General features: G+C 42.8%; 3 protein-coding genes and 1 pseudogene across 11 annotated transcripts; 2 read left to right on the top strand and 2 right to left on the bottom strand.

Moving 5' to 3' along the window:
• Positions 1-857: 857 nt before the first annotated feature.
• On the bottom strand, positions 858-30,056 carry ADAP2 (ArfGAP with dual PH domains 2). Of its 6 annotated transcripts, none has more exons than XM_032319609.1 (11): positions 29,832-30,056; positions 28,832-28,962; positions 27,125-27,216; positions 24,053-24,132; positions 22,996-23,108; positions 12,537-12,683; positions 8,161-8,244; positions 4,916-4,978; positions 3,260-3,337; positions 2,334-2,562; positions 858-2,188 (listed from the first exon to the last, which is right to left on the bottom strand). In XM_032319609.1, the coding sequence occupies exons 1-11, from the start codon at positions 29,923-29,925 to the stop codon at positions 2,109-2,111; spliced, it is 1,191 nt and encodes a 396-aa protein (XP_032175500.1). In that variant the 5' UTR covers positions 29,926-30,056; the 3' UTR covers positions 858-2,108. The 6 variants fall into 6 exon arrangements, with proteins under 6 accessions (XP_032175500.1, XP_032175498.1, XP_032175502.1 ...); XM_032319607.1 differs by having other exon boundaries at positions 858-1,454; XM_032319611.1 differs by having other exon boundaries at positions 858-1,403.
• On the top strand, positions 15,260-18,323 carry LOC116577862 (annotated as a pseudogene).
• Positions 24,959-68,961, top strand: TEFM (transcription elongation factor, mitochondrial). 2 transcript variants are annotated; one of them, XM_032319614.1, is made up of 6 exons: positions 24,959-25,128; positions 27,640-27,722; positions 43,182-43,531; positions 44,517-44,980; positions 48,197-48,346; positions 50,305-50,865. In XM_032319614.1, the coding sequence occupies exons 3-6, from the start codon at positions 43,465-43,467 to the stop codon at positions 50,740-50,742; spliced, it is 1,119 nt and encodes a 372-aa protein (XP_032175505.1). In that variant the 5' UTR covers positions 24,959-25,128; positions 27,640-27,722; positions 43,182-43,464; the 3' UTR covers positions 50,743-50,865. The 2 variants fall into 2 exon arrangements, with proteins under 2 accessions (XP_032175505.1, XP_032175506.1); XM_032319615.1 differs by lacking the exon at positions 50,305-50,865 and adding an exon at positions 68,540-68,961 and having other exon boundaries at positions 24,960-25,128.
• On the bottom strand, positions 50,123-101,384 carry ATAD5 (ATPase family AAA domain containing 5). 3 transcript variants are annotated; one of them, XM_032319601.1, is made up of 23 exons: positions 101,302-101,384; positions 95,426-97,326; positions 94,283-94,391; positions 89,414-89,578; positions 87,585-87,711; positions 87,008-87,089; positions 80,959-81,143; positions 77,847-78,004; positions 76,681-76,840; positions 75,903-76,229; positions 73,942-74,038; positions 72,519-72,598; positions 72,148-72,290; positions 71,897-72,047; positions 67,771-67,944; positions 67,361-67,494; positions 66,569-66,662; positions 65,365-65,429; positions 60,167-60,347; positions 57,439-57,620; positions 55,867-56,726; positions 55,261-55,419; positions 54,006-55,157 (listed from the first exon to the last, which is right to left on the bottom strand). In XM_032319601.1, the coding sequence occupies exons 1-23, from the start codon at positions 101,365-101,367 to the stop codon at positions 55,079-55,081; spliced, it is 5,679 nt and encodes a 1,892-aa protein (XP_032175492.1). In that variant the 5' UTR covers positions 101,368-101,384; the 3' UTR covers positions 54,006-55,078. The 3 variants fall into 3 exon arrangements, with proteins under 3 accessions (XP_032175495.1, XP_032175492.1, XP_032175494.1); XM_032319603.1 differs by having other exon boundaries at positions 55,261-55,416; XM_032319604.1 differs by lacking the exons at positions 54,006-55,157; positions 55,261-55,419; positions 55,867-56,726; positions 57,439-57,620; positions 60,167-60,347 and adding an exon at positions 50,123-50,151.
• Positions 101,385-106,573: the final 5,189 nt, after the last annotated feature.

The following is a 106,573-nucleotide window of genomic DNA, read 5'->3' as shown; positions in this document are numbered from 1 at the left end:
GAGGTTTCTGACCATTTTGAGTTTGCGGAAAGGCCAGAGCTGGCTGGCAGCCTGGAGAGCTCTCTGCTCTGGGTTTCAGTGGAGCTGGCTTGCTTCTTTGCTTCCAATAATCGATCTGAACATTGTTTTGTTTTTTGTGTTTGTCTTTGCTTGTTTGTTTTGTATTCTCTGGGTTTTCATTTCTTCTAAAATCTGTACCAAGACGAGACTTCCCCAGGAACTGTTTTGATTCATGTAACAAATATAATTGCTTTTGAAGAGTGCAAATGGGTGTTTCTTTAATAATTTCCCCCAGCTTCCAAGTGTTTAATTTGAACACTTTTGAATCTCTAGAAAATGTGCACCAGTAAGACAACAAAGACCCATCTCTGCTTCATCTAGATCCCTCAGTTGCTAACACTTTGCACAGAGGCTCACTTTTTTCTCTCTCTCCCTGGGTGTGTGTGTGTGTGTGTGTGTGTGTGTGTGTGTACTTCCTGTCTTCCACATAGACACACACACTATATATATGTGTGTGTATATACTCTCTCTATATACATGTACACACACACTTATTCTTTCTTGACTCATTTAAGAGTCAGTTGTAGACTAAAAATTATTATATTTTTACCCCTGAATATGTCAGCACGTATCCACAGGCACAAGTGCAATCTCCTACACAAATACAACATAATCATCCGTCTCACTATCTGACTAGCTGATATGCATCCATATTCAGACTTCCCCCAGTATCTCAATCATGTCCTTTATAGCTGCTTTTTTAAAAAATCCAGGATCCAGGGAGCACCTGGCTGGCTCAGTCGGTGGAGCGTGGGACTCTCGATCTCGGGGTCATGAGTTTGAGCCCCACGTTGGGTGTAGAGATTATTGAAAAATAAAAATCTTAAAAAAAAAAAAAAGGCATCAAAATCCAGGATCCAATCAAGAATCCTGAATTCCACTTTGTTGCCTCCTTCGTCTTCTTTAATGTGGAACAGTTTCCTCACTGCTTTATCTTACACCGGCAGTTTTATAGACCGTTCCTCGTGTGGATTTGTCTGATTACTTCTTCATGGTTCCATCCAGAATCAAGTTTTTTTCTCTTTGAGCAAACCTCTACTTGCAGGACACGGTGGGTGGCTCTCGATGCAGTGTTTTCATTTCAGAGGTCTGAGGCCTTGAGGACATGGGCCAGATCCCCAAGACTCGCCTGAGCTGGGCCGTGGGAAGGCCCAGGGAGCCAGCAGGTAAAGGCCAAAGCTTCAGTCTTGGCACAGTTCATGGCCAGCCATGGCTGCTGAACGGCGGGGCATGCCTGCTGGGCAACGAAGGCTGAGGTTAGAACTTGTCCTTCCTACCATGAGCTCCGGGTGATCGGTGGCCAGTGGGTCACCTGCTGCTGTGGCCACTCTCCGATGATGCAGCTGTCAGGGGAGCAAGAAGAGAGCTCAGATGATAACCGTGCCAGTGTAGTCCTGCTGGAGAGAAGGGACAGCAAGGGGACAGGGGCACAATGACAGAGAACCAGAATTAAAAAAACAACCGAGGGCGGCGAGAGACACACGCCGGCGCAGAGAGAGAGAGAGAGAGACATGGAAACAGAGTCAGACACGCAGACCCACCGGCAGGGACAAGGAAGCGCCAGCAGATGGGCTTTACTAACAACTTTCAAGTCTGTTTCTCAGGCTCTAGGCTTTCAGATTTTGGAAAGGGAAAAGCAGGTGTGTTTATGCTGATCTGACTCAAAGGACACAAGGGTTTCTCCTAAGGGGGCGCTGTGGGGTCTCCTCCTCGGGTCTGTCCTTTTTCAAACACAGAACTTGTTCCTGGTGCCCGCAAACCAGGCCCCGGGCCAGGAGTTTCCTGCTCCCGCTCAGAACGTCTTCTCATTTTTCGCATGGCTGTCAGCAGACAGAAGCCTATTTGTCACACATCTGGGGGGAAGGGGAGGAGCAGGAGAGCAGCGACAGAAGGGAGGATGCAGAGAAAAGAAGGGCACCCAAAATAGCCTTTCCTCTGTGTGGGGAGAGGAACCCAAGACCCCAGGAGTTGCCCAGTGGGTGTGACCATAGCTAATAATAACAGACCAGGGTTTCTCAGGTGGAGAGGGACTGGTGGGCGGCGGGTAGCTAACAGGGCGGAGCTCCCCACAGAAGAGCTGTGCATGGACAGAGAGGGCTTCCTGGCAACAACGAGCACCATCTGTATTCTTCTTTGGCACGAAGAGAAGAAAATGTTAGAAGCACAGTCAGGAGCCCGGAGCTCAGTTTCAGGGCTCACAGCTGAACCCTGTGACACTCCATTCTGCCCTCTGCCCTTGGCCGAAAGAACAAAGCCCAGGCTGCACATCTTACTGAGAAGGTTGAGGGGCGTCAAGGGGCGGGAGAGGACATCCTGAAAACTCTCCAGCCATTCCCTCTGCTCCTTCTCGCTGGGGCAGGTGAAGAGGAACCTCCGCTCGGGGGTGACGATGGTGAGGCCAGCTTTCCAGCGGTTCCCTCGGATGCCCTTGGGCAGGTCTTCATATACTCCGTACCCCTGCTCGTTGCTCCCAAGAAAAACCTGGCCCTGTTCAAAGGCATCCTGAAGACAGAGGACACCTGGTCATCAGAGGCCACACCTGGGGCAGACGGGCCCCTGCAGCTGGGACATCCCCCCAAGCTCTGTTCGAGAAAGAGATGTTTCATGTGTGTAGTGAAGGTCTCTACTGGGGATCTCTGCTTGTGGGGACCCAGAATTTGAAGGGCTACAAAACTATAAAAGAAATCACACATGTGATCTGTTAAAAGGATACTTACTTAACATTAGGGACAGCTTACTATGCACCAAGACTTCAAGTGCTTGACCTTAAGTAACTTACATAATCCTCACCGCAATCTCTGAGGAAGCACTGCTATCAAGCCTGTTTTCCAGAGAAGGAAACTGAGGCAGAGAGAGTTAAGTGTTCTGCCCAAGGCATACCACTAAGCGGCGGGACTGAAAGTTCTAAAGCCCACAGTCCTAACCACGAGCTTCCCCGTGAGAAGTGAGCCCTGGAGACGGGAGGACGAGGAACACCCTGTTTAACTACATCAGCAGCATTTTGGATACACAGACGATGTCCTAAATGTGGACAAGAATAATTCTGTGCACAGGAGATGACTTAGAGATGGGCGAAAGTGCAGGTGTGTCCCTCACCAGGTTTCTCCCACGCTGTCGCTTGCCCATGGTCCCGGGCTAGCACAGACCCCACCTCTGTCGGGGGTCCTCTGCACCGGAGGGTGGGGGCAGCTATTCTTACCAGTGGATTCTTGTAATAGAGCAGCCTCCGCTCCTGGGGATCCAAGACAAACCACCTTTTCTTGAAAGGTTCTTTCTGCTGCAAAAGAGGGAAGCTCATAGCAGGGTCAGCCAAAGCGGGGGTGGGGGTGCAGCTGGGGTGTGGGGAGCTGGTGGGGGGAGTGGGCAGAGAGGTCAGAGAGCCAGCCTGGGCTGGGCAGAGGGAGCTGGCCAGCCCCTTGGCCCTTCAGTCACCCCAGTGTGCCTCCCGGAGGCTCTGCCCACCTCCTCACCCACTGCCGGCTGTACCCTGTGCCTCTGGGTGCTACTGTGGGTAGGAAGAGGGGCTCTTCTCTTTCTCAGGCTAAGGACAAGCAGTTTCAGAAAAAGGAAGTGGGAGAAATTTAGAAGCAGTTACCGCTCAGCAGTGCTGACAGCGCTGGCCTTGAGAGGAATTCTAACAGAGGTCAGGGGAAAGGAAGCCCCTGGCGAGAACCCTTGGGGAGTGGCTGTGCCATCAACTGGTGAAGGCAGAAAATAAAATGCACAGTGCTTTGACTCATTTTTAAGCTGCCCAGAGGCTTTCTTTCTTACTGATTGCCTAACACCTTTCCCTGCAATCTTAACACCCATCCTGTCAAGATACAACACCTTTAAAAAAAAAAAAAAAAAAAGGCAACATTGGATTGCTGCTGTTTTTGGAGGTTTTTTTTTTAGGAGGCTCCCTCTGCTTTCCCTTCCCCCATTCCTCCCCTCACAAATGCCAAGACCCTCTCCGGTCAGACTTCTGACTTGGAGCTGCTCCCCTCTTGGGATCCAGGCTGGGCGCCCCCTCGTCCCCAGCAGGAGCCGCCACCCCTCCGGACCCTCCAAGGGAGGCCCAAGAGCAGCCAGTCTTCCCTTCCTTCCCAGATCAGTGGGAATGAGCAGCACTGGGAGTTGGGGCAGGTTTAGCAACCGAGAGCAGAGGCTGAGCTGGAGGGAGGGTGTGTGTGCTGGGAAAGGGTGTGCCCATGTGTGTGCATAGGTGTGTGTTCCCAGACCCGCCACGAGTCTGTCTCACTTGGACAGTCCTGGTAGGCCCCCAGCACAAAGCACACAGGGGCTCTGGAAAGTGCAAAAACTGCTGCCCCCAAAAGTCCCTTTTCAACTATGCTTTCCTAGGAGTGGGGTCAGTGAGATGGATTTAAGAGGAAGAAAGAGGAAGGAAGCTGGGGACGCCTGGGTGGCTCAGTTGGTTAAGCATCTGCCTTTGGATCAGGCCATCATCCCAGGGTCCTGAAATGAAGCTGCATGGGCTCCCTGCTCAGCGGGGAGCCTGCTTCCCCTTCTTCCTCTAACCCCCTCCTCCCCTCTGCTTGCTCTCTTTCTCTCAAATAAATAAAAATCTTTAAAAAAAAAAAAAAAAGGAGGAAAGAAGCTGCTGGTGATGTCGTTAAAGAAGGAGGCTGCCCAAGGATCAGGAGAAGCACCTGCAGCGATCCTGGGCTCCCACACCACACACTAGCTCACCAGTCCCCACTTGGTCTTCTGCCCCAGGAACTCACAAACATTGGGTTACTTCTGTCCCTCCCTCTTCCCACCCCCTTGGTTCCTCACTTCCCCACTTCCCAAATTCTGCCCTACTGCCCACTGGAACCAGGGCTGTGTAAGTCCCACAGAGCGTGGTGGAAGGTACCTTTGGACCCGTCTTTTCCATGAAGCCTTGTTTGAGGTACTTCCTTGTGATGAGGGGCACGAGCTGGGGGAAGAGAGACATAACACTGAGACCCCCCACTCACATGTCAAGGGTTCAAAGTTCCCCACTGAACTTGGCTGCCCAGCAAAGAGGAAGTTTGGAATGGGGAAGGATGTGTGCTCATGGTTCACAGGGTTATATTTGGAATGTGTTGGATGCAATGTTAACAATTCAACAGACGACAGCATCTCAGATGTTTGCAGAGCTCACCAGCAGAGCCGAATCATGGCTTAAGGATCCCTTCTGCAACCCCAGGAGGCAGACAGAGGCCAGGCTCGAAGGAAACCTTCCTGGTGTCAGAGGGCATATTCTGAGGGTCTAATTGCTCTGGGTGCAATTCTCAGTCACCCTGTAGGGAGGACATTATTATGCTCACTGGACTTCTAGAGAAACCAGGCTCCAGAGAAGTGTCTGGCGAGCTTCCCTGAGCTGTGTCGCTGGTAGGATATACAGCTCAGCTTCACACCTCGGGCTGACAGGCACGAGACAGTACCACGGTACACTAGTGGCACTCTTCCCACTCCACCGTGCTGCCGTGTAGACATGCCGAGCCCTCAGATCAGGCCCCTGGCCAAGGCCTGGCCATTGCTGGCAGTTCTGACACAGGCCCACGGGAGAAGCTAGGAGAGGGGCATGTAGAGAAAGCTCTGGACTAAGTCCCAGCTGCAGCTCTGACCCCCCACCAGCTGTGTTCCTTGGTAAGACCTTGTCCCTCTCTGGGCCCATTTCCCTCTGAATAACAAGGAGATGGGCTTATGTGATCCCCAGGACCCTTCCAGCTTGCCACCCTATGCTCAGAGACATTTCCAGGAATGAACGCTGGCCTCACGTGCTCGAGAGGTCAAACTGGCAAGTCTAGAGCTCCCAGTGACAGCTCAGGCCTCTGAGAGCAGAGGGGCTTGGTTCTTGGGAGCTCCAGGGCCCAGGGTAGGGGCAGAGGGGAAGTGAAGTCTGGGAAGTTGAAAGGAAGAAAATTGTGAGCCGAAAATGAAAATATAAACTCTACCACTCCTCTGTCCCCACAGTACATTCTGTAGGCCCTCATTCCTTGGAAGGAAGAGTCCTAAACTGCGCAAGAGTCTGACCCTGAGTCAGGGCTGTGCACTCTCAGCCTAGGGAAGCAACCGGAAGAGGGGAGATCATGTGGATGGGGTGCTGCTCACTGTATCCCAGAAGCTGTGGCTCCCTCGAGTCTCAAGCAGCCCTGGAAAGTAGGTGTTGTCCCCACGGTGACCGATGAGTGAACCGAGGCTCAGAGCGCAAAGGTGATGTGCCCCAGGTAATACGCCAGCTTCTCTGACTTCAGAGGCCACCCCTTTCTTAGTCTGGGACCACCCCGGACACTGGAACTCCCCGGGTGTTTAGCCTCTGGATCCCTAACCTCAGGCCAGGTGACTGCCCAGAACCTCAGGCCATCCCTAACCACAGCGGGAGGACTGCAGCAAAGAGATGGGGGTAGGGATGAGGGGAGGCAAGAGGACACTGAGGAGTTGGCCAGAGACCAATGTCCTCTGCAGAGGTCAGCAAAGTTGGAGAGCAAGCCCAGATGACTAAGGCTGGGATTCCATTCTCCAACCTCTCCAGTCAGCACTCGACAGGCACAGCGCCCCGCCAGCGGAATGTGCACTCGCTCAAGCTGGGTGCTGACTCCGCAGACCCAGGGGTTGCACCGCAGGTCTGGCTGTGGTCGCCATCAGTGGGGCCATCTCTGTGCACTGCCAGGCCTGGTGCAGACGCCCATTCCTAAAACTCAGCTCCCTGCAAACACTGGAATTAAGGAGCATTTAGGCTTTTAAGGAGGGTCTAACAGTTTGGAAAAAGAAAGTCCTGGGATTAATAGGGTGTCTCCGCCCCACCATCATTTACAAAATCCTTCTGGAGCAGGGCCTGAAGCAGCCCAAACCATAGTACCTCCGAGCTGGCAGGGACCTTGATAATAACCCAGACCCACCACTATCACACAGATGTGGAAACAGATGCTCCAAGACGTGATGTGACCTGCAGCGGTCAGACAGTGAGTTATCAAAAAAGCATCCACGAGAGCGCAAGCGTCTGGGCTTGAGGCAGCAGAGTATACCCCCCACACCTGAGAGACTAGATGGGGGCCCCGCATGTCCGAGGACAGCCATAATGAAGTTCCTGGGCTCACCAGTACCTTGGCCACAGAAGGTGGACTGTTCCTGTCAGAGCTGTAATGGAGAAGATCCCATTGCCTTCCCGAGACCAGAACACAAAAGGGCAAAGGGAGGACATTAGAGCAGGAGGTGTGCCCTCTGGCATTCATTTGAGCTTCCTGGGACTCAGTTTCGCATCAGTAAAATGGGAATAATCACCCCACCTAACTGGATGTTACAGGGGATTATTAGATAAAAGATAAAATGGGCTCAAAAGCATGTTGTGAGCAGTTCATTAGGGATCATTTGTACATTTCACTGGGAGAAGGAGTCAGAAAGAGATACCCAAATATTGAGCCCCTTGACACTGGGGATGGTGGATATGCATCCCAAAGGGGACAGCCTGACCTACGTTTCTGAGGCTGCCTTGCCATGTGAGAGGCCATACATAATCCCCCGAAGAAAGTCTTTGGTTTCCCTCGGAGGCATCCAACCCCAAATCTCAAGGTCTTGTCCACAAAACTAGTCTGGCCTCTTGAGTATTTCTGAGGTCAGCAGACAAGGAGAGGAGGTGGCAGGGAGAAGACTTGGAAGTCGGGGTCCATGGGGCACCTGAGTTGCTCAGTCAGTTCAGCATCCACATCTCGGCTTCTGCTCAAGTCATGATGACTTGATGAGGGTGATGAGATCGAGCCCTGCATCAGGCTCTGCACTCAGCGGGGAGTCTGCTTCTCTCTTCCTCTTCCCCTCCCTCTGCTCACGCTTTTTCTCTCTCTCTCAAATAAGTAAATAAATCTTGGGGCGCCTGGGTGGCTCAGTGGGTTAAGCCGCTGCCTTCGGCTCGGGTCATGATCTCAGGGTCCTGGGATCGAGTCCCACATCAGGCTCCCTGCTCAGCAGAGAGCCTGCTTCCCTCTCTCTCTCTCTGCCTGCCTCTCCATCTACTTGTGACTTCTCTCTGTCAAATAAATAAATAAAATCTTTAAAAAAAAAAAAAAAAAAAAAAAAAAAAAAAAAGTAAATAAATCTTAAAAAAAAAATAGAAGAAGTTGGGGTCCACATTTAGCTCACCTCAGACTCAGGGAGCTCAGGAAAGGCCGTTTTTAGGTACTGCAGACGGGCTGCACGCAGGGCATTGAACCAGTCCACTATCTCCTGTGGAGAAAAATGAGAACAAACCGCCTGTGAGATGGAGCCCTGGGGGAGCCGAGTTTGGGGGCAGGAGGCTAGCTGGGTCAGCACATCTCCCCCAGCCCCCAGTTTTGCTCAGGGACCGTGTGCTGATCACAGGCATCTGGGAGGACCATGCCAGAGCCTGGGGGGCTCACTAGAGGAGGGAAGCCCCCGGGAGAGAGATGTCCAGAGCCATGGGGGAAAGACCAAGGTGAACAGCACCAGAGTTCAGTAATGGCCTTGGGCTGTGCTTGGGGAGTGGTGGTGCTAAGATCCTGCATTTCTGACAAACTCTCTGGTGATGCCATGCTCGTCAGTGGGACACAGCTGGAGGAGCAAGGGTCCTCAGATGTCAAAGACCACCTCTCAAGTGCGGGCAGGTGCACCTGCAGATTCCCCACCAATCACCTGGAGTGCAACTTGGGTCAAAGCTGGCTTGGACTTGCTTGTGTCATTCTGGGGGAGTGTGTCCTTGGTGGTGTGGGCCACTGTTATCCCTGGTGAACCACTTGTCTAGCTGCCTCAGCCTTGGCTCTACTACCCTGCAGTGGGGCCTCCCAACAGCAGCCAGAATGATCTTTTTTTTCCCCAGTGATTTTCTTTTTTAACTTATTATTATTATTTTAAATTTATTTTCTTATTATTTATTTGTCAGAGAGAGAGAGAGAGACAGCAAAAGCAGAGGGAGTGGCAGGCAGAGGGAGAAGCAGACTCCCCACTGAGCAAGGAGCTCGATGCAGGACTCAATCCTGGGACCCCGCAATCATGACCTGAGCCGGAGGTAGTCGTTTAACCGACTAAGCCACCCAGGCACCCTCCCAGAGTGATTTTTTTTTAAGATTTTATTTATTTATTTGACAGAGATCACAAGCAGGCAGAGAGGCAGGTGGGGGGGGGGAGCAGGTTCCCCACTGAGCAGAGAGCCTGATGCGGGGTGATCCCAGGACCTGGGATCATGACCTGAGCCAAAGGCAGAGGCTTAACCCACTGAGCCACCCAGGCGCCCCCCAGAATGATTTTTTTTAAAAGATTTTATTTATTTATTTGACAGACAGAGACCACAAGTAGGCAGAGAGGCAGGCAGAGAGAGAGGAGGAAGCAGGCTCTCTGCTGAGCCACCCAGGCACCCCTGATTTCTTAATTGAAAATCTAACTAAGTCTGGCTTAGAGTCCTCTCTGCTACCCTCAGATGAAAAGTCTAAGTTCCCTAGTATGACTACTTCACCCCCTGAGCTCCGTACGTACAAGAGCATTTGCACATCTCCCTTCAGCTCAGGTCATGGTCTAGCACCCTGGGATTGAGTCCCTGCAACAGGCTCCCTACTCAGTGTGGAGTCTGCTTCTCCCTCTGCCCCTCCCTCTGCTGGTTCTCTGTCTCAAAATAAATAAAATCTTTAAAAACAAAAAAACCCAAAAAAACAAAAAAAAACCCAAAACCTTTGCAATCCTCCCAATATATTTCACTCCGCCTTGTACACTCTGCTTCGCCCACCTCTCTTCCCTCACCCCACACATAGCTTTGGCCTAGAACATTCTACTTCTTCTGAAGTTCAATTTAGTTGTGGATTTTTGCTCAGCCCGAGCCTAGCTTCTATGAGAACCGCCCCAGCCTTGCTCACACACTCACCCTTCACCCACAACTGCAGCCACATTTGCTGCTAGGACCCGCCCCTTCTTGGCCACAGCAACGAGGTCAGGGCTGGACCAATGCAGAAGCTAGACCAGGCTTCTCAGGTCCTCTCTCTCGAGAATTTGGAATCGGGAAGCCGAGAAAGAGTGGTTCGAATGGCCGAACTGCTGCCCTCTGATGTAATACGGTGATCGAGAAATTCATTTGAATATGGTTTTCCAGAAATGCAACAGAATGACCCTTTGTCTCTCACCAGCAGAGCTGCTCTGGCCCTAGTATTTCAGAGTGGTGAGTTCTCTTGTCCCAAGTGTTAATAACCTTTCCAGGTCCCAGGCACTGAAAAAACAGGGCCATCCCAGAAAAGACTCACCCAGACCTGCATTTTGGTCACTCACGGGTGACACTGGGGCCAAATCCAACCTGCATACAGATTTGTATGCAGTTTTGTTTGTTTCAAACCTCTATACAGGTTTTCCTGCTTTAAAGCCTTATAGCTGTCTACTTCACTTTTTTTTTTTTTTAAGAAAAAGACTGATTTATTTATTTGACAGAGAGAGAGAAAGTACAAGCAAGGGAGCAAGAGGCAGAGGGAGAAGCCGACTCCCTGCTGAGCAGAAAGCTTGATTTTAGGACCCTGGATCATTACCTGACCCCTTGTCCACTTCACTTTCAAAAGAGGGACGTGTCTCCTGCAGGCACGAGTAACCCCCACTTATGCCTACCTAACAGAGAAGCTGGAGCACTAAGGGAAAGAGAAGGGCCAGACCCTTTTTCAACACATTCACATAATTTTTAAATAGAAACTCTTTCTTGTGGCTGCTGCCTGCCACTTACACATCTCCTGTGTGTCCCCAGCATGACGCACACCCCATCACACAGGACAGCAAGAGAGCATGAGGCAGTGGAGGAGGGAGAGGGTGAAGTCAGCCCCTGGCTCAGCAGGGAGCCTGACAAGGGGCTCTATCCCAAGACCCTGGGACCATGACCTGAGCCGACTGAGCCACCAATTAGCCCCTAATTAGCAGAGGTTAGTTTGAAATGTACTTCACTGTAATGAAATCCTTTCACATTCATCATTCATGGTCATTCACCCTCAAAACCCCTCTGGGCAGGGGGTGTTCTAATTCACAAACAAGCAGATGGAGGAAGGGAAGGGACCTGGCCCAGTAACACAGCTCAGAGTGGCAAAACCAGGGCTCCAGTTTCTGATTCCAAACCCTCATCCTTCAGACTCCACCACCAGAAACTCTGCCCAGACTCTGCCAGCATCCCTGTGCTGGGGCCCCTTGGGAAGATCTCCTCCTCCTCTAGGGTTCCTGGCTCCTGCTGCCAAGGAGTCTCCCTCTGCTAGAGGCACATGGGCAGAGAGGAGGAGTAAAAGGGTTATAGGACTCAGGAACCATAGTCTGGGAGACCCTGAGCAAGTTACTTAACAGGCCCGGGGCTCAGTAACATAGGTTTAAGACATCTCCAGGACTGTTTTGAGGATTAAGAAATGATCAACAATGGGATGCCTGGGTGGCTCAGTCGCTGAAGTGTCTGCCTTGATTTCAGCTCAGGTCATGACCTCAGGGTCATGGGTTCAAGCTCTGCACTGGGCTCCGCACTCAGTGTGGAGTCTGCTTGTCCCTCTTCCTCTTCCTCTGCTCCTCCCCAACTCTTGTGCTCTCTATCTCAAATGAATGAATGAATGAATGAATCAATAAAATCTAAAAAAAAAAAAAAAGGAAAGAGAAAAGAAATGATGTGATTGCCAAGAACAGTGCCTCGCACAGAATTAATAGGCACTCAAAAATGTCTACCCTCACCTCTACCCCTCCCCACCTCTCCTTGGCATCTGTGTCCCTTGCTCAGTCGGGAGACTGCTCTTTCTGACCTAGCTTACTCTGTTGCACCTGTACCTTTGGCCTGCTCTTCTCTGGCAGAGCTGATGTCTTTTTTTTTTTTTTTCAAAGATTTTATTTATTTATTTGACAGAGAGATCACAAGTAGGCAGAGAGGCAGGCAGAGAGAGAGAGAGGAGGAAACAGGCTCCCCGCTGAGCAGAGAGCCTGATGCGGGACTCGATCCCACAACCCCGAGACCATGACCTGAGCCGAAGGCAGCGGCTTAACCCACTGAGCCACCCAGGCGCCCTGCAGAGCTGATGTCTTAAACCTCAATGTGCTGAAGGCTCACCGGGAGGACCTGTGAAAATGCATCTCTAATTCAGTAGGTTCACATAGTCCTGAGACTGCATTTCTAATAAGCTCCCAGGGGATGCTAATGTCGTGGGTGCAGGACCACACGGGGAGAAGCAAGGCCCTAGGGTTTAGGGTTGCCACATCTTCCATCCACCCCTGCTCACATGTGCAGAATCTCCACCCTACCTGGATTTGTCACTCTGGGGCTAGCCCCGCCTGCTAATGGGACTCCCCTCGTGGCTTGTGCACCGGCCATACACACTCACATTGCCTGCCAGATTTTTCTCCTTGATCTCACTCTGCGTTGCTCCTACAGCTGTCTTGGCCCAGAAGGGGACAAGAGATGAGGCCAATAGCAGCAGTGCTCCTCAAGTGGCCGTGGAACCAGGGAGCTGGCAAGGCAGGCCTGCAGAGTCCTGGGGTACGGGCTGGGGCCGGAGTGCCAACACCAGTCATCTCACCTTCCCACTCTCGTGGTACACGAAGAGGTTCCTGACGTGGCCCTCTCTCCTGTAGGTGATCTGCAGTCCATGGGGGTTCCCTATCTTCTCTGTCTCAAAGGTGGCATTCAAGTCCTTGATGCTGATGACAGCTTTGGGGCCTTTACCCTGAAAGAGAGGATGCGGGTGACTTCTCATCACCTTCAACCAGGCCAAAGCACACATGGATAACCACTTTGTATCTTTCCATAGCTCTTGAGTATTCCTGCTCTAATACTCAGATGCGGCAATGTCCTACCACTCTCCTGTGTTTTGGCCATCCTGCCATTCCCACTTGACCAGACTGGCTTCTCCGAGCTGGGAGGGGGCTTGGAACATCCTGAACTTAGGACTTTCCAAACTTTTTAGCCACAGAACCTTTTCAGAAGCAAATCATTTATGGATGCAAACAAATAAAATAAAATAGATAAATAGATAAAAGCAGGTATGGGGGCCTTGGGGAGTTCCCTCCCATGCTCTACTCTGTTGGCAGGGGTCTGGAACACGGGGTAAGCACTAACCCATACTAAGCAAGGAAGGGAAAAGAGTGTTCTCCTTTGTAATTGATAAGAGAGAAAAATGGTACAAATACTCTAGATGTGGGGCAGCCATTAATCACATATAGCTATTTAAATTAAAATTTAATAAAAATGAGAGTTCAGTTCCTTAGGGCACACCTGGCTGGCTCAGTCGATAGAGCAGGTGACTCCCAATTTCAGGATCGTAAGTTCAAGCCCCATAGTGGGCCCAGACCTTAGTTAAAATATATATTTACATATATAGAAAAATAAATAAACTTCATTTCCCTATGCTGAGTCCCATTTCAAGTGCTAGGCAGTTGGTATCAGACTAGGGTATCAGACAGGGCAGACATAGAACATTTTCATCACTGAACAAAGTTCTATTCGATAGTCTTCTCTAAAGGGAAATTTGGTCATATTTGTTGTTTGTTGAGTATTTCGCCTTAACTCACAGTTTCACATCTGCAAATCTATTGCCAGGAAATGCATTACTGTGCAAACATGTATGTCAAAAGATGCTTGTTGCCATGTTTTTTAGAACAATAGTAGTAGTAGTAAAAGAAGAAGAAGAAAAAGGAGGAGGAGGAGGAGAAGCAGGAAGAGAAACTATTATATATATAACTATATAATAATATATTACTACTATATATGTGTATGTATATATATATACACACACATCAGGGACAATGGGTTAAATAAACAAATAATGGTATATGAAATATCACAGAATTTTTATAGGATAATTTAGATCAATATTGCTTATTTTTTTAAGATTTTATTTATTTATTTGACAGAGAGAGAGACAGCGAGAAAGGAAACACAAGCAGCGGGGGTGGGAGAGGGAGAAGCAGGTTTCTTGCTGAGCAGGGGGCCTGATGCGGGGCTGGATCCCAGGACCCAGGGATCATGACCTGAGTCACAGGCAGATACCCAGTGTCTGGGTATACCCAGTGTCTGTTAAGGCAGATACTTAACAACTGAGCCACCCAGGCGCTCCTAGGTCAGTATTACTTATATGAAAAAATATCCATGATATCCATGGGTAGAAATACCAAATCCCAGAACAGGATGTATAGTAGGAACCTACTAAAACAAAAAATTACATACATACTTGCAGAAGTATATATACATATACATAAAATGTATGTCAATTTGAACATGCATAAAAATATAGACATGTTAGAGGCACCTGGGTGGCTCAGTTGTTAAATGTCTGCCTTCAGCTCAGGTCATGATCCCAGGGTCCTGGGATCAAGCCCTGCATCAGGCTCCCTGCTCGCTGGGAAGCCTGCTTCTCCCTCTCCCACTTCCCCTGCTTGTGTTCCCTGTCTCGCTGTGTCTCTCTCTGTCAAATAAATAGATAAAATACTTTTTAAAAAATATAGACATGTTTATACTAATACTCTTCTTGAAGGACTATTGGAAGACTTTCCTTTTTAAATACTTACTATGGGAAATACTAGAAACACAAAAGAATATCTAATTTTACCAATATTCTTCCTAACTTTTTCTGAAAGAAATATGATTTTACTAATAAAGGCAAAATCCCTTCCACTATTATTCATTCTATCCCATTCTCCTGTACTCCCCCCAACCAGGCAATCCTTGTCTTGAGTCTGATGTTTATTCTTCTAGCTCACTTTTTATACTTCTATGCACATATACGTATCTATGAACAATATACAGTATTGATTTTTGTGGTTTCCATTTACATAAGTGGTATCATACTATATGTATCACTCTAGATCTTGCTGTTGTCACTCAACATTACATTTGTGAGTTCTGTTCATGTTGAGATACACCAACCTGGCTGGCTCTTATAAGTGACCACACCAAAGGTTATCTCTATTTTCCTGTTCAAAATACTGAGATTATTTCGATTTTTGCAATCAGAAGTGATGCTACAGTCAGGCTGTGTCCATGGTACACATACGGGAGTGTTTCTCCAAGTCACGGTGTATATTTAGGAGTGGAATTGCTAGATCACATGGGTATACATCTTCAGTGTACAGGAAACTGCCAAATTACTTCACTGAATGGCTCTCCATAGCAGCTGAACCATTATTTACTTCAACTGAATACTGAATAATGGAAACGAGTAACACACTCAGTCACAGAGGAGATCCCCTTTCCCTATGGCTTCACCCACACCTGACTGGCAGATTTAAGTTTTCTGCCAATATTATGGGTATGAAATTGAATGTCATTCTTAACATTCATTTCATCAACTTTGTTGAGGTATAATTTATAAATAATAAGTGGCACTCATTTTAAGAGTACAGCATGGTTTTTAACAAATGGATACACCCATGGAAGCATCACCGCAATCACTGGGGCACAAGGGTGTCTCAGTCAGTTAAGCTTCCGACTCTTAGTTTCAGCTCAGGTCATGAACTTGGAGTGGTGGGATCTAGCCCCACACTGGGCTTTGAGCTTAGTGCTGAGTCGGCTTCTTCCTCTCTCTGCTCCTGCCTCTGCTTACTCTCTCTCTCTCTCTCTCTCTCAAATAAATAAATAAAATCTTTAAAAAAAAAAAAAAAGACTACTAATGCAAGAGTTTCCTCAGGCCCCTGGAAGATTTTTTCCTTGCCCCCCCCAACCCTAGATAATCACTTATCTCCCTTCTGTTGATATGAAATGTTTTAGCCTGTTTTAGAACTTCGTATAAATGGAATTATATAGTACATACTCTTGAATAAGGCTTCTTTTGCTCAGAATAATTTATTTTAGATTCATCTACATTGTTCATTTATTAGTTTGTCCCATTTTATTACTGAGTAGTATTACTGAGTAATATTCCTTCTATGGATATACTACAATTTGTTCATTCAGCTATGGATGGACATTTGGGTTCTTTCCACATTTTGGTGTTTTTTTTTTAATGAATAAAACATCTATGAACATTTGCATCAAATATTTTTGTGGACACATGTTTTTGTTCCTCTTTGGTAAATGGCTAGGAGTGCAATGGCTGGGTTATACTGTTAAATATATATCTACCTTTATTACAAACTGCCAAATGGTTTTCCCAAGTGGTTGTATCACTTTACAATCCCACCAAGGAACACAGGGGAGTTCCAGTTTCTCCATGTCCTTTACATGGAGTTGTCAGCCTTTTTTTTTTTTTTTTAAGATTTTATTCATTTATTTGACAGAAATCACAAGTAGGCGGAGAGGCAGGCAGAGAGAGAGAGGAGGAAGCAGGCTCCCCGCTGAGCAGAAAGCCCGATGCGGGGCTTGATCCCAGAACCCTGGGATCATGACCTGAGCCGAAGGCAGAGGCTTTAACCCACTGAGCCACCCAGGCGCCCCAGTTGTCAGCCTTTTTAATTCCAGCCATTTTGGTGAGTGGGTGGTATATTCCGTAGGGCTTTAATTTGCATTTTCCTGACTGCCAGAGAGATGGAGCATCCTTCTTCTATCTATGAGGCATTTTGGTTTCCTTTTCTGTGAACTGCCAGTCTATTTTCTTTGCCAATTTTTCCAAAAGACTGTCTTTTTCTTTCTGCTTTGTAGAATTTTTAAGAAAACCTGTTCTGGGTATTATTATTTTATTATGTTGAGATGAGTCTTCCTTTCTTCAGCCTTACTCTTCTGTATTACCCAAAATTTTTACATAAAAATGCGTTATCTTTACAACCTTAAAAAAAAAAGTTCCCTCTTGGGAAATAAATTTAAAAGTAACAGAAGCCACTCGTTCTTAGCCACTGTTTTTAGATTGGTTTAGACTGAACTGGCTTCGGACTGAGAAACAGATGGACCCTGGCAAACCAAGGATGAGACTCTCCCGGAGGCCAGCTCCTAGTGGCCGCTGGGGTACTGCATTGGCTCCTAACTCTGCCGCAGCCCTTTCTCTGCCTGCCTTTTGGACCTGCAACATTTTTCAGTGCTTTAAATTGAAGGCTGAGAAGAAGCCCCTAATTCTCACTCGGAGGGGCAGTACTCATCACTCCCCCGTCATTTTTCACTTGGTCCCAGACTGCAGTCACACTGCAGTCACCTGCTAGCCTTGCTGTGGTCTATCTGGGAAAGCAGCAAAAGGAAGGCGAAATTCAGTCAGTCCGTCAGTCCACCCGTAGGAAGTGGAGGCAGGTGATGGCTAACGTGCTCAGAGCGTGTCCTTTTCTGACTTTGTTGGCCGCTCCTTCACATTCTTTCCTGGAAACGTCTCATTTTTCTGCCCTCTAAATACTGGAACGTCTCAGGGTTCAGTGTGGGAAATAATCTCAAAATAATCTCCTTCCCTCCCCATATGTACGTGCCATGATACCCATAAAGAGGGGAAGTCTGTATCTGCTCCCCTTGAATCAGTGCTGGCTGTTGGAGTTGCTTTGACCAACAGAAGGTAGTTCCTCTTTTTTTTTTTTTTAAAGATTCTATCTGTTTATTTGACAGAGAGAGAGATCACAAGTAGGCAGAGAGGCAGGCAGAGAGAGAGGGGGGGAAGCAGGCTCTCCGCTGAGCAGAGAGCCCGATGTGGGGCTCGATCCCAGGACCCTGAGATCATGACCTGAGCTGAAGGCAGAGGCTTAACCCACTGAGCCACCCAGGCGTCCCAGAACATAGTTCCTGACCTAGCGCTGAAAAGGCCTACAGCATCACCCTTTGCTCAGGGGAGGCCAGCTGCCATGCTGCAAAGAAGCTCAAGCCAGACTCGTAAATAAGGAACAAGCACATGGAGAGACAGAGGCTCCCTAAAGGAGCCAAGGCTCCAGACTTAGGAGTGAAGGCTTCCTGGGCCTTCTTGCCCAGCTCAACCACCAGCTCAGGGCGGCAGGGTGCGTGAACTGGCTGATGCTACATGGGGTACACTGCAGCAGCCAAGGCCTGCCCAAACTCCTGACCCCCGGGATTGAGATAAATAATAAACTGATGTTTTAAGCCACTAAGTTGTATGGTGGTTTGTCATTCAGGAACAAGTAACAAAAATCCTCAGTCCTAGGATTTCTGCTTTTGCTCCTTTCCGCACCTGACAACCTCCCTACAAGAACACACTCCTTGTGAAGGAGGACTATCTGCACTCATCCCCAGAAGAGAAGCGGAAAAGCACAAGGAACAGCACCTGGGGCAGAGCCCCAACACCCATTTCGTGGACGTGAAGTGGCCAGGATGCTACAAAACCACCACGGTCCTTGGCCAGGCACAAACAATAGTTTTGTGTGCGGACTGCTCCACTGTCCTCTGCCAGCCCACAAGATGAAAAGCAAGGCTTGTGGAAGGATGCTGCTTCAGACAGGAGCAGCACTAAAAGCACCCTGAGTCAAGATGAGTGGGAAACAGGGATGCCTGGGTGGCTCAGTTGGAAAAGCGTCTGCTTTCCGCTCAGGTCATGATCCCAGGGTCCTGGGATCGAGACCTGCACAGGGCTCCTTGCTCAGCAGGGAGTCTGCTTCTCCCTTTCCCTCTGTGTGCTCTCTCTCTATCTAGATATCTAGATAAATCAATATTCTTTTTTTTTTAAGATTTTATTTATTTATTTGACAGAGAGAGATTACAAGTAGGCAGAGAGGCAGGCAGAGAGAGAGAGGAGAAAGCAGGCTCCCTGCTGAGCAGAGAGCCCGATGCGGGACTCGATCCCAGGACCCTGAGATCATGACCTGAGCCGAAGGCAGCGGCTTAACCCACTGAGCCACCCAGGCGCCCGATAAATCAATATTCTTAAAAAAAAGAAAAGATGAGTGGGAAATTACCTTAGTAAGCACGTTTTGGATACAGAAAAAACATCTTGGGCACCTGCGTGGTTCAGTTGGTTAAGCAACTGCCTTCAGTTCAGGTCATGATCCTGGAGTTCAGGGATTGAGTCCCGCATCGGGCTCCCAACTCCATGGGGAGTCTGCTTCTCCCTCTGACCTTCTCCCCTCTCATGCTCTCACTCTCTCTCTCAAATAAATAAATAAAATCTTAAAAAGAAATCTTTTCTCATCTACCCACACTCCTGCCCAGGTGACCCCAGGCAGTTCTATCACTAACCCACTCCCAATGCTGACAACTCCACCTTCACACTCTCCCCAGAACTCCAGGCTCACGTATTCAACCTCCTTCTCCATCCACCTGGGTGACTAATAAGCATCTCAAGCCAAAAAGGGCTCTTGATCATCCTCTCAGTGAGCTAAGTCTTTGTCATCTCAGTAAATGGCAACTCTCTCCTTCTAGTTGCACAGGGTAGAAAGCAGGGAACTACCCTTGATCCTTCTTACTTTCACACCCTACGACCAATCCAGCAGTAAGTTCTTTTGGTTCTACTTCCAAAATCTGACCACTTTGAACTACCCCCTTCACCACCAAACTGGTCTAATCCACCATTATTTCTCCCTTGATAATTTTTTTAGTAACTGTTTTTATTTGTTTTAAGTAAACTCCATGCCCAAGGTGTGGCTCAAACTCACAACTCTGAGATCAAGAGTCACATGCTCTACTGACTGAGCCAGCCAGGCGCCCTGATTCCTCAATTACTGCAATAACTTCCTAATTGCTTTCCCTCCTTCCACTCTTGCCTCCTCTCTGCCCCATCCTGACCGCAGCAGCAGCCAGAGTGGTCCTTTAAAAAGTTGAATTTGGACACTTGGTCAGCTCAGTCAGTACAGCATGTAAGTCTTAACCCTGGATTTATGGGTTTGAGCCCCATGTTACATGTAGAGATTACTTAAAGATATTTAAAAAATAAATAAAAATAGTCATGGTAATGGTCCTTGATGCAAGCAGGAGAAAAAGGACAGAAGAAACTATCCCCACAAAATGTTCATCCATCACAAGACTTGTATTCCCCAAATGCAAAGAGCTTAAATCAAATTATATCACTTCTTTGCTCAAAACCTTCCTATGGCTTCTCATCTCAGAGTAAAATCCCAAAAGCCTACATATTTTTGTAAATCATGTATCCAATATGGCCTTGTGTCTAGAATACACAAAGAACTATAAAAACTCAATAATAAAAAGCCAACTAAACTAATTAAAATACGGGAAAAGGATCTAAACAGACATTTCTCCAAAGAAGATAGATAAATGGCCAATAAACACATGAAAAGATGCTCCACATTATTAGCCATCAAGGAAATGTAAATCAGAATCACAAGCAGATACTACCTCTTATCCACCAAAATGGTTATAATCAAAAAGACAGATGACAGCAAGTGTTGGTGAGGATGTGGAGCAAGAGGAACCTTCACACATTGCTGGTGGAAACATAAGACGGTGCAGCCGCTTTGGAAGGCAGTGCGGCAGTTCCTCTAAAGAGTAAACACAGAGGTGCCATCTAACCCAGCAATTCTGCTCCTAGGAATATCTCCAAGAAGAGTGGAAACATACGCATGAAAACTGCTACGCCAATGTTCATAATAGTGTTATTAATACTTGCCAAAAAGTGGAAATAACTCAAATGTCCACCAACTAAGTGAACAGATGAAAGGTGCACACAGTGGACCAGTACTTAGCAATAAAAAGAAGTACAAATACAGGCTACCTGAATGAATCTTAAACACGTATACAAAATGAAAGAGGTCTCTTACAAAAGACCACCTCGTCCATGTACTTATTTGTCCATAACAGGCAAACCTACAGAGACAGAAAATAGATCATTGGTGTCCTGGGGCTGGGGGTTTGGTGGGGAGAGGATAAGGACTAATGGATGTGGGATTTCTTTTGGGGTTTCTCCCCACGGAGCAGGGAGCCTGATGCAGGACTTGATCCACGGACCCAAGAATCATGACCTGAGCCAAAGGCAGATGCTTAATGAGTGAACCACCCAGGCACCCACTTTTGGGGGTTTTGAAAATGTTCTAAAATTGATTGTGGTAACAGTAACACAACTCTGTGACTAGATTAAACGCCATTAATTGTATGCTTTAAATGGGTGAATTGTAATGATATATGAATTTGTATCTTTCTTTTAAGATTTATTTATTTATTTATTTATTTTAGAGAAAGAGAGAGAGAGAATGCAAGCACTGAGGGAGGAGAAGGAGAGAGAGAATCGAGAGCAGACCCTCTGTTATGAGCAGAGCCCAGTGCAACGTAGGACTGGGAGTAGGGCTTGATCCCACAACCCTGAGATCAAGACCTGAGCTGAGATCAAGAGTCCCACTCTTCACTGACTGAGCCACGCAGGCACCTCTGTGAAGTTATAGCTTGATAAAACTGTTTTTTAAAAAGAATCTTGAGTCTTACTAGGCCTTACAAGGTCCTTACCGATGTGAGTTCATCTCCGTCCTTTTCTTTGCTCCTTCTGCCCAGGTCACTTTGGCTTCCTTGATCCACCAACTACCCTCCCAGCTCAGGCTGTGGCTTATGGTGGAGTCGTTTGTGCCCTAAACAAAAAGTCCCTGGCTGAGGGTGTAATCGAGAACTGCAATCTAGGCTTCTACTTATCTAGACCTCAGGGCTACACCATCTCGGAGGGGTCATTTTCTAACTGGCACGCATGTATGTGCTATCCAGGACTATGTTTACGTTCCCTCCACTTCTTCTATTCTGCCCCACGTACCCACATGACTTGCTCACTTTTTTTTTTTTAATTATTTATTTATTTTTAAAGATTTTTATTTATTTATTTGACAGGCAGAGATCACAAGTAGGCAGAGAGACAGGCAGAGAGAGGCGGGGAAGCAGGCTCCCTGCTGAGCAGAGAGCCCGATGTGGGACTCAATCCCAGGACCCTGAGATCATGACCTGAGCCGAAGGCAGCGGCTTAACCCACTGAGCCACCCAGGTGCCCCTAATTATTTATTTATTTTAGTGGGGGAGGGCAGATGGAGAAGGGAGAGAGAGAGAGAGAGAAACCTAAGCAGACTCTGCACTGAGCCCGGATCCTGATCTAGGATCATGACCTGGGCTGAAACCAAGAGCCAGTTGCTTAACTGACTGATCTATCCAGGAGCCCCTGACTTGCTCACTTTTATTGATTTCTCTGCTCCAATGTCATCAGAGGGGCTTTCCATGACCCCTGTGTGATATTAGCCCCACCATCCTCTAACTCTTCACCTGCTTTTACTTCTCTTCACAGAACCTACTACCACCTCCATATACCATGTATATCATATATATATGTGTGTGTGTGTTTTATATCACATATATGTATGTATATATATATGCACATATATATATAAGATTTTATTTCTTTATTTGCTAGAGAGAGAGAGGACAAAAGCGGTGGGGTGGGCAGGCTGAGGGAGAAGCAGCTCCCCACTGAGCAAGGAGCCCAACAGGGGACTCAATCCCAGGACCCTGGGATCATGACCTGAGCCGAAGACAGACAATTAACCTACTGAGCCGCCCAGGTGCCCCTCAGATATCATATGTTGATGTACCTTTTGGTTACCACCTGTCGTCTTCTACTAGACTGTAAGCCCCATGAGAACAGGAGCTTCATTTCATTTACTGCTATAGCCCCAGTGCTTATAGGAATGTCTAGTATATAGTAGGTGATCAGTAAATAATTTCTTAAGGGGTACCTGGGTGGCTCGGTTGGTTAAGCAGCTGCCTTTGGCTCAAGTCATGATCCTGGAGTCCCAGGATCAAGCCCCGCATCGGGCTCCCCACTCCATGAAGAGTCTGCTTCTCCCTCTTCCTCCCTCTCTCTCCCTCTTGGCCCCTCCCCCCACTCCTTCTCTTTCTCCCTCTCTCTCTTTCAAATAAGTAAATAAAAATCTTTAAAATATGTAAATAAATAAATAATTTCTTGAGTGCATGAATAAATGCAGTAAGCTCAAGTGGCCATCCAAGGCCCAGTCTAAGCTAATTCTAGGGAAGAGGAGGTGTGTTTTCTTCGGACCGGACTGATTGCCTGACTGTGGAAAAGTAACCGTGCGGTGCTGAACACTCAATGGCTGAGATTATCTGGAAGATGGCACCATTGATTCCAATGGGACCTCAGTGGGGTGCGGGCCAGCGCTCAGGGAGGGACCATTGCTGGTCTGGTCTCTTACCTCCTCTTTAGTGTAGTACTTCAGGAGGCCTTCTTTTGCCAGGAGGACAAACTTCCTTCGTAGGAACTGTGCATTGTCCCTTCCCCGCTTCCACAGGAACCCTTCCCGGTTTCCTTAGCCGCCAAGGATGAGAAAGAGGGAACAGCCACATCCTTGAGATGAACAAGCAGTTTGCAAACCACGTAGGGTCTCGAGGGTAAAGAGAACGCTCCACCCCGTGCTAAAATATCTTAAATCTAACTTAGCTATGTCAGCTGCTGCACGTAGGGTTCTGTCTGGGGCCAAATTTGCCAGGTCTTATGATTTCGGTTGGGCTCTCCCTAACTTCCTTCTTTGGCTCTTTCATAAGAAGACAGACTAAACCCTTAAGAAGGCTAAGTTCTGAGAAACTGGATGATTCTGAAAGATGCTGGTAACGGTGCTGCCCGGTGTCATGTTGACCCCAACCTGACAAACCCCTCCAAAGGGCGGAAATGTTGAGCGACCTCTAGGTACCTGCAAGTTCAAGAGTACCATGTGCTCCCCTTAGCTGGGGTTGCTGAGCTCCGGCTGTCTCCGGTCCTTGCAGTGGTTTTGTACACTTTGCTTTCTGGGTCAGCGTCAGCTTGGGCTCAGAGCAGTGGGCAGACTCGGCCACAGGCCGAGGGCTAGCTGTGAGCTTGGGCTCCACACAAAGGTGGGAAGGGAGGTGGAAATCCCTCCCATGTACCTTACCAAGCCTTGTGCCACACGAGGGGCCACACTCCCCAACAGCAGGGGTGCCTTTTGCTAACTGCCTGGTGGGTGAGTCTTCCTGCAACTTTACACTCAGACACTGTATGCACCTGTGGCCCTGTGGGGACCAGAGATAAAAATGCTTCTTGACCACTCAGACCATAAAACTCCGCCTGCTGACGTGTTGCTGTTTCAGAGGCAAAGGAACCCACACCTTGGCCTCTGTGGCCAGAGTGAGGCCAGCAGATAGCTCCTGACTGGGCCCTCTTCCTAACACTCGGGTGCTTTATTGACCAGAATTCATTAGAACATAGACCTCAAAAGATGATGGAAATAACCTTACCTGGGGGTGAGGTGGTTTTCCCATCAGCCATAAATTCCTGTCTTTCATACTTAGCTCGAATCCACTGTTCCTTTAACACCCTAAGAAGAGAGAGCCTTTGGTCAACTGTGTCTGAGGCACCGTTTTCCCACAGGGTGGGGGCATCCCAGCAGCTGCCTGGTCAGACCCCCCAGGGCTGCTCAGCTTCGGTACCATTACATTTGGGACTAATCCTCTATTGGGGGAAGGGGAAGACTCCTGTGTTCTGTCAGATGTCCAGTGGCATCACTGGTCTCTATCCTCTAGATGCCAGTAGTACCCTCTCCCCAGTTATGATACCCCAAAATGTCTTCAGATATTGCCAGTGTCTCCCGGGGGAAAAATATTCCCCCCAAGGGGCTATCTGAAAACCACTGCCAGCCAGCCCAGCCTTCTAGATCAACCAGCTCCCCTGGACCATCTATACCACCCCCACCCACTGCACACTCTTCAGCTGAAGCCAGGAGAGTCCAGGACCCTTTTCCTGTGGCTTGCCCATAAAATCTGGGCCTGCTGCTTTAGACACAGCAGTGATGTTGGGGTCCAACCACCTGGGACCTGCTCCTCTCCTATTTATCCACCATGGGACCCATGGCAAGTTGCATAACTCCTCTGAACTTGGGGAATATGTCAATGATATTACACCTACCTTCCCCTTGGGGTTGTTGAGGGGTTTAAATATATATGTAAAAGGATCTGTTACCATGATCACCACATAGCAGGAGTTTAATGTTAGCCTAATCACTCACATGACCCCTGCAGAAAACGTATTTCAATTGTTTGGTTCCCTCTTGCCTTTTCCAGGTAAACATTCTAAGGTTCATGTGACCTTACCCAAGAACCACAGGGAATGACCCGGAAGTGGGCACCTGGCCAGAACTGGATAATCAGAGCTCTGCCCTGAGCTACTGGAGCAAAAGGAGCAAAACTGAGGGAGGGGTGAACTGGAAGCTGGAGCCAAGGAACTGGAGCCAGGGACCCAAAGTGGCCTTGCTCCCAGCTACATGAAAGAAGTCTGGCCAATTGAAACAGGCAGAAACGAGAACCAGAAAGACAAGGTAAGAGGTGTTTGTGCTGCTGGCCTGTCCCTCCTACGGTCTGATCCCTAGAACCTACAACTCCCCTCGGGACTAAGCTATAATTCTGTCACTTGCAACCAGAGGCCCTGCTTAATGCACAGCCCTCATCCCCGGCACACTGAAGACAGTCACCAAGCCCACCGTAGCACCCTGAGCCAAAGGATCAGAGCTGGGAGAGGGAGTGGAGACTGAGGCCCCAGTCCTGGTCCTGGAGGTGGGGAATTTAGAGGACTTCTAGAATTCCAGGGAGGAGGCCATTTGTGTCCCACTAATAGGGTGTAAAGTGAGGGGCTGTGGTTGGAATCGTGGAAGTAGCGTCTGGAGTGCTGGCAGAAAGCCCAACACGTAGTAAGTGTTCACCAAATGCCTGTTCTTCCTCCCTGCAGCAAAGCAGCAGGGAGGCAAGGGGAGCCAGACCCTCTTGAGGTAAGCCTGGCACCTCCCTCAGCCGGGCTGGGGACCGGGCAGCATTCCGAAGGTGACAGTGAGAAATAGATTAAAACTAGCCTATTGGGGGGCACCTGGGTGGCTCGGTGGGTTAAAGCCTCTGCCTTCGGCTCAGGTCATGGTCTCAGGGTCCTGAGATTGAGCCCCACATTGGGGTCTCTGCTCAGCGGGGAGCCTGCATCCCCCTCTCCTTCTGCCTGCCTCTCTGCCTACTTGTGATTTCTCTCTCTGTGTCAAATAAATAAATAAAATCTTCAAAAAAAGTTTTTTTAAACTACCCTGTTGGGTGGCCTGGGAGACATTTCACATAAATTATCTCATTTACTCTCTACCACCATGCCATGACGTAGGCATCATTAACTACATTTCAGAGACAAGAGAGCCACGATTCAGAGAGGTTTGGTAACTTGTCTACCTTCTCAAAGCTAGAGAGTGATAGAGTCAGGAAACAATACTGGGGTCCTCTGAGTAGAAAGCTGTGTCCCCCCCACCCCCACCCCACCATTACACGCTGCATCAGCAGCCTCTGGGTTGTTTTAACTACTGGAAAATGGTAGGGTACTAGGTACAGTTGTATAATTTGCACACTGTCCAAAAGCTTCCTGCTGAGGCTAAAGGACAATGGTGACTGAAATGTAGCCTGTTTCCTGAAAGCCATACCCTCACTGCCAGTGAGGCTGTACCTGCCCAGAGGGTATGTTCTTCCTATTTATTCCAGAATGGTGGCTGGGGGTGGATGAAGGGAGGGGGTCACTGTCTAGTAGCCCTGGCAGTGAGCCTGAGTCCCTGGAAGGAAAGCTAAGGTTCAGGCAGTCAGTCCTGCAGAGGCTGGGGTCAGTAGGTACCAGGGTCACACTGACCCCTCACATCCAGGGGACCTGAAACCTCCTGTTGTTTCCCAGCTTCCCCCCACTTATACTAGATTTTCCCAGTGCCCTGTGTCAGATGGGCTAGTCGGACTCAATTCTGTCTCTATGAGCCTCAGGAATGTTATCTATTTCATGCGGACCATGCCAGTGTTATATCAGAGCTGTTGAGAGAATTAAAGACATGAATGCACACAGCATTTAGCACAGGGCCTGGTACATAGGCAGAGTTCAATAAAGATTAGTGGCTACTATTATTTTTATGGTGCTTACATAGGGATCTGGGGCCAGACAGCTGCTTTGGAGCTAGGCTGAGTTCAAGTGGGACAGCCCTGGGCACAACACTTCATAGGAAATAGCTGAAACATACCTGTTCTACTAAAATACCAGTGTTCCTCTCTGTTTTCGAGTTAGCTGCCAAAAGTAGGCTATGAGAACATCAGAGGCAAAGGGGCGGGTCATAGTGAAAATGCCCCATATCACAGCTGTGGAAACTGAGTCCCAAAGAGGGGAAGTGATAAACCAAGGAATAAGGGTAGAGGAGGAACTGAGCCAGGTCTAAGTGTTTTCCATGATAGTACCAAAATGTCTTCCCGGGTCCACCAGGTACATAGAAAAGACCACCAGAGATAAAGGGAGGGGAGACCAAGAAATCTACTCACAGGCAATCGTTGGCCTGGGGGACATAGTAGAAAGCAGGGACTCTGGCTTCGTACTTGGCCTTCACACGGAGGTTCCCGTTGTGGGTCATAAACTGCAAGACAACAACAACTTGGGGTAATATTAGAACTTGAAAAAATGTGAAATGAAACCATGGTCTACCCAGAAGGCTGCTCTTCCCACTGGCTCCGAGGCTGAGTCAGGAGACACTCCTACTGGAATCTGACACTTCCCATTGGGCTTGGTTATCCATGTGGCTGGGAAGCCCCAGCCTGGGGCAATGAAGGGCTACAGCACACCTCATGTAGGCAGAACACTTTACAGTCCTTCCCCATTAGTTCATTCCATCTCCTCAACAATTTTAATATTGCCATCCTCATTTTAGAGGTGAGGAGACGGGCTCAGAGAGGTTAGGCAACTGACCTCAGATGACGCAGCTAGAAAGTGAGGAGCTGGGACTTGAACCCAGACCTGTCTAACTCCAAAATTCAAATTCTTTCTCCCACCCCCTCCCCAGATGGCCAGGACCACCAGCAGCTATGTGCAGGAGACAGACATAGCGGGAGGATGGAAGAAGTCGGAACTGGCCCCCTTGAGTAGGTAGGTCAGGGTGATCACTGGGGCCCTATGAGCACCTGACAGACCCAGAGGCAGATATGCCTCAGCCAACAGTTACCACTCAGGAACAGAGCTGGCATATCTGGGGTGAGGGCACATGTGGGAAGAAACATCAGGTTTTTAATTTACATCCCCTGAGCCGAGTGAACCCCATTCTCCCCCTCCCCCAGGGACTCTAAACTATGACTTGGGATTTGCATGGGCTTTGGATCCCAACAGAGCAAGTTTCACATTCCAGCTGTGCCACTGATCCACTGAGTGACCCTTGGGCAGTACTGAACCCCCCCAAGTGTCAGGGATTTCAAGTGCAAAAATGAAGAAAGTATAATAGGGGGGTTTAAGGGACAAAGAAACAATCTTCAGGTCTGCCTGCTGGTTTACCGGCTTCCTATCTTTCTCCTGCCCTAGAACATAATTTCCACGTGGGCAGAGACTCTATCCTATTCACTGCTCTTTCCTAATACCCAGCATACAGTAGGCTTACAGTAACTACGTGCCCAACGAATAAAGCATCCAGCAGAGTGCCTGGCACAGAGTGGGCACTCAGGAAACACCCGCCTGCTTTTCCGGTAGTCCTTGAATTCCTCAGCCAACCAGCACAATTTAGAACAGCTTCCTCTCTGAAGGTTTTCTGGCCAAAATGGTATTATATCATCCAGGCTGATGGTGTCCTCCATCTCCATAGATGAGAGGAGCAAAAAGGTGCCCTTCCTGGTGATGGGTGGAAGGGAGACTATAGACCATGAATTAGTCTATTTCTATTCCAGTCCAGGACTTCAGCTAATGATACATAATGCCTACAAATGTAGGCATTGAGCCTACATTTAATCCTTACATCAGCTGATTGAAAGAATAGTTGGATCCTTAAAATACAGAAGTGGAAACTGAGGGAAATAACAAGCTCAGGGCCTTGCACTCAGGGTCTCTGTCTAAGCCAGGACTCTAATAGGCTGTGCTTTCTCTTGCTAGTTACTGCTTCTCTCTGGAACTCAGTTTCCTCCCCTGTAGAGGAATGGGGCTACCCACCCACCACCTCCACCCCTGCTCTGCTGTTTCAAGGCTCTTCAGTGCCCACCCACCCCCCTCACTACCTCCACAGTACTGTCATCCCAGAAGTCAAGTCTCACGGATTTAATTTTGCTGATGTCTGGGAAGTTGCGGTGGACACCAGAGCAGTTCAGGCAGATGAAAATGCCCAGCTTGTAGGAGGCCCAGTCGGGATCTAGGGGCAAGAGGGTGGAAGGGGAGTTGGACGGAGAGTTATGCACAGAAACCACAGCTGGGCTGGGGGTGCTGGAGAGGCAGGGCTTGGCCATTAGGATTTCTGGGGCCCTGCCCAGCGCTGCCCATGTTAGGACGCCCTTTTCTCTCAGTCACCCCACCTTGGGTGAGCTAAAATACCAACATTCAACCTTCTGGTCAGCCTGCCGGCCAAAGCACGGAGGTTACCAGGATGATCTTGGAAGGAGTCTAGGGATGGGGTGAAGGGCTGAGACGAGCACAAAGTGGAAGTGACGAGACTCCGGGGAACCGAGAGGAGAGCGCAGAGGAAGGGGCCGGCACTGGGGCGCCTGGCTGGTGAGCTGCAGGTGGGGAAGTCTGCACTGCGGAGCAGGAACTTGGGAGGACCCCAGGGGCTTCCGGCAGTTGATAAGGGAGCACTGGACCTTCGGGGGTCTGGGACCCCTAGGTTTGGGAGATGTTTGGGCCCGTGGGCGTAGGAGGTGGCTGGGTCCGAAGTGACCATGTCAGGGACCGAGGTCCGGGTGGGTGGGGTGTCTGGTGGGGCAGGCGAACCAGATGGTCAAGGCATCAGGGTCCCGGGTCTAGTGATTGGGCCCAAGGATATGGAAGGGTCGGTGTCCGGGTCCAAAGTGGGGAGGTCAGGCGGCCTGGGTTCGGATGGGCTCGGCAGCCGCTGGGGAGAGCGCGGCCGAGGGCGCCAGACCGACATTCGCTGTCTGGGTGGGCGGGGGACTGGGTCCGAAGGTGTCAGAAGAGCCCCCGCAGGGGCCCGGGACAGGACCTGGTCTGGAAGGAGGAGAGGAGGTCTGCGGGCAGGGATCGCGCTCCCGGCCGCCGCACCCTTACCCGCCGCCCCGCAGTCGGCGCAGTGCGCGTTGCCGGTGCCCGCCGCCTGCAGCAGCTCCAGCAGCCGCTTCTTGTTGCGCTCGCGGTCGCCCATGGCTGGCCCGGCGGGCTCAGCGGGGCTCAGCCCCGCAGCCCCCTAGCCTGCCGACCGCCCAGGGGGCTGAGATCGCCCGGGCAGGTGAAGAGTGACGCCGCTCCACCGCCTCCCGCGCGCCCGCGCCGCCTCCCGAGCGCCAGCCCCGCCCCTCGAGGCTTCCGCCCCGCCCCCGGCGCGTGCCATCGCCCCGCCCCCTTCTCGCCCCGCCCTCCTGCCCCGGCTGAGGCCCGCCCGGCGGGGAGGCACCGGAGCGCAGGCCGGAGAGCAAACCCTGGCCTGCCCGCTTGCTAGTTGCGGGACTGTGGACAACCCAGTCCGCTTCTCTGGCTTCAGTTTCCACCTCTGCAAAAGGCGAATGAGGGCAGGTCTGCGTCTCTGGGCTTCTTGGAAAATTAGACAGAATCTAACCTCCGGGAAAGCGGTCCATGGATGGAGCGCTGACATCTCGACATTCCAAAGCTACCTCCCCAGGAAACCCTCCTTAATACCCGGCTTCGAGCAATCTCTCCAGCTTCTGGTCCTTCTGGAACCCTGTTATGGGATCTGTCCCTCCCTGTGGCCCTGAGCACTTTCTATCTACGTCACATCACAGTTATTTATATATTTATGTGAATCCTTCTTCTACCTCCGACACACACACACACACACACACACACACACACACACACGCCACTCTAGATAGTTTAATGTCAGTAGCTTTATTTCCGTATCCCACGTAACTCCTGGAAACAGCACCTGCACATTTTTAGAAGCCCATTGAATTGTTGCATGACTGTGTTCACCAGGAAAGTGTGGTTTCACCAACATGGACTCTACCAGGTGCTTTTATCTGTTAAGTTCCATCACTGCCAGGTGTTGGCAGGGGCAGGGCTTAGGTGGTCTTGAACCTGGGCTCTCCCTCCACCATTCCTGTCCCTCCTTGACCCTTTTCTCTGTGGTCCGGGGGCACACGCTGCACACACTGGCCTTCCCCTCTGTAGGTAAACACCCATATGTCATATGCATATAGCTTTACCCACAAGGATGTTAGATTTCCATCCTGATAACTGCAGCTGATGGTCTAGCCGATCTGCCTGTATCCCCAATTCCACATACATGCGTGCATACATGTGAATCCATAGGGCAGCATGGTGTAATAGAATGAATCCAAGAATACAGGCATTGAATCTTGGCTCCACCACTTCCTAGCTACATGGCCTTGGACAAATTCCTTCACTTCTCAGAGCCTTGTGGTCCTCACCTGTAAAAGGAGGATCTGGGAAGATCCGTTGATCTTCACTGAGATGTGCCAGTACATGTGTGGCACACGAAATTCACAGAATATGGGGCGCCTGGGTGGCTCAGTTAGTTAAGCATCTGCCTTTGGCTCAGGTCATGATCTCAAGGTCCTAGGGTGGAGTCTGGCATCTGGCTCCCTGCTCAGTGGGGAGCTTGTTTCTGCCTCTCCCCTCTGTTCGTGTTCTCCTGTTCTATCTCTGTCAAATAAATTAAAACAAAAATTTTTTTAAATCCTCATTAGAAGAAAGAAAGAAAGAAATAAAGAAAGAAAGAAAGAAAGAAAGAAAGAAAGAAAGAAAGAAAGAAAGAAAGAAATTATTATAAAATCCTCAGAACACGGTGGCTCCTTTGGTTTCCCTGCTCCTCTGGTCAGCTTGTGGGACCATCCTGTGGAATGCTGTGTATCATTTCCCATCTTTCACAGCAGGGAGGAGGTCAAGCCTCTGGGCCTGGGAGGAGGGGGACGTTACCAAAAATAACCAGCCAGGAGAGTCTCTACTGAGGAGGGTGAAATCTAGTCCGGGGCAGTTCCAGAGGAACCAGAGAGGGCCCAGAGAGGGTCAGAGGGCACGGGGCTGTCGACCAAACAGGCTGAAAGATGATTCATTTCCTCTGCTTTAGATGAGAAAAAAAAGACAGAAATAAATCTCCCAGGAGACACATGGGAAAGGCGAAGTGGGGGAGTAGGGGGGCAAAGAGGGGACGGGGCAAGGATATCATTTCTCTGCTGTGCCCCTGCCAGGGCAAGACCCTCAGCCTTCCTGGTTCATGCACCTTTGTCCCGCTCTCCTCTGGCACGACGGAGGTCCCACAAAAGCCAACCCAGCAAAATGTATCCCCTGCATGATGAGGAATCAGAGGTTGAGAGATTGCTTTAGTTTGTCCTCTTCCTGCCCTTATTTCTGGAAGTTTCCATTTATAGAATTCTAAGTCTTAAGGTGGAATTTCAGGCATTCTCGGAGACTAAATGAATACCCAAATATTTAAGAAATAAAAGGCACGATTGTATTTTGTTTGTAATGGGTTTCTTTCTCTGGGGCAGGTGAGGGTGATAATGCTGATTAACACTTATTGGCTGTTTCACACAGAGTTTCACACCATTTGATCACATTTGAGGTCCCCGACTGTCCTTTGAGGGCAGTATACTGTCCTCAGAGGAGTGAAGTTATCCAAGGTCAAAGAGCCAAATGGGCGGAACAGGGGTCTAAACCTAGGTCTTTTGGTGTCCACCAGCCCCAGGACACCAAATCCCACAGGACAAGCCTGCCTTCCCGTTTGTCCTCCCATTCCTGGATTTTTTCCCCCCCTTACTTCTTAAAAACTGTGGTAAAAGCTCTATAACACACAATTGCCCTTTTAACCATTTTAAAAAATTTATTTATTCATTTGAGAGAGAGAGAGAGAGAGCACAATCAGGGGGAGAGGGAGAAGCAGACTCCCTACTGAGCAGGGAGCCCGACCTGGGGCTCTACCCCAGGACCTAGAGATCACGAACCTGGCTGAAGGCAGGTGTCCAAACATCTGAGCTGCCCAGGCATTCTGCTTTGAACCATTTTTAAGTGTACAATTCAGTAGCATGATTACATTCATGATGTCGTGCGACCATCACCACTGTCTGTTTTTACAATTTTTCATCACCACAAACAGAAACTCAACAGCCCAGTCATGGGTATTGGACACGATCAGAGTTCCGCTCAGGTCTGTGTTCAGGAACCAGAAGCTACTCCAAAGGGAAGAAGAACACTGGGCCAAAGACTGTCGTGACTGGGATCAGGGGACAGGCTGTGAGGGGCAGGGTGGGCGGAGGCAGCCTTCTTCATGGGTTCAGTCTGTATAGCAGCCGTAGGGGTGAGGGAGCAGTTCAGGGCCTGGGACAGAGTGTCCTCGTAAATAAAGCTCCCAGGGTCCCTCAGAGCACAAACATCCAGCCCTGCTCTCAGGGTCACTGTCTGGTGAGCTGAGCCCAGCCGCCACAGGGCTGGAAGAAAGCTTTCAACCACATTCCCAGCCCTGGACTTGGCTCAAGATCCCAGGGGAACAGATCACAACCCCTTTGAAAATTTAAATAATTATGTTTATTAGATTATTTTTAACTACAATTACAGGAAATTTGGAAGATACAATAAAGAAGGAAGAAAACAGAACCCATGAGTATAACCATCACTGATTCAGGGATTGCTGTATGTCAGCCATTATTGCATTTAATCTTAAATACAACCCTGAAGCATAAACTATTTTATGCCCATTTTATAGATGAGACAACTGAGGGCCCCGGAGAGAGTTTTAGTACATTTGTCCCAAGTTACACAACTGAGATGATGCATCCTGGATGATACATAGTCTGGAGCAGGGATTTGAACCCAGCTCTGCGTGGCCCCCTTTCATCAATATAGTAGGTTAATAGCATGAAGTTGACCTACAAAAATAGTAATGTCCTGCAGTTCAACCTAGTATTCTTCTTTTAATAGTCCTACCACCAGTTTTTTAAAAAATATTTATTTATTTTTGAGAGAGAGCTCATGTGCAAGTAAGAGGAGGGCAGAGGGAGAAGCAGAAAGAAAGAATCCTCATACAGACTCCCCTCCCCCATGAGTGCAAAGCTTGATACAGTGCTTGATCCCAGAACACTGAGATCATGACCTGAGCCGAAATCAGGAGTCAGCTGCTTAACCCACTGAGTCACCCAGGTGCCCCTCTACCAACAGTCTTTCTTAACTTTTTCCTAAATTTTCTTCTGGCCATTTATATATATACATTTTTATATCATCAGAATCATATTTTTTCATACAATTTTATGTCCTTTTTTCTTTAACTTTCTTTACATAATGTTTCCTATCATATTGATATGGGTGCTTCATGATACCATTTTAATAGCTACCTAATAGTCCGTGAGAGATGTATATTTCCTTGTTGTTGGACATAGATTGTGCCTGATTTTTTGTTGTTATACGTAATGCTGTAATGAGTATCTTTGTGCCCAAAGCCTTTTCCTCTCTTTAATGCTAGTGTTTTCAAGCACCTGAATCTCCTGTAATTGCTCACTGGTTTCCTGGGGTCCCTTACTCACCTAAGCTTCAAGGTCATGTCTGTTGTATCATCTGTGTATCCCAGCACCTGCCAGCTGTGTAGCAGGGATTCAAAAAAATATTTGCAAGTTAAACAAAGAAATGACTATGGGTAAAAAAATAATAAACAACAAAGCAGAGAGGACTTGGGATCACGAAAGTGTTTCCCTTTGGAATGGAAGTAAGAGGCAGGCGTGTGCAACAGCGGAAAATCAAGCAGCCAGGCAAAAGAATCTGATCGAGTTGACCTATTTCTTTGTATATTCACTGTTAATTTGTCTTTGATAGGAAGCAGCTAAGAGCCCAGAGGGACTCCTCACTGTAGTACTACCAAAGTGTTTGCTCCTTTCACTCATTATATATTTATGGGGCATACACTATGTGCCAGACACCGTTATGGGTACTGGAGATACAGAGCTATAAGCAAAGCAAAGGGTCCTGCCTTTATGCAGCTTACCTTCAAGTGGGAAAGACAGATATACCCATATACAATATGGCACCAGAATAAAAAATGCTGTAATGGAACACAGTAAGGGGATAAAGAAGGTTAGAAGATGCTATTTTGATAGAGAGGTCAAGGAGACCCTCTTTGAGGAGGTGACATTGAAGCAAAGATCTGAAGGAAGGGGTTGAGCCAATGAGGCACCTATCTGGGGGTGGGGGAGAGAGTGTCCTAGAAAAAGAGGCCAGCAAGTGCAAAGGCCCTGAGGTGGTAACATGCTTGGGGGGTGCTTTGTCCACATCCTTTCAGCACAGAGTGGTCCAACTCCATGCTGTGGTGCCTCCCTCAAGCTGCTTCCTCTGCTGGGACACCTGGGTGGCTCAGTTGGTTAAGCAGCTGCCTTTGGCTCAAGTCGTGATCCTGGAGTCCCAGGATGGAGTATAAGGCTCCCTGTTCAGCGTGGAGTTTATTTCTCCCTCTGACCCTCTCCCTGCTCATTCTCTCTCTCTCTCAAATAAATAAATCTTTTACAAAATAAATAAAAATAAAAAAATTTTTAAGCTCCTTCCTCTACTACCGCAGCCCCCTTCTCCTCTACCCCACCCTCCTGCCCAGCCCCCACTGTTCTAGCAAACTCCTGCCTCTATGTTCAAATTCAAATCTTACTTCTTACAGCTTGTCCTATCTCCTTCACCTATTTTCTCACAATGTTCATATTTCTGCTACAATAATCATCACATTGTCCTATGATTTTTTAAAATTTATTTTGTCCCAGTTAACAACGATCTTGTTAAAAGCAGATTGTCCCATTTGTCTTTATATTCTTGGTGACTAGCAAGTGCCGAACCCAAAAAATGTTGGTAGATCTATTTTTGTGAAACGTTCAGGACAAGCAAACCCAAAGAGACAGGAAACAGATTCCTGGTTGCCAGCGGCAGGGAGAGGGGGGGGCTGGCTTGGAGGGTGGGGGTGGGGCACAGAGAGTGACTGCTGAGTGGGTACAAGTTTTCCTTTTAGGGTGTTGGAAATGTTCTAGAACTATTTAGTGGGGATGGTTGCACAACACTGTGAATGTACTAAATATCACTGAATCATACACTTTAAAATGGTTAAAATTGGGCTCCTGGGTGGCTCAGCCAGTTAAGCGTCTGACTCTTAGGTCTTGATCACAGAGGAATAAAACGGCTAAAATGGTGATTATTTTGTTGTGTGAATTTTGCCACATGCCCCCCTGCCGCAAAATGTTGGCTGAATTGGGTGGAAATGAAAGCCCTATTATTACAGGCAATCGGGCATTGTGGGGTTTGCATTCTGAACAAAATATAAGGAGTTGAAACATCCAGTTGTGAATTCTGAAGAGCCAGAAAAATAAGTCCGGAACTAACACATCATAACTAGGTGGTTACACTTTATAACATTACCTGGAGCACTGAGTGAGAAGTTAGTTACAGAGGTTTACTTGCAACTACAATTGAAGAGGTTAGGGTGACATCTGTTGGAAATGTGGTTTGAATGTTGGCATGCTAATCCTGTTGAACTAGAGTTTTTAAAAATTAGGCTTGAAAAGCTAAAACTTCAGTTTCCTTTAGCTTAACCTAAATTAATCACATAGAGGAGTATTTCATTTTTTTAAAGTTTATTTGTTTATTTATTTATCTAAAGAAATCTCTACACCACAGGTGGGGCTTGAATTTACGACTCGGAGATCAAGACTCAGGTGCCCCAAGGATTATTTTGGAAAGCAACTAAGTCTTTTCCTCTTGAGGTGGTTTCTTAAACAATCACACCCCTCATCTCAATCCATATAATCAATGATCCAATTAATAATATCTTCCATTATGAAAAAAAAAGCTTCCATTGTATAACATCTTCTATTTTCCCAGTGATTTCCATAATCTCATTTTCACAACCTTGTAAGAGTGGTACTTTGAAATTTAGTTTACAAAAGAGAAAACTGTTCTTACAAAAGTAAACTGAGGGGCTCCTGGGGGGCTGTCGGTTAAGTGTCTGCCTTAGGCTTAGGTCACGATCCCAGGATCCTGGGACCGAGTCTTGCATTGGGCTCCCTGTTCAGTGGGGAGCCTGCTTCTCCCTCTGCCAGCGGCTCCCCCTGCTTGTGCCCTCCGCTCTCTCTCTCTGACAAATAAATACATAAAATCTTAAAAAAGAAAAAAGATGTAAACTGAGATACACATATATTATATGAGGCAGTATCGGGGCACAAGCCCACGCATTCTGTTCTGGATTTCAAATTGCAGACGCTGCTTTCTGTTTTGATCATTTGCCTTATCGTTTTAATTGTGTGTAATACTTTTTTAAAAGACAATAGGACAGTGTAACATAAAAGCAGAAAAGAAATCCAAAACTTTGGCCAGAGTAAGATTAGGAAGACCAATTATCTTTCCTCTATAAAATATCACTAGGGGAAGGGGAGCAAGGAGATATGTTGTGTGCACCTTGGCCAGAATGATCTATCCAAGAATCAACAGCCTTTTTGTGGGAATCCTGGCTATGTTTGAGGAGGTGATCGACTTTGAATGAAAATAAAGAAGATAATATCACTAAATAAACACTTAAACCTCATACGGTGCATATCTAATTCAAATGGCTTGGAGAATTACAATTCTTTTAAAGATTTTATTTATTTATTTGAGAGAGAGAGAACAGTGAGGGGGAGGGACAAAGGGAGAGGGAGAAGTGGGCTCCCTGTATGAAGTACTAATTTTTAATTTTTGTAATTTTTTTCCCCAAACACAATGAACGTTTTAGATATTAGGTATGGGAATGCATTAATATTTTTCTTTCTTCTTCTTCTTTTTTTTTTTTTTTTAAAGATTTTATTTATTTACTTGAGAGAGAGACAGTGAGAGAGAGCATGAGCGAGGAGAAGGTCAGAGAGAGAAGCAGACTCCTCATGGAGCTGGGAGCCTGATGCGGGACTCGATCCCGGGACTCCAGGATCATGACCTGAGCCGAAGGCAGTCGTCCAACCAACTGAGCCACCCAGGCGTCCCTGCATTAATATTTTTCAACAAACACTTGAATCCTCACCATGCCAGGCAACATGCTGGGTATTAGAGGGGATATGATTGTGGCTTATATCCCTCATGCACTCTAGAGGGACCTACCTTGGAAAGGTGCCGTCACTTGCCCTAGTTCATGCTTTTAGTATGGTGGGATTGGAACACAGGGTTAAAGCACGGGATTGACTGATTCCACAGTCTGAGCATAACCATTGAGCTCCTCTGTCTCCAGGAGACTTGATATATTCTGGTTGGTAGCTTCCAGATCCCTTTCAGAAAAGGTATAGAGAGTGAAATAAGGGGACAAAGACATGTAGCCAAAACCAAAACAAAATGAAAAGCCTTACAGTTCAAGACAGGATGTATTTTGAGAGAGATCAGTCAAGTGCTTGGCAAAAGGGACAGTGCTCTGGTCTGACTGAGGAGGCTCTTCAGGGCAGGGGACACCTTTGTTGGCCCTCGGGAGGTGAGAATTCAGACCATTTTTTGCAGAGGGGGCTGGGAATCTGAGGGAAAGGGACTGGCAGGCACAAAGGTGCAGGGGTGAGACAGCGTGAGACATGTGCAGGGGAACTTCACGTCGCCCCGTTTGTCTCCTGAGTGGGTGTATCTAGCAGGAAATTATCAGCTTCAAGGAACGGAATACTGATCTACAAGTGGCTGAAACCATTAGGTCAGTTTTTCTCTTACTGAACCAGAAGTCTGCAGATGAGTGGTTTTAGGGATGGCCCAGCAGCTGAAGAATGTCATCAAGGCCTCGGAACTCCCCCCTCTTTCTGTTCTTCCTGCTCCTGTCAGCATGGCCTGTCCCGTAGCAGGAGGCCGCTCCTCTCAGCTCCTCATCCCACCCTCAGGGCCTCAGGAAGAAAGGGGAGGTGGCTGCTTCTCCTCCCACTCCTTATGATGATATAAAATCTTTCCCCAATATGCCCCAAACCGAATCATACCCACTCATTTATTTATTTATTTATTTAATAGACACACACACACACACACACACACACACACACACACACACACACAGCAAGAGAGGGAACACAGGCAGGGAAAGTGGCAGGCTGAGGGAGAAGCAGGCTTCCCGCCCAGGAGGGAGCCTGAGGCGGGGCTTGATCCCAAGACCCTGGGATCAGAACTCGAGCGAAAGACAGACGCCCAACCAACTGAACCGCCCGTGAATCCCACCCATTCTTAATCTTCATCCTTAGTAAAGGGAAATGGGATTACCATAACCGGTTCGCCTTCCCTGAAGAAACAGCTCCCCACCTTCAATTAGGGATTCTCAGGAGAGTCAGCGCTGTGGGTGTGGGGTGCCACAGCGGGTGCCTGGTGGAGAGCAGAGAAAAAGCTAGGAGAGGGAGGTGAGGCCCCACCTCACGGCAGGAACTGGGAGATTTGGTCAACCAAATCTGTTGGCCAGGACAGGTGGGGTGTGTATGAAGGACAGGGAAGGGGTTAGGTTGATCGGCAGCTGGAAAATTGAGGCTCAGGGGGATTGTGCAAGAGCCCAGGTGAGAGACTGTGAGACCCTCACTAGGGTAGCCATAGCAAGAGAGAGTTTAAAAAGGTCATTTTAGGGGCACTTGGGTGGCTCAGTTGTTATGTGTCTGCCTTTGGCTCAGGTCAGGATCCCGGGTCCTGGGACTGAACCCTGCATCAGGCTCCCTGTTAGCAGGAAGGCAGCTATGCTCACCACTATACAACCAACACCTGCTTCCCTGCTTAGCAGGAAGCCTGCTTCTCCCTCTCCTACTCCCCGTGCTTGTGTTCACTCTCTCTTGTGTGTCTCTCTCTGTCAAATAAATAAATAAAAACTTATAAAAAAAGAACATTTTATATTCCTGAAACAAACAACACGTTATATGTTAATTAGCTGAATTTAAGTTACAAAATATTTAAAAATTAAAAAGGACATTTTGCAGTTAAGGTTGATTGAACTTCTTATGTTTTTAAGCATTTACCGAATACCATGTAGTAGTGAGTCATGAAATTAATATTGACTTAGCGGTTCCAACTAACCCAGCTTCCAAAAAAAGAAGTCTCTTAACTCCTCAAAATCCTTTATGTCTTTTGTCTCTTTCACTTGACTTTGTTCTGTTTCCTTTTAAATCTTTCTAGACAGGGGTGCCTGGGTGGCTTAGTGGGTTAAAGCCTCTGCCTTTGGCTCAGGTCATGATCTCAGGGTCCTAGGATCAAGACCCACATCGGGCTCTCTGCTCAGCAGGAAGCCTGCTCCCCGCCCCCCACCGCTGCCTCTCTGCCTATTTGTGATCTCTGTCTGTCAAATAAACAAGATCTAAAAACAAAAGTAAATCTTTCTAAACATTGCCTCTTTGTCTTTTTGAGAAACCGAATTCTCTACTTCCCGCCAGTGCGGGTGCTCCCAGAGTTTTCTCCTTGACTTGGTGTGGTGTCCCCACACTACCTCTCCCTGGCTCATCCATGTACTCATGGGTTACAACACCATCCCTCTACGTGGACAGCCTCCAAATCTATACCCCAGCACGGTCCTCTCCCTTAGCTTCAGACTGACCTATCTAACAATAATCTACTACAGGTCTCCACCTGTTGTCCGGCAAGTTTAAAAATGGACCAGTGTGGTGTTGTTGTTTTAAATGAAATAAAATAGAAAATAGAAAGATGCATTATATGTCATAATGCAAGTATTTTTTTAATGAAGCTTTTGTTTCACACCATACACCTATGCATCCTGTGCCACGGCCAAAAAAGTTTAAAAACTAGAAAACAGGGGGCGCCTGGGTGGCTCAGTGGGTTAAGCCTCTGCCTTTGACTCAGGTCATGATCTCAGGGTCTTGGGATCGAGCCCCACATCGGGCTCTCTGCTCAGCAGGGAGCCTGCTTCCCTCTCTCTCTGCCTCTCTGCCTTCTTGTGATCTTTGTCAAGTAAATAAATAAAATCTTTAAAAAAATAAAAAAAATAAAAACTAGAAAACAGGGTCTCCCAGGTCGCGCAGTTGGTTAAGCATCTGCCTTTGGCTAAGGTCATGATCCCAGGGTCCTGGGACAGAGCCCCATTTTGGGCTCCCTCCTCAGTAGGTAGTCTGCTTCCCCCTCTGCCTCTCCCCCTGCTTGTTCTCTCTCTTTCTAGAATAGATAAAATCTTAAAAAAAAAAAAAAAAACCACGCAGAAACCAGATAACAGGCTAGACACAGTGATGAAAGGAGTGGGAGGAGCCAGGGATTTCTGTGATACAGACAGGGAAGCGAGAAGGACCTGGTTTCTGGGGAAAGTTACAACTTTCATTTTGAACACAGAGTCTGGTTTACAGTAAATCGTGCACCTACAGTAGTCGCCCCTTTCCTTCCCACTTCCAGCTTCAGGTCAAAGGATATTGAATGAATGCGGGAGTTTCCCCTGAAGGTCATTAGTAATTAGCTGCCAGGAAGAGTTCATGCTTTTAAGGGGGAACTAATATTTATTGAACCGTTAGTATGTGCCAGGCTCTCTGCATTGTTTTGTTTTGTTTTTTTTATTTTTTATTTTTTTTACTTTTTTATTTTTTTATAAACATATAATATATTTTTATCCCCAGGGGTACAGGTCTGTGAATTGCCAGGTTTACACACTTCACAGCACTCACCAAAGCACATACTCTCCCCAATGTCCATAACCCCACCCCCCTTCTCCCAACCCCCCTCTCTGCATTGTTTTTAATGCCTCTGTGTGAGGTAAGTACCATTATCTCCATTTCACAAATGAGGAAGCTGAGGTTCAGAGAGGATGAGACATTGTCTAAGGTTGTGCAGTTAGTGAGTGATTTATTACATCTTGCCAGTGAACGTTGTCATCTCTGAAAGCCTCAATCACCAGGGATCTTTAGGGCTCCAGTAACAAAGTACTCGGAACAGGGCGGCTTAAAACAACAGAAATTTATTCTTTCACAGCTCTGGAGGCTGGAAGCATGAAATCACAATATAAGCAGGGCTGGTTCCTTCTTTAAATTTTTTTTTTTTTTAAAGATTTTATTTATTTTTCAGAGACAGAGGGAGAGAGCACGAGCGAGCACAGGCAGACAGAGAGGCAGGGCTGGTTCCTTCTAAAGGTGAATCTGTTCCATGCCTCCCTCCTAGTTTGTGACGACCCCCTGGTGATCCTTGTCTTCCTTGGCTCGTGGATGCATCACTCCCAGCTCTGCTTCCATTCTCACATGGCATTCATATGGTCCTCTTCTTCTTCTTCTTCTTTTTTTAAAAAAATATTTTATTTATTTATTTGACCGAGAGAGAGAGAGATCTCAGTGGGCAGAGAGGCAGGCAAAGAGAGAGAGAGGAGGAAGCAGCCTCCCTGCTGAGCTTAATCCCAGGATCCTAGGACCATGACCTGAGTCGAAGGCAGAGGCTTTAACCCACTGAGCCACCCAGGCTCCCCTGGTCCTCTTCTTTTAAGGGCACCAGTCATATTGAATTAGTCACTCGCTTTCACTCTAGGATGACATCATTTTAGCTAAGTACATCTGCAATAACCCTATATCTGAACAAGATCACATTCTGGGGAATTGAGGGCTAGGACTTCAACATACTTTTTTTTTTTTTTTTTTTAAAGATTTTATTTATTTATTTATTTTAGAGAGAGCAGGGGAGGAGCAGAGGGAGAGAATCTCAAGCAGACTCCCCACCGAATGCAGAGTCCAACATGGGTCTCAATCTCACCACCCTGAGATCATAGTCTGAGCAGGAATCAAGATCTGAGCCACCCAGGCACCCCTCAACATACCTTTACTGAAGGATGTAATTCAACCTGTAACACCTCATAAGCAGAATAAGCCAGGAGAAAAGGAAATTATTTGGAGGATTTTGCACAAAAAGTTGAGTTTATTTCTTCTTACAGTTCTAAGTTCTCCAGGAATTAATAAGATTCTTAGATTTTTTTTTTAAGACTTTATTTATTTGATAGAAGAGAGAGCACAAGCAGAAGGGAGAGGAACAAGCAGACTCCCTGCTGAGCAGGGAGCCCTATGTGGGGCTGGATCCCAGGATCTGAGATCATGACCTGAGCTGCTTAACTGACTGAGCCACCCAGGAGTCCCTAGCCTCGCATTTTTATATACGGCAAATTTTCTAGAAACACACCTCTGGTATGACCCTATTCAACTACCCCTTTTTGCATTCAAGGCCCAACCAAATTTTGTGCCTGCCTCATCTCCCTCCCCTTCGCCCCATCCCTTCCAAATGGAAAGAGGCTGTGGCTTTCAAGTCTCAGAGGCAAAGCCACCTCCTCCTACCGCTCGCCCTTCCCTGAACCCCTGCCTCTCCCGATTCTGCCTAGTGATACGGTTATTTGTGTACCCGTCTATGCTCCTCACCAAACTCCGCTCCTTGCGCCACAGGCAGGGCCACAAGACCTTATCAGTCCATGTGCCTGGAAAAAACCCAGGGAGGCTCCCTGAAGGAGGGGAGCTGGCCAACCACGGACTAAAACCCGCCTAGGCGTTTTCTTCCTAGAGACCCCGCTCAGTGGCTGTCACGGGCCGGCCTTGGGCAGAACGTCTCCAGGACGCGGTGGAATGAATGTGCAGACCACCCGGGGGCTCGGGATCCGAGGACACCGCCTTGGCTGGACGCCGCCACGAGGCGCGCAGCGGAGGAGTGGCTCCCGCGCAGCTCAGCGGACCCATCCCCCGCCGGAACGCCGCTGCCGCCGGAACCTTTGCGCCGCCAGGCCGGGCCCTAAGAGGCGAAGCACCCCCGGGCCGGAAGTCAGTGGAGGAAGATGGGACTGCGGGAACCCCGTGCTTTACCTGGAAGGATGAGCGTCGGTAGTCTGCTCGTGGCGGGAGGTAGGGTACCTGGAATGTTGGTTAATTTCCCGCCTGTCTTTAGCCTCTAGTCCTGGAGTACCCTCTTCCACAGGTCGCCCGTCCAGCCCTCCCTCCTGGAGTCTTGGCTGAGCTGACGGGGAGCCTCGATGCGACTGCGCTCTAAGAGGAGGGGTCCGCGGGCGGGCCTTTCCCCGACTGGGTGGCGGGCGGAGGGTTGAGATGCGAACCGCCGTCCGCTCACCTCAGGCTGTGGTATTTTCCGGTGGCCGCGGTGTCTGAGTGACTTCCCATTGGTTTTGCAGAATTGTTTCTTAAAAAAGATCTTATTTATTTACTTCACACGGAGAGAGATCGCAAGTAGGCAGAGAGGCAGGCAGAGTGGGAGAGGGGAAACCGTCTCCCTGCTGAGCAGAGAGCCCGATGCGGGGCTCGATGCCAGGACCCTGAGATCATGACCTGAGCCGAAGGCAGAGGCTTAACCCACTGAGCCAACCCGGCGCCCCCAGAATTATTTCTTAATGTGGTGTTTTGTTTTTCTGCTTGCGGAAACAGTCGTAGTAGAAATCTGGAAAAGTGTACCGGTGAGAACAAAAGCCGCCCGTTACATCCGCCACTCAGCTAAAACACGTCTTATAAACGTATACGATTTAATTTTATTTGGTTGCACCGCATAAGAAACTAGCGAAAATGGATGTGAAAATATTCCTAACGAGAGATACGAATTACACAAAGATTCCTCTAAAGTTAAAAATGTCAAAAACGTTTCAGCGGTGGAAATCATTGTCTTAAATACATGCTCTTTTTATAGGCATTAAGTAGGATTTCTAGGTCCTAAAACTTGGGACTTATCCACAAAATCAGAAGACCTCTCGCGAGTATGGTATACTACTTCTAAGATTATGAGAATGTCTCTGTCCCTTTCCGAGGGCTCTAGTCAAGCCACAACTAATCCTAAAAAGAAGTAGGACATTCCAGCTTACATTTTGCTGAATTTTCCTTTTAGGAAGGTGGCGATGTTTTCCAGTTCCATTAAGGTCATCCTTAATCCAGGCGCTACATAGTTCCTGCTGTTGGAAAAAATCCGATGCACCTAAGAAGATTACTCCCAATGCTGCTTTTTATGATGAAAATACAAAGGAACCTGGAAATGCACTTGACAAGCTCTTCTCTTCAGAACAGCAGGCTACCATCTTGCATGTGTTGAATACGGCATCTAATAAAGAACTTGAAGCTTTCAGGTTGCTTCGTGGAAGAAAATCCGTCAATATTATAGAGCACAGAGAGAAGTTTGGGCCATTTCAGAATTTGGAGAGTTTAATGAATGTGCCCTTGTTCCAGTATAAAACAGCCATTCAAGTTTGTAACTCCATTCTTTGTCCAGAGACTGGAGGGAAAAAAAGAAAGTTCCAGGACAACCGGCTCTTGAGAAAGCTCATCAAACCAGAAATAGAGAGAGAGAGATTTAAGGTATACTGTTTTTCTTTTAATTTTTTTTTTTTAAGATTTTATTTATTTGATGGAGAGAGATCACAAGTAGGCAGAGCAACAGGCACAGAGAGAGCAGGGAGCAGGCTGCCTGCTGAGCCGAGAGCCCGATGTGGGGCTCAATCCCAGGACCCTGAGATCATGACCTGAGCCAGAGGCTTAGCCCACTGAGTGACCCAGGTGCCCTGGTATACTGTTTTTTCTTAATATCTGTTATACTGCTCCCTACATATTGAGAATCTACTTTGCAAAGTACTATTCTGGGCAGCAGGACAGCTTATAGTTTAGTTGGTATGTGATCAGTACAGATGAATGAGATGGGGAGAGAGTGAATGGGCCGTCGAAAGGACAGAGAACCATGGGCTGTGCCTGTTTGGGGAAAGTTGACCAAAACCTAGATCTTAGAGAAGGAGAATGAGGCTCATTGGAGGAGGCAGGCATTCTAGGAAGAACAATTGTAGAGAAACAGGTTTGTGCAAGATTTATTGAAGAGGAATTGAGGAACTACTTATGTCTATCAAGAGGGTTATATTGAGATTAAGATACAAAGAGGGTTATGACCAAGGAGTGACTTCAGAACATTATACTGGTCTTTCCAGCAGGATTTAAAGTTATTTTCTTTAAAGTTTCTTTAAAGTTCTGTTCCCCCTTTGAAAAGGCATTCTACAAGCAAATCCTTTTCAGTGTTGTCTTAAAAAACAAATATTAGAATTACTTGGCACATCAAACATTAAACCTTGGAGGAGGAGGTTAGGTCCTGTGTAGCAATACGTGATAAAATATTCTCTCATTGCGTACCAATAGTAAGCACATTTTTTCTCTGGACCAGTGGTTCTCAGTTTTGGGAAGATTATGGACACTTTCGGAAAACCTGATGAAAGCTAAGGACCCTCTTTTCAGAAAAACAACCAAAAAAGCACATTTACATAGAATATTGCATACATTTTCAGAGGACATATAGGTTTCATGAAATCCATTCATGGACTACAGATAGAACAACTTCTGCAGTTGATCTGGAACATATTTGAACCAAAATTTTCAGGGTTTGGATTTCTGTTCCGATTTGGCTACAAGTACTATTTATAGTCATTATAGTAGAGTTGCAACGTTTCTACAGGGATGGGTTCTAAAGTCATTTTGTATATGATGAGAACAATTATACTGACTTCCAAATAAAGTATGTTCTTTTCCTCAAATCTCTTGCCCATGAAGTACCATGTGTAATCTGGTTTGTAATTCTTATGTACACTAAAGCTTGAGAATCATTGAACTCAGGAATCAAAAGAAGGCCTGTATTTTGTAGATGTTTGGGCATCCAAACTAGCCTGCGTTTAATGGATATTTTATCCATTCCCTAGCAGTGAAAGGAAGATGGGTATAGAATTATAAAATGTTCCTGCTTGTGTGCCTTTGTATCTACAGAGCACAGTAATTTATTTATCCGTACAACTGAATGAACTGTGTGAGGGTACAGAGATGCTGTTGTACTCTTACCTCCAGCCTCGGCAGAGTTAAATCCGCATATCCAACTATCTATTACACATTTCCCCTTAGAAGCCCTATAGGAAACCTGAATACAGTATGTTAAAAAAACTCCTCTTCCCCTACTTTCCCAAGTTGATTGCTTCCTATCATCATCTTGATTAATGTCTCAATATTAATACTGCATTAAAAGTGGGCTTACCCTAAGCTCTCCCATCCCTGCATAGCAGTTCTACTGGCATTATATCCGACCTGTTTCTTGTCCTCATCATCACTGTCTTTGATTCTTAATGCTTTGTCACATAACAGGCACCTAATAGATACCTTCCTCTAGTCTAGCCTTCTGTGGTCCATCTTCCACACAGCGGTCAGTGATGGTTCTGAAATGTAAATCTCGTTTTGTGTCTGAATGTTAGTTGTATGCTTTGATGGCTTCCTGCAGCTCTCAGGATAAAGTAAGGTACTTTTGCAAATACCTGTTTACCCCTCCGCATCTTTCCCGTTTGCACACTTTATTCCAGGGCCTGCGTGTGTGAAGTGTCACACACATCTTTCCCGCCTATCTGGGTGGACACCCGGGGAAATCACTTCCCACTTACACTTACTCATTCTCCTAGTCCTTTAGGAAGTCTTCCCAGACCATGTCTTCTCCTGATGGTGTGACTGTTGTGTGGTGGCATTTCTTACAATGTATGGCCATGTTCCTTGTTCCAGCAACACTGGAATATTTGAATGCCTACTTTGGGCTGGGTAAAGGTTCTTTGTCTTTAAACTGACTGCTACTGGTTATCTTTTAGTAATAATTATTCCGGGGGGTTCCTGGATGGCTCAGTCATGATTCCAGGGTCCTGGGATCGGGGCCTAGTTTGGGCTCCTTGTTCGGCAGGGAGCCTGCTTCTCTCTCTCTCTGCCCCCCACTCATGCTATTTCAAATAAATAAATAGTCTTTAAAAAAATTATTATTATTCCTTAACAATTCTCAGTTCATAAAGTAGAAGTATACTTCTTTGTTTTAAAGATTTATGAATTTATTTTAGAGTGCAACCTCAGGGTAGGGGCAGAGGGAGAAAAGGCCTTTTTTTTTTTTTTTTATTTATTTGACACAGAGAGATCACAAGTGGGCAGGCAAGCAGAGAGAGAGAGAGGAGGAAGCAGGCTCCCCGCGGAGCAGAGAGCCCAATGCGGGACTCAATCCCAGGACCCTGAGATCATGACCCAAGCCGAAGGCAGAGGCTTAACCCACTGAGCCACCCAGGTGCCCCATTTTTTTTTTTTTTTTTTAAGATTTTATTTATCTATTTGACAGACAGAGGTCACAAGTAGGCAGAGAGGCAGGCAGAGAGAGAGAGATGGGGAAACAGGCTCCCTGTGGAACAGAGAGCCTGATGCGGGGTTTGATCCCGGGACCCTGGGATCATGACCTGAGCGGAAGGCAGAGGCTTTAACCCATTGATCCACCCAGGTGCCCCCAGGAGAGAAGGTCTTAAGCAGACTCCATATGAGCTCCACATGGAGCCTGGCATGGGGCTTGATTTCATGACCCCGAGATCACAACATGAACTGAAACTGGGAATCAGATGCTCAACCAACTGAGCCACTCTGGCTCCCCGGTATAATTCTATTACGTAAACTGATTTGGCATTCTGAGTTTATAGCTTAAATTTTGCATATGTTAAAATGTTTACACTTGTGATTAAACCAGCCTTTTTGTTATAGGCAGTTAATAGTATCGTATCCATCGTTTTTGGAACTCGAAGAGTTGCCTGGACTCACGTGGATCGTAAACTGGCAGTGCTGGACTGGCAGCAGAATGAGTGCTGCCAGCTGATGAAAGGAACGTACATATCATCTGTCTATTTACAAGAGGTAAAGCAACTGCACCTCCAAATTCCTCCCTGCTAGAACTCCTCGTGTAGTTTAATCTTCTCGTTCTAAAGGGAATGGAATACAGTACTGCAGATGGATTTCCCTTGGCTGCTTATTACTCCCCCATTCCTTTTTTTAAGATTTTATTTATTTGTTTGACAGAGAAAGGGGGAGAGAACACGAGAGATGGTGCAAGCAGAGGCAGTGGCAGGCAGAGGGAGAGGGAAAAGCAGACCTTCCGCTGAGCACGGAGCTTGATGTGGGGCTTAATCCCAGGACCCTGGGATCATGATTGAGTGGAAGGGAGACGCTTAACCAACTGAGCCACCCAGGCGCCCCTACTCACCCATTCCTATCATGTTTTTCATCACCTATGATTTTTAAAAAATTGAATCTTCATTTAGTTCATGAAATACCTTAATGTATCAAAGGCAGATACTGAGAAAACTGATGGTAAAATACATTATTCTAATGTTATAGAACTTCAGCACTATATTTACAAAGCTTATTTTTAATTCTTTAAGAAAAGATTTATTTATTTATTCATTTGAGATAGAGAGCACGAACAGTGGGGAGAGGCAGAGGGAGAGAGGCCGATGCAAGGCTTTGACCCAGGACCCTGGGATCAAGACCTGAGCCAAAGGCAGATGCTTAACTGTCTGAGCTACCCAGGCACCCCTTATTTATTGATTTTAGTGAAGGGAGCATAAAGGGAGAGGGAGAGGGCACCTGGGTGGCTCAGTGGGTTAAGCCTCTGCCTTCAGCTCAGGTCATGGTCTCAGGTTCCTGGGATTGAGCCCCACATCGGGCTCTTTGCTCAGCAGGGAGCCTGCCTCCCTCTCCCCCTCTGCCTGCCTCTCTGCCTATTTGTGATCTCTCTCTGTCAAATAAATTAAAAAAAGAAAAAAAGGGAGAGGGAGAGAATCCTCAGGCTGATTCCCTGCTGCGCACGGAGCCAGACATGGGGCTTGATTCCAGGACCCTGAGATGCTGACCTGAGCTGTAATCAAGAGTCAGACACTTAACTGACTGAGCCACCCAGGTGCCCCTCAGCTTATTTTTCAAAATGCTTCACTAATTGTCTCATTTGAGTCCTCAGAACGTTGTGAGATGGGTAATAATTACCATCCTGATTACACATATGAAAACTGGTATAATCAATCAAGCATCTGACAGGATTAGTCAGGTAGTCAGTTGAAGATCAGGATTGCGGGCTAGGCCTTCATTTTTTTTTTTTTTTTTTTCTTAAGTAGGCTCTGCATCCTGCATCCTGCTCTGGAGCCCAGCATAGGGGTTGAACTAAAAACTCTGAGGTCAAGACCTGAGCTGAGATTGAGTTGGACACTCAACCGACTGAGCTACTCAGGCGCCCCTGATCGTAGGCTAGGTATTCTAATCCTATGCTCTACCCTAGACATTTTCAAAAGGTTACTAAATGTTTTAAGTTGTCTGATCTTAATATAGATTTAGAAATTATGAAGCCCATTTTCAAGATGAAGAAACTAGTATGTGGGAGGACTGAATGATCTGCCTTAGCTCAGCTTATTCCTGATAGAACCAGGGCAGAACTTGACTCCTGACTCTCCATAAAATGAAGATTTTTCAGTTACTTCAAAACGGTCAGTTGCAGGGGTGCCTGGGTGGCTCAGTCGGTTAAGCGACTGCCTTCAGCTCATGTCATGATCCCAGAGTCCTGGGATCAAGTCCCGCATCCGGCTCCCTGCTCAACAGAGAGCCTGTTTCTTCCTCTCCATCTGCCTGCAGCTCTGCCTGCTTGTGATCTCTCTCTGTCAAATAAATAAAATCTTTAAAAAACAAAACCAAAACAAACCCAAAAAACTGTCAGTAGCAGTATAAAGTAAGTTACATATTTTTAAAAAGAAATGGGAGAGGGGACTGAAACAACAAAACTTAATGAATTATTTCTTTTCACTTTTTTTTTTTTTTTTTTTTTTAAGATTTCTTCAGTCATTTCAAAGATGCCTAAAGCTGACTTCTATGTTCTGGAAAAAATCGGGTTTTCAATTCAGAACTCATCTCGGTTTCCTGTAGTGTTACATTTTCATATCATGGAAGCCATGCTGTATGCCTTATTAAACAAAACCTTTGCCCAGGATGGCCAGCATCAGGTGCTAAGCATGAATCGAAATGGAGTGGGGAAGCACTTTGAACTGATGATTGGGGACACACGGACTAGTGGAAAAGAGCTGGTGAAGCAGTTCCTCTCAGAGTCTGTTCTGAAGGAGCAGCCTCGGGTAGTCTTCCCTCCTGAGAAGATTGTCCTCTACAGACAGATGTTTTCATCTACCGAACAGCACAGAGCAGAAGAGTTGTATGACTCATTATTGCAAGCTGTTGCCTTCTATGAATTAGCAGTTTTTGACACTGAACCTTAAAATGCTGAGGTTAAATAAAGAGCTCTAAGGTTATATTAATTTATATTTATTAGCCCTAAAGCTGTACAGCCAACTGTTTTCAACATCCACGTTTATGGAGAAGAAAATATGTTTGTATTTAAAGTCAGACTTTCGGGGCGCCTGGGTGGCTCAGTGGGTTAAGCTGCTGCCTTCGGCTCAGGTCATGATCTCAGGGTCCTGGGATCTAGTCCCGCATCGGGCTCTCTGCTCAGCAGGGAGCCTGCTTCCCTCTCTCTCTCTCTGCCTGCCTCTCCATCTACTTGTGATTTCTCTCTGTCAAATAAATAAATAAAATCTTTAAAAATAAATAAATAAATAAATAAATAAATAAAGTCAGACTTTCGACTGTTGAATTGTTCACACAGTAATAAGCTAAATCAATAAATATCTTAGGAGATTCTGTGCCTTTTGGGTGTAAGGGTTAAATAGTAAGATGCCCCCTAAACAGCCAAAGCAAGAACGCTGAAAAGCAGATTCCATCCCATACCAATGGTCTGCATCATTCTGTTATTAGTAGAGAGTAATGATTTTTCTGGGGTGGTGCTCATTATGGGAATAATGCTAAATATAATCAAGAACACAACTTATGAAATCATCTTAATTCTGTAAGTAGCATATGGTTTGATGTATTGCTTTCAAAGGGTGATTTTCATCAGTTCAGTTTTATCAGCCCAGAACAAAGAAGGTTTGTCTAATACATTCTTTTTTTTCCCCCCACTTTGAAATATTTTACTTGGACAGAACATCTTTTTTTTTTTTTAAGACTTCGCTCATTTACTCAACAGAGCAGAGAGAGAGATCACAAATAGGCAGAGAGGCAGACAGAGAGAGTGGGGGAAGCAGGCTCCCTGTTGAGCAGAGAGCCCAGTGTGGGGCTCGCCCAAGACAGAGGTTTAACCCACTGAGCTACCCAGGCGCCCCTGGACAGACCATCTTTTTAAAAAAGATTTATTTGAGAGAGAGAGAATGAGTATGTGGGGGCAGGGGTACAGAGGGAGACGGAAGAGAGAATCCCAAGCAGACTCCATGCAGAGCTCCAAGCCTGATGCTGTGCTCCACCCCAAGATGCTGAGACCACGACCTGAGCTGAAACCAAGGATCAGGTGCTTAACTGACTGCACCACCCAGGTACCCCTAGATAGGCCACCTTTTGAGAAAAGTAGCACGTAATTTTTTCACATCTCACATTTTCCAGTATTACATTTGCCTCAGTTCAGGCCCTCATTATATTTTAGCAGTCCTGAACCCAAGTGTATGATGTCAAAGCTTTATGTCCTTCCTTTAATCTACAGAGTGAAATATGTTTGTTAGAAAAACTTTTGAATAATCCAATATGTGAAATAAGGGGGGATAGGAGGTTGGGTGAGCCTGGTGGTGGGTATTGAAGAGGATACATACTGCATGGAGCACTGGGTGTGGTGCATAAACAATGAATCTTGGAACACTGAAAAATTAAAAAAAAAAAAGTGAAATAAGTAGAAGTCCTTTCTTCCAGCACTTCCCATCTCCCTAGGGATGCAGCCTAGACTTACTGCCATTCACTTGGAAATGTCTACGTTTACATACATGATTGTATGCAAACATTTTTACCTTGGATATGTTGTAGTATCTCAAACTATCTCAAATAATCCTCTTTCCTTCAAATTGCCTCCTTTGCCATTGTTCTATAATTTGATAAACAACTTCACCAACCATCCAGTGGTTCCTGCCAGATATGTGGCATTCTACCTCCCACATATTTCTGGAAAGAGCTTTAAAGTGAAAAATGTGTTCATTGTAGACATTTATAGGATAAGTACTGAATAAGCCATCAGAATTTGCTTACTTTTTAAAAAAGATTTATTTATTTGACAGAGATCACAAGTAGGCAGAGAGGCAGGCAGAGAGAGAGAGGGAAGCAGGCTCCCTGCTGAGCAGAGAGCCCGATGTGGGACTCGATTCCAGGACTCTGGGATGATGACCTGAGCCGAAGGCAGAGGCTTAACCCACTGAGCCACCCAGGCGCCCCCAGAATTTGCTTACTTTATCTTAAAAGTGAATTTAAATCTTATAGGATTTTATCACCTTTAAGAATTCATAATTTTGGGGGCGTCAGGGTGGCACAGTTCATTAAGCATCTGACTTGGTTTTAGCTCATGATCTCGTGATCTCAGGGTTGTGAGACTGAGCCCCACTTTGGACTCTGCGCTCAGGGTGGAATCTGCTTGAGATTCTCTCTCCTTCTCTCTACCCCTCCAGCTTGTGCGCTCTCTCTTTCAAATAAACCTTTGGGGCACCTGGGTGGCTCAGTTGGTTAAACATCTGCCTTTCGTTCAGGTCATGATCCTGGGATTGAGCCCCAGGTCTCCCTCTCCTGATGCCCCTGCTCATGTTCTCTTTCTCTGTCAAATAAATTTAAAAAAAATAAAATTCCCCCCAAATGATGTTAAACCTACAAGAAAATCTTCTTTTTTTTTTTTTTTTAAAGATTTTATTTATTTATTTAACAGACAGAGGTCACAAGTAAGCAGAGAGGCAGAGAGAGAGGAGAAAGCAGGCTCCCCGCTGAGCAGAGAGCCCGATGCGGGGCTCCATCCCAGGACCCCTGAGATCATGACCTGAGCCGAAGGCAGACGCTTTAATCCACTGAGCCACCCAGGTGCCCCATCTACAAGAAAATCTTAAATGTGTCCCTATTAACGAAGAAAATATCCCCATTGTTTCTTGATTTTTGATCTTCTTAAATAAAATTCTAACGTTAGCTTATTTTACTCTATTACCAGAATTTTCTTTTTTTTTTTTTTTTTAAGATTTTATTTATTTATTTGACAGAGAGAAATCACAAGTAGATGGAAAGGCAGGCAGAGAGAGAGAGAGAGGGAAGAGACTCAGCCCGATGCAGGACTCGATCCCAGGACCCTGAGATCATGACCTGAGCCAAAGGCAGCGGCTTAACCCACTGAGCCACCCATGCGCCCTATTACCAGAATTTTCTAATGATAAAACCAAATTAATAGGTAAGTGCTCTGCAAATAGTGAATGCTAGTATGCAATAGAAGAAAATCCACATACTTAAAAAAAAAAAACACCCACAGAACTTCTGATCTATTCTTTAGTACGAGGACAAAACCTGTAAGATACAGCCTATATCCAAACCTATAAAATATCCATATTTACCCAGATAACTACATCTGGACCACCTATTTAAGCTTTTACCTTTAATTAAATCAATATACTATCAACAAAAAAGTAGACTGAACAAATAAGAGGTAAAAACATATCTTCATACACATTTGTAAACAGATACACATTAGTATTTTCCATCTGTACAAAATTAGGATCCTTACCTTTGAGATAAATATGTAACTCGCCAGATAAAGTAACTTAACTGAATTCAAGGCTAGTACATATATAAATACTTGAAACTATTTTCAGATATACCTGATTATATGATTGCAAAAATGATTTTAAGTGAAATGTGGAATTTTAAAATCTTGTAATTAAAAAATACATAGTTTCTCCCAAAAAACAACCTTAAGTGGAAATGATTATGATGTAGAAAGTCCATCGAAGAATCCTCTTTTCTTACAATTTTAATGAATAGCAGTTTGTCCAAAATAGATATATTAACATCATTAATATCTTTATGAAATAAAACATCACTGATATAAAAATATAAGAAAAATGTACAAGGCAAATGATGTGAGTTGGCAAAATATACAAAATATCACATATGTATGGTTGCTAAAAATATCTATGAAAACGACAATTCATAATCTTGTTTTCACTTTGTAAACATTCAATGATTCAATGGCAAAATACACTGGAGGAATACACTAAAAATAAATTTATCTAGAAGATGGTACTTTTTGAAAAATGAAGCATAATTTCTTACCTAGGAAGTTTTTACATAATTTTGTACTGTAGGAACTTGATTACCACCTGGATGATTCATATATACAACTTGTCAGAGTACTGACGGGTGGGTGGGAGGGAGGTGGATTAAAGGTAACGGGAAAGAGAAAAATTATGGATTAATTTAATAATGAAACATGTTTAGAAATATAGTGAATTCTACTTTCTAGAAGCAACTCACATGCAAAATACAACAAAGCTAACTCAAATAATACAAAAAATTTCAGAAAAAAAAAATACCACAATCATAAATACAATTTGGAACTCAAACTTTTTCATTTTAAATATCTGAACACAAATAAAAAAATATACAAACAGTCCGTTTTAAATGTACATTAAGAAAAATTCTTCCATGAAAATCAATATAAAATGTATTTTGAGGAACATAATAATCTGTACAAGGCATTATTAATATGGAATATTAAGGGAAGCCAGCTGCCAAAGTGTTCACAGTCTCTTTCGAAATGTTAAGATGAATACCTTCAAGATAGTGTAGGAACCTGTCAAAATTACAAGGAGAAATTCAAATTTAACCATCAGATGAGAATATTTATTAATCTTGAAATAGCTGTCTACAGTGTTATTTATATAGAGCTTTTTTACCTTCTTTTACTTTTTCCTTGTTCTTTTAGCTTCTCAGTTTTACAAATGTTCCGAAGAGCTGGCAAGTACTCAGTTATACTAGCTTGTCTGTTACCCAGGTTCAGAAGGGATCGGCTAGAAAATACACTTTTAATGACTGCTATCCTCTTCCAGGCACTGCTGTAAATGAAAAGTAGTTCATTACTTTGGATTTTTTACTGTCCAAGAGAAATGCAACAGTCCCGATCACAACCAGCTACTGGTTTCTGCTGCTTTTTGCTTCTGGTCTAGATGAGATCAACCAGGTTAACTTCCTATATTACTTTCAACGCATCACTCTCATACCAAAAAGAACCTAGAATGGCTACCTGCTTTCTGCCCCAGCAAATCAAAACTCCATTCTCTGTCATTCAGGAGTCTTCTAATCTCTCTCATTTTTCTTCCCAGCAATCAGGCTGGTCTCCCTGTCTTATTAGAAGGTAGACTATTAATATTAAGGGTTTACCATAATCAATAGAGCCCAGCACTTCAAAATTAGTAAAAAGAAACTAACAGTTTCCTCTTTATCATTTATTATTATTTTTTATCATTTATTATTGAAAAATCAAAAGTAAAAGGAAGACTTACTCTACATTAGCCACCGACTGACTGAAGTATACGTTGCTGCGCTTCTGTGGAACATGAAGAGTAAGCTCCTTTGTTGGATCTCTTCCTGATTTCTTGCAAGAATTCAAGGTTTCCAGTGCTTTTGAAATAGTAGACGAACACTTAGTAAAGCTGAGAGCTTCAACAGCTGCCTTTAATTCTCCAGAGCTCCGAGAAGTCCATCCATCACTGGTTTCCAGACTAAACTCATCACAGAGTCCACTTTTCACATTTGTCCAACTGAAGTCATTTTGACCAAATTCCTTTTGATCTCCTACATCAGTTAAAACGGCATCTAAGTAGGACATGTTATCCAGGAACTCAGTGAGGGAATTTAAACACTGAGAAACAAGGGCAGAACGTTTCTTTTCTGCCGGTGTTTTAGGTGGACAAGGAACAGATTTCGTGTTAGACTCTACACATCGGTTCAGTTTCTTTGTCTCTGGATTGCTTTCTTTATCTCTCACTTTGCTTTCTTCTGAATTTGAGGAGGAAGATAGAGGGGAAAGGCTAAGAAATTCATTAGAGAACGTCAACTCAGTGTCAAATAAGTCACTATCATCTAGAGTTACTATCTTTTTCTTTTTCTTCTTTTTTTGTGTCTTTTTCAATGGTTTCTCTTCTTCAGAATGTTTCCAAGCAAGACATTTCATATTTTTTGTTGCTGCACTGGTGTCCACACTTACTGATGAACCATAATAGTCTTCTGTTTCTGGAATGATATTAACAGGCAGTGGTAGAATGAACTCAAGATTACTATATAAGAAATCAACTTTCTGCATTCGGAATTCTGTAAGAAGCTGGATGAACTGATGCCATTCTTCCTTTGTTCTGATTTTGTGCTGAAAAACAATTTTGAGTGAAGAAGTGTTAGAACGCAGTCTGAACATTTTTCTACCTATATGAATACAGTGGCATCCTTATTCTATCTGAAAAGTAATGTTGCTACCCTCTCATAATTTTATTAATCTGTACTCCTTAAATTCATCAGAATAGTTTTGAGTCTATAAAATAGATTTAGACTACTAATATTTGAAGAATTAAATTTTTAAAAAGATTTTATTTATCTATTTATTTGACAGAGATAACAAGTAGGCAGAGAGGCAGGCAGAGAGAGAAGAAGGGAAGCAGGCTCCTCGCTGAGCAGAGAGCCCGATGCGAGGCTTGATCCCACGATGCTGGGATCACCACCTGAGCCAAAGGCAGAGGCTTTAACCCAATGAGCCACCCAGGTGCCCCAAGAATTAAATTTTCTAATAGTTTATACCCCAATTCAATAGTGAGAACCTCATTTATTTAAAAACTACTTTTCTGAAAATTGTCTTTTTAATCTGAAATCTTTCTAAATTCTAGTCTAAATCCTATAATATGCATTTAGAGCACTGTCTATGCACCATTTGTCAAAGTAGTACAGTATGTTAAAATCAGAAATCTAAAGCCTATAAAAATTATAGGCAAATTTAAGTTAACCTTAAGATTCAAAAGATAGGAATGAGTGTTAGGAAGATAAAAAGGAATAAATATTTAATATCCCACATTAGATACTGAAAATACCTTTAGAAATGAAAATAAATCTTCAGATGGGGAAAAAATGTTCTTAAGGCCAAACAAAGTCTCAACACAGCCAGTATCACATTTGGGAAGGTCTGTAGGACTCCTTTTAGTATTTTTAGCTTTATTTTTGGAATCAGGGCCATCTTCAGAGCAAACAAGTTGAATGTTTCTGCCATTTCCTCCTACAAAATTAATTAAAAAAAAAAACCCACAAAACCCTTAGCCATCTATATTTTTAATTAATTATAGCAAACAATTATTTAAGATCTAAGATCCTTTGGAATCTTTGGGACCTATACTCACATTTTGTTCTTCTCCACCTATGTATTTAATTCATAAAAAGTACAACAAAACACTATTTTTAGCATACAGGGGGTAAGAAGGGTGGTGGTAGGCTTACAAAACAATCCAAAAGAAAAAAGTGCAAAGGACTATGAACAGACAAGTTATAGAAGAAATACAAATATCTAATAAACTCATAAAAAGATGTGCAGTTTCACTAGTGATCATGGAAATACAAAAAAAAAAAAAAAGATACCATTCACTTTTCACCTTTTAAATTGGCAAAAGTAAAACAACTTGGTAACCTAGTTTTCTCAGAGGTATATATTAAAAAGTCACCACAAACTATTCATGGGAACATATAGCAGGACAATCATCTTTGGTGGAGGCAACCTGACAATACCTGTTGGAACGTAAAAATGTATTCCAGCCTTTGGCCCAGCAACAATACTTCTAGAATTCTCTCCAACCGCAGTACTCACAGATATGCTCAAGGATATGTGTCTAGACATTCACTGCATATTTTAATGACAAACTGACAATAACTTCAATTTCCTCTAATAAGTAATGGTTAATAAATTATGTCACATCCATTACCTACTACAGAATAGCATATAGCTGTGAAAAATAGAGGGATATGTACCCTTCTGTACATACCAACAAAAAATTCTGAAGTAAAAAACAGCAAACTGATTAACAGTATATATAATATTGGTTAATTCTGCTAAATAAGTGGGTAGCGATATTTGTACATGCATAGATAAAGTTCTCACAGTGGCTAACTTTAAGAAGTTCGGAAGATCTTTTACTTTCTATTTTATATACTTCTGCACTATTTCAATTTCCATTGAAGGAGTACTTACCTGTGTTTTTTAGGAAAGACAGAAATAAAATGCATATAAAATCTTTAAGAAAGAATGCTGTACCTAATTATTATCTTTTAAAGTTTCTGGTATAGCATTTTATATCCAACAGTATGGCAACAGTTACTAATTTGTTTTGTGTTTTTTTTTTTAAAAGATTTTATTTATTTATTTGATAGACAAAGATCACATGTAGGTGGAGAGAGAGAAGGGGAAGCAGGCTCCCACTGAGCAGAGGGCCTGATGGAGGGCTCGATCCCAGGACCCTGGAATTATGACCTGAGTTGAAGGCAGAGGCTTTAACCCACCAAGCCACCCAGGTGCCCCTAATTTGTTTTTTCTTTTTTTTTTTTTTTTAATATTTTTAAAAATTTGTTTGTTCTAAAAGAATATTTACGATGTCTTATTTATCATATTTACTTCTAAGAAACAGTTAAAGGCATAAGCTCACACTGAATTAAATATATACATTTGCTACTTTGAAAAACAAAAATATATTAAAATTCTGAAATGATCAAAGAGGAAAAAAAATTGACAGGGAATTAATATTATAGAACTTCACCTTGGTTTTATTTAAATATTTGTGCATTTCCCAGAGCAGGATCTGTAACTACAGAACTGTGACTATGGAGCATGAAAACCACAAACTATCAACTTCTTCAGGAAAGGAACCATGTCTTATTCATGTAAACCCAAGACCTGGCATGGAGAAAGCCCTCAATAAATGTTTGTGACTTCAATTAGGTAACAATGACTAAAGATGATAAGAAATAAAACATTTCTGGAATGATAAATTCTTACCAAAAATAGAATTATAGACCACTGAAGAAGCTAAAAGAGAACTTACAGTCATATAAAAATAATTTATATATATGGAAAGGTCACCAATGTTTTTTTAATAAGTAAAAAAAAGAAAGCTAGTTGCTAAATCACAGTACTCTAATTGTTTGTAAGAAACTGATTAAAAGGCAACTGAGTAGCTCAGTCAGTTAAGCGTCTGATCCCTGATTTTGGCTCAGGTAGGGCTCCACGGTCAGTACAGAGTCTGCTTGAGATTCTCTCTCCCTTTCCCTCTGCCCCTCCTGCTTCTGCACGCATACTCTCTAAAATAAATAAAATCTTAAAAAATTAAAAAGAGGGGCGCCTGGGTGGCTCAGTGTGTTAGAGGCTCTGCCTTCAACTCAGGTCATGATCCCAGAGTCCTGGGATAGAGCCCTGCATCGGGTTCTCTGCTCGACAGGGAGCCTGCTTCTTCCTTTTCTCTCTGCCTGCCTCTCTGCCTACTTGTGATCTCTGTCTGTCAAATTAATAAATAAAATCTTTAAAAGAAAAAAAAATTTTTTTTAAATAAAAAAATATGCTAATAAATTTAAAATTAACAATTTGTTCCATGTGCAGTTTAATTCTACCCACACTTCACATTTATAAAATTTTCACCAAAAAAGTTGACATACATATATTTTCAAGATTAACACGATACCTGGATGCTCAAAATTTTGAAAATCTTTCAGAGATTTTGGTACAGCATGTACTGTAATATAGGGTCCTACTGTAGAAATTTCTTTTATAACAGATCAACTTACGACAAAGGGATAATGGCCTTTCTTCTAAAAATCCACCTCCACTTCTAATCCAGAATTGTAAGTAAAGGATACTTTTTCTGATATCACAAGCATTTGTAGTTAACAATGTTATAAAGTCTTTCACATCAGTTCTAAAGTTCTCAGCCAAGCAGATCATCTGTAGGTAGCTGGCAACATTTAGCTGAGAAAAAGAGAAACAGAGAGAAAGAAAAAAGAAATATGGTGAATGGCGGAATTAACAGAAATACATAAGTAATACACATTTAAAAGTAGGACAAATTTCACTAAAATTCACACTATCTTAGCTCTTGAGAATGAAACTGATCTGGAAAAATAAAATAAAGGAATATACTTCCCAAATTAAAAATATTTTATATAACCTTATTTCAGTAACTATATACAGTCTAAAACATAAAGGAAACTTTTATGGGAGATTTTCTATAAACCCTGAAGGCAATTTTATTAAACCTTGAGAAATTCCCTTAGTATTAAATAATGGTACAACTTGATGGAATATTTTACAGCCATTAAAACTATAAATATGAATACTATAATAATACTGATAGTTTTTAAATACCAGAGTTAGAAAATTCTATCAATACATGTACAAATGCATAAATGTAAATAAACAAGAAACACTAGGGGAAAAAAACCAAAAAGCAAAACTCATGTGATTTCTTTTTTTTTTTTTTTTAAGATTTTATTTATTTATTTGAAAGAGAGAGAGAAAAGCTAGAGAGAGAGAAAGCATAAGCAGGGGGAGAGGTAGAGGGAGAAAGGGAGAATCAGGCTCCCCTTGGAATAGGGAGCCCAATGTAGGACTCTATCCCAGGACTCTGGGATCATGACCTGAGCCGAAGGCAGAGGCTTAACCAACTGAGCCACCCAGGTGCCCCCAAATTTTCATTTTATTTGATGTTCCATCAATATTGCTATGATTTTTTTTGCAAAACAACAAAACATATACTATTCTCTTCCCACTGTTTATGGAAAGCTTCTTACCTGGAAAAGCTAAAACAAATAAAATTACATTTACATTTTATAGATTTTATAAGACCACTAGCATTTTTACCTTAAACAAGACAATTTAAAAAATTATTTCTCCTATTAAATCTCTGACCTCATTCTATGTACATATATTACTCCTGCATACTTCTGGGACTTCTGCTTCACAAACTAGGAATTCTGCTTTCAATAATGAACTACCTACTATCAGACAAACCTTGCCATTAGTAATAATGATAAACTCTATCATCAACTACAAATAAATATAAAAAGCAAATGATTTGAAGGGACAAGAGAGTAACCAAAAGCAGAAGATAACTAAAGGGAAAATCAACAATTAGACAAAAGAAAATGGCCCTGGGTGAATCCCCACCCCCATCTCATTCCCTCTAAATTGATTTCTGACTTAGGGCAGGATGCAGCAGCATAGCTAAAACTCAGACAGAAACTCACAGTGTTACGGGCTTGAACCAGAGGACAGAGTTTGGGATGCTGGCAGTAGCTGGAAAGTGAGAGGGGATGTCTGTGAAAGTAGGGAAACAGATTCTAGCTAAAGAAGACTGCAAATCCCTGGCTGACACCTGAACTTCACATGTGTGAGCCTGTCTCAAAGCAGGCAGCTAAAACTAAAAGAACTGGGCAGAAATTTTAGCTGCTACATGTTACAGGAGGGTATTTATTCAGAGGAAGAGAACCGAATCCAGAGTTTCTACAACATATCACTCGCAAAGTACAGGATAAAACTCTAAACTCTAAAACTACTACACATACAAAGAAGCAGAAAAAGTAACTAACTCCTAAGAGACAATCAATAGATTTAATCACAAAGTGAAGAAGATCGGAGACAAACCTAAGACACTCTTAATCTCAGGAAACAAACTGAGGGTTGCTGGAGGGGAGGGGGAAGAGGGGATAGGGTGGTTGGGTGATGGACACTGGGGGGGTATGTGTTGTGGTGAGCGCTGTGTATTGTGTCAGATTGATGAATCACAAGCCTGTACCTCTGAAACAAATAAGACATTATATGTTAATAATTTTTTTAAAGATTTTATTTATTTATTTGACAGAGAGAGAGAGATCACAAGTAGGCAGAGAGGCAGGCAGAGAGAGAGAGAGGAGGAAGCAGACTCCCCGCCGAGCAGAGAGCCCGATGCGGGACTCGATCCCAGGACCCTGAGATCATGAACTGAGCCGAAGGCAGCGGCTTAACCCACTGAGCCACCCAGGCGCCCCTATATGTTAATAATTTAAAAAAAGGAAAAAAAAAAGATGGCAAAGATGTTGAAATTAGCAGAATTTTAAAACAACTAGTAAAAGTATGCTTAAAGAAAACATGCTCATAATGAATAAGAAAGTCCAGCAGAAAAGTAGAAGCCATAAAAAGAAGGAAACAGGGGTGCCTGGGTGGTTCAGTTGTCAAGCATCTGCCTTTGGCTCAGGTCATGGTCCCTGGGTCCTGGGTTTGAGCCCCACATTGGACTCCCTGCTCAGTGGGCAGCCTGCTTCTCCTTCTCCCTCTGCCATTCCCTCCATTTGTGCTCTCTGGCTCTAACTCTCTGTCAAATAAATTTTAAAAATCTTAAAAAAAAAAAAAAGAAAAAAGAAAAAGGAAACAGCAAATGCAAAACTAGAAATCACAGCATCAGAATAAAAATTTTACCGGATGAGCCTCGGAAGAAAGGAGGTGGCAGGAAAAAAGTGTCAGTTAAATTTGAAGATTAATCAATATAAATGATCAAACCAAAAGTACAAACAGAAAAAAGTTGGGACGGGGGGGAACTGCATTAACAGCAGGGCCCTGAGCGGCCCCTGAGACAATGTAAAATGTCTAACATACTTGTAATTAAACTCCCAAGAGGGAAAGAGAAAATGGGCATGAAATAAATTTGAAAAACTAAGTATAAAAATGTCCCTCATTGGGGCGCCTGGGTGGCTCAGTGGGTTAAAGCCTCTGCCTTCAGCTCAGGTCATGATCCCAGGGTCCTGGGATCGAGCCCCACATCAGACTCTCTGCTCAGCAGGGAACCTGCTTCCTCCTCTCTCTCTGCCTGCCTCTCTGCCCACTTGTGATCTCTGCCTGTCAAATAAATAAATAAAATCTTTAAAAAAAAAAAATGTCCCTCATTGAAGGAATGACATGTATTTACAGATTGTAGATATCCAAGAACCACAAATAGGATAGACATGAAGAAAAGTAACACCTAGGCACATCACAGGCAATTGCTGAAAACTCAAGTTAGGGGTGCCTAGTTGGCTCAGTCGGTTGAGCCCTTGACTCAGGTCGTGATCATGGGGTCCTAGGATCGAGCCCCACATTGGGCTCCCTGCTCAGCAAGGTGACTGTTTCTCCCTCTACCCCTCCTCCTTGTTTGTGCTCCCTCTTTGTCATGCTGTCTTAAAAAAATAAATGAAGGGGCGCCTGGGTGGCTCAGTGGGTTAAGCCTCTACCTTCGGCTCGGGTCATGATCCCAGGGGCCTGGGATCGAGTCCCGCATGGGGCTCTCTGCTCAGCAGGGAGCCTGCTTCTCCTCATCTCTCTCTCTGTCTGTCTCTCTGCCTATTTTGTGATCTCTCTCTCTGTCAAATAAATAAATAAAATCTTCCGAGCCCAAGGCAGTGGTTTAACTCATTGAGTCACCCAGGTACCCCGAGAACCCAGATTTCTATACCAAGGGAAAATACTCTTTGAAAATGAAGTTAAAATAAAGACATTTTCAAGTAAATGAAACCTAATATAATCTACTGCCAGCAGACTAGCTCTATAAAAACTGTTAATGAAATTCTTCAGGCTGAAGAGAAACAAAATCTAAGAGAAAGTCAGATCTTCAGGAAGGAATGAAGTCTATTCGAAATTATAAGTATATAGGTAAACATACAAGTCAACTTTTTATTCTCCTAATTACCTTCAAACATACACAGCTGGCTAAAGCAAAAAAGCAGAGCATTATATTGGGGAGTTTGTAATGTGTAAATGTAAAACATTTGAAAACTAAAGCATACAAGATAGAGGGATGGCAAGTAGACTGATATTTCGCAAGGTTCCTAGATTTTCTATAAATTAGTGTAATACTAACACTACACTATGAAAAACTGAGGCACGTTGGTGGCTCTCAGTCAGCTGGGCGTCTACCTTCGGCTTGTTGTGGCAAATGGCAGAATTTCCTTTTTTTATGGCTGAATAATATTCCCCTAGATATAGAGCTCTGGACTTAGACCTCTAGATCGAGTTCTGGTGGACTATTACATATACATATATATACGCATATCGTATATATACATATATATGTATGTAGTAGAATATTGTACACATATACAGGTCATGGCCTTGGGGTCCTGGGATCGAGTCCTACATCACGCTCACTGTTCCGCAGGAAGTCTGCTTCTCCCTCTGCCTCCGACTCCCCAGCTCGTGCTCTTTTTCTCTCAAATAAAGAAAATCTTTAGGGGCACTTGGGTGGCTCAGTGGGTTAAAGCCTCTGCCTTTGGCTTGGGTCACGATCCCAGGGTCCTGGGATTGAGCCCTGCATGGGTTTTCTGCTCCGCAGGGAGCCTGCTTCCTCCTCTGTCTCTCTCTCTGCCTGCCTCTCTGCCTACTTGCGATCTCTGTCTGTCAAATAAATTTAAAAAAGAAAAAATAAAAATTAAAAAAAAATCTTAAAAAAAATACACTATGAAAAACTAAGAATGCATATTATTTCTGAAGAAACTACTAAAATCTATGTCCTAATCCATTTCAAATGGCCTAGAAACCAACCACCAACATCCTTCATAAATGTAGACATGAAAGTCCCCAACAATATATGAGCAAATCAAATCCAGAACTACAAAAAGACATAACACATCATGACCATATTATCCTAAGAATGCAGGACTGCTCTGACATTTAAAAATCAACTAACATCATTTGCCATATTAACAGAATTAAAAAGATGAACCATATGATTGCTTCAAAGGTAGAAAGTATCTGACAAAATTCAACACCATTGACAATAAAAACACAACTAACTGATGAAAATCAGCTAATATCACGCTTGCTGATAAGAGTGCCTACTTTAGCCCCAAATTCAGAAACAAGGCAGAGATGTTCACGTTTAACCCCTATTTAACAGTGTACTGAAGGTTTGCTGGCACTATCACATTAAACTACCTTTTATAGAGTTGTGACATGATTTATGATCAGAATGAAAACTTACAAGCGAAGGAGTAGTGAAATTAATTTCTTCAAAACAGCCATCAAACATTAAACTAAATGTTGGATCTAGAGGAAAAAGAATTTTTAAAAAACCATTAAGACTATTCATTTTTCCAGTTACTTTTTCTATGAAAATATTCTGTATTTCATGGGTAATGAGAATATCATGTAAATTATAAATCATTAAAGGAACTGAATTTCTGTCTTGACCTAAAGCAACTTGTGATCTTTAATTAAAATATCATGTACCCTTTGAGTAACATGATTTATATCAGTATTTTTAGAGTACAGTCACTAACAGTCAAATGAGCCATTAATTTGTAAGTGGAGTCTAACATAAACACATTTTCCTACAGAAATCCACAGCGGAGATACACTACTGAATACGTGCAATGAAAAAATCTTAGAAAACAGTGTTATAATTCAGTGTTTATAGTGAAACAAACAAACAAACAAACCTGTATGAGTCTTAAAATTGAACACTGAATGGGAATTATTAGGAAGGTGGACCAACTCCAGGGGCAACCAGCTGGCTCAATCGGTGAAGTGTGTGACTTTTGATCTTGGGGTCATGGGTTCAAGCCCCAAATTGGGTGTAGAGATTACTTAAAAAAAAATCTTAGGAAAAAAATAAAAAAAGGAAGTGGACCAATTCCATTAGGCTGGCTATGGCTTACTTTGAGAAAATATGCAATAATTCATATGTAAGTGTTCTTAGGGAATAAGGAATGGCTAAGTTCAATATTAAGGCACTGCAGAAAAAAATTTTTATGGGCTCCATAAAAAGTTCTGACCAGCGAGTAACATTTGGTGATCCAATAATAAGTATGAAGAAGGGGCATAGAAAAGACTGTTATCGCCCCTACCAAAACACCTTTCCTGGATAAAATTTCTTTACCTGCATTCTACGCTATTGTTGGCATCCTAATTATCTAATACTCTACACAGTGATTCAAAATAGTATCCAGTTCCACACCACTGCTATTCACAAGGTAATAGAGTAATTTTATAATTACTCAAGGTTGTGGATCGATAGCAAATTTAAAGAATTCTTTACTTAAAAAATGATCTAGGAGCCTCCAAATTTTAGGGAAAAAGACTTAATTTACTAGCAGACTTTTAAAGGACTATTTTTAACTAAAATGAGCAGCTTTCTCAAAATATTTAAACCAAAAGTAATTAGTTGCAAAATCACTGTTACTTACCACTAGTAGTAAGAATCACAGGTCTCTTAGTTGTTGCCATGAATGTTTTGATTGCATTCAAAAACCCAGCATCTTCTTCAAAAATGACATCAACCTAAGAGCCATTTATGACAATAATACTGTATTGAGTAACAAAACATTTACTGGATATGTTACATATACATAATAGATATAGTATATGTCTGTTAGGAACAAAAATTTATGAATTCATGAAATTTATGAACAGTATGGTTCAGCCCATACTGAAAGCTTAAAATATTTTGAACTATTAAAAGTAAAAAAAAATTACCAAATATTAAACCAAAAAAATGGAGTCACCTATAATTGGACAAGTATGAGTCAGAATAATTTATATAATCACTGAACAATAATTAATAATCCTGAATTGCATTAATCATCTTTCTGAAAAATTCTATGGTTGAGAGTTTCACTCACTTTTAAATTCAAACAGATTACACTGGGGTACCTGGGTGGCTCAGTCAGTTAAACACTGGACTCTTGATTTCCACTCAGATCATGAACTTAGGGTGCTGAGATCAAGCCTCACATCTGACTCCACACTCAGGATGAAGTCTGCTTGAGATTCTCTCTCTCCCTCTGTCCCTCCCCTCACTCGTGCACACACACGCATGCTCTCTAAATAAATAAAATCTTAAAAAAAGTTTTTAAACATTTAAACAGATACAAGTATTCCCAACTTTCTTGGCTATTTTATAATACTTTATAGTAAGACATATAGTAACCCTTAGGTTAAGTTCTTATTATGAGATAAATATATGCCCATGAGCCTACCTCCTCAAAAAGAATGAGAGATGTTGCATTCTTCCTGTTGGGTTCCTCAGCTCCAAATTCTTTGACATTTGACTTGGTTGTGTTTGCAGATTTAGTCTGAGTAATTGGTTTTTGTTCACAAGAATTTTTTATTCCTGCATAAATAAAATATTAGTATTTTAGAAAAAATCAACTTTTAATAGAACACTGGATGCTTCTGCGGAATAAACTCAAACTGAAACCCCCTATCAAAAATTAAACAAGGGGGAAAAATTGAAACAAAATATCAAAACTCTTATATGTAGGACCTTCAGTATAGCTGAGGTTTAACAAATAGCAACAGAAACTCAGGAAATATGATAAAATTTTTATGTATCAAGGTCATTAGTATTAAAAATTATCATATACATTTTGTACATTTAATGCCTTACCTTTATTATTTTCCAGAAGCACTACTTCTTCATTATTTTTTGGCTTGGAAGACACTTTAAAATAATTTGCCAAAGTTTTAGGTGGAAGTGTTCGTTTTGGTATGTTAGTTTGTGGTGACGGTGGAGGAAGTTTCCTTGGCGATGTAAGAACTTTCTTAGGGGAGATTAATTTTTCTGCCAAAAACAAATTTACTAAAGGATGAGTATTCTAAAAGTTAAACAGATGGTAAGATTGAGTTATTCACAGTCTATACTTCTACTCTTACCAGCTAAAAATTAATATAGAAGTTTCCTTTCATTCTCATATTCAAATACTGTATACAAATAGTACTGTACTGTTACAGTTATTCTATTATCAGAGAAGGTAAAGCCAGTCATTTGGAAAAGACATTCTTTTCCAAAGAAACATACATTCTTGAAGCAAAGAATGTTCAGAATCCCTCCATTCGCTTTCTCTCCATTGGCTGGAGTTCAGAAGAGGCTGGAGGACACGTGATAATGGTACATACGGAGAACATTACAGAACACTGTTATCCAACTTCAGGTTAGCTCTATAGTAAATGGATACTGCAAGCAGAGAATACGTTTTTCTAGAGATGTAGTGCAGGACAGATAGAAGTTCTACAGTCCCAATCCCAAGCATTAATTCCAGAGCATGTCCTTTACTCCCCTCTAAGTGCTCTGATTCAGTCTTCACATGCTCAAATTCTGTTTGTTATTTTTTATACCCCATTTCCACAGATCTTATTATATCCTTTGTATATTATAGGTGTTTGAAAACTGAGTTTGCCACTTGCAACGACATGGACAGCACAGATTACTCAGAAGGATTTTCCTAAGTAATGGGACAAAATTAGTCCTAAACTAAATGCTGCTATCACCTCCCCTAATACAGCATAAAAGACCCAAAACAATCAAACTTAGGAAAAAAATTGGTCATGGTAACACAGAAAATATAAAAGTCCAGCTTCTAGAAATAAAAACTACAATGTGTGAAATACAAAATACATTAGATGGCAAGGACAGCATACCACATGCTGCAGAAAATATTTGTGAACTTCAGTAGTTAGAAACTATCCAAGAGAGGAACAAGATAACTGCAAACCTGAACAATCATCAAGCTGAGACAGCTTAGCAGCATTACTCAGAATAGAATGTGGTGGGCGTCTGGGTGGCTCAGTGGGTTAAGCCTCTGCCTTCGACTCAGGTCATGATCTCAGGATCCTGGGATCAAGCCCTGCATCAGGTTCTCAGCTCAGCGGGGAGCCTGCTTCCCCGCCCCCGCAACCCCTCAGCCTGCCTCTCTGCCTACTTTTGATCTCTGTCAAATAAATAAATAAGATCTTTAAAAAAAAAAAAAAAAAGAATAGAATGTGGTATGGAAACAACCTGAGTGCCCAACCATGAATGGATCCAGATGTGGTTTCTATACACAATGGAAAATTACTCAGCCCGAAGAAAAGACATCCTGCCGTTTGGAACAGCACGGATGGACCAGGAGCACATCAGACTAAGTGAGGTTAAGTCAGAGAAAAGCAAGTACTCTATGACATTCCTTATGTGTGGATTCTAAAAAAGCCAAACTCATAAAAACAGAGAGTAAAATGGTGGTTACCAGGAGACGGGGTAGAGGGATAGGACAAATGTTTAAGGGTACAAACTTGCAATGAGTAATCAATAAATCCTAGAGACCTAATGCACAGTATAGTAAATACAGACAATATATTATGATCACCAAACTTCCCAAGGCCATAACTTAATTATTCCAACCTCTAAAAAGAAATAATTATGTAATGTGATAGAGGTACTAATTACTAATTATCAACACAATGGCAAACATACTGCTATATAAATGTATAAAATTAACATGTTGTATGCCTTAAATACATACAATGTTATATGTCAGATATATTTTAATTAAAAGAAAAAAAATAATGCTTGGAATTTTCCAAATTTGATAAGCTATAAACCCATTCATATAAGAAGCTCAACAAACCCCAACCACATGAAACATGAAGAAAACCACACGAATGCACATCAAACTCAGAGTTGCTAACAATGAGTGACAAAGAGAAAAATCTTAAAAGAAGCAAAGAACAGATGACTGAAACACATTACATATACACAAATCCATGAGTTCATCATAATACTGAAAAAAAGTAAACTACCCCAAAACTCACTGGACAACCTCAGAGATTACTAGGGCATCATTACTCTGTGAACTGATAAATAAAAAGAAAGAATGAAGCATTTCTCATGCATTTCCTGTACAAACTCTATGTCAAAGTGTCCAGACAGTTGATGAGAAGTGCTTCTCAGAATTTTAACTAATAAATTCAGAAAGGCTAAGTGAATTACAAAAATCACCCATTTTCTAACCTTCAATGAAATAATCAAGCTACTTGATAAAGATCATTCATGGCTACAAAATACTATTAGTTCAGAGTGATGGGGGAACTCTTTAATGAACAGATCAGCCTGGAAACAAGTGAACTCATCAGTCCATGTTAATATCACATAGCACACAGCCTTGCCTAAGCATGTACATAGCCCTGAAACAGAAACTGAATCTAATCAAGCCCACAGATCTAACGGCCAGTTTACAAGTAAACAGGGAAGAGGAATATATTAACTGATACCATAAAGATACAATCAGCCATATCTAAAAATGTGAGAAATTTTATGAAAAATGACCCATGTTCTTCAACAAATAAATGGTATGAAAAAGATGAAGGAATTATTAGGGAGACTGAAAGAAATTTTAAAAAGCATTAATCAGGGGCACCTGGGTGGCTCAGTGGTTTAAAGCCTCTGCCTTTGGCTCAGGTCATGATCCCAGGGTCCTGGGATAGAGCCCCACATCGGGCTCTCTGCTCAGCGGGAAGCCTGCTTTCTCCTCTCTTTCTCTCTCTCTGCCTGCCTCTCTGCCTACTTGTGATCCTGTCTGTCAAATAAATAAAGTCTTTAAAAAACAAAACAAACAAACAAACAACAAAAAAAACCCATTAATCAAATGTAGATGTAAATCTTGTTTGGATCCAAATTTGCACAAAGCATTTAAACAACAGCCAAAACAAGAGTATGTATTAAACCAAATTAAGGTATAAAGTTAATTTCATTAGGTTTAATTTTAATACTGTGGTTATGCTTTTTTAAAATTCCTTATCCGGGGATGCCTGCGTGGCTCAATCAGTTAAGTGTCTGCCTTTGGTTCAGGTCATGATTCCAGGGTCCTGGGATCAGGTCCCCAGTGGGGAGTCTGCTTCTCCCTCTCCCTCTGTCCTTGCTGGTATGTTCGCGCGCTCTCTCTCACTCACCCTCTCAAATAAATAAAATCTTTTTTTTTTTTTTTAAAGATTTTATTTATTTGACAGAGAGAGGTCACAAGTAGGCAGAGAGGCAGGCAGAGAGAGAGGAGGAAGCAGGCTCCCCGCTGAGCAGAGAGCCCGATACAGGACTCGATCCCAGGACCCTGAGATCGTGACCCGAGCCGAAGGCAGTGGCTTAATCCACTGAGCCACCCAGGGGCCCCTCAAATAAATAAAATCTTAAAAAAAAAAAAAAAAAAGTCCTTATCAAGGGTGCCTGACTGGTTCAGTCAGAGGAGCGTGTGACTCTTGATCATGGGATTGTACACGTCCCGTGTAGAGATTACTTAAAAATAAAATCTTAATAAATACATGAATAAATAAATAAGTAAAGTCCTTATCAGAGATACCTGTGAAGTATATATGGGTAAAATTATATGATGGTCTTAAGATTTGTTTTAAAACTGTACAGGCAAAAATTAAAACAGTGTGTGTATATGTGTGTGTGTGTGTGTAGGAAAAGATAAAAAAAATGAATGGCAAAATGCTGATTACTAAAATTCTTTCTTGTATATTTTATTTATTTAAGATTTTATTTATTTATTTGACAGAGAGAGAGAGAGAGATCACAAGTAGGCAGAGAGGCAGGCAGAGAGAGGGGGGAAGCAGGCTCCCCGCTGAGCAGAGAGCCCGATGCGGGGCTCGATCCCAGGACCCTGAGATCATGACCTGAGCTGAAGGCAGAGGCGGGCTCCACTGAGCCACCCAGATTTTGTTTTTTCAAAGATATTATGACCTAAGGACAATAGTTTACTTACTTGGTGACTTGCCCAGGTTGTAACTATTGAAAAAGCAAGGTTTTTGAGAGTTCACACCTTGCTTGTCCACTTGATGGGACTGAGTGGCTTCCTTCAGTTGAGAAAGAATTTGTCTACCACTGCGCTGAGAAGATGCATTGACTTCAAATATCTAAAAGAAGAATATATAAAAGTGAGGCAGAATGGTTGGTTTTCCTTTAATTCAAGTGTAACTACGACATTAACATTCTCCCAGTGTAGCTCCTACTAACCTTGAATCCAAGCTCCTGAGCACAAGCATACACTGCAGCAGTTTTTCCCACTCCTGTTGGTCCTGTTATAAGAACAGTATTGCAAAGGCGAGTCTCTTCTTCGTCATCGGAACTGCCTTTAAAATCTATGCTATCCGATGGATCTGAAAAATTATTCAAATGCAAATTATCATTTGATAATTGCTCAGGCAGCAACTCCATCTCATGAAACCCAATGATCAAACCTTACAAACTTCTTGGCAGTAAATCCTGGAAATTTAATTTAAAAGCTACAAAATCAAATATAAAATACCAGTTAGGAAATTTTATATGAATATTTAGCTAGTCTAACTCAAAATGTCCAGTCAAATGGAGAAAAGGACTCAAAATACCTTCCTGTTTCTCATCTTTTTTTCCCTTCAAATTTTGTCTTTCCTCCAATTCAGCTCTTCTCTTCCAGTCTTTCAACCAACTGCCATAAGAAAATGTATGTTAATAAAAATAATGCATAGAATAGAGCTATATCTCTTTGAATCAACTAAATAGTGAAATATTTTTACATGGGCATGAATATTTTTAAATGAAGTAATTTTTTTACCAAAACACACAAGATTGTATGAGCTAAGTTATTCACGGCAACATTGTTCCTACTAGCTTCCATAGGGAAAAACCTAGAAGTACCTCAGTAGGAGAAAAGATACACACAGTGCAGTTACCTAAAGAATCAGTATAGAGCAGCTATAAAGAACCGAGGTGAGGCGCCTGGGTGCTCAGTGGGTTAAAGCCTCTGCCTTTGACTCAGGTCATGGTCCCAGGGTCCTGGGATCGAGCCCCACATCGGGCTCTCTGCTCAGCAAGCCTACTTCCCCGCACCCCCCCCCCCACCACCTGCCTCTCTGCCTATTTGTGATCTCTCTGTCAAATAAATAAAATCTTAAAAAAAAAAAGAACCGAGGAGACCGTGTGATGACATGAAAGATGTCTAATACACGATGCTAAGTAAAAGTAGAAAGATGAAGTTCTAGTTTGGAGCTAGACTGCCCAAGTTTGAGTTCCAGCTCCACCACTTCCGAGCTGTGTGACTCTGGACAAATCATTCAACCTCTGTAGGCCCATTCCTCATCTGTAAGATAAGGACAACAGTATTTATCCTCATAGTTTTAAGGATTAAATGAACTAAGAACAATGCAAGTACTTAGAATAATGCTAGGCTCAAAGTGTACTGTTATTATGGGTCCCTATTTCTTATATGAAATCCTTTGGACCAGCTGAGTTTTAGAATTCAAAATTTTCAGATATTATAAAAGTAATTTGGTACGTATACCACATATAACATAATACCTCTAATGGGGTCTGTAACATTACATCCAAAATCACTTAATATTTCTTTCTAAAAAAATGTATGAACTCCTACTAAGTGGGAATCCATAAAGACCATAAAATATAATAAAATTAGTAACTTTTGGTTTGCAGAACTTCTTGGATGTGGGAATCATAGACAAAGGATTCTGGACCTGAATTAGTAATGTGATCCTATCTGTTGGGAAGAAAGGAGCTAATATATGCATAATACATGTTTAACCTTACATTTTTCTGTAAAGGCATAAAAGAAACCTTTAATAGTTGTTACCTCTGGAAAGCAGAAATGGGAGAAAAGAGGGATATTTATTTTTCATATTTTTCTTGATTTTTTTTTAAGATTTTCCATGTAATGTATTACTTTATGATTTCTAGATTTTAGTATAAAGAAAACAGACTAAGTAGTAAAACTAGATCCATAAACAATTTCTCAATTCTTTTATAAGTTTTACCAACCTATGTAACTTTTTTATAGCTAGCTCATTGCCTATGAGTTCACTGGAGTTCTGAGGTTGATACTTTTCTGTCCAAAGCATGTCTTCAGTTCCAAAATCTAAAGCAAAAAATACATATTAAACATTTTTCCTTGACATAGTACATATTCTTGACAATTATGGTATTGTTTTCATGTAAACAATGAGTATTTACCCAGGTATTTATGGCTATAAAATGCCAAAAGGGGCAATTTCAAAACTTAACATTACATTTAAAATTATTATTATTTTTTTAAATTTTTGGTATTTTTATTTGAGGGAGAGGGGGAGAGAGCATGAGTGGGGGGAGGGACAGAGGGATAAGCAGACTCCCTGATGACCAGGGAGCCCAACCCTGGGCTTGATCCCAGGACTGAGATCATGATCTGAGCTGAAGTCAGAGTCTTAATTGCCTGAGCCATCCAGGCACTCCACATCTAAATTTTTCATATCAAAACCCTCTCTCCTTAAAAACTAACCACCACTAGGATGCCTGGGTGACTTAGACAGATAAGCGCCCAACTCTTGATCTCAGTTCAGGTCTTGATCTCAGGATTGTGAGTTCAAGCCAAGTTGGGCTCCATACTGGACATGGAACTTACTTTAAAAAAAAAAAAGGACAGGGGCCTGGGTGCTTAGTCAGTTAAGCATCCAACTCTGATTTTGGCTCAGGTCATCATCTCAGGGTCATGAACTCAGGGTACTGAGATCCAGCCCCATGTCCGGCTTGGCACATAGATAAGTCCACTCTTCTCCCTCTTCTTCTATCCATCCCCTGACTCCAGTGTGCTTTCTCTCTCTCTCTCAAATAAATAAATCTTAAAAAAAAAAAAAAGGGGGGGGGGCTAACCACCATAAAGTCTCATGGCAGTAAGGTTTAAAAGTACACATTTAGGGGCACCTGCTTGGCTCAATCGGTTAGGTGTCTGCCTTCTGCACAGGTTACGATCCCAATATCTTGGGATCAAGTCCCACAACAGGCTCCTTGCTCAGTGGGCAGCCTGTTTCTCCTTCTGCCTATTGCTTCCCCTGCTTGTGCTCTAGAGCGTGTGCGCGCGCTCTCTCTCTCTCTCTCACACACAAATAAATAAATAAAATCTTTTAAAAAAGTACATATTTAGAGGCACTTGGCTGGCCCAATTGGGGTTGCACGTTCAAGCCCCACATTGAGGGTGCAGATACTTAAAAATATTAAGTATTTAAAAAAAAATAAAAGTACACATTTAAAATTTTAATAATCACTAAAAAACATGAAATATGAAAAATAAGTTATACTATAAGAAATAATCTGAAGAGCAAAGGCAGCATAATTCTAGTGCAACTTCCTTTGACTCAAACAAACAAACATTAAACTGTCCTATTAAGTCAACTGGGGTAAATAGAGATGTGCAACACTCCCATTTGAGAAGACTGAATGTTGTAAAGATGCCGATTCACTCCAAATGAATCTATACACTAATCCAAAATCAAAACCCCAATGGGATCTGTGGGGGTAGGAGAACCTATAGTTTATTCAGCAGTGTAGCTACATGAACATAGTTTAAAAAAACGATAGGAGACTTGCTGTACAAGTACAAGTACAAATCAAAACATACTCTAAAGCTATCTAACAGAATGAATTAATTCAACAGAATACTTTGAAAAATCTAGGTAACCCAAATGGGAACATGTCAGAGACATGTGAAACAAATGTAAAATAAATGGTGTAGTATAACTCCAGGTTTTTACAAAAGCACATGTATTTATAGAAGCACAGAAAAATAAAACATCAAACACCAATCTGTTAAATGTGGTACTCTTTAAAGCTGTCATTAGTCAGGCTCCCACTTGTTTTATACACACATATCACTTGAATGTTGCATGAACATGTATTAAAGAGAAGAGGAGATGAGAGGTTAAGTACACAAAAGTGTTCTAGGACCAGAAGGAGCAGATCTGACTTACCAGGAATAGATCTTTCTGAGGGAGACTCTTCGCCATCATCTATCATCAGAACATCAGGATCTTCAAGTGCTTCTGTTTCTACTTTACATGTTGTGCTCAGAGCAGTCTCTTTCTTCCTGGATGTTTTAGAAAGAAGGCCTCTACAAGAGTCTAGCTTTATCCTGGTGGAGTTATTTCTTTTGTCAAGTTCTCCTGGCTTCCCATTTGTCTTTTTTGGACTTTGTGAATTCTCATTTGGCTTCTTTCTTTTTGACTTCTGAATTTCCGTTTCCACTCGTTTCCTTTTAGTTTCTTTTTGATTGACATCGGGCTCTCGTTGTGGACTTTCTATTTCAGAAATCACAGAAATGCATGTGTTTAACAAATCAACCAAAGTGAAATTTTAATATCCGACCATCTTAATGTCATTTCCGAATAACCAATAATCTTAATACCACAAAATGAAGAAGCAAAAATCAAATACGGCACACGGAAAGCAAGCAGGCTATCTTGTTATTTAGACTGCCTTTTGTACAAGCTGTGTAAATTCAAATAATCTTATCTAATGCTTTCCTTAAATGAACTATTAATATCTTAATTAAAGCCGCCTTTGCGTTCGCATCTATGGAAAACGGCAAGGGCCAACACTGCACTTAAACAAGATGCTTTACTTCAGTTGAACAATTTTTCCTGCCAACCATAAGCAATATTCTCTCTGTGGACTTTTAAGAGTCAATGACCAAGTCTTAATGTTTTCAAAAGCAAAATGTTAATGTAAATGATAATAGTTATCACTAACCTTGTTTACGATGACACTCAGAAAGCCCCTGGTGCTCACTTCGTTTTTTTAGAAGCAAGGAAAAATATTTCCTCAAAGAAAATTCAGGATTTGACCATCTAATTTCCTCCAGCAAAAGATTTCTTACTTCTTCAGTCAAATCTTTCCTTTTCTCCACAAACTGCAATACAGAATAAAATGCTCAGTAACAGATCCACATTATCTATTTTTTTTAAGTTTTTTTTTTTTTTTAAAGTAATCTCAGGCATCTGGGAGGCTCAGTTGATTAGGCGTCTGCTGTCAGCTCAGGCCATGATTCCGAGGTCCTGGAACTGAGCATTGGGCTCCCTGCTCAGTGGGGAGTCTACTTCTCCCTCTGCTCCTCCCCCAGCTCGTTCTCTCTCTCTCTCTAATAAAATCTTAAAAAGAAATAAACAAAAAATAAAGTTATCTCTATGCCCAATATGAAGCTCAAACTCACCACCCTGAGATCAAGAGTATCTTGCTCCAACAACGGAATCAGCCAGGTGCCCCCTACACTCTTAATATTAGTCACCAACTACTTTCTGTCTATAATAAATCATGTTAATGTAGGAGTAGCTTCAGTGACTAAATAAACCTTGACAATGAAGCTGCATTTGCATACTTTTGAAGGACTTAGTTCATATTTTCATTGTTCCCTCTTTCAACTAATTGTACACATTTATTAAATTAGAAGGCTGACTTATATAATATCTAAATGTGCTATATAACCTAATATTCTTTTGAAATTGGCTACCAGTAATTCCTAAAACATTTCTAAAGCTCTAGGAATATTTATTTATTTATATTTTATTTTTTAAAGGATTTCATTTATTTATTTGACAGACAGAGATCACAAGTAGGCAGAGAGGCAGCACAGGAAGCAGGCTCCCCGCTTAGCAGAGAGCCCGATGTGGGGCTCGATCCCAGGACCCCGGGATCATGACCTGAGCTGAAGGCAGAGGCTTTAACCCACTGAGCCACCCAGGTGCCCCAGCTCTAGGAATATTTAAAAGAGATGTCTATCTCAATTGGGATTTATTTTTTAAAACTGGACTCTAGAGGAAAAAAATGAACTTTAGGCCACAATAGTAGATTTCCAATTTTTTTCTCTCTAAAAGATATGAAGGAAACACCCTATAATGGAGGAGCTCTCCAATACTTACCCCAACAGCAGAATTAGGCCTTTTAGAATTTGGATTCAATGTTGAAAATTCACCCAGAGCAAGAACACATTTTGAGAGATCTATTATTTTAGTATTCAGTTCTTTAAGTTTAGTTAAAAGAGAGCAAGTGGGTGGTTCCAAATGCCACAAACGGCATCCTAAAGAAAAACAGAGAACAAATACCTTCATTACTTTCACTCACACACATCAAATGCCAAATACCCAAACATGAAAAGACCTGACAACTACATAGTTAACACAAAGATACCAAAACTCAAATGAGTGCACAGGGAACCCATTCCTACTTCCAACGAATACAATTAATAAAAATTACTGAGCCTTCTGATCCAACTGTTTAAAATAACCAAGTAATAGCAAACTTTTTTTTCTTCTTAAATCAACCTTGCTATTCAGGGTAAAAATTTCAGGGGCAAGTAGCATCCTGCTTTAACATTTAAACTTTGAGGGGCATCTGGGTGGCTCAGTCGGTTAAGCATCTGCCTTCGGCTCAGGATCCTGGGATCAAGCCCTACATCAGGTTCTTTGCTCAGCGGGGAGCCTGCTTCTCCCTCTCCTTCCGCCCCGCCCTCCCACTCACTCATGCCCCCCCCACCTCTCTCTCTCACAAGTCAAATCTTTTTAAAAAATAATCCTTTCAGATAAATAAATAAATAAATAAAATTTAAACTTTGAAGTCAGACCTGAGTTCAAATCCAGACTGTGCCACTTGCTAGCTAGGTTGAACATGGGCAAGATCCTAAACCCTAGTTTCTTCCTCTGTAAAGTAGGGGTGACGATTATAATAGTCAACCTCCTAGAGTTGTTACAGAGATTAAACTAGTTATGCATACAAAATGCTCAGCAGAATGCCAGATACTAGTAAACTGACACGCAATAACTTTGCAGAGCTAGAGAAGATTGGGAAAGTAAAATATCGTTAAAAAAGACTGGCTATGGGATGCCTGGGTGGCTCAATGGGTTAAAGCCTCTGTCTACGGCTCGGGTCATGATCCCAGGGTCCTGGGGTTGAGCCCCGCAACGGGTTCTCTGTTCAGCAGGGAGTCTGCTTCCCCCCCTTTCTCTGCCTGCCTCTCTGCCTACTTGTGATCTCTCTCTGTGTCAAATAAATAAATAAAATGTATTAAAAAAAAAAAAAAAAAGAAAAGAAAAGAAAAAGAAAGACTGGCTAGATGGAGGTTCCTCAAAAAGTTGAAAACAGAGCTGCTCTATGACCTAGCAATGGCACTACTGGGTATTTATCCTAAAGATACAAATGTAGTGATCCAAAGGGGCACATGCACATGAATGTTTATAGCAATAATGTCCACAACAGCCAAACTATGAACAGAAGCTAGATGTCCATCAACAGATGAATGGATATAGAAGATGTGGTGTGTATATACAATGGAATACTATGCAGCCATCAACAGAAGTGAAATCTTGCCATTTGCAATGACATGCATGGAACTAGAGTGTATTATGCTGAGTGAAATAAGTCAATCAGAGAAAGACAATTATCATATGATCTCTCTGATATGAGGAATTTGAGAGGCAGGGTGGGGGTTGTTGGGAGGTAGGGAACGAAAAAACGAAATAAGTTGGGGTTGGGAGGGAGACAAACCATAATAGACTCTTAATCTCACATAACAAACTAAGGGTTGCTGGTGAGTGGGGGCTTGGGATAGGGTGTTTAGGTGGGGAGGGTATATGCTATGGTGAGTGCTGTGAAATGTGTCGGCCTGATGATTCACAGACCTGAACCCCTGGGGCAAATAATACACTATAGGTCAATAAAGATAATTTAAATAAATAAATAGGAACACTGGCTAGGAAATTCCCAAATAATACATTATATGTTAATGAAAATAGTTAAAATAAATAAATAGATAGATAGATAGATAGATAAATAGACAGACTGGCTAGGAAGTTCCCTGTATAAATGGGAGGCTGAGAGGCACCTGGGTGGCTCAGTCAGTTGAGCATCTGACTTCTGCCCAGTCTTGATCTCGGGGTCCTGGGATTGAGTCCTGTGTTGGGCCCCCTGAGTCAGCAGGAGACTACTTGTCCTTCTCCCTCTCCCCCTGCTCATGCTCCCTCTCTTTTAAAAATAAATAAATATACAAACAAACAAATAAATAAATAAAATCTAAATGGGAGGCTGAACAAAATTCAAAAACTATCAAGGTCAGAAACACAAAACAAAAAAAGAAAGGAAAAGAGAACACAGAGGCTGTTTTGTGGGTAGAGGGAGGGCAGTTAACCAAACCTCAAAGCCACCGGAGAAGAATACAAGTGCTTTTGTGCTGATAAAGCAAAAACACCTCTAGGCAGGAATAATGAGGAAGATATAAAGCTGTACTCACTTTCAGCAATTCAAAACTAGGGAAGTAAAATAAGATTGTGTTTGCTCTAGCATTTGAATCCAAACGGAAGCAGGATCTGACCACACTAAGGCCACTCTGCAAGTGGCCTGTACGAACAGCTCACCCCGGGCATGGTACGTGTGAGGGAAGGCTGAACTGGAGTGGGGAGCACTGAGACTTGTTACCTGTTCCAGCAGATATTTATATGGTTTGAGAGAGGAAAAGCTGTTCTGGAACATTCAACAGTCCACTGGAAAGAACAGAGCCGGAGCTCCTCTGACAAAGTCTTAAAAGATAATCTGTTCACACACAGCCTACGTGTGTGAAGAGCACGGCCTTCCATTTAGAACACAGCGCCTCTCTGGAGAACAACATCCACTGAGGTCCAACCCATGTGCCTGCTCCCCACTGCACAGAGGGGGAGGGCTGAGGATGCCGCCGGCTCTCTTTCCCTGAACCCCCCATCCTTGGTAAAGTGAGTCCAAGACTGAGGAATAGAGAGTGATACATACCCTTTGAATTCCCACTAAATTCCCCTTAAGAATTATCTTTAAACCTTAGCCTCGTTTTAAGTCAATTTACGGTTTTACATTACTTCTAAAATTTTTAAATTTTAGAATCTTTAGGTTAAAATCTAAAAAGACAGCATAACGTTAAATTTCAAAATATTAAATATTAATTTAAAATATATAGAATATTAAATATTAAGAATATTTTCATTGAAAAATATCTCATTATAAGAAACTCACCGTCATCTTTTTGCTGTACATGGACGACTCTCTGGAAACTAGTACTCGCTGCATTGTACACATCTAATGCAGCAGCTTTCTTTGCAATCTGTCGTTTCAGCAAATCCGGCAAACCACTCATTAGGAAGTCCCGCTTTGCTTTAAACTGCGTTTCACAATCCTGAGCCTTTTCAGATGTATCTTGACTTTTAAGAAAATGATGTGAAAGAGGAAAGCTAAGGTTAAACACACTTAACAAAAAAAACCACAACCAACTATAAAACACTTTTAATTTAATTTGAAAAAATCAGCTACCTGAGATGTTAGGTGGTCAAATTCATTTTTGCTTATCATAAAATCAAGTCTACCAGTTGTAAGAAATTAAGTAAAAATAAGTATGTACAAAAAAATTTGAGAGGCACAGGGGTGGCTTAAGTGTCTACCTTCGGCTCAGGTCAGGATCCCAGTGTCCTGGGATTGAGTCCTGCATCAGACTCCCTGCTCGGCAGAGGGTCTGCTTCTCCCTCTCCCTCTGCCTCCTGCTCTGCCTACTTGTGCTGTCTCTCTATCTCTCTGTCAAATAAATAAATAAAATCTTAAAAAAAAAAATGATTTAAAGGACATCCACCAAATGTTAACAGAGGCTATCTTTGAGTAGTGAGTCTTCCCCCTTGAATCTTTTGTCTTCTTTAAAAAAAAAACAAAAAACAAGTGTTTATATTATAATCAGAAAATAAAATAAGTGTTATAGTTGAAAAAGTTAATCCAAGAATTTCTTTTTTTTTCCCCAAGAATTTCTAATGTGATACTGTTTCCTAAATAATAGCAAGAACATGAGGGCCCTTATTACTGATGCCTCAGTTTTACCTGGCTTATCTTCATATTGTTAATTGTTAAGAGTCTTGACTTCTGTGGGAGGGAGGTAATGGGATGCTGGATTAGTGGAGGGGAGAGAGTGTGGTATCACAGTTTATTTGCCTTTCCTAGCCTGTCATATACAGAGGGAGAATTGTCATATTCTCCACAAACAGAAATTTGGGCTGGTAATTAAAAAGAGGCTACAAAAACTTCCATTTCTCTTTTCCTTTTCTATTTGAGAGAAATGAGGGAAAGATGAGACCTAAAGCCAGAGTGGAGGAATTAATCTTAGAAGAGGTGTACCTTTTTGTTGCTAATTGGTGGGAAGGAGGAAAAGATGGATGAAGTTGTAGCTAAATGAGTACGTGCTTGGGGCACCTGGCTGGCTCAGTCAGTACAGCATGCAACTCTTGATCTCGGGGTTGTAAGTTTGAGCCCCATGTTGGGTGTAGAAATTACTTGAAAATAAGATCTTAGGGGGCACCTGGGTGGCTCAGTGGGTTAAAGACTTTGCCTTCAGCTCAGGTCATGGTCTTGGGGTCCTGGATCGAGCCCCGCATTGGGCTCTCTGCTCGCGGGGAGCCTGCTTCCCCCTCTCTCTCTGCCTGTTTCTCTGCCTACTTGTGACCTCTGTCAAACAGATAAATAAAATCTTAAAAAAAAAAAAAAAAAAGAAGATCTTAGGGGAAAAAAAGAGAGTATGTGCCTATAGCAGAAGATAAACTTTAAGAAGGGTACAAGGGAGTCATTACACATATACACATATTATGTATGTTATACAATATGTATTATATACAATTATAGTTTGGACTCTTGGATGCACACGTGCATGTGTTTGTGTGTGTGTGTATTTCCTAGCTTTAAGGAGGTCTAGAAACATTGATACCTCAGAAGTAATGAGTAAAATAAGCACTTAGATCTTGGTTTCTAGATCCTCCACTAAAAGGAACCACGGCTCTTTGGAGAAAAGGCTATTTCCAGAGCTGGGGCAGAGTAAATCAAAGATGAACCTCTGCACTGAGAACCACAGAAATTAAAACCTCAAATAGAAATATCACATTCTTGGACAAGAAGACTTAGTTCTCTCACAATGTAAAACAATCATCTGCAAAATCCCAGCAGACTTCTACGTGAATGTTCCTAACATCTTTATTCACAATAGTTTAAAACTGGAAACAACCCAAATGTCCACCAACAGTTGAGTGGTGTATCCATCCAGTGGAATACCACTCAGCAAAAATACAATGAACTACCGATATACAGCTGACCTTGAACAACACGGGAGTTCTGGGTGCCTGCACCCTTTGACTCCCTGCACAGTCAAAGATGCATGTGTAATGTTTAACTCCCCCAAAACTTACCCACCAATAATAGCTTCCTGCTGACTGGAAGCCTTCCTAACCACTGATGAACAAACAGTCTATGTTGTTTATACTATATGCTATATTCCTTATAATAAAGGAAGCTAGAGACAAAAATAGTAAGAAAATCCTAAAGAAAATCCAGTTTTACAGCACCGTAATGTAAAACATCCATGTGAGGGGGCCTGCGCCATCTGAGCCATGTTGTTCAGGAGTCGACTGTATTTGAGGACATGGATAAGTCTCAAAATCAGCACGCTGAATAAAAGAGCCCAGGTGAAAAAGAATATATATGATTTCACTTACAGAGAATTCTAGAAAATGCAAATTAACCGAGAAAAAGAGACTGGCACTTGTCTGAGCCAGAACTAGAAGGAGGACTGCTGGAGGGCCCAAGGAGTCTTTCGGAGGGCCATGGAAATGAATCTGGGTCTGTATGGCAGGAGTGGTGCTTTCACTATGCAGCCAACTGACAAAGCTCACCAAGTTATACGCTTCCAATACAGGTGACTATATGTAAATTACACCTCAGTAAGGTTGTTGTTGGGTTTTTTTTAAGATTTTATTTATTTATTTGAGAGAATGAGAGACAGAGAGAGAGCAAGCACGAGAGGAGAGAGGGTCAGGGGGAGATGCAGACTCCCTGCCGAGCAGGGATCCCAATGTGGGACTCGATTCTGGGACTCCAGGATCAAAACCTGAGCTGAAGGCACTTGCCTAACCAAGTGAGCCACCCAGGCACCCCTATACCCCAGTAAGGTTTAAAAATTTAATCAATTAAAAATAATAATAAAAGATAAAATAATAAAAAAAAATAGACCACTAGAAACCTACTCGAATGGCTAACATTACAAAGTCTGATAATGCCAAGTGTTAGCAACCGGAACTCTCATACACTGCTGGTGGGAGTGTAAAATGGAAAAACCACTTGGGACAATAGCTTGGCGGATTCTTCTAATGTTAGTCATACACCTACCTAGTGACAGAGCAATTCCATTTCTAGGTATTTACTCAAGAGAAATGAGAACACTCTCTACAAATGTGTATGGAATGTTCACAGCAGCTTAACTGCAGCCTAATTTCTAGCCAAATGCTGGAAACAACCCAAATGGCCATCAATAAAAGAATGGATAAACAAACTGCAATATATTCATATAAGGAATACTATTCAGCAATAAAAAAGAACAGACTACTGATACATTACCTTGACTGAAAGAAGCCAGAAACAAAAGTGTACCTCCTGTACGATTTCATTTCTATGAAATTCTAGAAAAGGCAAACCAATCTCTATCAACAGAAAACAGATCAGAAATTGCATGGGAGTTGGGGGGCAGGGATTAACTGAAAAGAGACACAAATGAACTTTTTTGAGTGTGATGAAGATGTTCTCTATTGTTGTGGAGATTACACAGATGTGTACATTTATTAAACCTCCAACTGTTTACTTGATATTATATGCATATGATTATCTGTACATTATACGTGAATAAAGGTGATTTTTTATTTTTTTAAAGATTTTATTTATTTATTTGAAAGAGAAAAAATGAGAGAGAGAGAGAGCATGAGAGGAGGAAGGTCAGAGAGAAAAGCAGACTTCCTGCTGAGCAGGAAGCCCGATGCAGGACTGGATCCTAGGGCTCTGGGATCATGACCTTAACTAACTGAGCCACCCTGGCACCCAGTAAAAGTGATTTTTTTAAAAATGGGGGGTGGAGCCTCGGTGGCTCAGTGGGTTAAGTCTCTGCCTTCCACTCAGGTCATGATCCCAGGGTCCTGGGATCGAGTCCCACATCAGGCTCTCTGCTCAGCAGGGAATCTTCTTCCTCCTCTCTCTGCCTGCCTCTCTGCCTACTTGTGATTTCTCTCTGTCAAATAAATAAATAAGATCTTTAAACAACACCACCACCAACAAAAAAATGTGTGTGTGTTTGTGTGTGTACTGACCAAAGGCAGTTAGATATGAAAGAATATATATGTAAAGTCTACACAAAGTTCTAAAACTGACAAAACTAATCCCCGGTAACAGAAATCAAACTAATCAATGGTGATGAAATCAGGATAGTGGTAACCTTTTGTTGTGGTAGGATGGGAGTAGAAAAAGAGTACCTCTCAGGAGTAAAAGAAATATGTTAAATCTTGATTTAATGTACTTACAAAAACCACTATGCTTAAGAATGATGCATTTAACAAATGAACAAACAAAACAGAAATGGACTCATGACACAGGAAACAAAGAGTTAGCTACCAGAGTGGGAAAGGGGAGGGGGCAGATGAAATAGGGAAAGGGGATCAACAGGTACAAACTTCTAGTCATCAAAGTTAAGTCACAGGGATGAAATGTGCAGCATAGGGAGTATAAGCAACTGTAGCAGCTTTCTGTACAGTTAGAGATGGTAACTAGACTTGTCATGGGGACCTCCTTGTAACATATAAAAATATCAAATCATTATTATGGACATCTCAAACTAATAGGATATTATACGTCAATTATACTTTAATACAAAAAAAAAGATTTGTGCATTTAACAATAATGTAATTATACCTCAATAAAAGTGAAAGGGGAAAAAAATAACCTGAACACAATGTCCCTAAACCTGGTCTTTTGCCAACATCCCATCCACTTGCACAGGGACACCAGAACTTAAGTGTCACCTTTGCACCTTCCTCTCTCTTACCCCCAGTCCCCAGATCTAATTAATCACTATGGATTTTGATCTAGCAAACTGATCTAGCAGTTGCCGTTGCCGTAATGACAAATTCTTGCATGTGGTCCAAAGACGCTACATGGACTGGCATCTACCTCTCTAGCTTAACCCTACAGTTCTCTCACCTCTGCTCTCTGTGCTCAAGTCACACTGGCATTCTTTCAACCTTCTCTGTTTGCCATGCTCCTTCCAGCTACAGGGACTCTGCAGACTGTTCCCTCTGGTTAGAACACTGTTCCACCCTGATGAACTCCTGCTCATCCTTCAGTTCAGGTGACATCTCCTTAGCAAAGGCTTGCTTGAGCAGACCAAATCCACTTAATATAAACTTTAATAGAACTTGGCACCTCTTCTTCTTAGTACAACTGCAATTTTTCATTTGTTGGTTCAATTAATATTTAATTATAGATTATCCTTCCTCTTGAGTATTAGCCTTATGAGGACAGAGAATGTGTCTTGTTTTGTTCCCCTTAATATTACCAGTGCCAAATATACTGCTTGGTACATACCAGGTATTTGGAAGATTTTATTTTATTCATTTATTTTTACTTATTATTATTTTTTTAATGTAATCTCTACCCTCAATGTGGAGCTCAAACTCATGACCTATGATCAAGAGTCACATGTTCCTCCAACTGAGCCAGCCAGGTGCCCCATAGCAGGTATTTAAATATTTGCTGAATAAGTTCTGAATCAGCTCTTCGGTGTTTTGGTTTGTTTCCACTGTTTCATCTAGAGATGGGCCACAAAATGATCTTCAAATTGCAGTCGTAGCACTGTTAATATTGTCATCTTTAAAAGTGAACTTATGGGACGCCTGGGTGGCTCAGTTGGTTAAGCAGCTGCCTTCGGCTCAGGTCATGATCCCAGGGTCCTGGGATCGAGTCCCACATCGGGCTCCTTGCTCGGCAGGGAGCCTGCTTCTCCCTCTGCCTCTGCCTGCCTCTCTGTCTGCCTGTGCTCGCTCGCGCTCTCTCCCTCTGTCTCTGAAAAATAAATAAAATCTTTAAAAAAAAAAAAAAAAAAGTGAACTTATTACGGCCTCAAATGATAACATACATGCTTTCTCATCAAAGTAAAGGAAAAAAAAAATACAAAAACTTTCTGTAAGATATTTTGGCATTTAAAAATTTGTATTGGACTAACCTGCTTTCATCAAAACCAAGAACAGGATCAGCTGTTTTTTGAGCCTTTCTGGTAAGAAATAAAGGAGCAACTTTCATTTTCCCTTAGAAAAATAAATACTTAGGTTAGTGTCAGTGTTTATATCTCTTCTTACCTCCAGCTATTTTCAAATTATACCACTACCTTCTTAAACTTAAAAAAAATTAAACCTTTTTACTTTCTTTAATCTTAAAAAAGACTAACTTTTTATTTTAAAAAACTTCTACACAATGATCTGGTCTCCCAATATCATTATCAGAATCTCCAGGCAACTTTTTAACTATAGATTCCCATAAGTCCCCTCCAGAGATTCTCAGCCAATATGCCTAGGGAAGGACCTAAGGATTTAGGAAATTTTTTAATTTACTCTGACGATTTTGATGCTCCATCAGGTTTGAGAACCTCTAAACTTAACTGAGGCTAAACAGATAGACAGAAATACTTAATATAATTAAGTTTGCACCACAGAAGGCAAGGAATTAAATTGATAGCATTCAGAGCAATATAATCTCTCTAAAACATTCTAATGTTCATCAAAAGCATTATCAAATTTGATTACCAGGTACACTTTTAGGAGTCTTGTTCAGTTTTTTTCCTAGCACATCATTCAGACACTGAAGTTTCTTCTGATTTTTCTCAGGATGCTTTAAAGAAGTATGATCTGAATCGATTATTATTACAGAGTCCTAAGACAGAATAAGAAAAACATTTTAAAAATACGTCATACAATTGATGTTTTAAAATGTCAAGAGGATTATGACGTTAGAAGCCCCAGGTTAAGACAATGACATTAGCAGCTCCATACCTCTCTCCGTCAGACACTACCTAATACAGAAAACATACAGTGACAATAGTGTACATTACATCATACAAGTTCACATATCCAAGAGTGGATTTATTATGACCATGGCCTTCTTTTTTAAAGAAGCATCCAACAGACTTAAGAATCAATATGACCAAGCTATAAAAATTTCAGGTATATTCTTTGAAAGCTATACATTCTATAAATGTACTACATGAAAATCTGATACATTTTCATGTGGTCAGCATACATTTATCGAGCATCTACTATGTATCAGGCAATACAGCAGGCACTGAGTACATATACAAATGAAACAAGAGCTGGCTTCAAGGTTACACCATGGCTTAGGTGATGGAAAGAGAGCTAGTCTATAAGTATGGTGAAGGCAATATTGACCAAAATACAAAAACCATAGAAGTAAAGTACATGTAGGGAAGGAAACTACTTGTCTTGAAGACATTAGCAAAGGTTTCAAGAGGAGGCATTATTCTTAATAGCCAAAAAGTGGAAACAACCCAAATATCCATCAACTGATGAATGGGTAAATAAAATGTGATATATCCATACAATGGGGTATTATTTGGCAATAAAAAGAAATGAAATATTGATGCTCCAACATGGATGACCCTTGAGAACATTATGATGAACGAAAGAAGCCAGACACAAGGGACCATATACTATACGTATGATACCATTTATATGAAATGTTCAGTCAAATCTACAGAGACAGGAACTAGATTAGTGGCTGGGTGCCGCTTGGGGAGGAGGGACTGGGAAATGACAGCTAAGGGAAATAGGGGTTCTTTTGGGGTAATGAAATGTTCTAACGTTGTGGTGATGGGTGCACAAGTCTGTGACTATAGTAAAAGCCAATGAATTGCACATTTTAAATAGTGAATTGTATGGTATGTGACTCATATCTCTGTAATAAAGCTGGTTTGAAAAAAAGAGGAAGCAGGGCACCTGGGTGGCTAGTGGGTTAAGCCTCTGCCTTAAGATCAGGTCATGATCTCAGGGTCCTGGGATCGAGCTCTGCATCGGGCTCTCTGCTCAGTGGGGAGCCTGCTTCCCCCTCTCTTTCTAGCTGCTACCTACCTATGATCTCTCTTTCTCTCTGTCAAATAAACAAAATATTTTAAAAAGAAAGAAAAAAAGAGGAAGTGTTAGCATTTGGCGGGACTTAACGTTTTGAGTAGGAATTCCTCAGGTAGAAGAGAGTACTCTGAATAGCCATTTCAAGCCAAGACTACAAAGTGGAACAAGTAAAAACTGCACCATTTGGGGGAGAAATGAATAATTTAGTGTGACTAGAGCAAACTGTGTGTATGAGGAAGATGGTTGCTTCGAGGAAAGGGAAGAGCTTTTTCAGCCTGTAAAGGATCGTGAATGACTTGATAAGGATTCAGACTGTATTCTGTAGGCAAAAGAACCCAAAGCTTCTAAAACACAACTGAAAATGATATTCTTTCTATCGCCCTCAAGGGTATCTTACAGTTCTACCCTATAATTTTGTAATGGTTTCCCTTTCGCACTTTAAGCAGCAGAAGAGGACAGAACTCATACCAATAAATATTTCTAATACTTACTTCTGTTTCTGACAACGGCTTCCTTTCAGGAAGTGTCTGATGTCTAGATGAACGTCTCAAGGGTGTCACTGTTTCTTCAGTAGCCTTTGACCTACTAATGTGTAAAGCTTTTGCCTTTTCAATCAATTGTTTTGCTCTAGATACATTTTTGGAAGCATTGCTTGCCTAAACAAAAAAATATGAAATATTAATATAGGTTAGTGGCAAACATTTTATATTTAATGATTAAAAAAATCAGAAAAGGCTGGGAAGCCTGGGTGGCTCAGTCAGTTAATCAGCTGCCTTTGGCTCAGGTCATGATCCCAGGGTTCTGGGATTGGGCCCCTCATCGGGCTCCTTGCTCAGCAGGAAGCCTGCTTCTCCCTCTGCCTGCTCTGCCTGTTGCTCCCCCTACTTGTGCTCTCTCTCTCTCTCTGACAAATAAATAAGTAAAATCTTAAAAAAAAAATTTAGAAAAGGCAAAACTTTGGAGACAGTAGAAAAGATCAGTGGTTGCCAGGAGTTAGGTGGGGAGGAGGGGACGAACAGGCCCATCATAGAGGATTTTTAAGGCAGTGATACCATACTCTTTGTTTGATACTATAATGGTGGATACGTACCATGATACATCTAAACCCACAAAATATATAAGACCAAGAGTGGACCCTAAAGTGAACTACAGACTCTGGGTGATAATGATCTGCCAATGCAGGTTCATCAGTTGTAACAAATGTACTACTCTGGTACTGATAATGTGGGAGGCCATGCAGTGTGGGGACAAGAGGTATATGGAGAATCTTGGTATCTTCCACTCAGTTTTGCTGTGAAGCTAAAGCTGTTCAAAAAACTAAAGTCCATTAAAAGGGCACCTGGGTAGCTCAGTCATTGAGTGTCTGCCTTCAACTGAGGTCGTGATCCCAGGGTCCTGAAATTGAGCCCTACATTGGGCTCCCTCCTTGGTGGGAAACCTGCTTCTTCCTCTCCCACTGCCCCGCTTATATTCCCTCTCTCACTGTCTCTGTCAATTAAATAAATTTTTAAAAATAAATAAAAAATAAAGTCCATTAAAAAAATATATATAATAGAAAACTATAATCACAAATAATATTAAATAAAAGACAAAGAAAGTTACTCAACTCTTAGCAAGGAAATTAAATTACAATGTGTCTAGTTATATTTGGTTTGCCTTTATTTCTAACTGGAAATTTATTCAGATAAATATAATTACATTTGTGGAAAACACCCAGAGAGATGTATTAGATATCTGGATGCATAGGAAAGAATTGTTGGTTATTTACCCACCATCTTCATGGCATCTGTTCTTTGATTTTAGTCACCTTTGAGGTGAATCCACTGGAGAGAGGCTAAAAAGGTATTAAGTATGGAAAAGAGCACTAGATAAGAAAAAAATTTGGCCTTTAGGCCTGACTTTGCCATTGATGTACTAAGTGATCTCACGTATTTAAATATTATCTTCCGGACAACATGCTTTCAATATTGAGTTTTACAGGTTTTTATGTTTAGATCAAAAACATCCAGGGGCACCTGGGTGGCTCAGTAGGTTAAGCGTCTGACTCTTCATCTCAGCTCAGGTCTTGATCTCAGGGTCATTTAAGCCCTGCACTGGGTTCCACGCTGAGCCCAAAAATACAACAAAAAACCAGCAAGCAAGCTGCAAATAGTTTACATTATATGATCTCTTTAAAAAGTGATGTATATCTGTTTAATCCCAGAAAAAAGTCTAGAAGGACAAACATATAACTATTAAAAGTGAGTTACCCCTTGGGGTGCACCTGAGTGGTTCAGTCAGTTTAGTATCCAACTCTTGATTTCAGCTCAGGTAATGATCTCAGAGTTATGAGACAGAGCCCCAAGTCAGGCTCTGCATTCAGCTCAGTGTGCTTGTCCCTCTCTCTGCTCCTCCCCCAACTCAAGGCTGCTCACTCTCTCTCTAATACATAAATAAAATCTTTAAAAAAAAAAATGAAGTGGGTTACCACTAGAGAGTAGAAGATTGAAAAGTTTTCATATTTCATTTTATACTCTTCTGTTTTTTAAACAAATGTTTGCTGTTTTTTAAAAACCACTGAAAAGCATAGCTATGGATATTCAAAATATACGTAAGAAGGTTAGGAAAACAAAGATTTACTTCTGTAAAACAGATGAATAGATTTGTTGTTCTGCTAGCGAAATTTCTGGCAGGCTGATGAAATCTTATAAATTCTTACAATTAAATAACTGACCTAAGTTTAAATTAACAACTCAATTACTGAAACAATCTGTTACACAAAAAGGTATGGTTTTGTGAAGGTGTGGGGAAAAAACCATACACACAAACATTTTGGCAAGTAATTCTATTATGTCTTGAAAAGCATTTTTTTCTAATATATTTTTTTAAGATTTTATTTATTTCAGAGAGCTCAAATGAGTGGTGGGGGAAGAGAAGGAGAGGAAGAGAGAGAGAGAATTTTGAGCAGACTTCATGTTTCACACAGAGCCCCACCCAGGGCTTAATCTCTCAAATCTGACTGTGATCTGAGCCAAAACCAAGAGTTGGACACTTAACTGACTGAGCCACCCAGGCACCCCTGTTATTTTTTTCTGATAAAAATTTTAAGGGACGCTTGGGTGGCTCAGACAGATAAGTGCTGTCTTGGGCTCAGGTCATGATCCCAGGGTCCTGGTATAAAGCCCTGTGTATGGCTCCAAGCTCAGCGAGAAGCCTGCTTCCCCCTCTCCTACTCCCCCTGCCTGTGTTCCCTCTCTCGCTGTGTCTCTCTCTGTCAAATAAATAAAATCTAGAAAGAAAGAAAGAGAAAGAAAGAAGCTGCCCTACAATGGAAGAGGCTGCCTTAAAAAAAAAAATTTTTTTTAAAAGTTCATGTTTATAAAAAAACAGAAAGCAGAAAAATAAAGAAAACTAAAACCAACCATAATCCTATTACCTTGAAAATAAGTAATTTCCAACATCCTACATTCTGACCATGTCACCCATCCTCCCAGCCCCACTTACTCCTGACTATATCAGAAACCTCTCTTGAGAGGTGCCTGTGTGGCTCAGTTGTTAAGCATCTGGCCTGGGCTTGGGGCAGGATCCCAGAGTCCTGGGATTGAGCCCCATATTGGGCTCTCTGCTCAGCAGGGAGTCTGCCTCTCCCTCTTCCACTCCCGCTGCCTGTGGTCCCTCTCTGGCTGTCTCTCTCTGTCAAATAAATAAAATCCTTTAAAAAAAAAAAAAAAGGGGAAGAAACCTCTCGACAGCACTTACTACTTTTTCCCTGTTTATCAGCCTTCACTGCACCCATGCGGTTTGGATCCTACTGTACACTACTTCAACTACTCTTAAAAATGTTCTCACCTCCTTTGGCTCCTCTGTCCTTCAAAACAGGGTTAAATATTTACTTTATGAGATTAATGGTAAGTACTAAGCATAGCGTCTGGAATGTGATACGCAGTCAAAAAACATGACAGCTGCTAATAGCAACAAAAGAGATGCCAATCTTCTGTCGCAGTGGTATTCACACAAGGACTATGTCACAATCACACTGGGGGCTTTTCGACACACACATACCTGTTCCTACTCACCCTGGGGAAATTAGTTTGTAAAAGCAGCTATAGTATTCTTTTTTTTTTTTTTTTAAGACTTTATTTATTTGACAGATTACAAGTAGGCAGAGAGGCAGGCAGAGAGAGAGGAATGGAAGCAGGCTCCCAAGTGAGCAGGGAGCCCGATGCGGTGTTCGATCCCAGGCCCCTGAGATCATAACCTGAGCTGAAGGCAGAGGCTTTAACCCACTGAGACACCCAGGTGCCCCTATAGTATTCTTATATACTCTACTTCTCCCTTTAGGGTAGTAGTTTTCTTTTCTTTTTTTTTTTTTTTTTTAAGATTTTATTTATTTATTTGACAGAGAGAAATTACAAGTACACTGAGAGGCAGGCAGAGAGAGAGAGAGAGAGAAGGAAGCAGGCTCCCTGCTGAGCAGAGAGCCCGATACGGGACTCGATCCCAGGACCCTGAGATCATGACCCGAGCCGAAGGCAGCGGCTTAACCCACTGAGCCACCCAGGCGCCCCTAGGGTAGTAGTTTTCAATGGGGCAGTGTGGGAGGTAGATTTCTTTCCCTCCCGGGGATATTTGTAATGTGTGGAGACATTTTTAGTTATTAGAACCAGGGAAGGTGGAGAGCTACTGGCATCTCATGCGTAGAGGCCCCATTATTGCTAAGCATCCTACAATGCACAATCAGTCCCCTATAACAAAGAATTATCCAGCCCAAAATGTCAATAGTACCAGGGTTTTTAGACCTGTACCAGAGTTATAGACCCCACTTTTTAGCCTCTGATCTACAGAAATAAACCAAAAATTCAATCATGACCTATAAAAGCAGCCTGAAGGAAAATGATTAGAATGTAACTCTTACTAAAAAAGCCTTTTTCTTTTCACTCTCTCTTTTTAAAGATTTTGATTATTTATTTATTTTAGAGAGAAACAGGAGAGAGAGAGCGCGCGCATACATGCAAGCTCAGGGAGGTGCAAAGGGAGAGAGACAAGCTGACTCAGGGCTGAGTCTGGAATCCGAAACAGGACTCAATCTCACAATCCTGAGATCACGACCTGAGCCTGACTGAGCCACCCAAGTGCCTCCAAGAAAACTTTTTCTAAGTAAATTATACTATCCTTACCAATTGCTTTCATCTCACAGTAAGCTATGTTGACACCTTAATAAACTAACCAGAGGAACAGAATAATAGTAACAGTATATGACTATAGTTACCATAACCAATCTATAAAATCTGTGTATCTTCTTCTGGCATACTACTTCTAATAGCAGTTGTTGTTTTAGGAAACAGAACACCACTTAAACAACCCCCTGAGATTTCTATTACCTTTCTAGTCTGAGAAGTAAAATCTCCATCAGTGGCTTCAGATTTCTCACATCTTTTCTTAGATTTTTTCTTAGATTTCTTAGGAGTACTAATTCTGGTGAATTTCATTCTGGGGGGAAAAAAAAAGACAATCATAAGCATTTTCATAATTATGTGTAAGAATTTCAATTAAATATAGAAAAGAACCAACCATGGCTCCAATTTCTAGACAGCTCTCTCTCTTTTTTTTTTAAGATTTTATTTATTTATTTGAGAGAGAAAGACAGAGTACAAGCAGGGGGAGCGGCTGGCAAAAGAAGAGGGGGAAGGAAGATCCCACTGACCAAGGAGCCTGATGCAGGCCTCAATCCCAGGACCCTGGGATCATGACCTGAGCTGAAGACAGTTGCTTAACCAACTGAGCCACCCAGGTGCCCTGCATAGTTCTTTAAAAAAAATTACTCCCAATTAGATTCAAACTACTGATCGAAAGTAAGGCAAACTTCAAGTTAAACTCTCAGAAAATATAAAATGTTTCCTTTTAGAAATCATAAGCTTTACAGAAAATTGCCTCCTAAGATCACTCTTCTATTGGCCAAAACCAGCATGCAAGTATATATACCTCATAGAATATAGCTCAGTTTACCCAAGGAAAAAAACTCTTATTTTTTAATCTCATGTTTGTTACATGCACAGAATTTGTTGGTTTTTTATTTATTTATTTATTTTAAGATTTTATTTGTCTGACAGAGAGAGAGCACGCACAACGAGGGGGAGCAAGAGAGGAAGAAGACTTCACACTGAGTGGGGACCCTGACAAGCGGCTCGATCCCAGGACCCCAGGATCATGACCAGAGCTGAAGAATATGTTTAACCCACTGAGCCACCCAGGAACTCCTAGAATTCATATTTGAAAAATATTTCTCTAGGAAGTTAACAACTGTGATGAGAGTTTGAAGTCATCCAAAATACATCTAAAATCCTTCTGAAACCATTCCTGACTTTAAGTTAAATGTGGAAAACAAACAGCATTTTTGAAGCTGTTTTCTTATAGTAATCAGCTGTGTTCTAGAAAAAATAATAGTCTCCAATGCTCGAAGTATTTTCCTTCCCAGATATTAAATACAGACTACTCAGAACTTCAGAACAAATACAAAAGTTTACCTAATAGGGCTCTCTGAGTCAGAAGGTACTGTTATTAATTCTGCTGTATATAAACTGTGCTTTTCCAGTAAGCTGACTGCTTTTGGAGCGGATGCCTTTGCTGGACTACCCTCTTCAGAATCAGTACCGCTAATGACTATTGTAGTAGGTGTGCTACTGGTTCTTATAGACCTTCTGGTTGGCTTGGGTGTGGAAACATTTACCAAACTGTCTTCAGATTCAGCTTTAGAATGTATAACGTTATCCTTAACTGGCATGCTGATTCTTCTTGAAGACTTCTTGTTACACGGAGAGGAAATCTTTAGGTCATCATTTGCTAAATCTTTACAAATAAGCCTTTCACTGTTAAATAGTGTGCTGTTTTTGAAAACTTCTATTTTCTTTTGTCTTAAACTCATTCTAAGTCTATTTTGATTCTGAGTATCTCTCAAGGAAAAAGTGGCTGCTTTCTTTTGAATATTGCCCTGTCTATTTTCGCCTGCGGTAGTACCAGTATCTAACATTTTCTTATCCTTTTTCTTCAGCTTTTTACGTTTCTCGTTAGGAAAACTTCCTTTCTCAGTGTGTGATGGTGAACTGCCATAATTTGAAACCACCTGGACATTAGGATTTTCTGTGATTTTTTTAGAACTATTGTCTCTTCCTTCCTCGTTTAAAGATTTTTCATTGGATTCTTTCTGCTTCTCAGACTTTCTGACTCCATTTTTAAGTGCATCGGCTGCCGGCTGCCTAAATGCTTTCATAAACTGCTGTCTTTCTTCTAGAGTGCATTTTGGTTTCACGGCTTCGCCACTTCCAGCTTCCAACACTGCCAATTCCAACTCTTCCTCCTGGATGACAACATTGGATTTTCTTTTCTGAACGGTCTGTTCATTCTCGGGATCAGACAGACTATTTTCCATTTCCAACTGCTTCTGTTTCAAGAAAATGGCGGGTATTTTCCTTGTCTTTCTGGGGGGGACAGGGTGAACTTGCGCAAGAACAGTAACTGTCTTATAGCGTCCATGTTGGGAAATGTCACAGGCTTCTGGGTCACTTATACAACCACTTTTGACCATATCTTCAACAGTTTCAGAGGGAATACAGATCGACATTGTAGAGTCGGGTATGTGTTCTGCTTTATTTTCTTTGTGACTTTTTAAAAATTCCTCGTAAGAGACAGTAATTGTACTATCATGTAAGTGGGCTGTCCCGGGTCTGTCACCTCTGGAGTCCACATCATTTGCAGAACTCTCCATCTCATTAGTTAGGGAAGGCGGACTCTGTTTCCTATCTTTACCATCTTTTGGATGGAGCTCCTCAGCCAATGGTAAGCTTTCAGATAGATCTATTATATCCCTGTGCTTCCTTTTTCTTATTTTTTTGCAATCATTTTTTGTGATCCTTTTTTTAGGATTCACTTTCTTAGAGCTTTTTATGGAAGTCATAGTGCTTGGCTGTTTTTTATCTTGAATACTTTCTGCCAGGACCTCTACATGTTTCTTGTAGAGTAAAAGAGAAGTATTACTTTCTACAAAATCATGATTTAGACTAGAGTCTTTTTTGCTATCATCACTACTAATTTTAATTGGAGATTCATTTTCAGTTTTAACACTATTCAGCCGATGCGATAAATTAACTCTCTTTCCTCTCTTCTTAAACTCTAGATTTGAGAACATTTCCAATGCTGGTTTACAGTCTTTGCTGCTGTCAGAGGGCAATGGAGCAGATGACTTTATCTTGCACTCTTTTGCTGACAGTGTCTTCTCATTTGTGGGGGAAGTCTTTCTAAAATAATCCAGAATATTACTGGATTTTGGGGGAGAGAAGACACTGTCTCCAGTCTTCCCTATTGGTGATAAATATTTTGTAATTGTTTTGCAGGAAGATCTGTCATCATCTTTCCTTCGCTTTTTGCATGCCTATCAATTTAAAAGAAAAAAAAAGCAGTTATTTCAAACAAAATAATACAAAACATAAATTGTAAATACAGATCTAATATTTTAGATATTTAGATTTTGGGATATTTGGGTATTTTAGATATTTGGATAATAAAAGGAAGGCTCCCTTAGGTAATGAACCTGATTTATTAGGAAAAAAAAAAAAAGTTTTTTCTGCCTTTTTTTTTTTTTTAAAGATTTTATCTATTGATTTGTCAGAGACAGAGCAAGCGCACACACATGCGCACAAGCTGGGGGAAGCGGTAGGGAGAGGGAGAAGCAGGTTCTCCACTGAGCAGGAGTCCAATGTGGGACACATGACCTGAGCTGAAGGCAGATGCTTAACCAACTGAGCTACCCAGATGCCGTAAAGAAAGAGCTTTAAAATTAAACCTACATTCAAATCTCAATATCACATCAGGCCGTACACTTATAATTTGTGTGTTTTACTTTATGTGTACTTGAATAAAAAGTTTCAAGGCCACTATACTTATGTACAAATGTATTAATTTCTGTTGGCCTCTGTTCATTCTATAACCTTTGAATATTACCACCCATCCCACAAAATCTGTAACGAACACATTGCATAAGAATGTGTGAAGTCAAACGCATGGTGGAGACTCTACAAATACCAATTCCATTCCCTCTTTCCTTTTTAAGTTAAAAACAAGGTATTCTTGGGGCACCTGAGTCGCTCAGTCAGTTAAGCATCCAACTCTTGATTGTGTCGGCTCAGGTCATGATTTCAGGGTCATGGGATCAAGCCCCTGCTTGCTGGGCTCTGTGCTCAACAGGAAGACAGCTTGAGAGATTCTCTCTCTCCTCCTTCAGTCCTTCCCCCCTGCACTCTCCTCTTCTTTCTAAAATAAACAAATAAATATTTTAAAAAATCATTTTATTTCAGGGATGCCTGGGTGGCTCAGTGTTTAGGTTAAAGCCTCTGCCTTCGGCTCAGGTCATGATCCCAGGGTCCTGGGATCGGGTCCCTGCATCAGGCTCTCTGCTCGGCAGGGAGCCTGCTTCCCTTCCTCTCTCTCTGCCTGCCTCTCTGCCTGTCAAATAAATAAATAAAATCTTTTTTTAAAAATCATATTATTTCTAAGAAACAGACATATAGTGAACAAACTTATGATCCTCAAATTTACTAATCAAGTAAAAATTATGAAGGACACTTAACCACAAATAAAAAAAACAAAACTTTCCAGTGTTTTGTTATTAAAAGTTACTGCCTGTCTCCTGTATTATTACCCTCCCATATCAAGTTGACTATAATACAAAGTTATATTTTTGTTGGCCATAAATTAGTACCTTACATATTAGAAAAAACTATTACTACAAAAAGCTCCATCAGTCTTTTCTTTTAATTTCCCTCAGTTCATTCGTTAAACTAAACTTCCCAGAATGACAAGAAAATTTTTTCAAAGATAAGTAATGAGGGGTGTCTGGTTGGCTCAGTTGGTAAAGCATGTGACTCTTGATCTCAGGGTTTCGGGTTCCAGCCCCACGCTGGGTGTAGAGATTACTTAAAAATAAAGTCTTAAAAAAAAAAAAAAAAAAGTAAGTAATGAATGGGGACAGGGCGCCTGGGTGGCTTAGTTGGTTGACCATCTGCCTTCTGGCTCAGGTCATGATCCTGGGGTCCTGGGATCAAAACTTCACCTGGCTCCCTGCTAGCTGAAGAGCCTGGTTCTCTCCCTCTGCCTGTTGTTCCCCCTACTTGTACACATGTTCTCTCTCTCTCTCTCTGACAAATAAATAAAGTCTAAAAAAAAAAATAGTGAATAGAGGAATTATACTCCTAGAAAATTAAAAGGTATCACAAAGCTATCGTCCTTAAAAACAAAGTACTGAGGGGCAGCTGGCTGGCTCAGTCAATGGAATGTGTGGCTCCTGATACTGGGGTTGTGAGTTTGAGCCCCCAACTGGGTGTAGAGACTACTTTAAAAAAAAAAAAAAGGCATAGTACTGATGCATGAATAAGGTAGCCAACATAATGGAATGGATTAGAAAACCAGATAAAGAAATAAGTATATATTTAGAACTTGGTATATGAGAACAGTAGAATTTAAGTTAGTGAGAAAATAAGTAGTTAATAAATGGATAATGGCACAAATTTCTAACCAGTTGGATAAATACAAGGCAAAATAAATTACTGATTAAAATTTCACATGCTAAAATGAAATGGTAAAAGCACTGGAAGAAAATGATAGTGAGCTGTTAGTATTATTATTACCCCGAGATGGTTATCAAAGGCATGATACTATGGGCCCTAGAGTCGGGCAGATCTAAGTTCAAGTGCTGGCTCTGACATCTACTAGCATAGGACCCTAAGCATATTACTTTTTAACTTTTTTTTTTCTTTCATTTTTAAAGTAGGCTCCACAATGTGAAGACCAATGCAAGGCTTAAAGTCATAACCCTGAGATCAAGACTTGACCTGAGATCAAGAGGCGGATGCATAACCAATTGAGCCACCCAGGTGCCCACTTTTAACTTTTTTTTTTTTTAAAGATTTTATTTATTTATTTGACAGACAGATCACAAGTAGGCAGAGAGGCAGGCAGAGAGAGAGGGGGAAGCAGGCTCCCTGCTGAGCAGAGAGCCCGATGGGGGGCTCGATCCCAGGACCCCAGGATCATGACATGAGCCGAAGGCAGAGGCTTTAACCCACTGAGCCACCCAGGCGCCCCCACTTTTAAATTTTTTATTTTTTCTTTTCTTTCTTTTTTTTTTTTTTTTCCCAGATTTTATTTATTTATTTGACAGAGAGAGAGAGTACAAGCAGGGTGAGCAGCAGGCAGAGGGAGAGGGAAAAGCAGGCTCCTCACTGAGCAGGGAGCCCAATGTGGGGCCTGGTTCCCAGGACCCCGGGATCATGACCTGAGCTAAAGGCAGACGCCTAACAGATGAGCCACTCTGGTGCCCCACATTTAATTACTTTTTGATCCTCTTCCCTCATCTGTATGGATACAGATAATGATACCTCAGCACAGTTGATATTAAGCAAAATTGTGTATACAAGGCCCCTACCCCTGCAATACTAAAAGGAAAGTATCATTACTATGAAATAAGGTAAGCAGGGCACCAAAAACAGAAACTGCAAGGAAAAGCTTGATAAACTGACCATACAAAAATCAAGAACTGTCTAACTCAAGTACCAAAAGTCTTTCTTCACATCCAAGAAAAGTGAGCAACCGCCCTGATTTAGCAAACAAATATCAGCACAACAACTATTAGCAAATAGACAAAAGTTATTCAATTCTAAAAAATAAGAAAGTCCGAGTCAAATAAGTGAAGGTACATCTTGGCTCACTTCAGACACCAGTATGTGTATTTCAGTTAGAATGCTAGCCTGAGATGAAAAGGTGTAAAAATACAACTGTCACTGAGATGCTACTCCATTACTTCATGACATTAAAGCATCTTTATAACGATTGCTTAGAGCATTTCACTGAAACTTGGTGAAAACATACAAATAACAGCATTCCATGCTCTAAAGCCATGAGTTGAGAAACTGATTCTTTAAAAAATTACTTTGACTCCCGTAATGACAATCTAAGCGGTAGTCTTAGGTTAGTTGAACGGACTAGTTGTTCTTAAAGGTCTTTAAGGTGGACAGACTAGGTGAACTCAGAGATTCTTTTCAAACTAAAGTTCTGATTCCTTACGATGAACCCAGACTTGATCCTGGGATCCTCTGTGACATTTCACAAGTCCAAAACATCAGGTTCCACCAACATTTCAGGATCTGGGAACTAGTCGAGGTATCTTTTGAATCCTGACTTTCCAATGTTTGTTAGCCCTTATCACAGCTTTAGGAAGCGACACACTCCAGCAATTGTTGCACACAATGTCACAACCGTGGGGCCTCACCTGGTCCCTCCCCTCCCCTCCTAGATCCAAAGTCGGGATTACCTTTCACCCACCTCCTACAGACAGAGAGATACACTAGCTCACCTCAATCTCGTAGTCCTTCACCGGAGGGGGAGCAGCTGCCGCCGCCATGGCCAGGACCCCCACCATGCTCCCAGCTTTCCGGAATGCCGGTTCCTAGGGCATTGCGCGGCCGGTCCCCGCCAGCCTGGCCATGGAGGCGGCCGGCTCCCGCAGAGGGAGCAGCCGGGGCCGCGGGGGCCGTCTCCGACTCCCCCGTGCCCACCCGGCCGGAGCGGTCGCGGAGGCTGGGCCCAGCTCAGCCGAGTCAGACGCGGGAAGAGGCGGTAAGAAAGCGCGGGCAGCGAGGACTCTGGGACGTGGCCGGCGAGCGCGGGGTGCCCTCGACGCGGGCGCCCCAGGGTGAGCGCCCTGGACTGCGATCCCGGCTGGGAAAGCAGGCCGAACACAGATCGGACCCGCGGGCTTCGGAGGGAGTTCTTGTCAATTGGGTTTTCGCGCCGTCCGGAGCGCAGGGGGCGGAGCTTACGATTGCTTCGGGAGACTGCGCGGACGGTGAGCAGAGAGGGTCAAAATACTTCTTGGGCGAAACTGCAGGAGGCGGGCTTCGTCTCATTTGGGGATTTCAAACTAGCGGGAATTTTGGATATTTGAACTTTTTTTTTTTTTAACTGTTTGGTTTTGTTCTTTTTTTTTTTTTTAAAGATTTTATTTATTTATTTGACAGAGATCACAAGTAGACAGAGAGGCAGGCTGAGAGAGAGACAGAGAGAGAGAGAGAGCGAGAGGGAGAGAGAGAAGCAGGCTCCCTGCTGAGCAGAGAGCACAATGCGGGACTCGATCCCAGGACCCCGAGATCACGACCTAAGCCGAAGGCAGCGGCTTAACCCACTGAGCCACCCAGGCGCCGGGAGATTTGAACTTCTGACACCCAGTTTCACGGATGAGGATAAGATTTGACTAAAGTCCGTTTTCGCAGAATTAAAACTCTAGATTTTTGACGTCCCAAGCTAGCTCTTTTTCAAAAGTGGAAATCTGAAAAATACAGGAAAGGAAGTAATTGATTATATTTTTTCCCAGAAGGAATGTTATTTGGATTTTGCCAAGCATCCTATCTCGAAATACACTCTTTCAGGATCCGAGATTGCCACTTTTAACCCTCAGTTGAGCTAAAAGAGGCATTTCTTCCCGTGGACTTCATCCTCTCCCGCAGCTAGGGGCCCAATGTCATGGCCTCAGCTGGTGGGAGTGCTCAGCTGTAACAGGGTACTAGTACTCTGCTGGTTTGTAGTAATGATAATCTCATACGTTATTTGCATTGTTTTCAAGGATTGGTTTAGCTTTGACTTTTTTTTTTACATTAGTTGCAGTGACATATAGAGTATATTTACTTTGTTTGAGTGCATAGTTTTAACTGGATGATATTGTGAAGGCAAGTAAAAGGATATATCAAATAAAATGGGAAGCCACTTTGTTACATCGGGTTATGCATACTGATTTGAACTGTTGATGTAATTGTGCCAATCTCTATACCATAAATATGGTATTGCTGTTGTTCTGTCATCATAAAGGGTTTAAACTTCTCCAGTGAAAACTGGAGGCAGGGATGCCTGGGTGGCCCAGTCTGTTAACCGTCTGCCTTTGGCTGGCGTCATGATCCCAGGATCCTGGGATGGAGTCCCTTATTGGGCTCCCTGCTCAGCAGAGAGCCTGCTTCTCCCTTTGCCTGTTGCTTCTCCTGCTTGTGCACTCTCTCTCTCTGGCAAATAAATAAATAAAATCTAAAAAAAAGGAAAAGAAAACTGGAGGTAGTTATTTTTTCTTTTACAATTATTAGCCCCGGATAAGGTTTTTTAGGAAGGGAGACTGCACTACCTTCAGTCTTCTATATATTGTTTTGTTGTTCTGGGTTTTTTTTTTTTTTTAATTACTCACCATAGAGTAAGAACATTGCCCAAGGAGACGGATGAGGAAGAGGACAAGGAGGAGAAATAAAAAATCCATTTGACTTCAACCCCCAAACTCCTCTTGGCCCCAGTGGTGGTCATTATTACCTATTTGGTGGGTAGGAGCACTGCATATGGATACATATATGTATCCACAGAAAAATCTTCAGTGTTGTTTTTATTTACAGAAAAGGTTACAATGTAAATATCACTCAGCAATCTTCATTCATCATTGTTTTCAAGAGCTATCCATAATCCATATAGATCTGATTTACTTCCTTTCACTCCTCAGCATTCCATCCAGCTAGACACATTTTATTTATTCATTTCCTTAGAGTTGTCTCCAATTTTCTATTTCAGTGAGCCGGTGAACATTCCTGTCTATGTCTCCTTGAACATGTGTAATGTTTCTCCAGAAGACACACCTAAAAGTGGAATTGCTGGGTTATCAGGTTATATATCTCTAGTGCTTTTTATTCTTCTCAACTACTAAGCATTTAAACTGCACTGGTTTGTTCAGCATTTGCACTGAGTTTATTTTTAAATACGTACTTGGTATTTTACACAACTCTTCTATAGGAATTCATGGCATTTATAAGTTTTAAACTAAATGAGCTCTCACATTTGTATAGCAAGTTAGCATTTATGATGTGTCCATGGGGGTTTTTATCTTCCCCCATCAGGCTAACCACTGCTTTTAAAGATTGGTTGATTGACTGATTGATTTGAAAGAGAGGGGCATGTGTAGAGGGGGATAGTAGAGGGAGAGGAATAAGCAGGCTCCATACTGAGTGGGAAGCCCATCACAGGGCTTGATCCCAGGACTCTGAGATAATGATCTGACCTGAAATCAAGAATCCAAGGCTTGGGGTGCCTGGGTGGCTCAGTGGGTTAAGCCGCTGCCTTCGGCTCAGGTTATGATCTCAGGGTCCTGGGATCGAGTCCCGCATCGGGCTCTCTGCTCAGCAGGGAGCCTGCTTCCTCCTCTCTCTCTCTCTCTCTGCCTGCCTCTCTGCCTACTTGTGATCTCTCTCTGTCAAATAAATAAATAAAATCTTTAAAAAAAAAAAAAAAGAATCCAAGGCTTAACTGACTAAGCCACCCAGGTGCCCCACCCCCTTTTAAAAATTATTAATTTTTGTATTTATCAAAGTAATGCCTGTATTTGGTTAATAAATCTCAAAGAACATTATAAAACTTACTATCAGAAAAGAGCTAGGGCCCCTGGGTGGCTCAGTCAGTGAAGCAACATGATCTCAGCTCAGGTCATGATCTTAGGGTTGCAAGATTGAGCCCCACGTCAGGCTCCACCCTCAGCAGGGAGTCTGCTTCAGGTCCTTACCCTCTCCTTGTACCTCTGCCCTTCCCCCTGTTCACGCTTGCTCGCCCTCTTTCACCCTAAAATAAATCAATAAATCTTAATTTTAAAGATTTTTATTCATTTGACAGACAGAGATCACAAGTAGGCAGAGAGGCAGGCAGAGGGAGAGAGGGTGGGGGAAGCAGACTCCCTGCTGAGCAGAGGTCCAGATGCAGGGATGGATCCCAGGACCCTGGGATCATGACCTGAACCAAAGAAGGCAGAGGCTTAACCCACTGAGCCACCCAGGTACCCCAATCAATCTTAATTTTTAAAAAAAGAGCTGATTTCTTTCTTTTTTTTTTCTTTCAAAGTAGGCCCTTTGCTCAGTGTGGGGCTTGAACTCACCACCCTGAGGTCAACAGTTACATGATCTTGGGACGGCTGGATGGCTCAGTGAGTTAAGGGTCTGCCTTCCGCTCAGGTCGTGATCCCAGGATCCTAGGATCAATCCCCATGTTGGGCTCACTACTCAGCAGTGAGCCAGCTTCTCCCTCACTCTGTCTGCTGCTCCCCCTGCTTGTACCCTCTCTCTCTCTCAAATAGATAAATAAAATCTTTAAAAAAAGACAAAGAGGGGTGCCTGGGTGGCTCAGTGGGTTAAGCCTCTGCCTTCAGCTCAGGTCATGATCTCAGGGTCCTGGGATCAAGCCCCGCATGCATCCGGCTCTCTGCTCAGCAGGCAGCCTGCTTCCTCCTCTCTCTCCGCCTGTCTCTCTGCCTATTTGTGATCTCTGTCTGTCAAATAAATAAATAAAATCTTAAAAAAAAAAAAAGACAAAGAAAAAAAGAGTCACATGATCTACTGACTAAGCCAGTCAGGTAACCCAAAAAAGAGCTGATTTCTATGTCGTAACCTAATATAATTTCCCAAAGGCAGTCACTTTCAAAACTTTTCTAGCACTATAAATATCTCATTTATTTTTTTAAATGATTTTTAAAAAGATTTTATTTATTTGACACAGAGAGAGAGATCAAAAGTAGGCAGAGAGGCAGGTAGAGAGAGGGGGAAGCAGGCTCCCTGCTGAGCAGAGAGCCAGATGCGGGGCTTGATCCCAGGACCCTGAGATGATGACCTGAGCTGAAGGCAGAGGCTTAACACACTGAGCCACGCAAGCACCCCTAAATATCTCATTTATTAAAGGATTTATATTTATTACAGATAGAGAGAGAGAGTGCTCATGCACAAGCGGAGGGCAAGGAGAGGCAGAGGGAAAGAGAAAGAGTAACCTGAGTGGACTCCACACTAAGAGCAAGCCTGATGCGGGGCTTGATCCCAGGACCCTGAGATCATGACCAGAGCTGAAATCAAGAGCCACTGCTTAATCAGTTGAGCCACCCAGGCGCCCATCTTCTTATTTTTAAATAGAGAAATTTGCTTATACAGCTATTTCTTGATTTAACAATTTTGAACAGTATTCATTAATGTCCTTTTATGTTGGTTAAGGACTGTATTCTCTTATAACTGCACCCTCCACACTTTCTCTCTTCCCACCTTCCTAATATAGTTATATCATAAAGAAGTGTATACCTGTACACAAATGGTCATAGCAGCTTTATTTGTAATAGTAAAAAAAACTGGGAACAGCCTATCAAAAGGTAAATGAACAGACAGACTGTGACACAACCATACTATGGAATACTACTCAGCAATAAAAAAGAAATGAACTATTAATTCATGAAACACGGATGAGTCTCAGAATCCTTAATACTGAGTAAAAGAAGCCAGATGAAAAAAAGAATACATACTGCATGATTCCATTTTTTTATAATTAAGGAAATGCAAACTAATCTAGCATATCAGTCCTTACTTGAGTTCAGGGGTTGTAGGAGGGATGGATTATATGGGAACTTTGGGAAGTGAGGGAAATATTTATCTTGGTGATGGTTCCACAGGTATCTACTCAGGAAAAACCTCATCAAATTGTATACTTGGCAGTTTATTGCAAATCAGTTTCCTCAATAAAGCTGTTTTTAAAAACTGTTAAAGCTAATTGAAGGTTTCCAGCATGGGGGAGATGCATTAGTG

This window comes from Mustela erminea, chromosome 18 (assembly GCF_009829155.1).
Source record: "Mustela erminea isolate mMusErm1 chromosome 18, mMusErm1.Pri, whole genome shotgun sequence".
Classification (NCBI taxonomy): domain Eukaryota; kingdom Metazoa; phylum Chordata; class Mammalia; order Carnivora; family Mustelidae; genus Mustela; species Mustela erminea.
Note: the sequence above shows the minus strand (reverse complement) of the source record. Positions and strands in the feature narration are given on the sequence as shown.

What these genes read in the sequence shown, in the direction of transcription:
- ADAP2 (XM_032319607.1), bottom strand. Translation starts at nt 29,925, where the DNA reads ATGGGCGACCGCGAGCGCAACAAGAAGCGGCTGCTGGAGCTGCTGCAG. An exon ending in GGGATGACAGTACTGTGGAG is followed by an intron (nt 27,217 to 28,831) that starts GTAGTGAGGGGG and finishes GTTGTCTTGCAG; the next exon opens with TTTATGACCCACAACGGGAA. An exon ending in TGGAAAAGACGGGTCCAAAG is followed by an intron (nt 3,338 to 4,915) that starts GTACCTTCCACC and finishes CCTCTTTTGCAG; the next exon opens with CAGAAAGAACCTTTCAAGAA.
- ATAD5 (XM_032319601.1), bottom strand. Translation starts at nt 101,367, where the DNA reads ATGGTGGGGGTCCTGGCCATGGCGGCGGCAGCTGCTCCCCCTCCGGTG. An exon ending in TGAAGGACTACGAGATTGAG is followed by an intron (nt 97,327 to 101,301) that starts GTGAGCTAGTGT and finishes TTAAATTGATAG; the next exon opens with GCATGCAAAAAGCGAAGGAA. An exon ending in CTCAGGAGCTTGGATTCAAG is followed by an intron (nt 72,048 to 72,147) that starts GTTAGTAGGAGC and finishes TTCTTCTTTTAG; the next exon opens with ATATTTGAAGTCAATGCATC.
- TEFM (XM_032319614.1), top strand. Translation starts at nt 43,465, where the DNA reads ATGGGACTGCGGGAACCCCGTGCTTTACCTGGAAGGATGAGCGTCGGT. An exon ending in TAGTCTGCTCGTGGCGGGAG is followed by an intron (nt 43,532 to 44,516) that starts GTAGGGTACCTG and finishes TTTTCCTTTTAG; the next exon opens with GAAGGTGGCGATGTTTTCCA. An exon ending in CATCTGTCTATTTACAAGAG is followed by an intron (nt 48,347 to 50,304) that starts GTAAAGCAACTG and finishes TTTTTTTTTAAG; the next exon opens with ATTTCTTCAGTCATTTCAAA.